Source organism: Podarcis pityusensis (assembly GCF_964106645.2).
Source record: "Podarcis pityusensis genome assembly, chromosome: 10".
NCBI lineage: Eukaryota > Metazoa > Chordata > Lepidosauria > Squamata > Lacertidae > Podarcis > Podarcis pityusensis.
In genome coordinates, this window is record NC_138035.1 from 53,836,922 (window position 1) to 53,980,349 (window position 143,428).

Genomic DNA, 143,428 nt, shown 5'->3' on the forward strand with positions numbered 1-143,428 from the left:
CCACCATGCAGCAAGCGCCACCATGCAGCAATGCACATTCCCAGGGCCAGCAGAGAAAGAGGGGGGTAGATTTACCTCCTATGTTGTAGGAAGCATTTTTATTATTTTTATTACAGTGGTACCTCGGGTTAAATACGCTTCAGGTTACAGACTCCGCTAACCCAGAAATATTACCTCAGGTAAGAACTTTGCTTCAGGATGAGAACAGAAATCGGGCTCCTGCGGCACGGCGGCAGCAGGAGGCCCCATTAGCTAAAGTGGTGCTTCAGGTTAAGAACAGTTTCAGGTTAAGAACGGACCTCCGGAACGAATTAAGTACTTAACCTGAGGTACCACTGTATTTAATTTATTTACTTCACAAGATTTATACACCGCTTGATTGTAATAAAACCCCAAAGTGGTTTGCAAAAAGAATAAAACAACAAAATTATCAGCAAAAAAAGCAATTAAAATGACTATTTAAAACAGTGGGTTTTTTCAAAGGTAAAAGCCAGATTTAAATACATGTCAGCATTCACACAACTGCATATTCCTGCATTGCAGGAGGTTGGACTTGATCCTCAGGACCCCTTGCAACTTGACAATTCTATGATTCCACATGTCTGGAAATGCTGACTTAAAAAATAGCCCTCTCTTTCTGGCCCACAAGGCAACCCCTCTCCTCCCTGCTAAGCCCCACCCCTCACCAGCAGTGCCAGATTTACTATAAGCTAAACAAGCTATAGCTTAGGGTCCCACTCTCTTGGGGGGCCCAAATTTTTTTTGAAACAACTGGATGTACATTTCCAAAATATAAGATAAAGAACCAATTCAGAGCTGACTGTTCTGGCTAGAGCACAGTGTTGCATCCATTGCCCTTTTCGCTGGCATCAGAATCATGGCTTCACTTGTGCCTCTACCGCCGTTTGCGCCAGCCTCTGAATCATGGGACTCCTACCTCGCTCGGTTCGACTGCTACCTCCAAGCCAACGAGCTGACAGAAGTATCAAAGGAGCGGAAGCGGGGCCTATTCCTCAGCCTCTGTGGGCCTGAGGTGTTTGAGATGGCCTGAGCATTGGTTGTGCCTGAAGCAGTCCAGGCAACACCGTGGGGCACGATCCAAGAGAAGCTCCGCAACCACTACGCACCAAAGCCGTCCAAGATTGCTGCCTGCCATGCGTTTTACCACCGGAACCAGGCAGAGGGGGAGTCAATCAACAACTACACCACCGCCCTGTGACAGGCTGCAATGCACTGCGAGTTCCGAGACTTAGACGATGCCCTGATGGATCAAATCGTCTGCGGGGTCCGGGACATCCATCTGCAACGGCATCTCCTCGCCAAGCCAGACCTCACGCTGCAGAAAGCCATTGAGGAGGCTGTGGCCTCGGAAGCTGCCGCCCAGGAGATCCGCAAGGCCAGCAGCCCGCGTCTTGCTAGGGAGCCCGTTCCAGTGCATCACGAAGAGGCCAGCAGTGATGAGGCATCCTCCAGTGAAGAAGATGATGTGCACCAGACAAAGCGGGAGCGCAGGAAGTTCCAACAGAAGTCCAAGGGCCAACTGGAATGCGCCGGCTGTGGAGGCAACCATTCCTGTGCCAAGTGTTGATTCAGAGACGCCATCTGTCGGACGTGTTCCAGAAGGGGCCACATCGCTAAGGTCTGCCGATCGGCTCCGTCTGACACCCCCCCCTTCACCGACTCGCAAGTCCAAGTCTTCACTCCAATCTGCCAAGGAAAGCTGTTTCGCTCTCACCAACTGCCGCTACGCATCTGGAACCACGATTGGCCAAACCGACTCGCGTACGCGACGCAAGCTGAACGTCACGGTGCTCATTGAAGGAGCTCCATGTGACATGGAGATCGACACCGGGTCTGCCCTGTCCGTCGTGTCTTGGAGCACCATCAAAAGACTGGTACCCAGAGTGTCCAAAAGGCAACTCGACTCTCACCGCGTACACCTAAGAGACTACCAGGGAAACGACATTCCCGTGGTAGGCGTTGGCCGGTTCCAGATCACCTTCAAGGATTTTTCAGGCCTGCTCCGACTGGTGGTGGTCAAAGGTCAGCGGCCAAGCCTTCTAGGGCTAGACTGGTTTGATGCCCTCGGCCTGGAAGTCACCGGCATCAACTGCATCTCTAACGCAGAGACTGAGAGTCTGGTCAAAGACTTTGCCGAGGTTTTTGACGGCACTTTGGGGCAATATACAGGTACGCCCATCTCCTTTAGCCTTGATCCACAAGTCGCCCCCATCAAGCTAAAGCCACGCCGGGTTCCCTTTGCTCTCAAGGCTAAGGTGGACGAACAACTGGACAAGCTGATCGCCCAAGGAGTTTTGGAGCCAGTTGACCACGCCAAGTGGGAAACCCCCATCGTCACGCCTGTCAAGCCAGACGGGTCGCTGAGAATCTGCGCTGACTACAAGTGCACAATCAACAAGGCACTTCAGCAGCACGCTTATACGGTTCCTGTTGTCCAACACCTGCTGCATTCCCTGGGTGAGGGTAAGATCTTCGCTAAGCTGGACCTTGCCAAGCCTATCAACAACTGCCCGTCGATGATGCCACTGCTGAAGCCCAGACGATCGTCACCCACCGAGGGGCATTCCGTTGCCGCCGGGTGCACTTTGGGGTGAGTGTGGCTCCTGGCATCTTCCAAAGCCTTATGGAGCGTCTCCTGCAAGGGCTTCCGGGCGTGGTACCATATTTTGATGACGTCTTGGTGTCCGCAGACTCACACCAGCAGCTGTTCGAGCGCCTCCGTGCCGTGCTGACCAGGTTCCAAGAGGCCGGGCTCAAGGTAAAGAGGGAGAAGTGCCAGATCGCTGTTCCACAGGTGTTCCACAGGGCTATCTTATCGACGCCTCCGGCCTTCACCCGACCACATCCAAGATCCGCGCTATCGAGCAGGCCCCCATCCCAAAGAACAAGACAGAGTTGCAGGCGTTCCTGGGGCTGCTGAACTTTTATAACATGTTCCTGCCCCACAAAGCCACGGTGGCTGGGCCTCTTCACCGACTCCTCAGCACAAAGACGCTCTCCTTTCATCGGACAGTGTGCTGGTACAGTACAGTGAAGCCAGGCCGCTGGTCCTTGCCTGCGACGCCTCACCTTTTGGCATCGGCGCTGTCCTTAGTCACCGTTTTCCAGACGGAAGAGAAGCACCGCTCGCCTACTTTTCCAGGACGCTATCTCAGACTGAACGCAATTACAGCCAGCTTGACAAGGAGGCACTGGCACTTGTGGCTGGAGTGAAGAGGTTCCATGAATATCTCTATGGCAGGACTTTTGACCTCATCACTGACCACAAGCCGCTCCTGGGCCTCCTCGCCGGTGATCGTCCAACTCCACCGGTCCTCTTGCCGCGCATGCTGCGATGGACTGTTTTCCTGGCTGCCTACCACTACCAGCTCGTCCATCGCCCGGGGAAATCAATGGGCCGTGCCGAAGCCCTCAGCCGTTGCCCTCTTCCAGCATTTGTGGAAGACCCGGCTCCAGCTTCATCGCTCCTCCTGATTGAGGATCTTCCGGCAGCGCCTGTATCGGCTGCCACTGTGGCCTCCGCATCTGCCCAGGATCGCACCATCAGCCGTGTGCTCAACTGGGTGTGGAGGGGGTGGCCACAAGGGCCTTTTGCATCGGATTTCCAACCGTTCACAACCAGACAACATGAACTCTCGGCTCATCGCGGCTGTCTGCTGTGGGGAGAGCGCGTTGTGATTCCCCAAAGACTCCGTCAACGCGTCCTGGAGGCTCTGCACGTTGGCCACCCGGGAATCGTCAAAATGAAGGCGTTGGCTTGGTGTTACATCTGGTGGCCTAACATGGACGATGCCATCACTGCCTAGGTGTCCACCTGTCAAGCATGCCAAGAATCAAGGCCTGCACCACCGGCAGCTAAGGGACACACCTGGGAGATGCCAAAGACACCCTGGTCAAGGGTGCACATCGATCTGGCCGGCCCCTTTCATGGCCGGACCTTTATGGTAGTGGTGGACGCCTATTCCAAATGGCTGGAGGTGGCCCTGATGCCCTCCACCACTACCAAGGCCGTCATCCGGGTGCTGCGAGGCCTGTTTGCGACGCATGGGTGTCCTGATGTCCTTGTCTCCGACAACGGACCGCAGTTCACGTCAGGCACTTTTGAGACTGGGTATCCGCCATGCCCTAACGGCACCATTTCATCCATCCAGCAATGGGCAAGCGGAGAGAATGCTGCGCTCGGCAAAAGAGGCACTGGTGCACCTGGACCGGCGAGACTGGCACGAGGGGGTCACCAAATACTTGTTCGTGCAACACATCACCCCTCATGCGGCCACAGGGCGGAGTCCTGCTGAACTGCTTATGGGCCGCCGCCTCAGGTCACCGCTCGACCGGCTGCACCTGGACTTTGCCGTGGCCGAACCCCCAGGCTGTGCCAATGCGCCATGGTCATTTGTTCCAGGAAACCAGGTCTTTGCCCAGAACTATGTGCGGGACATTCCTTGGGTGCCAGCCACAGTAGTGGGAGTCACTGGACCTTGCTTGTACCAAGTGGCACTCGAAGACGGACGCTTGCGGTGCCGGCACATAGACCAGCTTAGGCACAGGGTTAGGGACTTGGACACTACCGTGGTGCCCCCAACTGCACTCGTGGCTCCGGAAGAGACACTTACAGATGGCAAGGCTCCACCTATACCTCCCTCGCAAACTGCCAGCGTGGAGCCGAACCAAGCCACTTCAGAGGGTCTGCCAGACTTACCACAGGCTCAGACCACTCCACTTGCGGAGGCTCCACCCACAGCAGCGGATCCAGGGGATTTGGTTTCAACACCACCTAGGGTCGCACCACAGCCTCAGCAAGAATTGTGTGGCCCCCCGGACTTGGCTACCAGTCCCCGGCGGTCTGGCAGAGTTTCCAAGCGCCCAACTTATTTAAAGGACTATGTTGTTGGACATGTATCACTGTTGGTCTAAGTATGTGAAATGTAACCGATATGCTTTTGTGCCTAATTGAACCATTACGTGTAGTGCTGTATATAAGGAAACCATTACGATTGTAACTAACGCCTTATCTCGGTGGGGAGGGGTGTTATGTTCTGAAGTTCTCACCCTGGGCTAGCAGGGGGGTACTGTAGATAGTTATGCAAATGAAGGTTCGAAAAGTGACGTTCAGTGATTGGATAGTTTTGTATGCAAATGAAGGATCGAAAAGTGATGTTCAGTGATTGGATAGTTTTAGAAAATGGCAAGAGTTGCATTGTTCTGGAGCTCTATATAAGCAGGCTGACTGAGCTCCTCAGCCTAGTTATGTTCTGACATCTGAATAAAGAAGAGCTGTTTGAAGAATCGCTGTGTCGTCTGCTATGTTTGTCCACAACTTAACAAAACAAATAACATAAAACCTACATCATTTTAAGTTAGAGCTTAATAATTATGGGGTCACAAAGAGTCGGACATGACTAAACGACTAAACAACAACAAAATTAATATACTTCTTAATTGTATTTCAGTTCAACAATTACTTTGATAAAATACATATTTTGTTATGTGCAAATGGCTTTAGATACCTATTAGGTCCATAAATTACCATATAGCATATATTCAACACAAAAAACAGCGACAATTTGTTGTTTTCAAAGGGCAGCTGGACATATCAAGGGCCCCATTACCGTCAGTAGCTTAGGGCCCCATCAAACCTAAATCTGGCCCTGCTCACCAGCCTTGCTTCACACCTTCCTTGAGTGTTTCTGCCTGGCTAGAATGTGTCCTTGACCTCTGATAATGCTGGCCTGGATGGAAGATAAAGGAGGATGTGTAAATGTGAAGAAATGAGCCACCTGTTAAAGTAGCATTTGTTGCTCTTCCCACTTTTGCCTCTGGTCCTGCCTACCAATGGCTCCTGGATGGTTGATGAGAAGTGAATGTCACCCTTTCCTGAAAAGGGTTCCCCACTCCTGCTATGGAGGCCTGAAAGCCGGCAGAGAGAGCAAACTGAGAGACCCTCCTTGCGTGTGGAGAATCCATGATTCTGAGGACATCATCTTAGCTTCTTTGTTTGTTGGTTTGTGACAACTCCCTTTCATTTTTTTAATATATTTTTTTACTACTATTACTTCTACGCATAGAAGCTTGGAACATTTTTTTCTATGTTATAGATGTCCCATGGCAGCATACTGTACATAGTTCTCTGTCCCTCCAATTCACAACCACCCTGTGAAGGAGGCGAGGCAGAGAGAGAGAGAGAGAGATGGGCAAAATTCACTCCATGACCTTCGTGGCTGAGTTAGGATCTGAACCTGGGTCTCCCTAGTCAAGAGTCTGAAACTCTAACCACTATACCACACTGAATCTGCCCACCACCTTATTCTGCCCTGGCGTTTCATTTCATTTCCTATAATTTTTTAATTAATTAAGAAAAATTCAGCAATTGAAAACAATGTATAAAAGAGGAACTGCTTGAAATTATATAATACGGAAATAATAAATATAGTAAAAAAAAAATGCAGAAAAGATCAAAGGGTACCGGCAAAAGCACCTTAAAGGTAAAGGGACCCCTGACCATTAGGTCCAGTCGTGGCCGACTCTGGGGTTGCGGCGCTCATCTCACTTTACTGGCTGAGGGAGCTGGCATACAGCTTCCGGGTCATGTGGCCAGCATGACTAAGCTGCTTCTGGTGAACCAGAGCAGCACACAGAAACACCGTTTACCTTCCCGCTGGAGCAGTACCTACCGTATTTTTCGCCCTATAGGACGCACTGGCCCATAGGACGCACCTGGTTTTTTTGGGGGGGGGAATGAATAAAAAAAAGTTATTCCCCCCCCCCAGCCGCGGGAAGACCCCAGCCCCCAGAACAGGCTGCTATCCACAAGCCTTGCGAGCCCGCAGGAACTCCCCCCGGGCTTGCGGATAGCTTCAGCGAAAGCCTGCATTCGCCCCATAGGATGCACACACATTTTCCCTTCATTTTTGGAGGGGAAAATGTGCGTCCTATAGGGCGAAAAATACGGTATTTATCTACTTGCACTTTGACATGCTTTTGAACTGCTAGGTTGGCAGGAGCAGGGAGTGAGCAACGGGAGCTCACCCCGTTGCAGGGATTCGAACCGCCAACTTTCTGATCAGCAAGTCCTAGGCTCTGTGGTTTAACCCACAGAGCCACCCACGTCCCTATAAAAGCACCTTACACAGTTCTTAAAAAGGGAAGAGTAAAGCATTGGACATTGGACATACAGTTCGGTGTACATAAGAAGGAGAAGGAGGAGTCGTGGGGCTATAGTGTTGTCAGATTTATTATATTGAATCAACCATAGTCTTTTGAATGCTGGATGTGGATTTAAGTTATGTGAATGCCCTGACATTTTTTAGGAACCTTAGGTCAGTGGTGGTTGTGGTTGATTTAGGAAACTAAATAATGCTATTGCCAGAAGGAATCCCACAGCTGCAGCACCATCCCTGAAAAACCTGTGGTTTGGAAATATGGCGTCACATCCAAACACACATTCACTACAGATTGTAGCTCTGATCCAACTCTGGTTGCCCACAACTAGAGTCTCCACCCCGCCCTGTGGGGTTGTGCATCCCATCCGCATCAAAAGACAAGTCCTGCCAGTTCAATGGGACTTGCAGTGTGAACAATCGTCAATATATGCATTAATTGCAGAAGATTGTTCCACCCATGCGTGATTGAGGCATCTGGGTGGGAAGGCCATACATGCTAACAATTTACTGAGCATCAGAAATAACTCATGTCATCACCTGCTCTCACAGGAAAGCAAGATGTAATTGGAAAGCATGCTGCCATTAGAAGTTAATTTCCCTGTAAAGATGAGCCCAATCTCTTCCTCCCCCACTTCTTTTTAGTAAAATAGGATCACAGCTGGAGAGTGCCGCAGAAGCCTCTGAAACCCCCATCAGGTTGCTGATACACATGAGACTGAACTAAATTCTCTGCAGGCTGCAATGGAAGCCTAGGGAGCGAGACAATATTTATCTGTTTCTAAGAAATGAATTGGGATGTCTGATCAAATGCAAAAACGATGGTGGGGTGGGTATAATTTGAAAAGGGTGTGGACACCTTGGCTTTGAACGTATTTCACGTGGGTCTCATGTTAATGCCAAAGGAACTTACGGCTTGGCACTGGGCACTGATGTGCAAAACTATAAGCACTTCTAGGTGCACCTGCTCAAGGTCATGGGCCTCTGGCCTCATTCACACAACACACTCAGCCAATCCCAGTGCAGCGTGGCAACAAAAAGGACTGGTGTTGCTCTAGGGCAAATGTGTGTCATTGCCAACTGGCCACCACTGCCACTTGGTAAGGCAGGGTCTCAGAACAGGCATCAGCACCAGTGGACCCCATTGGAGAACTAGGGTGCCAGCATTGCTATGGCTAGTAAAGGTAAAGGTAAAGGGACCCCTGACCATTAGGTCCAGTCGTGACCGACTCGGGGGTTGCGGCGGTCATCTCGCTTTATTGGCTGAGGGAGCCGGCATACAGCTTCCGGGTCATGTGGCCAGCATGACTAAGCCGCTTCTGGCGAACCAGAGCAGCGCACGGAAACGCCGTTTACCTTCCCATCGGAGCAGTACCTATTTATCTACTTGCACTTTGACGTGCTTTCGAACTGCTAGGTTGGCAGGAGCAGGGACCGAGCAACGGGAGCTCACCCCGTCGCGGGGATTCGAACCACCGACCTTCTGATTGGCAAGTCCTAGGCTCTGTGGTTTAACCCACAGTGCCACCCGTGTCCCCGCTATGGCTAGTGGCTGATGCAAATAAAGATTTTATCTATCTAGGGTGCCAGCAATTGTCCAAGGGTGCCTGGTATTGACCCCAGGCCTGTGATTGGCGTCAAATCTTGAGAGGCAAATATTGGAGTCAACATGTATATCTGCTAAGAACTTAGGTGACTGATCAGAATGCCTCTTATGTTGGAATCAATCCTAGTTCAGTCTCGCATGTCCAAGCATCGGTGGATACTAAGTATTAAGTATTTAAGTAGTTAAGTAGTTAAGTATTCAAAGTTTCACGTCATCTTCTGTGACACTGTGCATCACAGTGGACAACTCCCCGCTACACACACCTTTTGCCATTCCAAGAAAAATATCACACACAGTCTATTCCCACTGGCTCAACATATGCCTACTAGGCAGGCAAAACCAAAGGGGTTTGGCAGAGGCAATCAAGAATAAAATATAAGAACGTTTCATAATAATTAGATAGCTTTAGAAAAACAATCTATTGTAAGTTACCCACAGAGACAAATCAGTTGACTTGTGTGTGCTTTGATCATCAGGGGTGAAAATGCAGTGTGATTACTCCTTGAATTATAGCCAGGGAAATTGCTCAGCTCCTTATCATTGCCAGCATTTTAATACATAGCAGTTGGTTGCATTATTAGCTAAGAGAAATAGATAGATGTCGCTCTGCTGATTTGAGTGGAGCGTTTCTGATGACAGTACATTGCTCTTACACCCAGTAGTGGTTTCTTCAGTGGTTTATCACCACCAGATAGTGGCTTAGTGGAACGGAAAGAAGGTTTGTGCATTTTACAACCCACTGCTTCCAGGAGGAGATTTAGGTGTGCAGCAAAAATAGTTTCCAACTGTACAGCACTGCCATGCTATACTTTTGCACCTGTATTACCTTGTGCCTGTGAATGCACCATTGGTTTGCCACAAAGCAGATGACATGTGGCAAAGGGGTAGCCATTCGTTCATTTAATAGTTTTATATCCCATGCTTCTTCCAGTCTGGAGAAATCGGCGACATAAAACAACATATAACAAGCCACGCAATAAGAATTTTATTTTAAAAAATACAAAATCAAGTGAAATGAACAGTGGCAATAAATATAGAAGGCTCAACCTCAAAAATTATTATTTCATTTTGGGGCATTCCTAAAGCTATATTAGAAGGGCTTTTTTTTTTCCCAGCCAGAACTCAGTTCTGGCACCTCTCAGGTGAGTGCCATTGCCATTATAAGAGAACAAAGGAGGTGTTCATGGTGATTTCCGACACCTCTTTTTCTAGAAAAATAGCACTGTATATTAGTCTGTTGCAGCAAAAAGAACGTCATCATGATGGAACTTTAAAGACTAACTATAGCATCACGTTTCTAGCACTAAAACCTATGCCATAGTAAGTTTCACTCTTTCATATTTTTTACAGGCCAGTAGGAACTTCAGCTCAGTCCAGGCCAGCTGGTAGCTTAGCAGATCTGCTTTCACTAAGGAGTGATGCTCGAGAACCGCAACATTTTCCACTGCCCAGGCTGCTTCCTTGCTGGACATGAGATCATGTGGTTGCATGCCATTCTTATGTGCACCTCACTTCTCTCAGTGGGGATAACTTTATTACCCCCTTGTTTCCATTGTAGATCTTCACTCACCCCTTCTTCCTTGGGGGGACGGACGCCATTTTCTCATTCGCCTCAGGTGCCAACATGTCTTGGGCCGGCCCTGAGCAGTACTCACAATATTGCATTAGTACAAAGGTTCATGGGACGTGGGTGGCGCTGTGGGTTAAACCACAGAGCCTAGGCCTTGCCGAAGAGGTTCGAATCCCCGCGATGAGGTGAGCTCCCGTTGCTCGGTCCCTGCTCCTGCCAACCTAGCAGTTCGAAAGCATGTCAAAGTGCAAGTAGATCAATAGGTACCACGCCGACGGGAAGGTAAACAGCGTTTCCGTTTGCTGCTCTGGTTCACCAGAAGTGGCTTAGTCATGCTGGCCGCATGACCTGGAAGCTGTCCGCCAGCTCCTTCGGCCAATAAAGCGAGATGAGCGCCGCAACCCCAGAGTCGGTCACAACTGGACCACCTTTACCTTTACAAAGGTTCATGGGCCCAGTTGCATCCACTTTTTGCCCTACCATGCAAAGATGGGACCGTGTACTGTAGACCCTTTGAGGGAAATCCAGGGGCACACAGGAAAGATAAACCCACAGCGCCATGGTCCCCTCACCATCACCAGTTTCTGATGAGAAGAAAGCCAGTTTCTGTTAGCTGTTCCTCCATCTGCTGCCTGGAGAAAGTCCACCATCCCTTCTGCCTATTGTTCACTCAGTCAGTCCATTTGTATGCTGCCTTTCTCTCCCAGCAAAAACTCAAGCAGCTACCAGGTGCCAAAGAGCTTATTGAAATCAAAAGCTTTTGCCCCTTGTCATCTGACATTTTTCTAGCAGCGGACACCCTCAAACTATTTTCTGCCTCTCATTCTATGTGACAAGCATGGAAATAACATTTCCCTTCCTCCTCTTTTTTTTTTTTTTAAGTTAACAGTAGAAAATGGTTCATGCAGTGTTCAAGAGAAGCAGAGAGCAGCGTAGTACTGCACCCTGTTGGCCTGTTACATTATAGACTACACATGTAATACCTCACACAGCTTCCTTGCTTCCTTCGCTCTGAGAAAACATACCAAATTAGGGGGAGGAAAAAAGGCTTTACCTTGAAAAACGATTGCACTTCCTCAGTGCTGAAATGGAAGGATATAGCAATCAAATATTAATTGCCTAATGTGCAGATTAAAAACAACACAACATGTCGTGACTGGAGAACGTTTATGCATCGAATAAAAATTTGAAATGCCTGCTTGAGAAGCGCTAGGAGTAGTGCATATGAAAAAATGGAACAAGACCCCTTCTTAATAAATGGAACAGCCAAGGTGCTGAAATCTTCCTGGATGTGACTTTGCCAAGATCGGAATGTTGGTGCTGATTTATCAGCTGATAAGACATTATTGAAAAGTTCATCGGAAATGGGGAAATTAATGCCTGACACATCACCGGGAACAAGGAAAGTTGCACCGAGAGAAGGCTGGGTGAAAGCTGTTGGCAACCAACAATGTGGGAATCAGGAAATGAACAAGAGAATGGGAATAAGAGATTCCTCACTACTAACCAATTTTTTTTCCCTTTTCTTTTTTGAAATCATTTTTATTTGATTTTACAATACAAAATTATAAAATATTCAAATACATATCCATATACAGAGATTCCTCTGAATTTCAGAACTCCCCCCCCCCCCCCCGGAGTCCCATTTTAAACATTTAAAACTGCGTCTTCTTCCAAACTCGATTATGTGGTCTCTTAAATAACTTATAAATTTCCCCCATTCTTTTGTAATGTTTTTGTTCTCTTGGTTCCTGAGTTATCCAGTCAGCTTTGCAATTTTGGCGTAGTTCATCAGCTTGGTTTGCCATTCTTCTCTGGTAGGGACTTTGTCTTCTTTCCGTCTCTGGGCTAGTAGCATCCGGGCGGCTGCTGTTCCATACATAAAAAGTCTTTTCTGGTCTTTTGGGATGTCGGTACCAGTAATTCCTAATAAAAATGCTTCTGGGGGGTGGTTTTAACAAAAGTTATTTTAAACTTTTTTTTTTCATTTCATTGTATATCATCTCCCAGTAAGCTTTTACTACTAACCAATTCTTAAGGGCATAGGCACTGACTTTAACAAAATATTGGCAGTGTCCCCCCCACACTCCCCCCCTTCTGTGGAACGCACCTTCCCCTGCCGCACATGCAGGCCTCCCCTTCCTGCTCTCTTCTCACCCCCCGTAAACATGCAATAAGTTTCTACACACTCGTCCGTCGCCCGTTCCCAACCCCACCACTGCCTGCTTGCCTCTCCTACCAACCTGTCTCTCCTTCCTGCCTGCCTGTCCACTTCCCTTCAGCAGGTGCCCTGCCTCAGACATGCTCAGAAATGGCACCGAAAGTAGGAAGGCAAGCCAGGAAAAGAGGGCAGTGCCCAGCTGGGGAGGAGGTGGTTGCCAAAGGGGGGGGAGGAGACGCCAAATTGCAGAAAATATTGGGAGGGCACGACCCCCCTAAATATTTTAAGGGGGGGAGAAGGAACCAGGGCCCCATAGAATTGGCGCCTATGCTTAAGGGTTCAGGGCCTTGCAGAGAAGCGATACCTCAGCGCAGTAATCTCCCTTCGTTACAGTGGGCTAACTGCCCATAACGGTGGCTGCTTTTGCTTCAGGTCTCTCAAAAAAAATGCATAGGGATATCCTCCTTCTAGAATACAGTGGTACCTTGGGTTAAGAACTTAATTCGTTCCGGATGTCCATTCTTAACCTGAAACTGTTCTTAACCTGAGGTACCACTTTCGCTAATGAGGCCTCCCGCTGCCGTCGTGCCGCTGGAGCACAATTTCTGTTCTCATCCTGAAGAAAAGTTCTTAACCCGAGGTACAACTTCTTTGTTAGCGGAGTCTGTAACCTGAAGCGTCTGTAATCCGAGGTACCTCCAAGGTACCACTGTACTTTAAAAGGAGAGCGCGTCAGTGCAAGGAATAATGCATCTAGATGAAAGCATCCCGACGGCAGCCACCATTATAACAAGTTGGTGCTCCTGAAGTTATTCAATTATTCATGGCGATCCACTGGACCTGAAACGTCCTATATGCATTTAAGGCCTCTGCCTGCCATTTCCTCCTGATAAACATCGACCCTCCCCAGGGCTTTTTCATCACGCCTTGGCCTCTAAAACAATTATAATAATGGGAATCAAGGAGACAGATTACGGCTTAGCTGTGTGTTAAGGAACCATTTGTGGAGTTTGCTTCTCTATCTCCCCCACCTCAGCTCACCCCCTGGCCTTTCCCCATAATCTTCCCAGGACTCCTGCATCAGGATTGTGGGTGTGTTTTTATCACTGTTATTCAGAAGGCTGCCCTCTTTTTCTGCCGAGATGGGTTTTTTCCATTTACATAATGAACATACTCCATTGGCTTGTTATCGCCTGATTGCCGTTCACAAGAATCTGGCCCCGAAAGGTCTCTTTTTCTCCACCTGTGCTCTGTCTGTCTCCTTTCCGTCTGCCTTGAGCGGGTGTGTCTATCCACCACTGAGCTTGTTGCCACTAACGCTCTCACTCTGTTGTTGCCATCTTTCAACACATTCCGTTTGGCCTGAGCAGAACTTGCGTTGCTCGACCGCTTGCCTCTTTATAAGCGACAACTCCGTGCTGCGCAGCCTGGAGAAGGACAGAGCAGGAAAGCACACTGTCCTTGCACCTTTTCACACAAACTCAGGGGCAAAACTAGGCTTTCTTTCACCTAGGTCAAAGACTCAGTTTGGCACACACACACCGTGTTCGTTTGCATACAAATGCGTGGGCGCACGTGCCGCTCAACACATTTGTTTTTAAAGGGCATAAAAAGTAGGCAATATATTATTTGAAAACAATATTTTATTTTTTATTGTAATATTTATATTCATTCCTTGCATTTTCTTTCAGTCCCCTTTCTCTTATGTTAGGAAGGCAGGCATGGTAATATACACCAAGTCAACCATCCACCCCCAAAGATAAGCAGTAAACAGCGCAGTGTCTTGACAAGTTCCTCTGAAGCGACTTTTATTTCAGAGTACATTTTCTGGAGCGCTATTAGGCTGGATAGACCAAGTGGTTGTTTCATGTGTGGGTGCATATTGTTAAGGAAAGGCAGTTCCCACTTCTCCCCATAACTACAAGCTCAGCACATCAAGCATTTACCACAGGAAAGGCTCTCCTCAGTGCCAAGGTGGTGGTGGTGGTTGTAACTGTGGGAATTGTTATCTACTAAGCTTGGATCCTAGAACAATAGGCAAGTAGGATCCTAAAATGCAACAACTGATTGGCTTGCAGGAGAAGACCAATCAGGCTCCAGGAAGAAGTCAATCAGCCTATTAGGCTGGTAGGATCCTAGAATGCAACAACTGATTGGCCTGCAGGAAAAGACCAATCAGGCTCCAGGAGGGAAGCAGAATCAGCCAATCAGACGGGACTCATTGTGTAAATAATGTTTATAAAAGCCTGAGGTTTGGGGGGCAATTCAACCACTGTTTTACAATGAGCATTCATCCTCACTTCCTTACAGGGTGTTTACACGTCTGCCTGTCAATCATTTGTTCACCCCATGCTTATCAATGCACCTCCCCATCACTTTCCAAACACAAAAAGTCAATTTTAAAAACGCCTTTGTTGCTCTAGGGAAACAGAATGCTTTAATCCAATTTAACTGTGCAAGCCTTAACTTCTGGTTGTGCACTTGAATGTTTCCTGCAGAATACTGACAGTCTGGAGTCATTTATTTCAATTGAAGAGACATAAAATGTAGCTACATTAAGACATTAAAAATAATAATTCAAGCTTTGTATATTACCCTCCCCTTTCAATCACTCTCTAATGGTTCTTTCTACCCAGAGGCTATGATTACTGCTTAATGAACATAGCTTAACTTGTTTTGCTTTAATATTTTGTAAGAATTTAAATGATCCCAGTGCAGGTGGGCAGCAAGAGATTTGCCGTGGTTAGCTTGGAAATGTACACAGAGTTCTATTACGACAGTGGTGGCTTTTTAGGAACTCAGATCTTATTGTCTAGCAAATCACTTTGTATATCTTTTAAGTTCCTGCAGAGTTCCCTAAACGGCAGGATTTGTCATGCATGGTGCCACTGCACAAAAACGAAATTATCTGCTTCATTCTGGTGCTGCTCCTCTTGCATGCAAGACAGCATCTTTCATTCTCTCTTGTATTCAGCCATTAAATCCAAATGCCCCTCAAATTTGGCTGTCTGCTGGCCTGCTCTTACTAGAAACCAACACTCCCTGTTATACAACCCCTGAGCCAAGGAGATAAGCGCATGCCAGAGGGGTGCATGCTCTAGTTATCTCCCACTTGGACTACTGCAATGCACTCTACATGGGGCTACCTTTGAAGGTGACCCGGAAACTACAACTAATCCAGAATGCGACAGCTAGACTGGTGACTGGGAGCGGCTGCTGAGGCCATATAACACCAGTCCTGAAAGACCCGCACTGGCTCCCAGTACATTTCCAAGCACAATTCAATGTGTTGGTGCTGACCTTTAAAGCCCTAAATGGCCTTGGCCCTGTATACCTGAAGGAGTGTCTCCACCATTGTTCAGCCTGGACACTGAGGTCCAGCTCCAAGGGCCTTCTGGCAGTTCCCTCACTGCAAGAAGTGAAGCTACAGCGAACCAGACAGAGGGCCTTCTTGGTAGTGGCACCTGCCCTGTGGAATGCCCTCCCATCAGATGTTAAGGAAATAAACAACTTTCTGACTTTTAGAAGACATCTGAAGGCAACCCCATATTGGGAAATTTTTAATGTCTAATGTTTTACAATTTTTTATGTGCTGTAAGTTTGCCAGAGTGGCTGGGGAGTGTTATTGTTGTTAATATTATTATTAACTATACAACAGAAGACATCTGAAGTCAGTCCTATATAGGGAAGTTTTTTAAATGTTTAATGTTTTATTATGTTCTTATATATGTTGGAAGCCTCCCAGAGTGTCTGCAGCAACCTAGTCAGATGGATGGGGAATCATCAACATCATCACCATCATTATAATCATCAGAGAAATGTTAGAGGGTATGGTTTAGGGAGTGCAGCAGGCAGCAGTTGGGTGCTGGAGGAGAGGAGTTGGTGGGTGATGAAGAGGGAAGGGAAGGGAAAGGATGTGCATGGCTGGTGGTCTTTTGAGAAAAAAGTTGTGCATAGATGTATGAGTTATGCTGAACTGCTGAACTCCTTCAGCTCTTTAGAATTTCAGAACTTCAAAGACTTCAGGAGCATCTTCCTTCTAAGAAATCAAGGCAAGCAATGTGGCACAGATACAGAGAGGGAGGACCCCTGGGAAAACATGCACTTGAAGAGTCTCTCTTTCCCTTCAAAAAATGGGTCACCGATTCCCTTGATGTATGTTGACATGATGCAAAATAAATGCAGCTAACCATAATAAAAACGCCGTATCAGCAAGTCTGCCTGATTTTCAGGAAGTGGAAACAAAAGACTAACTTTTACATTCATAATTTAATGCAGCATCTTCATATTCCACCACTAAAAGCATGCACCACCCCAGACACAAACCCCCTGCACCTGTAAATCGATATGAATGGCCGTTTTCAGAATTCCAACCCCCCAAAGCCCTTTCTCAGTTGCTATTAAAATGCAGCACTGCATACATTTACAGCGCAGTCCTATGTATGTCTAGTCAGAAGACAATCAGTCCCCTTGAGTTCAATGAGATTTACTTCTGGTAAATATGCTTAGGATTGTGCTGCTAAATTCCCTAAGTTGTCGCAAATACTTTGTTAAGAGCAATGAAAAGGATGAATAGCATTCCTGGCATAAATGTTGTTGTTGTTGTTTAGTCGTTTAGTCGTGTCCGACTCTTCGCGACCCCATGGACCAGAGCACGCCAGGCACTCCTGTCTTCCACTGCCTCCCGCAGTTTGGTCAAACTCATGCTGGTAGCTTCGAGAACACTATCCAACCATCTCGTCCTCTGTCGTCCCCTTCTCCTTGTGCCCTCAATCTTTCCCAACATCAGGGTCTTTTCCAGGGAGTCTTCTCTTCCCATGAGGTGGCCAAAGTATTGGAGTCTCAGCTTCACGATCTGTCCTTCCAGTGAGCACTCAGGGCTGATTTCCTTAAGAATGGATAGGTTTGATCTTCTTGCAGTCCATGGGACTCCTCCAGCACCATAATTCAAAACCTGGCATAAATAGCTTGGCATAAATAGAAGCCTAGATAGCTTGGGTATCTGACAAAATTTCTTTCCAGGCGCCCAAGTCATAGAGCCATAGAACTGTAGAGTTGGAAGGGACCCTGAGGATTTTCTAGTCTAGTCCAGGCCCCTGCAATGCAGGAATATGAAGCTGTCCCGTGCAGGGATCGAACCTGCAACCTTGGTGTTATCAGCACCACGCTCTAGCCAACTGAGCTATCCATTGTTCATCGGTGTGGTGTAGTGATTAGAGTCTTGAACTAGTAGCTGGAAGCCAATGTTAAAATCCTCACTCAAGTCAGGAAGCTCACTGGGTGATGTTGGGCCAGTCACAACTTCACAACCAAACATACCTTACAGGATTGTGAGGACAACATGGGGAACAGGAAAACCATCTATGCCATCTCTCCTTGGAGGAAAGCTAAGATACACATGTGTTGCTGTTGCTGGTGATGAAGATAATGCTGGGATATAAATCTGTTGGGTGATTATGCTTTCTATAGTTAGCTGAGAGTGGCTTCTTGGTGGTGCTTGATTATTGCAGCAACTCAAATAGAATTGAGTTCAATGGGACTTACTGCCAGGTAAGTGGGTATAGGATCGCAGCCACTAACCTGGAGGAAAGTGCCATTGGACTCAGCAGGTCTTACTTCTGAGTAGGCAATACTGTATAGAAAGACACAGTGAATGCGGCAATTCTGAGCAGTGCAGGCATGCAAAAAGGTACTTGTTCCATCAGTCTAGCAAACTCCATTTGGCAAAAGGGGGAGTCTGAACGAAAAATCTCCCTTGACTAGTCTTTGGCAACAGGGAAGGAATAGCGAGGGACATGTATATAGCAAAATTGTCTTTGTCAAAAGCATTAACTACCATAAAGCTTTCAGAACTGAGTGTTATGGGTCCTACCAGTAGGTGGGGTGAGGTGCCCTTCTCAGCCAGCAGGTTTTGGGGGGCAGCAACAAGACGATGGAGGACTGAGCTGTGTTGACCATTCTGCCTACACTAGAGATGTGAAGGCCCTAGGGAAAATCAGAAAAAAATGTGGGGGGTGCCTTTCCGCATTTTCCTATGTTTCTTTTCCCCAGGTTGTTGGTTTTTTTGGAAACGAATAATAAAAAATGAGAAAAACTCCCCCCAATTTTTCTGGGGGGGTTTTTGGGGGTGGAGCTTCACATCTCTAGCCTCCACAGGATCCTGTAAGACCGGCAGCCTTCAGGCTTGTTGAATCTACTTTGAGCTCTGGGTAGGGACTATGCTCTTGCAGTTTACAGAGGAGTGGGGTATATGTTATCAGATGTGCGTCTGATTTCCAAATGAGCACAGAAACAAAAACTACAGGAACCCCATCATCTCTGCTTTTATGAGCTGTAATGGCTTTTAAGTTGCTGACTAAGCATAATATTTGATGGTTTTAATGCTTTACAGTGAATTTGGAGAATCAACTGGGGAGACCACTGGCCCAGCTTCTTTCTAATATAAATTAGCTCCAGTAAATAGCTGCAGTTACATTTGATTTAGCCCTTATCAGAGCAAGGGAAGAGGGTGCATGCATTTAAAAGGTAATGGAAAGCTCAACTCTAGACATCAGCCCAGTGAAATCTAGACCCAACAGTGCAGAAATTCAGCATCTTATTTTGTTGCATTGCTTCTTAAAATATAAATTGGTTTGGTTGCTTTGCTTTGACTCTAACATCTTTAGAAATGTTTCCATGCCACAGAAAAAAATATTGCAGCACATATTTTAAGGGCCTGAAGAAGTGCATTTCTGCCAGTAGATGGCAAGAAATCTACACATCACATATAGCAGCATTTCAGATTCTCAACTGAAACATATCAGGACATCGTCACATGGCAGATAAAATCCATATTTCAATCCATCTAATAAATCAGAAGATCCACACTCATTCCTTGCAGTGAGACATTAATTCTTGAAATCATGTTCTTTCTCTCCTTTTCGATCCCCACTTTCACGTCAGCAGTGGTGATCTAGAGGGCCAATTCATGGTTGCATAGGCTGGGAAGGAGTTTGCTGTCACTGGAAAAGGCAAACATTGACAGAAGCAGACACTGAGGGAGGACAGGAACGAACACAAGTGCTAGGACAACTTTATGGAATCCGATAAATATATTTCATTTTGAGTTCTAGGAAAATATTTTGGATGCAACCATGGTTCGATAGTTCAAAATTTGTTTCAGATAAACAAATTAGAACTTGGAGTAAACATACGTAACAGAATCCAGTTACAGATACAGATTAAATAATTTATAGCACAAAGTCAGACAATCACAGCAAATGATTAAATGATCTTAGAAGAGTCATTACCAGTTTTGGACGGCCCAGCATAGCCTCTCCAAAGTGAGATGTGGCTATTGGGAGGGTCTTAGAATTTTGAGTCCTTATTAATATAGAGGGGAAAGTAAAAAACAAAAACAAAACCCCAGTTTCTCAAACTGATCTTTCTTCATTTCACCTCTCGCTGCTCTTCCGTGTTGTGTAAGACATTCAGACAGAGCTGTATCCTGGACATTCTTGAACCATGTGATTTCCATTGTTGAGCAATGTCCATCTGAGCAGCCGCTACCAGTAAAAGCAAGGTAAGATCTTTATGCTTAACTGTTGGATTAAGGTCGCGTTCCAGTCAGAACAGTGCATGTGGCTTTTAGTCCTTCGCGTTTTGTTCAAGCAATAGATCACCTGACAACAGCATGTTCCCGTGTAGCCATAGCTAGGTGATCTTGTGCCCCTGGCAGAACTGTCCAGATTGCACCCCCTAGCCAAATTAGCTCTTCTTTCCGCCTCTCCTCCACCCCACCCCAATATCATATAAAGACCCTCAATTAAAAAACTTTTCTTGTGAGACAATAATCAATATTTTTATTTATAGACATATTTTTAGCCAATTTTGTGCTCCTCCCCCTCACCTGCACCCCTGGTGAGGGCCTTTCTCACACACCCCAGCTACAGCCGATTCATATCAAATCAAATCCCTTTATTGGCATCACAGTATAAAACATTTCAAGTCAATGGGATAATTAAAAGGACAAGGGTGAAGCTGTCGAAGGTCATAAGGTCACACTGTGATCGTGGGCACTTATTCTGCTTTGCCCTGTTTCCTTCCCAAAGGGATGGTGAAATATGGTTGAGAGTGGATTTCATGCTCTTTATTCAGCTCATAGTGGTGAGGAGGAATGGAAGTTCCCCCAGAATATCTGCTTTATATACATTATTTACACAATGGGCCCCACGTGATTGGCTAATTCTGGGATTCACCTGTAGGCCAATCAGGTTGCAGATTCACTTCCACCTGGAACTGGATTGGGTGTCTCCTGTGGACCAATCAGTCTGCTGCATTCTGGACCCTATTGTTCAAGAACAATCATACTGCTGCATTCTGAATCCTATTGTTCAAGAACAATCAGACTGCTGCCTTTTGGATCCTATTCAACTCAGTACATAACAGATGGTTTGTTTGGAAACCTTCTGGGTAAAAAGGAAGCTACTAAAGCAGTGATATCTCTGTCCTGTCGTGATTCATCTCCATCCCTCAGAGTGGAGGTCTGTTTTTCTCTTTTCACTTTCTCCAGATTAGCAAGGCTTCTGCTCAAATCCTCTATACTGCAATCCAACATTTCAGCGCCATTGCCTTTCCCTACCTCAGCCTCTCCACCTACAGCAGCAAATTCCATCAGCTTGTTCAGGAGATACCCAAAGGAGCCATGTTAGGTTGTCCTCCCTCCGCTCCCAGGGTCCTCAGGATGCTGAGACCAAACAAATGAGCGAGTCTGATATGGGGATGTTCTGCCTGAGGGTGATCTTGAATTTGGGATGGCATGGGGCAGAGGGTGGCGCAAGGTCAGCGTGAACAAGAGTGAAATCAACAGGGACAGGATTGGGCCAAAAAGGAAGCCGAAAAGAGAGGGAAAGGGGGCACCCAAGACATCTGAGGAATAACCCTCAAGGATAGGCCTAAAAAAAGCACTCTGAAGTAAAACCTCTAGCCCCAGCCCAACAGGGGATGAAATACATATAGAACCTCCAGATAAAATGAAAACTTTGAGTTGGGGAGAAGCTCCTGAATTTTATTTCTGAAGGCTTGTAGGAATCGTGGTACTCTTGGCCACTTTCCCAGTTTGCCATCAGCAAAGGATGTGTGGGGCCCCATCCCCTTGATGTTGTAGAGGTGTCAGTCGTACCACCAGACTCCTTATACACATATTCACATTTCTGGTTCTTGGGCTCCTGCTGTTTGTCCTTGGTTGAGAAAGGCATGTTGTTATGGTAAGAAAGCGAACTGCCTGTGAGGAAGAGAACAAACTCCAGTCAAAGTCAGACCAAGTTTGCACATATGTGCCAATCCCTCTGTTCCCAATTTGTAAGGCAACAGAGGGGAAAAGCCAGAGATTCTGGCTACACACCATCAAGACAAAGGAAACTGATGACCTAATTTTTCCTCTGCTATTAGTGTCACCTATATAATGGCCAGAGAGGCTACTTTAGTCACTGCTAACTGTAAGGGAAGGAGGGTGAAACTGGACCATGTTACACTCCCAATGACATTGCCAGGGGTGGCAAGAGAGTCACCCAAGGTCTATTATCCTTTGCAGTAAAAAAAAAAAAAAGGACAAGATGAAATTATACAATTGAATATAAATATAGACGGGAAATGGCTATGTATTGTGAGTACTTATCTACTTTTAAAAATTTTCACCTATGATCTTTTTCTTTTACTTCTTTATTTTTTCTTTGTTCTTTTTTTCTTTTTTCTGATATCTTTCATTTCACTCCTTTATTGTGAATAGCATTTTATAGAGGTATAAATAACTGTAAATATGAAGAGACAAAATATTCTCTAATGTTTTTCCCTTGGTTATATGCATTTTCTTTTTCTTTTGTATTTTCTTTTGTTGTAAATATGTATGTTTTCTAATTTGTACTTAATAAAAATAAAAATTTATTTTAAAAAAAGGTTTGTAGCAACACCTTGGGGTGCAGATCCCAAAGCGACAGCTCACATGCACGCACGCACGCACGCACGCACACAAACACACAAAAGTGTGACAAATAAGGTTAGAATGGTCTTTAAAAGGGTGTCACACATAAAACCATCCTCTCCACCGCCACCCCCGAAGTGCCTCACCCTTCTTGCCTACTTCAGCTGGCCCAAACATTTTCACAAGTCTGGGAGGAGTTGTACCGCCTGCTGCTTCTCCCCAGCACTATGATTCCACACCACAGTCACCCTTCCTCTTTAGAAGTGGGCAGAGGATGGCTATGGAAGGAGACCTAGACACAGTCACTGTCCAGCAGGAACCTTCTCACGTGTGCATCAGGTGACTCTTGCACCACTCTCTCGGCATGGGATTTGGACCCAGACCTCTCTGGGTCTAGTCCAACACTCAACCATCACACACCACACTGGGTCTCCCACCTTCTCAAGGAGAGGGCCCAGGAGATGGTGGTGAAATAGAAAATTGTGGTCAGAGCAGGAAGACCTGAGTGAAGAAGGTGTGCTATTTACCCAAGGAGGTCAGCAGATGAAAATAGTCATTTCCCAGCCAGAATTCCATCAGTTGGCTTCCAAAACCTCTCTTGCAAGAGTCCCAGTCTCGGTAAAAATCCACAGAGCCATCACTCCACCTTGGAAACACCTGCAAGGACATGATGACAAGGTATCTTTTCGGCCTTCTCCTCAAACTGGGGCATAAAACTCAAACGTCTGCTCATAATATATTCCTAAGTATGTTAGATGCAGCCCACCAGGATGGTCTTCCACAAAAGCCCTGCGGAAAGGAATGGAAGCAACAATTGTCTTTCACAACGAAAAACCCTGAATGCCTATTCTCAAAGGGAAGGTTCTTCAGTTCCTGGTTCAATTTTCACCAAAATGGCATCAATCGCTTCAGGATATATATTTGGGGGTGGGGGGAGTAAATGCCTTTCAATTCCCCCCTTTTCATAACTGTATTTATCATTTTTCATTAGAGCGTTTTACATTTCATTGAATATAACCGTACATTCAATCCTTGACTTCCCTTCCCCCTTCTATGGTTCTATTTCTTTATCCATTAAGACTGCGTATTCTAATTTCCCCACATATTCATATTTCTCTCCTCCTGCTACATCTATAATACTTTACACTGCTGCATTTACAATAACCCTGCTAACATTTTGACCTGATTACCAAACAATGATGGTAATCTGTGGGGCCTGCCTGCCTCAGCAATGCCTACACAAGGGAACCTCCAGTGCATGGAAAAAGTTTGGCTAGCAAGGTCGTTTTGCCCAAACCGGGCCCACTAGTCCCACACCTGACAGCTGCTGTGCCCTGTGGAGAGCAGGACTCAGCTGATGGGTGAAGAGTTCAATCCTTTCTGCTTAGCATCCATGAGAGAGTTCCCTGCAAACCCTGCAGAAAGCAGGACTGAACACACCAAGTCTTGTCATTCATCAGCTGATGTGCAGGGAGGTCTGGCTTGTTTGGTTCTTCTCTTCTCAAGTCCCTGCGGGCCAACTTTGACAGATAGGCAGGACGTGTCAAAGTTTGCGCACAAGGCAGGGAGAGATAAAGTTCTTCCAAAACCAGGACACCAATGTGTCTCCACTACCACTGTCTCCAGGGTTTCACAACTGGCAATGCATCTCTCAAGCTCTGCTAGGAGATTGACCCTGGAACCCTTCTGGATGCAAAAGGTATGTTTTACCCACCAAACCACAGTTCGTCCCCAACAATAAACCACAGCTCAAGCCCTACACGTCACTAGAGATAAGCTTTTCAGGCCCCAAACTGGTCTGGCTACCATCCCTTTTAAGATGTCAGCACCTGGAAATATGGATTTGTGCAACTCACTAATCAAACTGCAGTCCTCAAAAGATGTGTGCTGTGTTGGGATGGAGAAAAGGGAGGCATCTCTGGCTAAGTTTCTTGACTGTTCCTTCCCAGATGATGGAGGCACTGAACATGGGTTCAGGGTAGGCATATCCGTTTGGCAATCTTTTAGAATGCAGTAAAAATCAGGAGAACTGTAAAAATGAAACAAAACACCTTCTCACACACCCCCCCCCCCAAATCAGGCAGCGCTGGGCCTGCAGGGCACTTGAGGCATCACATCCCCTGAGTGCCCACCAGCTGGGGGGCGCCTGGGACAGATGCGGCAGCCCTGTGTCTAGTCAGCAATTGTACTAGTATCAATCCATGTGTATTTTGCCCATGAGGTTAGTGGCAGAGAGAGTTAAGACAGGACACAGGAGTTCTGAGTGGATGGGATTCCTATTTAGTTGTCAGTATTCTCCTATTTCGCTGCCAGAAGGTTTTGGAGGCAGGAGAAAGGCGGCAAAGGGACCCACTTCCTTCTTGGTTGGTAAGAATTATTAGTCTGTCGTTGAGGTGCCTCGCCCCTCAGAGGATGCTCTTGCGGGCGTCTGGGAATAAAATTTTGCCACCTCTTTGAATTCTTTGGGTTAGCATTGTTGGCTTGTGGGCAAAATCTCCTATAACGTCCAACTTTGCTGCACTGGTAACACTCATTAGTTGAGCAAGACCCTTCCCTTTGTGTCAAAGCTGAGAGGTTGACTGAGCGGGCACAAACTCACCTTGGTCAATGGAGGGAATCCCCTGACTTGATGCTTCAGATTTCCGGAGGCTTCGTATGTATTTAATCCCCTGATTGCCTGGGGTTGGATGGGGTGGGGCTGGAGGTGTTACTTCAGAGGGCTGGGTGTCTGGCAATATGGAGGGTTGGGGGTGGGCAAGGGTGGCGGGTCAGGTAGGGTGGGACCCCCGCCAGCAATGCTGGGCAGGGGTCTCCAGTGGGTAGGGAGGGAAAGGTGGGAAATGGTTGCCCACCTATGTGGATGCGAGCCAGATGGTCCTGCTAACGGCTCGGGGTAATCCACATGGGGGGGCAGGGAGAGGGGTGCCAGCCTCCACCGAAATTGGGCTGATGGCTTTGGCAGGGAGGGGGGCTAGGGAGGGGGCACTGGCCAAAAGAAGCTTTCGGAATGTTTTTTAGGCCTTTCCTCAAGGGTTATTTTGTTCCCTCGGGTGCCTTGGGTGCCCCCTTTCTCCACCTTTTCAGCTTCATTTTTGGCCTTGTATAATTTTCTCTTTGGGGGGGGTTCTTTTTTGGGGGGTTAGGTATGCCTATCCCTTTTATGGCCAGGTCTCCCCTATCTTCCTTCCCACAGGCAGGCAGGCTTCTTCTGAAACCCTCAGGGATAGGTTCCGGGGTCCTCCTCCATCTCACGCATTCACCCAAGTCTGGAAGAAAAGAAATGAAGGTACAATCGTTATTTTAAATGCAACTGGTTTGTCCATAATGAAGAGTGTTAATTTATTCCAATGTATTATATCTCTATTTAGAGCTTTCCAAACCACACTATATTTAAACTCATACAACTTGTTTAAATTTTGGGTAATTTGCATCCCCAGATATCGAAAACTTTTCCTGGCTATTGGAATCTTCAACATTGCTATAAAAGTCTGTTGGATAGGTTGGTATATGAAAAACATTACCTCTGCTTTCTTAAAAGTAACTTGCAATCCTGAGACCCTGGAGAACTGTTCCAATTCTGTACGTAGTATTTTGCCTGCTGTGATACAGTCAGAGGTGCATAAAAGTATATTCTCTGCAAAGAGGCCTGGCTCTTGTTCATTTCTGTTTGCAACCACTCCTGTATGAGAGAGGACATTGATTAGTTTGCTTTTTAATGGTTCTAGAATTAATACAACTACGAGGGCTGACAGAGAGCGTACTTCCTTTGAAATGAAAAGGCCCCAACCTTTCCACATAAGGGAATTACTCCAACCCCTTGATAATTCTGGTTTTACTTTTTTCCATCTTTTCCAGGTTTCAAAGACCTGTTTTGAGGTAGAGAGGCCAGGACTGGATGGGTCCAAGCCCAGGAGGCTGCACCTGGACTAGCTGGAGGTGAGGTGGTCTATATAATTGATTCATAGGTGTGGCCATTGCAAAGTCCCTGTGCAGTGGCAAGGAAAGATGTCTTTTCCCCAGCTCCTGTTGCTGGAGGTTCTAAACAACTGGATCTTTGAAAAGGGTTGTGGAAGATCCTAATGGTTGGACTTCTTTTGCTGCCTTAACGTCTTCCTGATATCCAGTTGCTTATGATCCCATTGAGAAAGAATCTTTCTCCCATCTTCCCCCTCTCTCTTCCGTGGATGAATCACCCTGCCCTGCTGCTGTTGCCATAAAAGATTCTGTCTTTCAAGATGCTCTGCTATTCCCCTTCTTTTCAGGGAAAACATGAGGGTGATACCCCCTAGGGGCCCTCAAATGCACCCCGCTCAGTGTTAATTCAAGTCAGCATCCATAATGGGAGCCCCTGGAACTGGGGTTATGTGAACCTGTTTCCAGCTGTCACCACAGTGACCTCCAAGCTTCTAACTGGCCAGAGAATGTTATGATGCAGTGATGGGCAGTTGGCCTTAACTGAAGGTGCAAGGATAGAAAAGACATCCATTAGGAGAAGAGTAACTGAAGTTATGACAAGTTTGAGTCACAACAAGCCCCACGATACGCTCCTCCCCTGGTTGGTACCCCCCAATTTTGACTGGGTTAATCTGGATACCTAGTGAAGTCACAGGCACCCGCTAAATCTTACACCTGATATGCTTACCTGTTTCTATAATTCAGTGAGATAGGGGTTACAACAGAAACAAAGACCATCATTCATCTAAAGAACAATTCCTATTTTAGGCTCTCACATGAGAACAGAATCTAACTCAGGCTTCCTCAACCTCGGCCCTCCAGATGTTTTGAGGCTACAATTCCCATAATCCCTGACCGCTGGTCCTGCTTGCTAGGGATCATGGGAGTTGTAAGCCAAAAACATCTGGAGGGCCGAGGTTGAGGAAGCCTGATCTAACCAAAGTGCTTTTGGTTCTGGATCAATGTGGATCATTCATGGATATTTATCTACTGCTTTTCCTCCCAAACTGATGTTTTGTGTTGTTGCTGCCTGGAAACTCTTGGTTTGTAAGCTGCTTTGGACAAGTGCAATGTAGATTGACAGTAGTACCAAAAATAAATGTGATTTTGAAGGAGCCTCAGACTTTATTGGCATATCTAGTGAAAGATATATTCAAGACTAAGTCCCATGGAAGGCCATTGAATGGGCCTTAGTCATGTCTTATCTAAGCCCCATGCAGGGTACTGGGACCTTGACTAACTGGGGTAGCTTTTTAAGGGCATCTCCCTTTCTCCCTTTTCTTTTGCTGTCTATCATAGCATCCACTTGTATGTATGTTACCGTCTCTAAGTTGTCCAATGATTTAATCCATTGCCCAGCTATAAATCCTTAACTTCTCAGCTGGCTTCTCTGTCTGCTTCATGGGACAATGAAGCGGAACATATGAACATCACGATGGCACAATTTCCTACCTGCCATGTTGATAGGAATGCTGAAGTAACACAAATAGAGAGTGCTGAGAGAACTCCTCGCACTGCTTACTGATTGAGCGTCCGGTAAGAAGTGGGCAACGGAATAGCGATGATGCAAAGTTGTTTCTTGCTGTTTCTACGGTAACCCTGCAGAATGTGAGGAAGGGGCTAGGAGAATATTAGAATCAGAATCAGATGATGTCAACACGAAAGGTGTAAGAACAGTCCAGGAGTGAGAAAAGGGTGATCAGTTCACCCTTCCTGGTTGAGCACTGATCTTCACAGGCTCCCTACACATTTTTCAACATAGTCATCTGATTTTTCCTTTGGGCTTTGTTTGAATGTAAGACCAATGTATTATTATTTTTTCATTATTAAGTGACCTAACCCCTTCAGATCCAAGGTTCTCGATTGTGGATGAGTATGCAGATAACTCACTTGCTACCTTCCATAGAGACAATGTTGGAGAAAGAGAATTGCACTCTGGAGATGGTCAGCTGAGAGGAAGTTGTAGGAAGTAGTCAAACTATACGGTTCCTGCCTTTGTAATCTATCCCAACAAAAAGATAGATAAAGAGGGCATCCAAACAGCGCCATAGCTGGGTGATCTTGCACCCCTGGCAGAACCGTCCAGATTGCGCCCCCTAGCCACAGACAAATTAGCTCTTCTTTCTGCCTCTCTTCCAACCCCCCCCCCATTCAATTCTTATGAGGCAATAATCAATATTTTTATTTGTAGACATATTTATGGACAATTTTAAAGCTGATTTTGCGGGGGGGGGGCCGCCTGTGCCCCCAGCGGGGGCCTTCCTGGCCACCCCCTAGCTACGGCCCTGTGTTCCTGTAAAACCTAAAGTACTCTACTTGCTGAGGGTACACACCATCAGCTACATTTCAATATGAACTTAGCGAGGGGTCTAGTGACAATCACCCGGCTGTGAGGCCCTTTCCACCTGGCCTAGGGGGTGAGGCCCACACTCACCAGCCCTACTGAAGAGGCTCCTCATGAAGCCAGAGGAACATCGCCCGGCTGTGGGGCGTGAAGGCCGCTCCCTACAAGGCCCTTTCCACCTGGCCTAGGGGGCGAGGCCCACACTCACCAGCCCTACTATGATAAATAAGTATTCTGTAGTTGACCTCCTTTGTAATGTTTTATTTTGAAATCTTTAAGATAATATTTTAGTTTTCTGTTATGTTGCTTTGACTGTATGCTCTATATTTAACTTTCTTCAGATTGTTTTATTTGTGTTTTATTGGTTTCATATGCTGTAAACCGCTTTGAAATATTTCTTAAAAATATAATGCAGTATAGAGATTACTTAATTAATAAATAATATCTGGTTTCTGGATATTGTTTAAAGGATGGCACAGGTTGCCACTACCTTGCCAAAACTAAACAGGTCTGGGTCTGGTTAGAGCACTGATGGGTGCAGGAACCACAAGTATGTCATCTTGGCTTCCATGAGGGGGGAAATTGGGATAGAAATGTAAAAAATGAATAAATAATAATAATAAAATGTGTTTGTTTTCTATTTCCATGCAACAAATGGCACCACACTCAGTAGCGGATTCTCAATTTAACTGCATTTTGAAGTTACACTTAAGAAGTTGGCTTGGCTGTTCCTCAGTTTTACCTGAACTTATTTACTAACAGAGAAGTGGTAGCATGACCCAAAGTCGTTATCGCTGGTAAGAGTGGAAATTGCCCTGCACATTAATGTTGAAGGGAATAGTGCTTCATACAGCAGTTGAACTCATTATCAAATGCTTAAAGATTATCCAGAACTAACTCATGAACTGAAAAACCTCCTAACCAGGGGATGAGAACCCAGGAAGCTCTAGAGGGTTTAGGCAGAATCAGAGGCGCTGCCTTGGGCCGAAGATTTGTGGGGCTCAGTGGTACAGCATGCGTGTGACATCATGCACGTGATGCGCACTGCGCATCTGTGATGTCACACACTCGTCGTCAAGAGGAGGCCTTGCCCAGTGCCGTGCAGCTTCAATGGCCACGGCTGCTCCTCTCTTGCGCTCAGGAGGAGCCTGCCTTTGATGCTACACCGAGCTCAGATTGGTGATTCGGCCTCCCCTCTCCCCTCAATATGAGGGGAGGAGGGCTGAGCCCCTGCTAAGGAATATTGAGGGGGCTGATGCCACCTCTGTCCCCTAGGGTTGGCATGCCTAGCCAGGGTGGAGCCCAAAGCTGCTGAAGGGTTAAGGATGCAGACCATGCTTCTCCTCATCTTGCAAAAAGGCTAAAAACCATAAGAATCATTTCCTGTACCCATAATGTGATACTGGGTTCAGTGGCCTGGTTTTACATATCACTATAAACAATAGTTACACTTAACTATTTAAAGGTGAACTCACAGTGTGCTTTTGCAGACATCCAACAACATCTGGAAGGCCACAGTTTCTCCTTCCCTGATCTACACTGATTGCCAGTGAAGTGTGGGTTGGGTCCTTCAAAAAGGCCACCACAACCTGCTCTCTGCGTACAGGTTCAAGCTGATTGATGCTATTTTAGAATCACCATCTCATTAGCTCTACTAAAAGATCAGCTGCCTTTGGCTTTTACTAGGCTACCAGACGACATCAGAGGGAACAATAATAGGAAGCAGATCCCACTCCCAACAGTTTTTGTTTGTTTGGTTAGTCGGCTCGGTTTGTAAACTTCTCCAGAAGACTTTTTTGGCTGAGGAACAGGATTAAAATGCTTTAAATAAATATCTGCCTCACTGTTTTGGAATGCTGATTGCAGAGCTAACAGCTCCCAGAATGCAATGCTGCTCAGTGTGCGAGCCTCTATTAGAGTTCGGCAGAAATTGCTAATTGCCCGCTGTAACTCAGGGTGATTCACTGTGCTCATGCTGCTCAGTCAATTGTACCTTCACCTGCGTACAAAAGCTATTAGAAATATATGTGTATGCAGCAATCTAAATGACTTAGACTAAGGAAGTGCCCTCTGTCTGTAAAAGGAAGGTATCTATTCCCACATACTGAATATCCTTAATGATGTACTATGATCAAGTCTCCAATTTATAAGGAAAAATCTAGTGTTCAAAAGCCTACTTCTCTGAAAATTTACATTGAATCTCCTGAGTTCAATGGGGCTTCATATTTTTATTTTTATGCAATTTATGTACTGCTTCATTGTTCAAAAAAAAAATCAAAGTTATTTTTAAAAATAGAGCAATTAAATCAGTCAAACAGTTAAGTAATGACAGTAGCAAGTAATGATACATAAGAATGCAAATCCTTAGGTTCTGTTCAGAAGTTATGTTTCTTTATGTAGCTGTCTGTACACATATATGAACACTAGACCATGCCAAGGCACAAATAACATTATCATTGTGAAACTGGCTATATGTACTGTAGGGCATTACTAAAGTTAAAAATGTACGGATTTTACAGATTTATTAATTCATCATTTATTCCACAGTGCTTCCAATTGCACTTCATGATTTGTGACCTTAGTGCTTGAACAATAATCTCCTCCCTCAATTACCTACCCAGACGTTGAGATCTTCTTATGAGATTCTTCTTTGAGTTCCCCTGCGGTGGTGAAAGGACCATTTTTCAGTGGTGGTACTCAGTGTTAGAAACTGAAATATGAAAGCTAGGAGCTAAATAGCACCATAAACCTAGGTTATGGGCACCGCAATGGAGTGCCTAGGCACACCTTTTTATAACAAGAATACAAAGCTGAAAATGAATGGCCTGCAGCTAAAATATTTTGTTCATTTTTCACATGGTCTAGTCCTCATCTGAGGACTGCAAAAAAACCTCAAATCCATACTTCCCCTGCCTGCCACTCTAATATTCTTATGATGGTGCCTTCTCTAGTCTTCAGAGAGTGGCTGGAAGTGGGGTGGCAGAAAAGGGTCCTCCTTTCCTTCTACTGTGCAGTTTTAATCTGAAATCTTAGGCTCAGTACTGCGCCCAGAGCTCAGAAACTGCTCGCATGAATGAAATTCCTTGTCACAAAATGCACCTAAAACAATGGGAGTTTCGAACACTGGTGGTACCCCAAAAGAGGCCCGCTTTACACATATATTAAAGGCTTTTTGGCACCTGGTAAATACTTTTTCATTTCCCCAAGCCTTTTAATTCATGTTGTACCTTTTAACTGTAGCTCTACTGATATATTTTTAAAAAATCATATTTGGTGTTTTAATGCTGTGTTGCATATTGCATTTTTAAAACTTTGTTTTTATTTTGCAAGTTGCCTAGGTAACTTTTTGTCATATGGTATCCTATAAATAGCATGCATGTATATAACAGTTTACAATCCTTGTCTCTTAATATGCACACAGCCAAACATCAAAAAGCCAGTTTTGCAGGTGACCAACGAAAAGAGCTTTGGAATTTGATCTTTACCATAGCTCTGGAGTAGAATGCTGCTGCCAGAAAGTATATTACATAGATTAGTAGAACTACAGCTTGCCTAGAAAACCCCTTTCCTGTCCGACTTCCTGCCACTGCTATAATTAAAGCTCTGAGTCAGTCCCTACTAGTCACTACAATGGTATTCTAATGTCACACCCAAAAAAACCTAGAGCAAGAGAAAGCTCTGGTGCTGTGTAATAATACACCACACAAACACACACCCATGGAATTTCTGTGCTGTGCAGTTTTCTGTCTCATCCCATGCCAATATAGCTCATTGTCTTCACTCATCCCGGCCATTGTCCCAGCTTTGACTGAACAAATTCCATTCTTCTAGTTATTATAACTTTAAAAAGGTAGAAGGAGCAGATGTTCTTCCACACAATTGGGTTTTTTTTACTTCTTTTTTTTAATACCTTCACATTTTGTGCAGCTGTGAAAATCTGAACTGAAAGGGCAATGTGAAGCAGAAACCACAGCAAGGCATCTTCTGAGACACCCCAGTTGTTGCTTCAGAGAAAGCTAGTCGGTTTTGGTCACTGTATGCGATCCAAATTGAGGAGCAGAAGGCAGATACTTGTGGCCTTGGCACTGAACCAAACAGAAGCAAATTCAATTGCAATTCAGACTAGCCCTGAATCTGTATGTTTTCTAAAAGGTTAGCTCCAATACCATAGGCCTGAGAAGACATATATATTAAGCTGACGCCTAAAGTAAATAATGTAAGGACAATGTCCTGGTTCCCAGCTGCCATAGAACAGAGACGATGTGAAATTCCTTCCAAAGGTTTAAATATTTAGTATACTGCCATACATACACAGATTAAGGTAATGCTGTTCAGCAAGGGGGTGAACTGTACCTTGGTTATAGACAGGACACCCATCTATGCTGAAATATTAACATCAAACAAGAAAACTGTTCTGTCTCCATCTGAAAGCCAAGCTCCCGTTTAAAATTTGGATAGACAATTTCCCCGGGAAACATGGATTTCGACAGGATGTTGGTTTTTGGAACTGAATATCAGTAGTATCCAAATTTCATAGATGGTTGTCATAGGTTGGGTCAAGCTCAGATCAATAATTATATAGGAGAAAACCTAATGTAAGGAACGTTCATAGTTGACTTCGAAGGGAGTGACACACAGAGAGAGTTTGTACATGTAATTGTTTCTAAGCTCTTGTCATCATGTTGTGAAATGTATGACCTAAGTAATTATACACAATAGATTAGTCACAATGATCTCAGCATCTTACCACATGTATCTATTAATCAACCTAAACCTATGTAACCAGAAAGATTGTTTATGACATAGAAATAAGAAATATATTCTATTTTTAGCAGCTTCCACGGATACAACTGCTACAAATGGAAAGTGAGGTCATGTGGCAAACCTGCTCTCTGCTGACCATCAGCTGAAGCCTTCAGTGCTATATAGTGTCTGGGCAAATGTGATGTAATCTTATTTTATTTAGTACTTGACAATGCATTCCATGCATTTTTACTCAGAACTAAGCCCCACTCTGTTCTATGGGATTTACTCCTATCCTATGTAATTGTGCATCGGATTGCACAATTTAAATTGCTTTAAAAGTTGTTAAAAACAAATGAATATATGCTGGCATACGCTTTTGTAAGCTACAGTCTACAAGAGCTACAAGGGACAGAAATAATAGACTTGGTTGGTTTGTTTTTGTTTAATATCAACCAGCCACAATGAAGGCAACCAGGCAGGGGGCAGGATTTGGTAGAGATAATAGTATTGTATGTGGTTTGGATAAACTGGACAGAAAATTCTCTCCCAGTCTCACAACACTAGAATTTGAGGTTCTTCAAAGGAATTGACTGAGTATTCAGAGGCAGGTTACCCTTAATACTAGTTGTCTGAGGGACAAGGAGGGAGGCTGTTCAGATTCCCAGATCTATGTAAAGGTAAAGGTAAAGGGACCCCTGACTGTTAGGTCCAGTTGCGAACGACTCTGGGGTTGCGGCGCTCATCTCACTTTACTGGCTGAGAGAGCCGACGTACAGCTTCCGGGTCATGTGGCCAGCATGACTAAGCCGCTTCTGGCGAACCAGAGCAGCACACGGAAACGCCGTTTACCTTCCTGCCGCAGCAATACCTATTTATCTACTTGCACTTTGACATGCTTTCAAACTGCTAGGTTGGTAGGAGCAGGGACCGAGCAACGGGAGCTCACCCCGTCACGGGGATTCGAACCGCTGACCTTCTGATCGGCAAGCCCCAGGCTCTGTGGTTTAGACCACAGCGCCACCCGCGTCCCCCAGATCTATGTAGGCTGGACTAAATAGACCCTTGCTCTGATTCAGCAGGACTCTTATGTACTTTGGTAGACAGGTGCCTACGAAAAGCTGTGCCAGAATAAAACAATCTATACTAAAAATGTCCCCTACTCTACTCTTCTTGTTGTAGGCATTTTCATTTAAATTTGCACTCCAATCTGGTAAACAGAAAAGAAAGTAAACTCTATTAAACTCAGTGGGATGTACTGCGCAATCCTAATGTCCACTCATAAGTAATTCAGTGAGGTTTACTCCCAGGTAAGTGGGGATAGGATTACAGTTATTTGTGAATAAACATGTGTAAGGGTATCAATGTCCAAATCCTAATGATCAGAAAAATCAAATATATGTTTAAAGTATGTGTCTTCTGCAGACCCTCCAAGTGTCCCTCTTTTCCAGGGACAGCCCTGGATTTACAGAAGCTGTCCCAGTTTCTGATTTGATCCTGAAATGTCCCGCTATTCCTTAGGACATCCCTATTTTCATAAGTAACTGTACAACCTTTAGAAATCATCTGAAGCATGCAGTGTATAAGAAAGGTGGGTTTTTTAAAAAAAAAGAAGTTTATTGCTTCATTATATTTTTATGTATGTTGGAAGCTGCCCAGAGTGACTGTATTAGTATTATTATTATTATTGAAGAGGATATCCTTATTTTCAATGGAGAAATGTTGGAGAGTATGTATGCTGGTAACTATGTACTTATACCAGTCTACTTAGGGTGTGATTTCTTCAAGTCTTATTTTTTTATTACAAGTATTGTGTACATGTGTTTTAAATTCTGTTTTCCCTCTCTGATTATTTGCGGGGAGTTATTGGGTTGTTCTTGTTTTTATTTTGATTATGTATTTTGTGGTTTTATATTGTGATTTTATCCTGTGATCTGCGTGCATGGGGCAGTATATAAACTTAATAATAAAAGAATAAAAATCATAAATCACTGTCCCTATGTTAAAATATATTTAAAGTGCTATTTGGGCTTTCAAAGTTTCCAGGGCTAAGGAGGAGCTGATATCATTTCATGCATCCCGACCCTCCGCTCGAGGGCTGTGCAAGCGAATAACCTTCGCCTCAGTTTCTGTCTGGAACAGTGAACTACCAGGAGGTTATCTGAGGACAACGACGGAGGCAAGGCGGCCGACGTGAGACCGCCGTGTACCGCAATGGCCCCGGAAAGGGTACAGACTACAGTTCCCAGCATGCCACGGGGGCCTGGAACGATCCCTTATGTCTGGAAGGGGAAGAAATGAAGCGCCAGATGCGAGAGGCACCGCCCTTGTAAACGACCGCGGAACTTCGAGAGAAAGGGATGCTGGGGGGGGGGAACCACACGCCCCAGAGGTCAATGCGCGGCTCCCCTCTTGTACGTCACGGAAACCTGCGGCTGCCATTGGTCGTTTCCAAGCCACGCCCCTGTAACGTCACTACACCGCCTCCGCCTCCGCTGGGTTCCCTATAAAAGCCACGTCAGCGTCAGTCCCCCGCCTTTAGTTCCTTGGCGTCTGAGAGGAGAAACATGTATCGATTCCGTTCACGGGCATCCACGGGGATTTCTGCCGCTGCTACAGCTTTGCCTATCGCCTGCTTTCCTCAATCGCATCCGCTGCCTCGGTCCGGGAAGCCGGCCTCACAGAGACGTTTCTATAATAAAAAGCGCTCCTGCTCTTCCATCGGCTGATTGTCAGCGCTGCCCGGGCGAGGGGGAGAAACAAAAGCCAGGCCGACGAGAACCCCAGAGAGGGAGCACCGGGAAGGAGCCGCGCGCGAAGCCGTCGCCGCTACAAGGCCGCTGCCATGCCCAAGTCCAAGCGGCGGGGAGGGGGTAACCCGCGCGGAACGTCAGGTGAGGGAGCCGGCGCGCATGCGCCCCCGCCGCGGGGCTTAATGGGGGCTGTAGTTCTCTGCTTGGCTTCCCCCCACGGGTGGCGGGAAGCGAGCTGCTTGTTCTCTGTTAAGGTTGCCACCTGGTCTGTATTTCAGGTCCTCTCTCTCTGCCAGGTTAGGGATCCCCTCCAAATAGATGTGTTTGAAAGGTCATGTGTTTATGGTCTCGGTAGCCAAGCACAGACAGATTTACTACTATTTCTACTACTACTACTAATAAATTAATTTATTTTTTATACCCTGCCCGTTTCCCCAGACTCTCTGGGCGGTTTCCAGCACTTTATAATAAAATATCAAACACTAAGAACTTCCTGATACAGGGCTACCTTCAGATGCCATCTAAAAGTCAGATAGATGCTTATTTCCTTGACATCTGTTGGGAGGGTGATCCACAGGGAGGGTGCCACTATCGAGAAGAACTTCTGCCTGGTTCCCTGTAACCTCACTTCTCGCAGTGAGGGAGCCACCAGAAGACTCAGAAGGCTGAATGATGGGGTTGGAGATGCTCCTTCAGGTATATCGGGCCAAGATGAAATCGAGACAGAGAACAACTTATGTAAATGTATTTGTGGACACTGAAAGGCTTTAAATGGGAGGACAAGTCTCCAATCATTTTGGTATTTGCTATGGACAGCTTTAGATTTTGTGGTGAAGCAATAAATAAAACTATGTGGTTATGTTCCTTCAGGCCTCTATCCTAAACAAATGCTCACAAAGATTGAGCAATCGGACCCATATCGTGTGCTTGATGGGAAAAGATTCAAAATGCAATATAAATTGTAAAGGCACAGATTAATAATACAACTTGCTGCTCAAATCTAATCTGTTTAGCTTTGTTTCATATGCAGTGATATATTTCAGTCTTAGGTACCATTTAAATTATACACAGAAATAAACTCTTCGGTTCTCCTGGTAATCTGAAAATACCTGCAAGGCTGTGACAGGTATCATCTAATAGGTCTAAAAGCAGCAAGGTGTTGCTCATTGCTCAAAATAAAAAGATGAGAACTAGGCATCTTGGAAGACGATTAGTCACTAGACATTTATGCAACCTCAGTGATGTAATTATGTGTTGTTGCTGTTGATAAAATTAACATGTGAGGCCAGTGTGGTAAGTATACAGCAATTCTAACCCAGTGAAATTGGCTAGATATTGCTTGACCCCCGCCCCAAGAGTTGAGAATTCTGATGCTTTCTGTTTATTCTACCTGAGTTTGATACTGTGACTTAAAAACTTTATAAAAATATCTATATTTAGTGGTTTTTTAGTGGTGGCCCATAGTAATAGTTGTGATTGGGCCTGCAAATGAAGTTGGATGAAGAGAGAAATGCAACATGCATAATAGGGTAGTCTTTTAAACTGCTCCTGCCACATTTGTATACTTGCTGGGTGTTGGACTGCATGCCTCCCATTTTGTTTTAGTAAAAGCTTACTTCTATGCCAACAAGGCTGTTCTTTGGCCAGAGAAATTCTGCCGGGTAGCATGTTGCAAATGGTTGACAGCAGAGGAATGTTACACTTTGTTTAATGTGCAGATACTGGGAGGTTAAAAGAACTTAGGCAGTTAAGAATAGATGATAGCAGAATAGTTTGAAAACAGGCTGCCACGCATATACGGTAAGACAGAACTATGGCTTGTTGAAATAATTTGTCTTTGAGATATAGCTGTCAGTTGGTCTTCCTTCCCAACACATAATTCTGTCTGCAGTGGACCCCTACTTCTAGGGTTTAGAAATAGAAAATTGGCAGTATATTGGTCTTGATGGCGTAGACATTCCAGAGTATTACCCTGTGTTAATGTTGACTGCTCCAAATGCTTTTCCTAGGTGCCCAGCACAGAAATATGCAGTCTTTTAGTGATGAAGATGCATCAATTGAAACTATGAGTCACTGCAGTGGCTTCAGTGATCCTTCCAGCATCACTGAGGATGGTATGTTAACCTTTGTGTCTTATTAGGAAACTATTGCAGACATGAAATGCTTATTACATTTGGAAAGAGTTTGGTTTGGATTGAATGTGGTATATTTTATTTCGAAATGCTACTTTATTTAAAAGCACCTAACCCTCAAGATAACTTGGGGGGGGGGGGTCTAATTTGTAGCTCCTTTATGAAACTAAGGCCAGTCAAAGAATTTATGTTTCATGTATTTGTGTTACACGTTCACATTATTATCTGGAGTAGACTAGTCATTGAGTGAAGCAAGTTTTGCTTACTACAAGGTAATAGTTGTGTTGGGTACTCACAAAGCCCCCTTTCTGAAAGAGTATACAGTGGACCCTCTAGTTACGTACCGCTCTGGATACATAACTTTTGGGTTTTGCCGCATGCGCAGAAGCGCTCAGTTGCGGCGTGTGCAGAAGCAGCGTTTCTGCCTACGGACTTTTCGGGTTGCAGACGGACTCCCGGAATGAATTTGATTCGTATCCGGAGGGTCCACTGTACAAGTAGAAAACTCTAGGAGGGTTATTTGTCCAGATTATTCTCCCCCTCCACAAATGAATAAATGTTTTTACATGGCATCAAAACACCTTTAGTAATGGTGCCAGTTCCTAAACCTGGCTGCCATAGTGGAGGTCCAGCCCCATCTATCTGCCAACTCCACTATTGCCCAGCAGTGGAACACAGAGCAGATCAAGTATGAATGAATTGATTTATTATGGGGTCAGACCAGAAATACACAGAGCAGATCCTCCACTGAAGGCTTGGTGGCCAGGCAGAAGTGGAGGAGACCTTACATGGATTAAATCAGATATGTATAATTTCCACAAGACTCTGAAGACTCATTCTGTGAGGCTAGTTTTATTAATTGTAATCGTACTGTCTTGTCACATATGTGTAGGGCCTGAAGTTGATGAGGAAGCAACGCAAGAAGATTTGGAGTACAAGCTGAAGGGATTAATTGACCTCACGTTGGACAAGAGGTATGGGAGGTCTGAGAAGTAAAAGCTTAAATTGGCCATCTGGATGTTTGTTCTCCGGATGTTTAGGGCTCCTGTCCCATCATCCTTGAGCACTGTCTGGGATTGGTGGGCAAATTAAGAGTCTAGCACCATCTGGAAGATACCTGGTTTAGGAGGCTGGCTTAAAAGATTTTGCAAATTGTGGGCTAGAGCTTTCCCATGAGGTCATAGGAGCTTTATAATATTGTAACCCAGCCCTGTGATCCTCAGATGAAGGGTAGTATAGAAGTTTAATAAGTAATAATTATTGTACCCAAGGGCATATTTGTTTAGGAAGTTGTATCTTAGCTTGGCAGCAAATCCTATGAATTAGGATACATTTAGGATAGCTACTGTATAAGTCAGCCTTCATCATGTCTTAATTTGGGAATAGATAATAATAGGGAAAGTGACTTTTTTCAGCTTGTTCCACCCACATCATTTTTCAGTGTTCTTGCCTGCCATGATTTCTCAGCTCACCACTACTTCAAGAAAGCACTCTGTCATTTTCTAAAGGCACTGGGAATTTATTCAATTTAAACCTGAGTCTTATTCCCTGCCATCTCTACCTTCCTCCAGTTACCATTCCCTCAAATGCTCTTTTCCTAAAGATGTTGGATTAAGAGTCTTTCCCTATGCCTAGAAAAGGAAAAGAGCTGTCAAGAGAAAACATTTTATGAGCAGTGTTTCCTTGGCATTGAGACATTAAGGATTGCAGAATGAGAAATTGGGCAAATGTGGTGTCTGCCACAGCAGAGGTTGAGTGCTAGTATGGGAAGCTCTGATAAGTAGTTTTTCAAATCTTGGCTTTGCAAATCTTAGCCTTAAATGTTGTTCTGCCTTTTGGGAAGGAGGTAGAGGTGGAATCTAAAGCATGCATAACACAACCAGATTGAAATTTGCAGCACAGAGCTTTCAACTGACCTTTTACCATGAACTCTTCAATAGTGCGAAGACAAGGCAGTCAGCTCTTGAAGGTCTTAAAAATGCCCTGTCTTCAAAAATACTGTACGAGTTCATCCTGGAAAGGAGAATGACGCTAACAGATAGCATCGAACGCTGTATAAAGAAAGGTAATGTGCATCTCTTTTCCTATAAAATAGCATTATTCTGTTGTCAGGTTTAATTGCTGTCGCATTTAGTTCTACCAAGTCATGACTGGCTTTCTGTGTTTAGGCAAGAGCGATGAGCAGCGTGCAGCAGCAGGATTGGCTTGTCTGCTTTGTGTGCAGCTGGGGTCAGGAATTGAAAGTGAGGAAATATATAAGACCCTTGCGCCGATTCTGAAGAAGATTCTCTGTGACGCGTCAGCAAGTGTACAAGCAAGGCAGGCTGTAAGTAAAAAGTTGGTACTTGGGATGAAGAAGTGCAAGTGGATGCCTTGTATCCCATATTGCAGTGACGTGTGTGTGTGTTGGAACCTGAGGGCCTTAAAATGTTTCCCTGGTCAATTGGTGTCTTATTCTTTGGCAGACTTGGCATCAAGGCTTATAACTTAGTCTTGAACCATCAGGCAATGCCTGTGTGTCACGCTTACTCTCCGTGGTAGGGTTGCTGGCGACAGTGCATGGCAACCGTTTTGGGTCCATGGAAACTTCCACAGGATGGAGAGGCAGTTGTGGACACCACACACACACACACACACACACACACACACACACACCTACACCTACCTCTGCAACCAAGCGTACACTACAACCTCTTCTAAAACGTTTATTTCAAGCTTGATATCGCCAGGGAGAAGGAGGCCTCTGTGGGTGTAGATTTGCTTGCAAGCACCACATTGGTGACCCCTGGTGCACAGTGATAAAAACAGCAATTGTAACTCAGAATGTTTCTTGCAGGTTTGGTGGGTAATGTCCCTTGGAAGTATTAGAGCTAGCCAGGAAGGAAGGAGAGACCACAAGGGAGCTGGGAGTGGTGTTTTCCTGTAACATGCTTCCTTAAACATTGAGATCTGGCCAAGACAGTGACAAAACCGTAAACATTCCTTGTTTTTGTATGAAACCACTTGCAAAGTGTGTGGCTGACTGATCTGTTAAAGGATGCTTTGTTGTCTTGTCTGAAGACAAGGACACAAGCATGTTATATGATTTAAACCACAGCCTCACTCATTTTTTGTCTGTTCTGTGAGCACAAAATGTAGCAGTAAAGTTAAAAGCATTAACTTCTGTTTCTTTTTTTCTAGTGTGCCACCTGCTTAGGAGTCTGTTGCTTTATTGCCACTGATGATATCACAGTAAGCAAACGTTTTTATGAACGGTATTATTTAGCAATGAATTAACCAGTCCAGATCAAATAGTGAATTAAACGGTCTCGGTCTGTTTCTTAAACCAGGAATTGTATACAACCATGGAATGCCTGGAAAATATCTTCACGAAATCCTATCAGAACGAGAGGAATTCAAATAGCATTTCCAGTACACAGAATACAGTTCTGCACATCAGCGCTCTCTTGGCATGGACGCTTCTGTTAACCATCTGCCCAATGAATGAAGTGAAGAAGAAACTTGAAATGTGCGTATTCTGTTCCCTTGGAAACAATACCCAGAAGTGCGGCTTAAATCAAATATGGCTTTGTGTGCAGTAACGCAGATCAATAACATGCTCCCAAATTTCCTAGGCATTTGCATAAATTTCCCATCCTGTTATCCTGTGACGATGTCAACATGAGGATTGCTGCTGGGGAAACCTTGGCTCTTCTGTTTGAACTAGCAAGAGAAACAGATGGGGTAAGTTCAGAGAATGATTCTGCAGGGAAAGAGATGGGGAGAGCATATTTTTGTAAATAGCTTCTATGCTATATCTTAGGCGTTTCGTGTATCTGATGGAGAAATAATGGCTTTCTGCATATTAATAACATTTGATCATACATAGGTCTTATTAGAATCTGGCTCAAATGTAATATTTCAGTAGCAACTAATCAAACACCTGCAAAAATCAGGATCATATTTCTGAGGAGTTGAAGTCATTCTATGTGTTATGTCTTACCATGTCCCTTGAGTGAGATAGATCGTGTGACCCTGCAGTGTTTTAATTCAGTGTGTGAGAGAGGGAAGGAGGGGGGGAGAGAGAGAGAGAGAACACATCACTCCCATAATCATAAACTTACATGAGATGCCAGTTATATGGGAAATTATTTATTTCTCCAAATTTGTAGACTTTTCCCCATAACATGATTATCATTCTAGCGTGGTTTCCACCAATACATAAAAATACAATGAGAATTTTTTTTTTACTCCAGTTGATAAAAACAGAGCAACAGCATGAGGCAGGACAACCTGCAATGACTGCAAGTTTCTTTAAATACCAAAATCTTGAATTGAACCTAGTAGCATATAGGCAGCGGATACAATAAGATCATCTTAGTTCATTATTGTTTCAGACTTCTATAATTTGCTTTATCATATTTTAAAGTGGTTTTATTAATATCTTTACTGTTTTCTTTAACAGTACTGAAGAAAAAAGTCTCAAGTTAACTATGTACCTGTCTTGGTAAGGTACCTATAAAAACCTCTAGGTGACCCAGGATGGTAGAAAAAAGACTAACTAGATTCGTCAAGACAGCCAGTCCATTGCACGATATCTAAATAAACGTTCAAAACTTTAAGCTCTGATTACAGCATTTGACTTTGGTTAATGGCATCTGTTTGACCTCATTAACATTGGCTCCTACACACTGCCAAAAAAACAAATAATCCTTCAGCCTACTCAATGTTTCAGTGATTGAGCTGTCACTATTAAATTTTTCCACTCATAGGAACAGCCAATAAAGACATTACATAGGATCATGTGATGAACAACTTGGGCAGACAGGTGTAGTCAGATGAGAAGGAAACATAAGATATTCAGTGTTGCTACTGAAACACACATATATACAATGTGGGAGGTAAAAGGTGGAATCAATAGCTGACTCAGTTTTAGTTGTCATGAATGGAGAGAGGAGACCTGTTAAACCAGAGTTATGAAATGCAGAACCATTTCAGCATCTACTCACTTGAAGCTACTCACATCAGAGCAGTGAAATGATGGCTACATTACCAAACAAACCCCTACTAAAAGACATTTTATAACCTTAATAATAATAATATATTGATTTCTCACACTTCACCAAAAGGTCCCAAGCTAGGTCGCAGCAACAAAACAATTTAAAACAACGAAACCCAGCATGCACAATAATCATCAGGTTAATTTACAGTTTCCAGTTAGGACAAAGAATAATCTCCCCTTTCTAAATTTCAGGGTGATGGCTAGAAGAAGCAAATGTAGACTTCAGAAGACGTTTTGCCCTTAAAGGGAGGGCTATTTTATCCTACAACCTCTCAGAACACCTAGCTTTTAGTATTGTTATAACCTCTCCATTTAATGAAGATTTGTTTGACAGTTGAGCCATTCTCAGTGAAATGTGAAATACAGTTTGCAAAATATTCAACAAGTTCAACTCCCACAAATAACATGTTATTCCCCCCTCCCCATCTGACTAGGATTTCTTTTATGAAGATATGGAGCTTCTAACACAGAAACTGAAGGCTCTAGCTACAGATGGGAACAAGCACCGTGCCAAAGTGGACAAAAGGAAACAGCGGTCTGTCTTCAGAGATGTCTTGCGGGCTGTAGAGGTAAAGAGGAATGAGCAAATGTAAAAAAGTGTATAAAACGTTACTGGTTAAGACTTCATCTTTGAAAAGCAAGTGCTTTGAAAAGTGTGTTCTTTTTAGTATATGGGACGTTGTTCAGTTCTAAGATACGCCTATTGAATATATTGTACCTGATCTCATTTGTTTTATTTTTAGTACTAATGACGGCATCCATGGAGGCCACTTTTGCTTAGTGAATATCATTTTGGGGAGGGGTGCTTTTAAACTTCAGGTTTTTCACTAGAGATACTGGCTTTGTCTAAAGAGCAAACTGCTGTCAGAGGACTAACCTGTAGTCAAAGGTGAATCTTGAGTCATGAATAATTCCTGAATTGCTTTCATTAAAGGGGGATGGGGACCCAGTACATTGAGATAGCAACTAGGTCCAAAAATTGTGTTTCACAGGATTTGTTTTTAATTCTTATATTTTAATCTGATGTTTATAATGAGAGCAAATTATCGAGAATCCAAGGCCTGCAACAGTATTTGGGAGGCATACATTGGAGTCTGGCTCAGCTACCTCCACTTGAGAATAAGTCATGAAATTAGCATGATTTTTACAAATAGAGTCAAGCAATGTACTGTCTTAGTTTGCAGCGGCAGCTAGGGTGCATTCAGCTGTAAGTTGCATTTCTAAAACCACACTTTCCTGAGATTGACTGCTTGTTTATTTTGACAGGAGCATGACTTCCCTACAGAGACAGTCAAATTTGGACCTGAACGCATGTACATTGACTGCTGGGTTAAAAAACAAACATACGATACTTTCAAGGAAATCTTAGGATCGGGGATGCAATACCATTTGCAGGTAAACTTAAAAACTTTCAGTAGAATGGCAGTGGTACTTAGTGCTTTTTAAACTACTTTAAAAACACAAACTGGGGTAAGAGAACAGGAAATTGCTTTATGGTGCTACCTCATCTATACTTGAGTAGGACCCTCCTAGATTTTTAGCCATGGAAAGAAAACAAAAATGATACTACAATCACATTTAGCAGCTCTTGATAGCCGATATGTCACAAGCAATGGTTGAACACTTGAAGGTGCAACATTTGCTCAATTCTAATGACTTAATGTTCTATCCAGTCCAATGAGCTTCTCCGGAATGTCTTTGAACTCGGGCCGCCACTGATGCTTGATGAGGCAACACTTAAATCCATGAAGATTCCCCGTTTTGAAAGGGTATGTTACTCACATTCTGTTAAGCTGATTTACTTGGTTTGGTTTGGTTTTTAAATTTGGTGCAGTTTCTGCCTTATGATTTTGCCACTTGCCCTGGGGCGCACAGGAATTAGTTTCCTGACAAAAGCATCTAACTCAGGGTTTCCCAGACGAATCTCCAGCTGTTTTTGGACTACAACTCCCATCATCCCTAGCTAGCCAGGACCCCAGTGGTCAGGGATGGTGGAAACTGTAGTCCAACTGGAGACCCAAGTTTGGGAAACCCTGATCTAACTGAAACTGAGTCTTGCTTGGTCTTTTTCTACCTTCAGAGAGCTTTCAGTAGCACAACCTGAGCATGTGGCTCAGCACTGCCTCATCCTGGGCTTGGGGTTTCTCCGTCATGGCAGACATTGTAATTTGGTGAAAAGAAGAGGGGAAAGCAGTACAGATAGAGTTGGAGTAGGTATCCCACACCCCCAAATAAATTCCCCAAATATGCAGAGCCGTACTACTAAAAAGCCTTTGCTTTTTGACTTTGTTGATAGAAATAACTTTAAAGAACTTGATCTGTTCCATCTTGACTGTTTGGGCCAACAGCCTGCTCTTTCAGAAGGTGATACAGCCCTCTAGTCTGTTAGAGAAGCTGGTGGTTTCACAGCTGTAGATAGCAACTGTGAATGGCTTTCTGTATTTGGATGTACAGGTGGCATAACAGAGAACCGGGGTGATGGCAGAGATAAATTCAACAGGCCGGAGAAGAGATGATCCTAAGTATACATAGACCATATTACTGAGGGCTCTCTGCTCGTGCACTTCAGCCACCCACGCACCTGAAACATACACCTTCCGATTGTGTATTAAAGCGTTCATTTCTAGTTAACCTTATGGCTAAGGAAAGCACTATATTGCAACTTACCAAATTTATAAAGTTCATAGGTTTAAATAGTTCTTTTTAAAAAGTGGTCAGTGTAAAAATAAACAGCAGTCTGTCCCCAGAATCATAAAATAGCACATGGCGGAGGGACCCGCAAAAATAAATGCTGCCTTGCGTTGTGGGACCTCTGCTCCACAGGGCTTCCTCCCAGTTTGTCCCTACCCTGATGTAGCATTTAGGCTTTTTAAAAGCCTTAGCGCCAATGGAAGCTTTTAAAAAGCCTAAATGCCATGTGGGGCCTTGAAGCTGGAATGAGAAGGGTTAACCCTCCCTCGAGAAGGGTCTCACCAGGAGGGGGGGAAATTGCTTCAGTTGTTGTGATATAATTTATAGACATTCACATGGGGACTTCATTTATGTGGTCAGCTTTGACTCCACATAAGTGTCCCTTTGCAAGCAGAGCATCTCTGAACTGCCATCTTTTGGCAACTCCATTTCTCTGCAGGGGTGTCCTTTAGGAACATTTTGCAGAGACTTTTACTGAGTATGTAAACCTTCCCTTAGAATTCCATTTATCTCGATACACAGCTTGTGTGCACAGCCTTCATAATGTGCTGTTGGGGAGTGGTGGCAGCTGCTGGCAACAGTTACTATGCATATCTGCTTTCACGGTGACCGGGATATTAGTGTTACGATTAGCTCTCTTACCAGGTTCTGTATGGTAGAAAATCAGAACGGAAACAGATAATAAATCTGAGAAGCCCAACTGTGTTGGCATGGTTGCTTAGCAATCATAAGGATTGCAGAATTTTCTTCCAGCCGTGCGATATCTTGGGCAGCAATTGCATCAACAAAGTATTGTGGTTGTAATTTTAATTTTTAATGCTAAGACTACCACTTGAAATATTTAGAACTCAGTGATGCAGAACTATGTAAAGGTCAGCTGGCAGTGTACAAGATTTAACAAATCTTTCTCATTTTTGCACATTGACTGTTGTCAAATACACGGGTGTGTCTGTGCAAAATGAATGCATAACCCCAAAACGTTGTCAGAAGGAATGTTAACACCGATTGCATTTCTCTGCTGTTTTTATAGCATTTGTACAACTCTGCAGCATTCAAAGCCCGGACGAAGGCTCGAAACAAGTGCCGTGATAAAAGGGCCGATGTGGGCGAAGTGTTCTAGAGCAAGCTCTTCTGAAGACCTTCGACTTCGTTCGGTTAAATTGAATTTCTGCTTAGTGTGATTAATTGTGGTGTTCAAAGTGAAATGAGACTTTTAAAAACTCCATGTATCTCTTAGATATCTTCTTGCCCATCTGTAGAACAATGTTGTATATTAGCTCCCTAGATGGATCTGTATTGTAGATTAGAATGTAATCTGATGAGGGAGAGAGAGGCAGCTTTTGTAGCACTTTATTGGTGAGTAAGATAGCTCGTGAATCTGGCATAATTCTTAACACTTGGTTAATTGGTGCTGAGGGTTGCTTTGTTTCAAGGTTCATTGTTTTTAGCAATCTAATAAGATGGGGGAAATTCTAATAAGAATATCTGTAGGGTTAAGCATGCCTCTGAAGAAGCTATTTTATAGACCCGTGTTTTAAAATGAAACATCCCAGTTGTGGCAGTGACCTTGGTGTACTCGCCATGGACTCCTCTAGCTTGGCTTACAGCCTTTACACTGAAGTAGCACATGAAATCTTTCAAGAAATGTTACGCATCATATGCTGAAACTTGGATAATAAAAGCTATTTATATCTGAAAGCTGCTTTTCCTCAAAGCGTCTGTCTGAAATGAAATTGTGTGAAAGAGAGTTGCATGGAAATTATATACCGGCAATAAAAGGGTTACAACTGTTTAAACCGAAGTAGCACTTTTGACACTAATTGTAAAATTGAGTTGAGCTATCAGTAGGACTGCTCTGTAAATATTAACGGTGCTGGCACTGCTGTCTTCGGTGATCCACAGCTTCTTATATGTAGATGATATCTAGACTTTTTATTAACTCATAAATCCCCAAACCAGGTAAATGTCAGGAGTAAAACAGCAGACAAAATGAAAACTACATGTTCTTAATCTTTCGCCTCTAGAAGTTCAGCCAAAAATAATTACTGCTTGTTGCCGGAAAGGAAAAATGGAAAAAAACCAAACTGCTCTGGGTAGAGATACATGTTCAATTGCCACCCAGAAAAGGCCCTCTTCTTGGTTGCCACCTACCTTATAAGTTAATGAGGTAGTTCTGGCAATGTGTATTGCAGTAATTCCCTTAGCTAATGCTGGAAGAACTGTCCTTACCCAGGAGAGAATTCAATGTGATACACCCAAAGTTCATGAAATGCCACATGGTCCTCTAGAATAGTGGTTGCCAATATATTGCTCTCAATATTTTTTGAACTCTCATCACCCTAGCTCTACCTAAGCCAAAGCTTAGCAAAAGGTTCTCTTGGCTGATGAATCAGTTATAGTCAGAAGGTCTAAGTTAAATGAAAGTGAGAACAGATGAGTGTGACTTCAGGGCATGATGATTTCCACCACCCTGGCTTGTGCCTTCCGTAGGTCAGTTTCATCTGTGTTCCTTCTTCCTGGATGAGGTGCGACTTGGTCAAATGGACTACTTGAATGCACAGGAATCAGAAGCTGTGACAATCCCTATCCAATCATATTTCAAGTCAATCTCAGCAAGTGCGGACAAATGCACTAATAATGTAATATATTGCTTAGTATGTACCAAGATGGTCACTGGATGAAATGGACAAGCCGGTATTGCTTTATTCCCAAGGATCAAAAACTGCAGAGTAAAGGAGATCACCTTGAATGCCTTCGGGCATAACCAGTGAAATGGACTAGAAGGCAATTGTATCTTTGGTTCTACTGGCTAAATCGGATTATCAGGCTGCCATACCATCTTAATAAAACAATGAACGGGGGGTGGGGGGTGATACAATGACTACTGCAATCGGCACAAGATGACATCTCCAAGGCAACTGTCTGTAAACAAACAATGTTGTAGTCGTGTCCGACTCTTCGTCATTCCATGGACCAGAGCACGCCAGGCACTCGTGTCTTCCACTGCCTCCTGCAGTTTGGTCAAACTCATGCTGGTAGCTTCGAGAACACTGTCCAACCATCTCGTCCTCTGCCATCCTCTTCTCCTTGTGCCCTCAATCTTTCCCAGCATCAGGGTCTTTTCCAGGGAGTCTTCTCTTTTCATGAGGTGGCCAAAGTATTGGAGCCTCAGCTTCACGGTCTGTCCTTCCAGTGAGCACTCAGGGCTGATTTCCTTAAGAATGGATAGGTTTGATCTTCTTGCAGTTCATGGGACTCTCAAGAGTCTCCTCCAGCACCATAATTCAAAAGCATCAAGCTATGAGCTATGCCGTGCAGGGCCACCCAAGATGGACAGGTAATAGTGGAGAGTTTTGACCAAACGTGATCCACCTGGAGCAGGAACCGGCAAGCTACTCCAGTATCCCTGCCAAGAAAACTCCATGGACAAAGACAACAGGCATATAAGCAAACAATAAACGTCCATAAAAATGGCAAATGTACCGTATTTTTTGCTCTATAAGACTCACTTTTTCCCTCCTAAAAAGCAAGGGGAAATGTGTGTGCGTCTTATGGAGCGAATGCAGGCTGCTCAGCTATCCCAGAAGCCAGAACAGCAAGAAGGATTGCTGCTTTCACTGCCTAGCGATCCCTCTTGCTGTTCTGGCTTCTGAGATTCAGAATTTTTTTTTTCTTGTTTTCCTCCTCCAAAAACTAGGTGCGTCTTGTGGTCTGGTGCGTCTTATAGAGCGAAAAATACGGTAATTTCTTTCCCAATAATTTGCCTTGGTGATACCATCTTATCTGGCAAGTAGTGATAGCACCCCAAATCTTCCATTCCAGATTCTTTCCACAGTAACCTGAGTTCAACTTCAGTGCTAGACAATTGTCCAGCTGGGCTAAGAATTTTGATGTTTCTATACCAGTACCTAATGATAGGAGAGATCCATTCCAAGTCTGCCTTCCTCTCAGCTTTAAACGCTACAACTTCCAGCTGGCTACTAATATTGTAACGATACAATGGTTGGGTGAATTGTTTCCATGGAAGCCAAGAGATGGTTGGGAAATAGAAGGAAAGAGCCGTACGTCTTTGGCAAAGGTGACACATCCACCAAGTTCCCAGAATAATGGATGGGTGCAGAAACACTGGTGAGAGGGAAAATAGGACCTGTTTAAAATAGATACAGAAGCCAAGAGGGAGGGAGAGATGAAGGTTGAAAGCATCTTGGTGAGATAGAGGCATCCAGGGCAGTTGGCATGGCACAAGTGCACCACTGCTTATCTCTACATCTCTTCTATATTTGTTAAATACGAAAGTGTCTTGTTCTTTCTCCTCCAAAGGATGACACACCCAGGTAGCACTGCTTCCAGAATTTCTCACTACTTGGGGTTATGCAACAACAGGTGGCTTGAGTGCCCCATTTTCAGTCACCGGCTAAACACTTCTGCACATCTTCCATTCTGTACCATGGGGGACCTACCTAGTTTTGCTTCTAGATGTAGATATTACCTAGTGCTTATTCTTCTCATTTTAAAAATGAGACTTGAGACTTTGGAATCTAATAGGACCTGGTAGCTGATGAGTTATTTTTCTTATATGGAAAGCAACTGCATCATTATGTTCTAATATGCAATATGGTGCAATGTGACCTAGATACCCTTGAACCAGAAAACACACATATCTTCACACTACCATCCAGCAGCAGAAGCAAGATGTAATCTGTAAAAGCTTTTGCTGTATCAAAATTAGGTTTAAATATGCTATCATTTAATTTAAAAAAAGTGTTGCAAGGGTTGGAACCTTGTACAGGAAGCTGCCTTAGAAGCATTGAATTGTAGAGTTGGAAGGGAACCTGAGGGTCATGTAGTCCAACCCCCTGAAATGCAGGGAGTCAGACCATTGGTCCAACTACTCTACACCAGGGGTGGGCCTCTAGGTGTTGTTGGATTCCCAACAGCACCAGCCAGGATGGCAAATGGTCAGGGACAAGTGACCTGTTGATGCCCACAACCCCTCTGACAGTCTTAGGACATTGGTACACATGCTGCGTACAATCTTACTAGGGTTTAGCAGTTCCTAAGGATTGCTTTTAGAATAGATCACAGCAGTTTCACCTTTCTTTTTTTTAAAGATTTGTTTATTTGGTTTTCAGATCAAAGTTTTACAATAACATATCCAATACATAAAAACAAGATTCCAAAGAATCTCCTGGACTTCCCTCTTCCCCTTTGTGAGTCCTGTTGTTATTAATCATTTCCTCCTGCATCTTTTATGATAATCCAAATCAGGGATAGGCAAACTCGGCCCTCCAGATGTTTTGGGACTACAACTCCCATCATCCCTGACCATTGGTCCTGTTAGCTAGGGATGATGGGAGTTGTAGTCCCAAAACATCTGGAGGGCCGAGTTTGCCTATGCCTGATCCAAATCTTTTACATCTCCATTATGTCCAAAAGTCACCATTAAACTACAAGTGTTTTTAAGATAAATTATGAATGTTCCCCCATTATTAAAATTCTGCTCTTGCTGACTTCTGACTCTTCCGGTCATTTTAGCCATTGTGGCATAATCCATCAACTTGATCTGCCATTCTTCTCTGGTGGGGACTCTATCTTCTTTCCATCTCTGGGCCAATAACATCTGTGGTCGCATACAAAAATAGCCTTTTCTGCTCCCTTGGGATTTCAGCACCTAGAATTCCTAAAAGAAAAGCTTCGGGGTTTTTAGAAAAAGTTATTTTAAACATTTTTTCCCAACTCATTATAAATCATTTCCCAGCAGCTTCACCTTTCAGACTCTATCTCCCTATTTGGTAAGTTTTCCTCCCTTTATCTCAAAAACTGCCCTAATGTCAGCCGTATTTTCTGTGGCAATAGCAAGCCCTCAAAATGTGTGAAACTTCAGGTATCTTGCTCCTGAGTCTCCTTGCTGGAAGTAAAACAAACCAATACGATTTTATTTACGTGGCAATATTAATTATTTCTATGTAAATATGAAAATGAAAGGACAACAAACAAATTTGCATATGCACTGAGAAAATTGACTACTGGCAACTGGCCAGTACTCCATTTATTTTAAATAGTTGAGTCACTTTCCTATTAAAAGTGCCCAACGTGTCAATTAAACAACCAGAACTTTGTAATGCTAAATCTATTTTTTAAATAGTAAAAAAAAAAGAAAGAGCAAACTAGTAGACTGAGTAATTTTTGTCCTGCTAACTGGATGAAAGCGGGAATAGCATTATTACTCAAGTTCTGTGTCTGTTTTGGTGAGTTTGTTTTATGTTTTAACAATACTGATTTTTTTTATTTTTAAAAATACTTAATATTTTTAATTGTTGTAAGCCAGGGGGCATCTGCACAGTCCCCTCCCTCCACTGAAATTAGACTTAAAGGAAGCATTCTATTGTAGTCAACAGTATAGGTTGTGACATGCACTTGTAGTTGTGTGTGTTTGGCACCAGGCACAGTTTCTGCAGTCTGCAAATTTGCCCACTGGCCCAAAAAGGTTAGCAACCCCTCTATGTAAGCTGGGGTTTTTTGTTCAGAAAAGCATCCTATAAATATTTCAGAATACTAAATAAATAAAGAAGACTTAAGATCAATGCGACAGCAGACAAGGAAACCAGTGGAGAGGTGCAGGACCATAATTCAGTTAAAAGCCTAGGCTAAGTTGAATGGGTTTTGTCTACCATAACAACGAGGCTCCTCCCTCAATCTACCCAGGAGGGTATGGTGCCACTAGATGAGAAAACCAGCTGTATCAGCTTCAACTCTTGAGGCATTCAGTTCTCTCCAATGGATAGTGAATACATACATGTTTGCAACTTTTATATACCGGAGAACAACATTGCACATCATCAGCATATTTTATTGACGCGGTGGGTTCATATCTATTCACGAATGTTATAAACTTTACCCTGTCTATATATTTTTCTCTCTATAAGTGTGTTTAAAAATTATACTGTCTTCTAATGAAGTATTTGAAACCTGACAACTTGGCTCAAATGAATACTAAATATAGATGGAAAGCACACTGTGTTTCAGAGCTAAGCTTGTGGGTTTAGTTGAGACACTCCAATGGCGTTCCAAAGGACAAGAGGAATAGCATACAGTATGTTTTCTACTTGAACAAAATACCAGAATTCTTCTGAAATGATTTAGAATTAGACTCTGGAGAATTATTCTGAATTCCAGACATGGTTAAAGATGTAAGTAACCTTCAGTTTTTATGGTTTTGAATTTGCTAATTTTTATTCTTTGGTTAGCTGGATTTATTTTCAGATCTTTGGTTAACTGCAGTTACCTTTTCTGCTAACTTCTCTCTTCATCCTGAATAAATTAAATGGGGGGAAAAACAAGTGATGAGTCAAAGACCAAATCAATACTGACACCAACTCACTCAAATGCACGAAAGGTTATAGTTACCATGTTAAGAGCGGCTGAGTTTTGAGTGCTCATGCTGTTAGCTTCTGCTTCCAGCCACACTCAAGGGAAAGAAAACACAAATCACATGCAACTTCTTGGTTTTAATTTTTCATTAGACTTAAGTGCATAGCAGGACATCTGGCTTTTTCAAACTATACTTAAAACCAGTCAGTCAAAGCAAATTACATTGACTAGAGCAGAGTTAATTAGAAGACTCTTCCATAGTTCTTGCTTGTTGATTCCCTTAACAGGAAATGTTGAGAAAACATCTCCCTCAGAGATTTCAAAAAACGCTATGAATACTGGAGGTGAACCTTTAGAATTCTGTGCAACTTGGGTTAAAGCACTGTGTCTGGTCCTTTGTTGAGGGAAACCAAAAATAGAAATAACGAATCATTATATGGCTGTGTTTGATATGGCTCCCTTCCCTGTGTCACAGTTTCCCATGGGAGCAATAATCCCTCCGTCCTGAACACAGTGTTGCATATATAAAATATTTTCGATCAGAATGGGCATGTTCGTTGCAACCAGAGCTTTCCTTGCAATCCTCACTAGTTCAGAAAGAAAGGTTCTGCAAATCTTTTTTTTTTTTTAATCACTTATCAGTATTTTTTCCTCCATTTCTTTTCTTCTAATGGGAACCTTTTGCTTAGCTTCCTTGTATTTGAATATATAGTACCCTGACGCTCGGTTCTGAGAGAGATTGACAGCAAATAAGCATGCAGAATGGTGCAGGTACATGTGATGAAAGCTGATGCAGCCGTCAGGGATTTCATTTTTCATATTTGTGCCTCAGGATTGGCTGTTAGTACACAGCCAACCAGCTCATTTCAACACTGCAGTGCTGTGCATAAGAGATGAAGTATGAGTAAGAGATAACATAAGATGAGCCTGCTAAATGAGGCCAATGGCTCAGCATCTATCCCAGCATCCTGTTCTCACAGTGGCCAACCGGATACCTGGACATGAGTGCAACAGTATTCTGCTCACCTGCCTAGTTTCCCAGAAACTGATACTCAGATGCATGAGGTCTCTGACAGGGGAGGTCATGGCGAGTAGCCCTTGATAGCTTTGTCTGACACAAATATGCCTAATCCTCTATTTAAAGCCATCTACGTTTGAGGTCATCACTGCTTCCTGTGGGAAGCGCCAACATGCTGCATGAAAAAATTATGTCATCCTACAGACTACCCACCATAGAGCTTATGTATGGCAGTTCAAATGTACACCAGTGGTACAGTGGAACTTTCTGATGTGCAAACTTTCTTCATGACAGCCCCTACGGCCACATCTCCATAGCCACGTCCATTCTAAAACTATTATACAAGGGGGGAAGGGGGAATTAACCAACCTATTATGGCTGTAATACCAAGCCGGCTTTCCCCCACTTTGCTTGAAATTCATAAGACAAACCTGCAGGAGCAGTCCAATGGCCCATCTAGTCCAGTATTTTCTTCTGACAGTGGTCAACTAGATGCCTATAGGAAGGCAGCAAGCTGGAGTTGAATTCAAAAGCATTTCCCCCAGTTGTAATTCACAGCCAGGGCTGGCCCACCCATGAGACAAGGCCTTGGGCGGCAGAATCCACAGGGGCAGCAGATCCCAATGTGGATCTTTATCCCATCCCCCTTGTTCTCAATGTAGAGAAAAAGAAGAAGAGTTTGGATTTGATATCCCGCTTTATCACTACCTGAAGGAGTCTCAAAGTGGCTAACATTCTCCTTTCCCTTCCTCCCCCACAACAAACACTCTGTGAGGTGAGTGAGGCTGAGAGACTTCAGAGAAGTGTGACTGGCCCAAGGTCACCCAGCAGCTGCATGTGGAGGAGCGGAGACGCGAACCCGGTTCCCCAGATTACGAGTCTACCGCTCTTAACCACTACACCACACTGTAGAGGTTCACGCTCCTCTTCTTCCCTAGCAAGGAGGAGGCTGCCATTTTGTGGTTTGCCTCAAAGGTCCATATGTCTTGGGCAGGCCTTTTTCACAGCAACTGGCATTCAGAGGCTTGCTGCCTCCAACAGTGTAAGTATGACATCTCGCCTGATGAAGAGTTCTGGTGGACTCAGTAGCTTGGTGTATGACATTTTGGTTGGTCTTAATTAATGGATTTTGGAATTTTTGAAATTTAATTTAATTTAAGCCTTAGCCCTGCCAATGGAACCTATTTCTTCCTCCGTTTCCACTGAGAAAGGCTTCTTTATTTGGCATACGGAAGACGGGCAAATAGAGACCCAGGAAATGCCGTTGCCAATCCTGCAGGAAAATAAGTCATGGGGCTGCTCACTCCTTCTCCAACACCTCACTTAGGTAGACTGAGGTACAGTGATATACAGTGAATACAGTGGTACCTTGGGTTAAGAACTTAATTCGTTCTGGAGGTCTGTTCTTAACCTGAAAGTGTTCTTAACCTGAGGTACCACTTTAGCTAATGAGGCCTCCCGCTGCTGCCGTGCCGCTGCTGCGTGATTTCTGTTCTCATCCTGAAGCAAAGTTCTTAACCTGAGGTACTACTTCCGGGTTAGTGAAGTCTTTAACCTGAAGCGTCTGTAACCTGAAGTGTCTGTAACCCGAGGTACCACTGTAATACTTCCGCGTTGCTAAGAATCAGTCTAATTTTTCAGTTTGAGATAAAAGCATAAGGGCCCCTTACAGTCAATACTGAAGAAAAGATGACTCAGGAGACTTGTGGCACAGAAACCAAGGCACAGGGAAGAAAGTTGGCTAGATATTTTTAATGTCATTCAGCTTGTCCTTGGTGAACTGCCAAAAGGGTAAAAGGTGAAGCAGAGCAGACATTTGTGCACTGCATCAGAACAAGTTGGAAACAAGAAACTTCTCACAATGTTTGAGAACTTCCTTTGCAGCAGCCCTGTAGCCAGATTTCCTTATTGGGTAGGATGACCACATTTCTGAGTGCAGCATTTTTTGTGGGGTGGGGAAGCACATGGCCCCAGCCAACTTCCCGCTCTACTCACTTGTGGGAGAGGATGTGGGAAGGCCAGGGGGAGGGAAAGGTAGTGATCTTTCCCCTTACTCCTTCTCTTCCATGCAGAGTAAAATTCATATTTACATAGCCCATTATGTAGGTTAACAGAAAATTTAGTTTGAGCACCAGGCATTAAATGACTGGCATATTTTTTTGCTTTATAAGAAAAAAGGATGTTAATGATACAGTGAACAAGGTGATACTGAAAGGTATAAAACAAACAAAATAGTTATGCTCTTTGCAAAGTTAAAGACTTGTGTGGAGTTTGTTTTTTCAAAAATTCAGTCTAATCTTGTTCCTGACCTTCAGATTTTCCTTCTTGTTAACTGGATGTTATACAAAGTACTAACTAAAACAACTGGAAACTAATTGTGGAATGCAAATGGAATTTTTAAAAACTGGTTGCTGCATTCATTTTTCTGCCCAGAAACCCTGAAAAAGCCTCATACTGAGCTTCACACATTGGGGAAAATCAGAAATTAGGCTTGAACAACCAGTCAGTTAACTGTAGAGTGTACACAGCCATGTTTTTATTCCTCTAGGGCTGTTTCATTCTTTGCCATCAGGTACACAAGAAAAAGAAGAAAAAATAGCCACTCTGATTGTGAGTACAGTGGTACCTCGGGTTAAGTACTTAATTCGTTCCGGAGGTCCGTACTTAACCTGAAACTGTTCTTAACCTGAAGCACCACTTTAGCTAATGGGGCCTCCTGCTGCCGCCGCACCGCCAGAGCACGATTTCTGTTCTCATCCTGAAGCAAAGTTCTTAACCTGAAGCACTATTTCTGGGTTAGCGGAGTCTGTAACCTGAAGCATATGTAACCTGAGGTACCACTGTATAGAGAGTGCTTTAAACGAGTAAAGGGTAAGTTAGGGTAGATATTTTTATCAGATTGCTTTCAGTTATCTCTTTATCTCACACTTTAGCAATAAGCACCCAGTTCTGCGCTACTCATCTTAATAACTGCAGAATAAACAAACTCTTACTACTCCTGCAGGCATACATACATGCCTCTTCATTACCGGCTGCGTTAAGAATGAAACTGAATCTGGAAAGCAGAACAAATTCAAGGGGTGGAGTCTTAATGCTAGCCCATAATACAAAGTTCTAATATTTAACTTGTCAAAGGTTATGGTACTATATAGGCTGGGGTTGTTGTTTTTTGGTCAGGATCAATTAAGTAATTATAGGGTGGTTGTGATAATGAAAAATCCATTCTTAGGGAAAGTCTTGCTTGAGCAGACTTGGGGTTGTCTCTTCCAGATGATGCTTATTTTGTGCACTTTCTCTGCCTTATTCACCGAATTTTTCAGAGTATCCTATTCTTAAATTGCTCCTGTAACAAATTAAAAAGATAATTTTACTACAACAAATCTGGGGATGGGGGGGCTGTGGCAAAACACAACTCTAGGGGGATGGTGTACCCTGGCTACAGAACTACTCTGCACCCTTCAGTGTTTTCCTCCATTTCTGCTGCTAGTTTACATGTCTTCTCCTTAATTCCACGTTCTTCAAATGAGGCCCTGCGGCAAACAGGATCAAGACTTCTCATGTCCCCCCATTAGCTGCCCCATGAATGGGGGGAAAGGCACCTGTGTCAGCCACCATCACCATGATCGCTCACAGAGAGAAGTTCTTGGCACCTCTCCTTTGTTCAGAGGTCCTAGCAAAAGTGTAAGCATGTGTGTTCCAAGTAGGAGAAGCTGAGTCACTGCAAACAGGAGCTGAGCAGGAAAAGCAAACAGTGCCTTGTGCATTCTGGATTTTTGAGGGCATATTTACTGAGCAGGTGACATAGGAGGTACTGAACTCCATACCAGCAGCCATCAAGGTCATACGGAAAACCTCGGTGATAAAATCAATGCCCCTAAGTTAGATTTAAACATCATCAGCATCAGCATCAACAACAGCTTCCTTTTTGGAGGTTGCCATCATAGGTGTTTGTTGCCTAGAAGAGCAAATATTAGAGACATGTTGCCAAGTTTCATTTAAAAAAGTGTAGCGGTTAAGAGCAGTGGACTTGTAATCTGGTGAACCGGGTTCGCTTCCCCGCTCCTCCACATGCAGCTGCTGGGTGACCTTGGGCCAGTCACACTTCTCTGAAGTCTCTCAGCCTCACTCACCTCACAGAGTGTTTGTTGTGGGGGAGGAAGGGAAAATTGATTGTTAGCCGCTTTGAGACTCCTTAAGGGGAGTGAAAGGCAGGATATCAAGTCCAAACTCTCCTCCTCCTCCTCCTCCTCCTCCTCCTCCTCCTCTTCTTCTTTTTCTTCTTCTTCTTCTTCTTCTTCATAGGTGTGATGGAGAGTTCTTCCGTAGAAAGTGACTTGCAAAACTTTCATAAAGAAAAGAAGCTTTATGCAGTTGATTCTTTGAACAACTTAAATGAACAAAATCTTTGTGCAGATCGATATCGGCACGCCGGTATGTATGCTGCAGACCATTTGTCAACCACCTTCCGGGATATCAGATTAACGCTACTCATTTTGTGACTTATTTGTTTAGATAAATGTGTTCTCAGGGTGGTTTAGTAAAAAGGACCAGGTGTTAACTGTGCATCTAAACCATGGGTAGTCAGTGTAGACTTCAACTTGAGTCAGCACCTTGCAAGGTTAAATTAACAAGTTGGCATTCACAATAGGTGGACAGCGTGGTTTGTGTGAGAGACATAGCTTAAATCTATCTGTCTTCTGTGTACATTTTAAAGATAATAGTTCAAAATATATGACTATAGGTTCATTTACACAACTGTGCAAAACTATGATTTTATTTGAAGATGGGGCTTAGTGGTGATATATATTTTCTTCCAAAGAGTGAATTTTGGCAGCTGCCATTTGTCGTGCCAAAGTGCTCCAGGGGTAATAAAAACTGCAGCGGCCAAAAAAATCCGTTCTGCACAACAGTTAAAGAACGGTACAGAGACTCTGTCTTCTGTTTCCTTTGATTTTTCTGTTATATGATAATATCACTGATTTATGAATAAACACTGAACTGGTAGTGATTGCATTCTACTAAGCTGCTTTGAGTTACTCTGAAAATAAAACAGGGTTTTGTTTTGTTTTATAAATAGAACAATATGCTGAGGCTGTTAAAAAATTGTTAATTGTCTGCTTGTTCACTGCTTTTCAGGCTATGAACAATGTGCTTCGTCCATTAGCTGCTTTCAATGTGTACCTCTTTCTTTCTCTAGAACTTTTTAGCTGCCGTATATTTCCCAGCTGAATTAATTAGCTGCATGCGCAGCACAATCCCACGCATGTTCCCAGAGAAGTCAGTCCCACTGTGCTTGCTCCCAAATCAATACATTTAGGACTGCCTTAAAACACCATATTTATTTATTTGATAGATCTTATATTTCACGATTCTTCCATCATGGCGTTCCCAGATTGTCCTCCATCCAGGCACTGACCAGACCTAGATCTGCTTAGCTTCATCGAGTTGGCTATGTCCTTTGTCTTCAGAATGTGCCCTTAACCAGCTTGTCAGAAGGATATGAGATTTTCATTTTGTCTGGTGCTTCTATTTCGATCTGAATCATTGGACTCTAAACTTCACTGTTTCGGGGATGGGGAGCCTGTGGCCCTCCAGAATGAATGAATGAACGAATCTTTATTTGCATCAGCCATCGGCCATAGCAATAAAACAACAATACAATATACAAAGAATAGAAATAAAAAGTTAATTATATAAAATACATTTTAGGGTTTTGTGTGGCCCTCCAGATATTGTTAGACTCCAGCTCCCATCATCTCTTACCATTGGCCTCGCTGGCTGGAACTGATGAGAGTTGAAGTCTAACCGCATCTGAAGGGCCACTGCTTCCCTCTCCTTGGTTTGAAGAGGAGGAGATGCAACCGTTTCTGGGATCATCGTTTCTTCAGCAGGGGCTCAGTTGACCATGATATTCTCTTGACAAGACAGATAAGTTTCCCCACTCCATATAGCCACATCTGATCGTTTTTCAGTTGCTCCACCCTAATTTTATTCTCATGTGTATTTGTCTCTACTGTACACATGGCAACAAATATTATTTTTAGCTCTCTGCGCTCAACTCCCTTGCAGTGTTCTGAAAGTTCTTTGGAAGTTATTGTCTCTTGGCAGCATTCCACATTTTGATGCTGGAACAGATACAGAATCCTGTGGCTTGTCTTTAACTTAGAAAGCGTGCCTATATACAATTTGTCTGAAAGTTCTCAGTAAAATGTGTGCTGTAGAATGGTTTGTTTCTTATCAAATGGACAGGTGTGTCAGGACTATGTCTAAGTGTCTTGGGTCCTTCAGCATGGTGCTTTTTGCCAGGCTGCAGCTTTTTCCTCTAGGTCACATCACAACCAACTCTGCCCTCCAAACACAGGCTTTGTCCTTCTAACTCTCTAAGAGCTGGAGGAGGGGTCCCAGCCATTTTTCATCTGGCATGGAGCCCCCTTTCCTTTGTTATCTTAATGGCCCATTGCCTTTCTTTTGTTCCCGGCTGTTATCTCACCAGGAAGCTAGCCTGGCTGGATTAGCTTTTAACACTTGCTAGGATTATACAGGTATCACACCCAGAAACTCATAACAATATTATAAAACATGAGAGAGGGTGTGTGTCCGTCCTGATAACCCGTATTATGTGGTGCCGCTCAGCGCTGCTAAGGCTTCCAGTATGGTGAATTCATCTTAGCACTAGAGTTTGCAAATCAATGCAGGCTTTGAGTTTTTAAAGGACTGCTTCTCAGAGCCATTTGTTTTCGCTTTGTTTGACTTCAGTGGGCTGCTCTCCAGCATGCGGTTTGGGAATGCAGCCTTGGAGATGTGTGCTCTTGCCCTCTAACATTCAGACAGATGCCCTCTTTATGGCTGTCAGCTGTTTTTATGCAGGAATCTGTGATCGGCTTTCTAAATTTCAAACATCCTTAGGAATTTTTTAATTATGTTTTCAAGTAATGGTTTTATGAGATTTTTTAAATGCCCCAATTAATGCAATGCCTTTGTGTATGGTAAGGTAAATATGAAAACTGAAATTTCTACATTATTTGTTTTGTTTATTACATTTATATCCCACTTTTCCTCCGAGGAGTCCAAGGTGGCATACACTGCTTTCTTCCTCTTCATTTTTATCCTCACAGCAACCCTATGAGGCTAAAGGACGGTGACTGGCCCCAGGTCACCCAGTGAGCTTCATGGCTGAGCAGGGATTTGAACCCTGATCTCCCAGGTCTTAGTCCAGCATGCTAACCACTATACCACATTGGCTCCCTGCCATATTTATGTGCTGAAATGCATTATCAAGTGCTCATTTATTTATATTGGGGCTCAACATGGGTGATATATAACGCAGCAAGCCTGGAACCATTTTAAATGAGCTTCTGAAATAGGTGCCTTCAGTTTAGCCTGGGTAGAGAAGCAAGGCTGTATTTCTATTTTCGCCAAGAACACAGCAGCGCCACACTGTTAGCAGCTTGGCAGGGTTTCTTGCTCACGGATGGTTTTCAATACTTTAATCTAAATTCTCTTGGCCAGCTCACTTTCTAAGGACTGCCCATTAAGCAGAGCGGACAAGAGACATTTGTTAAAGATAGCTTACTGTGTTTGAAAGCCCACCCTAAGGGTATTCCACAGTTCATTCCTGTGACTGGGAAGCTGCCTCTTTCGTGATGGAACTCAATAAACTTAACACATAATAGGTTTGTTATGAAATGGAGGAAATGGGGGAAAGAGGGGGACAACTATTAAAAGTCTGCAAACTTTGGTTTCTCCTCAGGCAGGAAGATTTGTGTTAGAAAAATTAGGCTTGCTCTCAAAATTTGTCCAGTACAGCCAACTCGTCAAGTAGGGATTTTTGCTAGTCCACTCTGTTGATTCTCTGAGGGCTTTCTGTGACAGATACTTTAAAAATGGTTCTGTTCATGCCTGGCAGAGAAAAACCAGGGCAGTTGTGGGGAAACTTTGACTCACCAGATTTCCTTCCATGCCTAGCCATGTTTGCTGGGGCTGATGGGAATTGTAGTTCAATAACAACTGGAAGGTCAAAGGTTCCCCACACCTGTCCTAGGAGGTTGTTAAAAGTCAGCTACTTATTATGTCGTCACAATTTTCTCTGTGCCTCACGTCCAGTCAAGAGTGAGCCAAGAAGTCAGAGTCAAAGGAAGGCAGAAGAAAGCACAGCAAAGTCAGAAATATGTTATCGTTCAGCCAAGGACCCCAAACAAGCAGCCTCTTATAGCCTTTCCTGTCCAGTGACCAACCTGGAATCAATCCAGGACCAGAATTGCTCTTCACATGGGCAACCGCAGGTGGAAGACATCTTGCACTTTTTACTATATGGCCCACTATACACTGGACCCAGGAGGTGATTTCTCACCTGACCGTACAGGAAAGATGTCTCTCCCCAGCAGAGAAGGTCCTATGGCTTCTCAGCAATGTAAACGCTTCAGCGACTCATAAATTCACCCTTTTTGGTGGCCAAAAAGATCAGAAAGACAACTCTGGACCAGGCTTCCTCAAACTCGGCCCTCCAGATGTTTTGAGACTACAATTCCTATCACCCCTAACCACTGGTCCTGCTAGCTAGGGATCATGGGAGTTGTAGGCCTAAAACAACTGGAGGGCCAAGTTTGAGGAAGCATGCTCTGGACAATTTAGCAGTGAACTGTAAGGGAGACACAGAGACCTAAATAGAGACTATTATTTGTGGCACGGCACCCCTTTTGCTTGTATTTATTTTTGATTCAGATTTTTCATGGCCAATGGCTAGTACAATAAAGTTATTTGGATTGGTTGGCTCCCCACATGGGCCAATCATACACAAGGACACATCTGAAGTAACAGTCTATTGAGTAAGCATGTGATGCATTTTAAGTCACTTTTTAAGTGAATAATTGCTTATGACGCTGCAATTAAGAGTTTCTTGAATGACATGATGGTGGTGCATTACTTAGCAGGGGGAATACATGGCTCCAGTTCAGAAATTATTAGCATTTCTCAGTATTGTATTCTTAAAACCAGAACCAACTTGCTATGTTTATTCTCAAAGGCCATTGCATGTTTTCCTCTTAGAGTTTTGTCTTTGTTTTACAGCAGTCTGGGAAGAGAACTTACACAGTCGGAGGTGTTTGACAATTCAAAACAGCATGAGATGCCAAAGCTGGTTCTTTGTCACATTGATCATTACTTTAATTGTCAGCTTGGCACTAGTTTCTTTTGTAATAATCTTAATAGGTAAGTAAGTTTGCCTTAGTTCTTACGATATCGATTGCAAGGGGAGGATAGGATGGAATTTAATGGCCTAGATTCTATGTGTTTTGTAGCATGCTCTCATCTTTGATATGCAGCACAATGGATAAATGAATAGATGAATGAATGAACGAACAATGCTCACAGTGGCAATAAAAAAGTATTTTAGTATAAAGCTGTGTGAATAGCTAAGAAGCTGATCTTATGTGAATGGAAATCTAAAACCCACCATCCAGTCAACATTGCCTTGTTTTGCAACTGGCAGGGAGGGAACAGGTGGTTTATATTAAAAGAGACTTGGGTAATGCAATTTGATCTCCCTTCATATGGTGTTTTAGAAATGCTATGTGATTCTCCTGTTCCTCTCCAACCCCCTTCTCTCTCTCCTTTGTACTTTCCTAGGATAGGCATGGGAAAGAATGAGAATGGGAGTATGTGGGCGTGTAAATTGTACAGTTGGTGTGATTTTGGCTGGAAGTTTGTTTGAGGTGGGCTAAATTCTGTACATGAAAAGGGAGGAACTCAGAGGAATTTGGGAATTATGATTGTCACAAATGGTAATACAAAGGCAATGTTTTGAAATTATAAATCACATGATATAATAAAATGTATAATATTGTAGGGGGGGGCGTTAAAGTCATTTAAAATGGAGAACTGCTGCTGAAATGTTACTCCAGGAAGGCAGAGATGAACACCAAATAAATGCAGAGGAACACAGTCTTTGGCTCAGTGGATCAGGGTTCGTGTGGATGCCAAAAAACTATTAGTCATGATTTTCTGATAAAAATGTATATTTGCTGCTGTGCCCCACTCTTTAGCACAGTTAACTTTGCTTGGGACATTGCAAAGTAATAAATGCAGCAGTCTTGTAAACATAAATGTTCTTAAAACCTTGCTTCACCATTCATACATTAATTTCAGCCTTCACCTATGCCTCGACTCATTGTGCCTGGAAGCATGTTGCTTCAGCCTGCTGAGGAGAAGGGTGCAATTTCCTGATTATGCAATTTCCTGTATTATGAACCATATTCAATCTGACAATCTGAGTGCTGGTTTAAACATTGCCTTTTCTTCCATAGTTCACACTGGAGACAAGATGGATGAAGTGTCAAGAAAAATAGTGCTAGAAAAGAAGAGCATTGAAGACCTTAAGGAATTAAACGACATGATTTTGCAATACCTTAATCAGACAGAATGGATGGGGAGTGTAGGAAACTTCAGCACAAAGCAAGCAAGGGAACCAGGTCCAGGCTATTGACTAAGGGAATACTGAGCAGCTGGAAGGATCAGGAGAGTGTGCCATTTTTGCAATAAAATCCACTCTCAGTATACTTACCTAATTCCTGACATCTGTGCAACAAAGCTTTTTATCAATCATTCTGCAGGCTCCATAACTCTTAATAGTGAACTTTAAAAAGCCTGCTAAGCATTTGTTTCTACAACTGTGGTGCATAGGTTCTTGCTCATTCCTTTGGTTAATTATATGGATGAACTTAGTTAAAATACGTCTGATTTTGAGGTGATGCATCTAGATCCCACACCTACAGACACTTGCAGATGGCGCAACATCCTGTATTGTGGTTCCCGTTTCTTGTTCAGTATAAACATAAAAATTAGCATCTGCTTTCTCTAAAGTTGCATATGTTTATAGTGGCACATCATAAAGTGTCTGCTTTGTCTTGTGTTATAAAATTTGCAAGTGAAGGTAGATGGGATTTACTCCTTTGCAAAGCACACTTTTAGGTTTTTTTATTATTATACAATTAAGGCAAGCCTTGATTTGCATCAGTGCAAATGTTTGGCTGGTTTCACACATGTGTATACATCACATACTTTCTCAACACTTTAAGACTCTCAGCCAAATGTGTGAATTGTCTCTGTTGAAAAGCATTGTTTGAGATGACATCTGGTGATATGAAAGTTCTGTCTACAGTGATTAATCTGTTCAATGGAGGCTGCTTGATCCCAGACATAGCACCGGGTAGATCCTTTTGAAAGTCCCTCCCAGCTGTTATTGCCCGCTAAATGTTCTACTTGCAGTAAACAGCATTTGGGAGTAAAAAAAATTGGCATTAACCAATTGCATATCCCAACGAAGTGTAGGTGAGTTCCCACGAGGCAAGACCCAGTGATAACAGCAAGAACCTTTATTGAACCACATAACCAGGAAACAGAGGCAAAGCAACTGCTTATATACATTTCTGAAAACCTGGGCCACTCCCACTCCCACCTTGATTGGGTGTCTAAACTCCCAAGCTGCAAATCCTGACTCAGAGTTCAAGGGCCAATGGCAGAGGCCCAAATCCTGAAATGTTCTGTGATTGGACATCATGTATCAAATCAGAACACAGGAGCTGAGAATCCTTAGTCCAGACTCAAGCTCAGGCAAACACAGACCACAGAATACGTAACAGTCCCCATTCTGGGTTCAGAACACGTTCCAGATTGAAGTCCTGTGCCTGCTTTTTCTTCAAAATGAAAGTGGACGCTTTAAGCACTCTTTTATTTTATAAAAAACATGTTTATTATAGCATGTAGCTTGGCTCTCATTGACACTATTAACTCTTTTTGTGCATAGTTCTTGCTGTGGTAATTTTCCAGAAATGCGGAAGTGTTCTTCTTGTGTGTGTTTGCTTTTTATGTTTGCATGCCAGCAATCAGGGACTTCCCCTGGCTGCACCACGGGTATACTAACACTACACAAAATGAGTGACAACCAGGCATGTATATGGGGAATATCTCCATGGAGTAGAGGTTTACCTGCCATGCTCACATCTTGTATAACTAGGATTTAACTAAAGCACCAGGAAAATGCAATCCCAAAGAAAGCAAAAGTCATTGTCAGAAGGTACAGAATCAAATACTGTATTTCTGAAATCGTGACAACTCAACGTTGTAAAAATCAGGTGCTTAGCTAAGAGTCCAGCTCTGGCATCATTACAGTTAGTGCTTCCTGCCAAAAGGGGAGGAAAAACATCCAAGCAGTTTACAGTCTGCAGCCAGTTTGAGCTTTATAACAAAGGATTCACATACAGAGATGAATCGTAAACAAGTACATTTGCTTATCAGAACCAGCTCCAGCATTTTTAGTTCAGGAGTGGATTTATATAACTGCATTTCCTGACTATTTGCTGTCTTCTAGACTGGTTTGCCACTGTTCGCAATGCACTTCACGATGCACTGATTTAAAGTCCTGAATAGCAATGAGCTTGTTCCAAAGGAATGAGACTCACATCTATGCAGCCCATTTATAATTCCGAAGAACGTATAATCTTGCAGATGAGTGGAAAGGCACATTCAACATTTATCAATAATTATGGTTTCTTTTGTTTCCCAGTTGTATCCTCTCCTTAGCAACCCTTCACTCCACTTTTATCCAGGCTGAGAAATACAGTATAGCTTACCTGCAAAGTGACAAGGCACCATTAATAAGCTTAAAGCACAAAACACTGAATCAGCTGAAGTTTGGGATTATGCCGAAAAGAGAGCAAATTACATCACATAACCACTGCACTGAAGGACCAAAATGAATCCGAAAGTCATCTTGTCCAATTTCCTACAGTAAGAATTTTCATATTGTTACAAGCTCTCTATCCTTGTCCAAGTGGGGATAAATGGTTTCTGGGGCAGAACTACAGGAGTTAATTTTCTTGGGATGAAAGAATACTCTGGAGATTTATGGTATCTTTTCAACATTTGCTTCATGTGAACGGAGCATACTGGCAGCAAATAAGTGCTCTTTCAGCAAGTAGCAGCGCCACTGATGTGGCATCAGATTGTCCCCAGGAAGCAAAACATGTTGTGCAACTTGCCTGTAGGCTGTATCCCCAGATCTGGCTAATATGAGCTAGAAACTCTCATCCCCTTTCCTTGTGCTTCTTTATGACAATTGAAACTGCAAACTTCTCCCTCTCACCCAGCCTCTTTGCTCCCTTTCCTCATTTCCGATGGGTATGTCTTTTCAAAAGCTAGAGAGCAATACCCAGCTATCAGGAGATTTTCTTTGCTCTTTAGTGCCCACTGTTGAAAAACAATCAACTCTACAAAGAGCAGCCGACTATCAGCTGTAAAAAATAGCCATCTAGAGAACAGCACATACAATCTGCAGTATAGTGTGCCATAAAAGAAAGAACAGGACCCCAGCCTAAAAATATTTATGTGCATTGATGGGTGTGGGCAAGAATATCTGCTGCTGAACAGATTGTCAATGCTTCCAGGGCTGTCAGTTCAGATAGTAATAGAAGAAGAAGAAGAAGAAGAAGAAGAAGAAGAAGAAGAAGAAGAATTTATTATTTATACCCCACCCACATCTGGCTGAGCTTCCCCAGCCACTCCGGGCGGCTTCCAACAAAAGATTAAAATACAATAGTCTGTTAAACATTAAAAGCTTCCCTAAACAGGGCTGCCTTCAGATGTCTTTTAAAAGTCTGGTAGTTGTTCCTCTCTTTGACATCTGGTGGGAGCGTGTTCCACAGGGCGGGTGCCACCACCGAGAAGGCCCTCTGCCTGGTTCCCTTTAACTTGGCTTCTCGCAGCAAGGGAACCGCCAGAAGGCCCTCGGCACTGGACCTCAGTGTCCAGGCAGAACAATGGGGGTGGAAACGCTCCTTCAGGTATATTCAGGTACTGTATAACTGTTGTAAAGAACACCAAACTCATTCACCAGAGAGCTGGAAGTTTCTCTTTTCTCCCTACAGCATGCTTTTACATGAGCAGAATCCGATCCAGAAAAGCAACTTGTAAAAGTTAATGAATACCTTGCCAAGTTGAGGTGCAGGACTGAGGAAATACAGGGCCACTGATAGGTTATGTAAAAAGCAATCTTAATAGTTCAAGCAAAGAAGTTATGCCACAAAAGTTAATCCTGCCGCTGAAACAAAGACAGGATTACTTATTGGCAGTTTAAGTGTGTGGCATAATTATGCCCGTAAATGCCTAAATAATGCTGATTTTGCATCATGGGGTGCTGTTGGGAATTATGCTGTACTTCATTTGCTTTCCCTCGCCCCAGGAAACTCTGAGCACTGAAGTTTTGATTTGGGCCTTTGTTCCAAGTATACTCAGAAAAATATGCTGAATATACCGTCCCACCAATCAGGCAGATTGAGGCAGCCGCCTCAGGTGGCAAAATTCCAAGGGGTGGCGCCACAAGAGCGCTCAGCCCACCTCTGCCACCGCCAGAAGTAAGGAAAAGCTGTTGTGGCTTCTGGCAAGACCTTGTAGACCTTTTGCGGGAACCTGGAAGCCACACACCTGTGACCCCCGTAAGCAAGACTTCAGTGAGGGGGTGGCAAGAGATGGTGGCGGGGAAGGGAAAGCTTCTGGTTTTGTCTCAAGTGACAAAACGGGACAGGCCATCCATTTTAAAATGCCTAACATCGTACAGTAAGCGTTTTGCTGTCAACTTGGTGTTTGAAGGTTGTGAATGTCCTGTATCTAGTTTCTGTTAAAAGCAAAACAAAAGCAAAACCCCTATGCAAAGTTGTTGTTTTTTTCTGGTGGCAAACTGTCCTGTAATGTGTGGCAATATTGCTGAATATATTGTATTGTGCACTGTTAAGGGAAGAAGGACCCCTGGTGGTCATGAGTTATTTAAAAGCAAGGACACAAACATTTAGGACGTTTTCACATGTGATTTTTTTTACTTATTTATTAAATTGAGATGCATGGTTTATAAATGTTAACATTGGGTGGAATCCAAGGAGCTACTTCAGGCATATAAAGAAGCTTGGCAATGCCCAATGGAACTGTATTTTTTTCCTCTTTTGCTTGTGTAAAAAAAAAAATTGAACAGCAGGCTGCTTTGCCATATAAGCGGCAGCTTTGGACTACTGTATTTTTCGTCCCATAGGACGCACTGGCCCATAGGACGCACCTAGTTTTTTGGGGGTGAAATAAAGGGGGGGAAATTTCCTTTATTTCCCCCCCCCAAAAAACCAGGTTGGGGAATCCAAACCAGGTCGGGGAACAGCGGGATGGCGGCACTCCGCCTCCCCGCTGTCCCCCGAGCTTGTGGGGCTGGCACTGGGGAGAAGCAGTGTCTGCCCGAAGCGTGGGGCGCTCTGCTTCAGCGTGCCCCGCGCTCCGTGCAGCAGGCTGCTATCCGCAGCCTAGGGAGCCCTGCGGGAACTCCCGCGGGCTCCCCAGGCTTGCTGATAGCTTCCTGAAGCCTGGAGAGCGAGAGGGGTCGGTGTGCACCGACCCCTCTCGCTCTCCAAGCTTCAGCGAAAGCCTGCATTCGCCCCATAGGACGCACACAGATTTCCCCTTCATTTTTGGAGGGGAAAAAGTGTGTCCTATTGGGTGAAAAATACGGTATACCCTGTTTCAAAACCAAATTGTTATGTTGTGTTTGTTGCTAGTTGCTTTTCAAGAAGACGACCAGGTGCCCCTTAAGTGTCTGAAACTAATTGCACAGTTGGGTTGTTTTTATCCAGCTGTAGTAAATAGGATACAAAATATAGCCATATTCAAGCCTTCAATTGTATGCACTTTTGCTAGGGAGTAAATTCTATTGGATTCAGACTTATTTCTGGGTGAACATGCATGGGATTGCATTGTACAAAATGAAGAGCATGCATGCTGCTTTTCTTACTAAAACGCATGTAAGCAAGTAATATGAGCAGCAATTTCAAAATCTACTGCTTATTTTACTTTTGTTTTGTCTCATGTGTTGTTTTATGTTTTAACATTTTAAGTAGTTAGCCACCATGGGAATACTTTGTATCGAAGTATATCAATCTATGAAAAAATTAACAGAAAATAAATGCCTCCCAGTGCCATATATTTTGAAGGGTGAAAGTAGCAATTTATGCATATGTATGCCCAGTATACATTATGTTTGCATTCTGCACTTGAGTACCAAAGTAGCATGAAAAGGTGCCCTTCATGCTCTGATATTAACCTGAGCTCAACACAAATACTTCTAGTTTTACTGTTGTCTTTACAAGCCATTCAAGTTAATGGCTTTCATTGCAGTCACCCACTGTATGGAACTGACTCTTCCTATTCTCATACTGGAGAATTTGCATGAAGACAGTTGTTGAGCAGAGTCACATGAGGACATTTACCAGCTGGTCTCCAGAAAACTGAATGGGTGCCTGAACTGTCAAGGTTTGGGGGGAGGGACCTATGTGCAACAAATTAAAAACAAAAACAAAGAAACACAAACAGGACTCTTTGCAGTTTGGAAAGTGATGGGAAAATCCATTGAAACATGGGATGAACAGATGAGAACTGAGAAGATGTGTAAACTCCTTGTAAGTAAATCAGGATGAATGCTCATTGTCATACCACCTGGTAAACCAGGCATAGGCAAACTCTGGTCCTCCAGATGTTTAGGACTACAATTCCCATCATCCCTGACCACTGGTCCTGTTAGCTAGGGGTAATGAGAATTGTAGTCCCAAACATCTGGAGGGTCGGAGTTTGCCTATGCCTGTGGTAAACAAATGAGAACTAAAGTTCAGACCACTGCTATGTACACATTAGCACCTTAAAATGCAGATCTCATCCTTTTGATGTGTTTCAAGTCACACCTGCATGTTTTGTACACATCAGAGAAGGGGTGGGATTTGGTTTTCTTAACCGTGCAACCCCCTCCCACCGAGCCTCCTATTCCTGAAGCTGTCTTCTGCATATAATGCACAACACCTGTTTCAAATGTATGCACCTCAACTTGACTATGAAGTGAATGTGACTTAAGTTATTTATTTAGAGGCTGATTATTGGGGAAACTTACCTAGCAGCAGTATTTCTCCAGAAATCACTAGCTAGCTGTGGCTTGTGGCTAATATTGTGCATGCACAGCTTCAAAACCCAGTGGCGAAAGCGCAATGGCTGCAGTGATATGTAAACAGTCAACCGCTGCATAAATCAGAATGAATGCTGAACAAACAGGTCTGCAGAAAACAAAGTGTTTGAACGGAATTCCAGTGGAGAGCATACAGTTCATCCACTAGGTGGCGGAAATCTGCCATCAGCAGAGAAATGGGGCGGGGGGGGGGGAAATCACTTTTATTACGAAGGGCTGTCTGAATAAAGATAGTTGGAATAACAACTTAGTATGTATCAATTAAAATCAGTTACCTTATTGCAAGAGAGAATGTCAGAGTGAATTATTCCTAAGCCTGCCTTGCGACACAAAGGCAAAAACGTCCCTTAAAAGGTTTCTCATTGTTTCAGAAAAGGATAATTTGAATTAAATGAATTCCCCCGGCCTCTTCATTGGTAACTCTGCATTCGCGGTCCTCGAGAGACAACTTAAGCCATACATGGAATGGTCATCCACGGAGGAGCAGCGTGGCCTTGGGTACATTTACTCAGAAATAAGGCACGCAAAAGTTGGAAGATACACAGTCAGACAGGCTGCAGAAATTAAAAGAATATTAATGCGTTACATCTGTGTGCTTCCCCCTCCCATAGAGGCGTAGCTATGCCCAAGTCGCCTGCCCTGACGGCGGCAACAGGGACGTCGGAAGCAGGCTGAAACATACTCGGAGTCGAGTGGATTTCATGCTCTTTATTCAGCTCATAGTAGTGAGGAATGGAAGTTCCCCCAGAATGTCTGCTTTATATACATTATTTACACAATGGGCCCCACATGATTGGCTAATTCCGGAATTCTCCTGTTGGCCAATCAGGTTGCGGATTCACTTCCACCTGGAGCTGGATTGGGTGGCTCCTGTGGACCAATCAGACTGCTGCATTTTGGGTCCTATTGTTCTAGGACCAATCAGACTGCTGCATTCTGAATCCTATTGTTCAAGAACAATCAGACTGCTGCATTCTGAATCCTATTGTTCTAGGATCAATCAGACTGCTGCATTCTGAATCCTATTGTTCTAGGACCAATCAGACTGCTGCCTTTTGGATCCTATTCAACTGGGTACACAACACAGGCAGAGTTGCAAGACATTCCCCCATGTGCAAAACACGTCCATCTGCGTTGCACAAAGGCAAAAGTATTCCCATTGTTTTAATTAAAAAAAAAAATTGCATTGCCTGCTAAGCGGCCCAAACTCTCCCTACTTAATACAGACGTCTGGTGGAGACGCCATGAGGATTTTTATAGGGTTCTTTCAATTCCTGACGGTGCAAAATGAAGACCACCCCCCCATGAAACAGGAACCCCAGAAAGTGGGCTGCGGTGCCGTGCGTTACTCCGGCCCCTTTCCCGCCCGTTTCCATGGCTGCGGCTCCGAAGCGCGTGGGGGGGGGCTGCCATGGCGACCGCGCCGCGCCGGGCTCGCCAGTTTCGCGCGCCTCGCCCACCGCAATGGAGCAAGGGCGCCTCTCTCGGCAAAGCCGGCGGCAAAGCGGGAGCCCGGCGCCTCCCTCGGCCGGCACGAAGCCCGCCGCCTTCGCCAAGAGCGCCGGGGCGGAGGACCCGGCCGAGGCCGACCTCGAAGCCGCCGTCTCCAAGCTGGTCTGCAGAGTGGGGCGCGTCCAGACGGAGGCGCGCACGTATCTGCACTCGGCCATAGGCTGCGAGCGGGCCAAGCGCTGGCGGGAGGTAACGGGCGCCTCTGCCTCCTCCCGGCTCGCTGGGGCGGCTGCCCGGGGGGCGCGAGAGCGCGCGTAATGGCGCGCCTCTCAAAGCTGCGCGCGGTGAATCCTTCGGGCTCCACCGGTCGAATCTGGCTGTGGAAACCTTCGGGGGATTTATGTTCCGGATATAATCATCTGGCTTGATCCGCGCCAAAAAGTTTCACCCCAGTTTCCATGTTGGATGGGCTGCACGTTCGTTTGTGTGTGACGTAGGGTTCCATACGTCATTTCTCCATTTTAAAGAGGGACGTCATAATCTTTATCATTTATTTATTATTCTTATTTATTGAATTTATAGACTGCCCTATACCCGGAGGTCTCAGGGCGGTTCGCAGAATAAAATCAAAATATAAAACCACAAAATACATAACCAAAATAAAAACAACCACCCAATGACCCCCCCCACCCCACATTTTAAAAGGGCATAAGTAAGAATACATCTTTCCACACTGGTTAACTGATGCCTGTTTTTAACTTTTTAGTACGTTTTTACTGCATGTTTTTATCTATTTCTGTTGTGAATAGTTTTTGATTTATTATTATTATTATTATTATTATTATTATTATTACCTCACCCATATGGGTTGCCCGGCCACTCTGGGCAGCTTCCAACATATATAAAAAACATAATAAAATGTTTAACATTTTTAAAAAAATCCCTATGGAGGCCAATCTTCAGATGGCTCAGGGGTCGCATAACTCCTAAATCTGATGAAAACGGACGTCCTAAGGAAAAGCAGGATCATTCCGGGAGGTGAAGCTTCCCACTGCTTTCTCATAGCAGGGAAGATGTCCTCACTCAGGAGGTCAGGTGGTTTGGCATCTCGCTACCAAAGGCACACACACCACAAGCCTTTAGACTAAAGTTTAGAGGGAGAGATGGCAGTTGTTGCCACAGTGATCCATGCGACGCTCATCTCCAGGCTTGACTACTGTAATTCGCTCTACGCGGGGCTGCCCTTGAAGCTGTCCCAGAAACTCCAGCGGGTGCAGAATGCTGCAGCGAGGCTCCTCACGGGGTCTCTGCCATGGGAGCATATTCACCCAGTGCTTTTCAAGCTGCACTGGCTCCCAGTGGAGTACAGGGTCAGATTTAAGGTGCTGCTTTTGACCTTTAACACGGCCTCGGACCCTTGTACCTACAGGACCGCCTCTCCTGGTATGCCCCATGGAGAGCCTCAAGGTCCATAAATAACAACACCCTAGTGGTCCCGGGCCCTAAGGAAGTTAGATTAGCTTCAACCAGAGCCAGGGCCTTTTCAACTCTGGCTCCGGCCTGGTGGAACGCTCTGTCTCATGAGACCAGGGCCCTGCAGGATCTGATTTCTTTCCGCAGGGCCTGTAAGACAGAGTTGTTCCGCCTGGCCTTTGGCTTGGAGCCAATTTGATTCCCTCCCTCCCTCTTTCTTTTTTCTTTTCCTTCTCCTCCTGCGATGAGGCTACATTTTAATATTTTAATGTTCCATTATTTTAATGTTGTATTTTATTTTTGTTTTTAAGTTGTAATCATTCATCTTGTTTTTATTATTGCTTGTAAGCCGCTCTGAGCCCGGCCTTGGCTGGGGAGGGCGGGGTATAAATAAAAAATTATTATTATTATTATTATCTGGTGTGAAAATTGGCAGGCTGCTGTTAACCAGGGAAGGGCAAATGGTTTCTTTTTCTCTGCCTTAGGACGGGGGTATTTCCCGCCCCCTGCTTGGGTTTTGCCACAGTTGTGCCACACTTTTTTCTCCAAACGAGCTCAAAGCTGCGTACATGCTTGTTCCCCATCGCATTTAACCCCTACAACAACCCTATGAGGTTGATTAGGCTGAGAGATTGTGACTGGCCCAAGGTCACTACCAGTGAGCTTCATGGCTGAGCAGGGATTTGAACCCTAGTCTCCCAGGTCCTAGTTCAACACTAACCACCACACCATTCTGAGACACTAAACTTTTGCATTCCTTTTAGAATTACAGTCATTTGTTTTCTTCCTTTGACACAATGGTGTGGCCAGTGGTGAAGCTGCATGCTCCGCTACCGGGGGGGCCATGCCGCCCATGGGGGCGTGGCGCACCACCCACAGGCATGGTGTGAGTTTTGGGGGGCGTGACGCCCAGCGCCCGGGGGGGGAGTGCATGGTGCGTGTCTGGGGGGCCCGCTGTGATGGCTCCCTCCGCACCCCTGTTCCTCCACCAGTGGGTGTGGCAGAGCTTGAGAGAAATGGGATGCCTATTGTGATTTTCCTTCCCTTTTCTAATAGTACTCTTTTTAAACGAGTGCTTTATACATGAGTCATATTGGATACAAATACACACTGTTGTGTGTATATATATGCATACATATACACAAATATACACACAATCATGTTTCATTCGAATGAATCTTGCAACAACAAAAAGGAGTGACTGCTCTGACCTGCTTTTTGTTTTTGAAACAGAAATTTTGTTACTTGGACATTTTCACCCCAGCTTGAGGTCGTTATGCTATTTTTATTTTGTTTTCAGGCAATTGAATACTATAGAAAGCTGCTATCTTCCTTGAACAAAATGAAGTTTCCTGCAGAATATGTTCCTGGTCATAGCTGTATACGGCTGGTAATTTCAGTTTAGCATTTAAAAGAAAAATAGGACCAACACACACACTATTAAGCACACACTTGTGGGTTTGGCTGTAAAGCATGGGTTGGTTTTTGATTGACTGATATTTTTATAATTAGTATGGTACCAAAGCTTCCTATAGCTGTTCTGGCGGTTGTTTTGTTTTTACGGTATCCAGGCAGCCCCCAGCTTACACGTGTTCAATATGTGAGCGACCATGTATACGTGCATTGCGATGAACCTGGAAGTGACCCAGAAAAGTCATAAGGATGTCACTGAAACATCACTAAAAGTATGGAACGGGGTGAAGCAGAATGGTGTTTGCAGACTTTTTCAATGGGTTTCAATTATACGTGATTTCACCAACATGAAACGTTCACCACCTTGAAATGTAACCCCCGTGTAAATGGGTGTGTGTGCCTGTAATCTATTTATATTGTCTTTTAAACACTGGGGGAATAGTCATTCTTGATTATTAGTCCCAATAGTCCTGGTTGCATTCTTATTTCATAGCACAAAATCTTCTAGTGGGTATTACTCGTTATTTTGAACTTCTGGGGCTGTTCTAATCATACCAGTACTAAAATATTATAAATAATGTGCTATCCTGGTTCTTTTATTTTAGGTGTTTGAAACCTATTATCATCTAGGTGTTGCTCTCCAAAAATTAGATTTGCACCGCGATGCTGTGGAAGCGTTTACTAATGCAATAGAAGCTGCAAATGTCCCCAAGGTATGGAACTTCCGTAACATTTGTATTATGTGTACAATTTGTACGGCGGTTCTGTATTGTAGGGAGAGAAACATATTGTTTTCATTTAATTGTTACCTTTTGAGAAGTTTAATGAATCAAAGGAATGCATTTTTAGATGCATTGTTCATGTACATAATTTTTAAATAGCATACTATTCACCCCATGATTAGGAGGAATTAGGTTAACAAGCTACTGTTGTGGTAACATTTAACAATTACTGTACATCACATGAGAACTAACACCTAAATGAGTATTTTGGCATTTTAGCAAGAACTAATTTCTCAAAATGTTAGGATATTTTATGCTGTAGTTATTCCCAAACTTTCCCCCCCACTGACAAATCGAAAATTGCTCAGAGTCTTGGCAAATTGCTTAATTTTATCTGCTTGTTGTACCAATTGTAATGTGCTATGCTAGAAACTATATGAATTGTAATTGTATCTTTATTGCTTCTTTTATTTATTATATATTTTATCATATTTCAATTTGAATTCCATAGAATACAAATTGTAGTGCAACAAAACACAATATAACACCATTGTGTGAGCAAATTTTTATTTTGAAAGCATGGTGCAGAGAAAAAAAGTTTGAGAACCACTGCTGTAGAGTCACTTAAGTAGTATTGATAATGTTATTTAGTATGTTGATTAGACGTTATGTAGGCATTGGGGCTCATAGTTGTTGTTTTTTTAAGTAAGTAACTGTCTAGCTGTCCTAGAAAGAAAGTTGTGCAGCAAAATGTGCAGATACCCTTCTAAGCAATTTCTTTGAAATGAGTCATCCTGGCTCCTCCCACCTGTCAGTGTTTCTAGCCAATGAGTGATGTGAGAGCTGTGATTGATAAGTGAGCACCAGGCAATAGAAATCCTTGTTGTTTTCTTCTCCCCTTTAGTGCCCTTTTCCTACTTCTGTCTTATTTTCCAGGCCATGATAGTTTGCCTTCCCTGTCCCTAGCAATCAAAATGCATCTTAATCTGAGATCAGGTAGTCCCTAGAAGTTATCTTCTGCAGATATTAGACAGAAAGTGTGGGTGGATGTTTAGAAATTCTCTTCCCTCAAAAAGGCAAATGTGTAAACTTTGCAAAGAGCTTAGGCATGTTTCCTGCTGTGCCAAACACCAGGCTTTCATTAAGAATTCATTTCATAATTAACTCACAGTACAATGGTATACATGCCCACTTAGAAGTAAGTCTCTTTGTGTTTAATGGGGTTTCGCTCCCAAATAATCGGATGCATGATGGCAGCCTAGGCTTGGTTTAGAGATGGCATTGTGGGAATTTTTGTGTGTGTGTGCCTTTAACAGCTGTATGGTGGAAACTCAACAAGTTAATCCTTTTCTAGAGATGCAGTGATAGGGGAAGCTTCACCACAAATGGCAGCTGTTCCCCCACAGGATCCTTTTTTAAAAAAATGGTGCTACATTGGCCACTCTCCAGTTCTCAGGTACAAAGGGAAGTAATCAGAATGAATTACAGATTTTGTTACAAGATCAGCAGTTTCACATGTGAGTTCTTTAAGAACTCTTGGATGGATAACAGCTGAACGTGATCATTTGTTTATATTGAATTTGTCAGTGATACCTAAAACTTCATTTTTTCACCACTATTTGCTTCAGTTCTTCAGACTTGCTCAGGGATCTTCCGTACGTCTTCTTTAGTCAAGACAAATGCAAATAATTAATTCAGCTTCACTACTGAATCTCATTTTCCTCCTTTAGCACCCCTTTAACTCTCTTGTTGTCCAAAGGCTGTACAAACTTAATTCGTCCAAAGGCTGTACAAACTTAATTCGTTCCGGAGATCCGTTCTTAACCTGAAACCGTTCTTAACCTGAGGTACCACTTTAGCTAATGGGGCCTCCCACTGCCGTGCGATTTCTGTTCTCATCCTGAGATAAAGTTCTTAACCCGAGGTACTACTTCCGAGTTAGCGGAGTTTGTAAACCAAAGTGTTTGTAACTTGAGGTGTTTGTAACCCAAGGTACCACTGTATTCCTGTTCATACTTATCTGGAGATAAGTCCCATTGCATTAAGCAGAACACCCAGGTAACTACTGTTGAACTTAATATACTCTCAGACATGCTTCTGCGTCTAGCATTGCACTTTTAGTTATGGAAAAATGAGAGTGTGTATTGTTTTGCCTTCAAATTTTATTTCTGTGATCTATTTATACTTCAGATTAAACATAAGTTATTATAAGTGTTGTTGGTGCCTTTGTAGTTCGCATACAATCTCATTAAATTCTGTCTCCGTTCCTTTTTCTCTGCAAGGGAATAAATTGATTTATATGAGCATGCTGCTAATGTTATAGTTCCTTGTCTAGCCCCTTGGGTTCTAATGTTTTTTAAACTCAGTACAATTATGGGAAACACTGCACTGGAATGATGACATAAATCATCCCCATAGGAGTCTGAACAGTCTGGGGAGTAATCTCATAGAACCCTGCTGAGGTAAATAAGACCAGTAATTTGAAATAAATAAAAGAGCAATGGAGCTAATGTGAATGGCTCAAGAATTCCATTAGATTCACAATGGCAGTGTTTATGTGGCATAGCTGTGTAGATCACATTGCAGGGCTGTATTAAATATAATAATATTGCAGCTCACAAGAGTATCCTCTTTTCTCCAGAGTGTCTGTCATGTTGGCTGTGTTTCTGGATCTTACTACCAGACACCTGCGTTTGCGAGGAGAGCTTATGCATATGTAAAATGCGGTAAGACATATTGCTTCTGTAGCCAAGCTCAATAAGCATGCTTGTGTAGGAAAAGTAATAAGTCAAATTGAAATATATTCTACCCACCTTGGCATCACTATGGAACAGCATGATAAGATTGTATTTTGATACTCTGCTGGAAGCTGCCCAGAGTGGCTGGGGAAACCCAGCCAGATGGGTGGGGTATAAATAATAAATTATTATTATTATTATTATTATTATTATTATTATTATTATTAGCATAGCCGGGGGGGGGGGGCAGATCAAGTAAAACAATAGAAATACTTAACTAAGTGACCAATCACGTTGGTTCTGCCCCTCCTAACAAAAGTCCTGCCCCCCACTCCCATAACAAAAATCCTGGCTACGCCCATGGCATGCATCCTACTCGTGTCCAGTTTCTACACATTTAGGCATTGTGCACTTTCAGATGAATATGTTTGCATAGGACCAGTAGGCATAATCTCAATTTTCCATCCATGTATTGATTCTCACGCAGTTGGAATGTCTGCATCGGGGGTTGGCAAATTTTTTCAGTAGGGGGCCGGTCCACTGTCCCTCAGACCTTGTGGGGGGGCTGGAGTATATTTTGGAGGGGAAAAAATGAACGAGGGATGATGAGTGGCATGCAAAAGGGCTCCAGAGAGGGACTGGCACCAACAAAGCCCAGCCCCCTCCCTCCTTTAGGCAGGGCAGGGAGAAGCCAGGAGGAGGGAGGGAGGTGCCACCGCAGTGTGTTTGAGGGAGGGGGGAGAATGGCGCAGCCTGAATGATCAGAATCAGATCCATTCTGATCCACACAGCGATTCCTGGACTGTCTGCAGGCCGGATCCAGAAGACAATTGGGCCAGATCTGGCCCCTGAGCCTTAGTTTGCCGACCCATGGTCTGCATGGAGCTATAAGAGAGCTCCAACAATTCAGTAGCAGAGCACATTGTCTGTCTGCAAGAGATCCCAGTCACCCCCATTTCCCAGGGTTTTGTTTTGTATTGTTTTGTTAAAGAAAGATAAGTAGCAGGTGCTGTGAAAGATCTCCGCTTGAAGCATGCTGCCTATATGAGCAGCCAGTGCTGAGCTAGATGGATAAATAGCATAAAGCAACTTCTTATGTTCCTATATGAATAGAATCATAATATGAGTTTGATTTGTATTCTTAGCTGCTTTTAGAGTGGACCTTCTGGTTTGCAGCTATTTTTCTTATTATTATTTTAATTACCAGAGCGGTTTTTGGTAGTGTTACTGTAGATTGACAATGATCATATGGAAAGTTGACCCTAATATCCAAATAAGAGAAGAGATTGTTTTTCTTTAGATTTAAAATATACTTTCATCAGTCTTTAAAATGTAGACTTTAGAGCTAACCTTTATCTTGTGAAACCTAATCTTACAAACCAAAACACAACCAGTACTTCTTGATGTGTAGAGCCAAGTAATGGGGAAATGGCTGTCTTTGTTATATGCCAAGCTTAAGTTAAACTGTGCCCAGTTCAACCTAGTCATAGAGAAAAACATTCTTGCCTGTTTAAGTAAAAACAAATGCCTGCAGGCCAGTGTGGTGTAGCGGTTAAGAGCAGAGGACTCGTAATCTGGTGAACCGGGTTCGCTTCCCCTCTCCTCCACTTGCAGCTGCTGGGTGACCTTGGGCTAGTCACACTTCTCTGAAGTCTCTCAGCCTCACTCACCTCACAGAGTGTTTGTTGTGGGGGAGGAAGGGAAAAGGAGATTGTTAGCCGCTTTGAGACTCCTTAGGGTAGTGATAAAGCGGGATATCAAATCCAAAACTAAGACATGTTTGTATTTATTTAGGAAAATAAGTCGAAAATCTTTCCTTCAGCACCACCTGTTGAATAGATTACTGTGCACGGAAATCCAATTATGTGCCCATTTAGGCATGTAATTGATAGTTTACCTGAGCAGCAACAAAGCAAGATGGCAGGTTTCCTGCATTTTTTGCTTGCTTCAAACAACACAATGAGCTGAAAGAACCAAAACATCTAGCAGCGTTGATAGAATTTGCATTGGAATGGTTTACATGGAGACAGACAACAGAGGCAGATTTACACATGTGCATTCTTAAATGGATCAAGTAACTGCATTATCAGCATTTTGATAGATTTATGCAGGTACATTTACAAGTAAGTGGGAAGCCTTTTTTGTGCTTTGCCAAAGATGCTGAATTATGGCGCAGAAAAGTGGTATACAAATTTAATAGTAGTAGTAGTAGTAGTAGTAGTAGTAGTAATAATAATAATAATAATAATAAAGTCATTCTCTGTGCAGGAGGACGATAGCGGAAGGGGAGTAGGTGAGACAAAGGTTTTGCTTGGGCTTGTTCCAGCTTGTTTAAATGTTTAGCACTAAACCATTGATTTTAGCATTACAGTAGACCCTCCAGATATGAACATAATTTGTTCCGGGGGTCCTTACATACCCCGGAAAGTCCACAACATGAGGCACCGCTTCTGCATGTGGCGCGATAGAGCGCTTCTGCACATGCGCGCACGGCGAAACCCAGAAGTATACACTTCCATGTTTGCCGTGTTCACAACCCGAGAGTTACGTTACCCGAAGGTAACGTAACCTGAGGGTCCACTGTACGTGTCAACCAGTTGAATGGCAACTCAACATTTTCTGGCCCTACAGGTAGCCTTGTCTTTGGGTTTAGTAACAAAATGTAGTTTGCGGTGATAGAGATTGGTTGCTTTCTAAAGTTATCATGCTGAGTTATATTAGTAACCCGTTTCACACGCCACGTTAAACAGTAGTTAAAAACAAACCATAATTTAATGCAAATGTACAGGATTCTTGTGCATGCTGCCGAGAAGTTCTCACTCTGCTCCTCCCCGTGGGTTCATGGTTTGTTTCTTTCCAAACAAACTACTAGTGGTAACTCAGGTTGGTTCTTGGCTTATTGCTTATGGTTTGTTTGGAGAGAAACAAACCTTGAACCAGGTTCAGATGTGGCAGCTTAGCAGGAGCAGAGGAAGAGGGAAGCAGGAACTTTTCACCAGCATGCCCAAGTACATAGTGCATTCATACTAAACTATAGCTTGTTTTTAATTATAATTAAATGTGATGTGCAAACCAGGCCTGTATGTGCACTAATGAAAAGCAGCAAGTTGATATAATATAGGCTTCCTCAACCTCGGCCCTCCATATGTTTTGAGACTACAATTCCCATCATCCTTGACCACTGGTCCTGCTAGCTAGGGATCATAGGAGTTGTAGGCCAAAAACATCTGGAGGGCCGAGGTTGAGGAAGCCTGATATAATATTTTGTGGTGGTTGCTAGTCATAGAAGAAACTCTCTCTGCTCTGTTCCTAGGCAAAATCAAAAAAGCAATATGTGATGCTACAAGAGCTGTGGATTTAGACCCCATGAATCCTGTGAGTAGTAATGCTGTGGTTCGTGTAACTATAGGATTCGCTGTATGTACACTTTATACTCTTGTAGAATTTTAAGATATTTGGTCGGGGAAATTGTGCCATATTTTCTAAGAGGTAAGCCCAAATAAATAAAATAAATACACAAATTTCTTTGCAGACTCATGAAGAGTTGAAGCAAGCATCCATGTCCAAGACCTCAGTTGCACAAAGCCATTTCACGATTTGATAAAAATTAGACTGCTGCACCATAAAACTGAGTATATAAACACAAGCTGATGCAGTAAACATTTGCTATACTATGTCTATGAATCTAGTAGAACTTGCTGTTACTCGAGCACAACCCTATAGTTGCACTCTCCCTGTTTCTCTTGAGTGATGAAAAATTCCAGGGCTCAGCACGTAGCTGAATTTGGTTCCCTTTGGAAGAAGGACACTGGATGCTTACAGTGTTTTGTAATGTTTTAGTTTATTTACAGATATACAGGTTGGGTATAGGAGGAGGTACATCTTTAACATTCATATCAGCCAACCAAATCTACCACCCTTCATCTGATCTCCAGAGAGAAGCAGCTTTGAATCTCCTTCTGCTGTTAGCTTATAAAAACTCCTCTTTCTCTGTGTATGTTTCTCTGTCTGTCTTAGTCAAATCTGAAGCTTCATTTGTTTCTTTTCATACAGAGGCCTACAGTACATCATTCTTGACTGTTAACACTCCTTTATTAGGACAGTTAACACTTCAGGATTCTGGCGGGGAGTTGCCTTAATCCACATGGATTGCCCTGTTCTCAGAAATCTAACAGCAAGATGTATAACAATGTAAAACCATATGCAGTGCTTACACTGGATTAATAATACTTCCTAATTCTGTGGTTCCCAAACTCCTCGCCCGCCTGCAGACCACTTGGAAATTCCTGAGGCTCTTGGTGAACCTCTTAATATTTTTTTTGGTGCTCTACTTATCAAAGCACATACATAATTCATATTTTAATAACCGTAGTCTTGCCTTTTTAGTGCAGTGGATGAATAATCTCCCCATGCTGGCATCACCATAGACCTGAGGCCAAGCTGCTGAGAAGCGCCCTTTCAACTGGTGATTTTTTAAAGGAAAAAGTAGCAGTCTGTACCAGCACCATATTACAGAAATCAATAAAGACTGGGTCCTCTTTGCCCTATGTGATGATTTGCCCCTTGTCAAAGCACTCTCTACCGCTATCATTGCAATTGGTCCTTGCCAGGATGAAGTCTTGATATTCTTGGTAGTTCTGCAGCCTTAACGTGGATCATCTGGAGCTCACAGACCACAGTTTGAGAAAGGTTTAAAATGCAATGGTGTGGCTTCAGTCATAATCTCACCACAGTTTGCATCCACACTGGCTCTTAGTTAGTTTCTGGGTACATTCCAAAGTGCTAGTTTTAACCTCTAAAGCTCTTCAGTTGGCTGGGTCTTAGCTATCAGAAATATTGGACCTGCTCATCACCTTAAATCAGTGGCAGAGGCTCTTCTCTGTTTCCTCCTCTATTTGGAGGTGAGGAATGTAGAGAAGCATAGAGGACCATTTCTGTGGTCGTGGGATGCCTGAAGAACATCTTCTCTAGGTATGTCTTCCTACTATGGCGGGTGCTGGTAGAAGGAAGGCTGCTGTTCTCTTGTGCCTTTCATTGAAGTGTTCCTTAGCTTAATCATCGTGCGATTTGTGTTTGTAGATATATATATATATATATATATATATATATATATATATATATAGTTTTATTGTATGCTGTTTTGAACTGGACAGTTTGGAGTAATGCTACCCTTGTAGCCTGTCTGTGATCTACACAGTTCTCTCACCCATTTCATCTTTGTGGGAGGCCTGTGAAGTAAGTTAGGAGCTGAAAAGTAGTGACTTCTGGCAAGGGGCAGTAGTAATATGCTGAAGATCCCAGGTTGAATCCCAGGTAGAGCTGGGCATTCCCCCTGAAAACCTAGAGAGCTGCTGCCACTCAATACTGAGCTAGACAGCTAGACAGACCAATGATCTGACTGATTATAAGACAGCTTCCTGTGTTGACTTTCCTAAGGTGAGCTCCATCCCTGAGTGGGGATTTGAACCTGGTAGTTTAAGTTACCTGTGGATTTAAGCTGTGATTTAGACAAAACACCTTTTTTTCAGTTTTTGCTGACTGCTTACCTTTTTATTTCCTAGGATGTGTACTGTATCAGAGCTCTTGCATGGAGCTCAGCAAAAGAAAAAATGAGAGCCCTTACTGATTTGAACTTTAGTTTCAAGCTGAATTCATCTCATATTTGCACTATGATCTTAAGGGGAGCTATTTTAAACTCCCTTGGGAAACTGCCTCCTCCGAAGAAAAATAAAGATCACGAAAAGGTAAATGGCATTGTCCAGAAACTTATGGTTTTCATTGGTTTGCCTCATAATTGCCTCCGAAGGGGCTACCAGATGTTATCCAATTCTGAAAAAAGGTCTAGCACAAAAAAACAAACCACTGGACCTATTAGTATGTAATTTGACAGACTTTAGCTACTTGCTAGGGGCTATTCAGCTATAGATCTCACTCATTACTGTCAATAAGCTGGGGAAGTTATAGTCATATAAAAATAATAATTATAATATTTATAATAGTGAATTGGAGGGCCACAAAGCTTTGTTTTTCTGAATTGGGATTTGTTTTGTGACAAATTGGAGACTCAGAAATTGGTTTCTACTGTCTCAGGCTGTTTTTTTCAGAATGTTGAGTGGGAGTCGGAACCAAATCTTGTGCTCGGTTCACACCTCTTGTTTCCACCCCTATGAATTTCATGTTCTTCACCACACAGCTCCTCATTGGGGGTGAAGAAACAAGCACTGTTTGTGATTATGTATGATTACCGTGACATGGCAGACTATAGTAAGGCTATAGCCAGCAGTAGCAATTTAATACATTCAGGTTATCATGTGATAACTGTATTTGCTGTGGATAGAATGTTATGTAGCCTGGTTCTGTTTCCTTGTCAGATATTGAAAATCTTTTCTCTCTGTGTGTAATATTAATAAGACAGTGGCTGTGAAATCTATGCATTATTACTGGAACCCACTCACGTTTCTTTTCAGGATTTCAGTGGTTCACACAATCATTAAAGAAGCCATCTCTTGACTTCTATGATATGATTACATTTCTAGTGTTTCTGTTCTGATTAACTCTGAAATTCTTAAGGAAGTGTGACATCACCCACCCACTTGCATGCTTTTTAATTAAGTCCAGTGTTATTCTCTGACATAGGAAAGTCAAATGCAGACTTTTCCCCACGATGACATGATTTGAACAGCATTTTTATATTCTTTACAAAAGCATTATCCTCTATATCTGGCGCTACAATAGATACATCCCCACTTTTAAATGACTCTATACGTCTATATGTTACATCCTTGAAGGAAAGCCTCCATTGTGTTTGCCCAACTGCCCATTTGTAGAACGGCTAGTAGCGCTGGCATTGCAATACTAAGAAAGGACCAAATCATCTGCTATAGGCACAGCCTAAAATAGTACAGTATTTCCACTTATTTTCATCCGTGACAATGAAAACAAAAACCAAGAACCTCTACTCCAGTATCAAATTCTGAGTTATCCAGATTCCAAATAAATAAGTCAATTTACAGCATTGCACCTTTTAGAAATCCTACACGTGCTCTTAATCAACCCTTATATTCCAGTGTCTAGTAGTACTGATTTTTCTGAACACACCGGTACCTGTCTCTGAAGATTATTTAATTGTTTTTGTTTCCCAATAGGCATCTGATATTTCCTGGGAAAGCAGGAATTTCTTTGATGTGGAAGATTTTTATAGTCCGAAAATTCCTTCATTCTATGATAAGTGAGTAGGAATGCAAGCAGCTGCTGCTGCATGCAGTATAAAATTGCATGATAGCAAATGCAAACTATTGGAGGAGACGCTGTGCTTTTGAAAAGGGCTTGAAGTAGCGAAGTAATCTCTTTGCACTTATTCAATTTCAGTTTGTATCTTCCACTGTAGTTGCAGCAGTACTGTACTTCGCAGAGAAACTGGATTTCTCCTTCAGGGCATTTAAAAACAACAACAACAACCAGGAAAAGCCATTTGGGGAATGACCGCTCCCCGCTTAAAACGGGGGGCGCCCTTTGCGTGGACGCGCGCAGCCCCTAGATCTGGAGCGGCTCCAACAGCATAGGCTTGGTTTGCCTTCCCTCAGGTGGGATACCTGGAGGTCTCCGCCTACCTCAGTCAGTTGTCCAATCCCACCTGGGGGAAGCATTGCCAAGGAGACCAGACCAGGTAGGGGAGGGATTACCTGCCCACACAATAGAGGGAGGATCTTACCTGGGAATCCTCACTTGGCTCCAGAGCTTCTCCCACCCTACCCACCCTCAGTTAATGTCTTATTTGCAGGTTAACTTTTCTTCACAGGTTTTGCAGGTTAACTTTTCTTCACAGGTATGCGGGTGCTGCTACGTTAAGGTCGCTGTTAAAGGGCCAGAAAGGAATTTCCCTGCATTGGCAGGTTTCGCCTTTCCCGTAGCAAAACGTCACAACTTTGGCGGTATCAGGCCTTGGGCGGAATCCTTTAGTCCATCTTCCTCTTTGCGGCGGCGATACCAGGGTTCCCCATTAAAGGGGTTTCTGAAGTGAGGCTTTGACCGTACGCCGAAAGGTCGTCATTGCTCTCCCCTGCGGCGGCGGCGTAACGGGGGCGGCTATCTCTGCTTGAACATATGTTCTCCAGAGCCGGCCCATCCCCCACACACACACTGGATAACCCTGATGCTCCCTAGGTCCCTGGCTGGGGACTGGGGAGGGAGAACGCCCAATGCCTGAGCCAAGGTCTACCCACATTTGAAATTTAATAAAGTTGTGGCCAATTTAATCCCATAGCATGTTGTCATGAGTTGTTATTCCACATGACGGGGGGACCGCGCGGGATCTGGGGACTCTGCCTGTCCACGCAATGGGTGACTTGAAGTGTTGCTGGGATATATTTAACCATTCTCCATTCCAAATCCCTTTCCGGGCAGCTTTCATCTCCACTGACATGGGATTTTCAAATAACTTGGGAGATGATTTGGAGTGAGGAAATAACAATGGGCTCCCAATTGCCCTTTCCTGAAGTGGCTCTTCTTGCTATACACAAAGGATGATTGGTGTGTGTTTGTGTATTAAGAACAGTTCCAGGATTTCACAACATACTCATGTGAAGTGCATTAATTGTGTGCAACCACAGTGACATGGGGTCAGAATGAATCAACTGCAGAATCATTCCTTCACTACCAGAAATGCACAGAATGAATGTAAATAACATATACAATTGATTAAAGGTATAGGGACCCCTGACAGTTAAGTCCAGTCGCGAATGATTCTGGGGTTGCAGCGCTCTTCTCGCTTTACTGGCCGACAGAGCCGACATTTGTCCGCAGACAGTTTTTCTGGGTCATGTGGCCAGCATGAATAAGCCGCTTCGGGTGAAACCAGAGCAGCACACGGAAACGCCGTTTACCTTCCCGCCAGAGCGGTACCTATTTATCTACTTGCACTTTGACGTGCTTTCGAACTGCTAGGTGGGCATGAGCTAGGACCAAACAACCGGAGCTCACCCCATCGCGGGGATTCGAACCGCCGACCTTCTGATTGGCAAGTGGTTTAGACCACAGGGCCACCTGTGTCCTTAGGGAATAAATAATACACAGACACATCATCATCATCATCATCATCATTTATTAACATGTAATTTGGATTTTTAAAATTCCTGCTATTATATTCTTTTTTCTTTTTTAAAAAAAGCATGTTTGAAAATTAAATCTGACCTTTTATATATATCCTTCATAAAAATGAATGAATAGCCGTCTTTTGAAATGCTGTTTTCAAGAAAGAATTGTGGGGCACATCACCACAGCTGTTATCCTCCAATCTATCTTATTGACCTTTTAATCCTATTTGATGCCCGGAAATTAACTGATCGCTGCAATTTGCTCAGTTAGTACTCCAGTTATCAAACAATGTGGTTACCTTAAGCAATTAGTGTGCGCTTCATTTTAGGAAATATTTAAATAAGTAACTAGATCTTTAAATAATTTGATAAATGATTTCAGATTCCTTTCTTGATGATTTAAATCAATCCGCCCTAGACATACCTTGACTTTTTTTTAAAAAATCTACATCTGGGCAGAAAGGCTTTTAAAATTATATATTAGCAGAGCGATCTTAGACATGTCTATTCAGAAGTAAGTCCGAAGCTCAATGGGACTTTACTCCCAGGTAAATCAGGCACAGGATTGCAGCCTGAAGGAAGTATACTCATGCTTGAAACCCCAGAGAGCTTCATTCAGCCATTGTAGACTGTATTAATCCCGGCCAGCCAATGGCCTGTCTCAGTATAAAGCAGTTTCCTTTGTTCTTACGTTTTGTGATGTTGAGTAAACCATGAAATGAAGGTAATAGTGCATAAATATATTACAATGCATAAATGTTAATAAAACCAAGTTCCTTATCTTCTGATGATTTTTTTCTTTTTATAGATACCTCTGGTCTCTAAATGTTTTTCACACCGTAACTGAAATAGACCTGTTTGATGGAGCTAGATTCCTCTCCAACTGTAAGAGCCAGTAAATGTACTTGAAATGATTATGCTACAAATGCCTGCTTTGCCTTGCCTTTCGGTTAGTTGGACTCCTCGAAAATGTCCTTTGGTTATAGAAACCTACAGGAGCACCTCCCTCAGTGGGGTGAGCCTCAGCTATGTCCTCCTGGCAGCAGTGTCACTGCTACTTTGCTAAGAGGGAGAGGACAAGGCCGTGGCTGCGTGGCTGCTCTGGTTTTTCTACCAGAGTAGCTCCATTGGTGCGTCAAGAATCCCCAACCTCACCTGCCACCTTTCCCCTCCCCTTCCATGTACATAGCAGTGATGCTTCTGCCGGGAGGCTATTGCTGCCTGTAGGCTTAGGTATATTAGGAAACTCATTTAACAAACCACAGACGCAGATCCAGTGACGTTAATGGACACAGCTCATTTAGGTTCATTAATTTCCATGGACTTAGTTGCATATGAGCTCAATTCACTATATCAGGCATAGGCAAACTCTGGCCCTCCAGATGTTTGGGACTACAACTCCCACCATCCCTAGCTAACAGGACCAGTGGTCAGGGATGCTGGGAATTGTAGCCCCAAACATCTGGAGGGCCGGAGTTTGCCTATGCCTGCACTATATTGTCTAGCACAAAACACAGCCTCTTGTTCAGCTGCCACCATTTTTCCTGCATGATGGAATGCTGTCTGAAGTGCTGGTGAAAGGTGCCTGAAGCAGAGCCCCAATGTCACTCTGCTAGGGCACAATAGGTTAAAAGCCTGGCAGCACCATTCAGGCTCCCAGATCCTGCCTTCATCATTTCTGGTGCTGCCTGAAAGCTGCTCTGTCCTGCTGCGTGGCAGGAATCTGGTTGTCTGGAATCTATGCAAGTAGATTGTTCAGGATACTTTTTTTTTGTTTGTTTACCCCATACATCAGAACTCTAGATTAGAGTAACTTAAACTTTTTAAAGTTTTGGTTCTCCCCTCCCCCCCCCCAAAGGCAGATGGTGACAGGCTGCTAATTTGTAAAGTGTCTTCACCCTTAGATCAGTCAGTAGAGGATGAGACTCTTAATCTCCAGGTTGTGGGTTTGAGCTCTACGTTGGGTGAAAGATTTCTGCATTGCAGGGAATTGGACTAGGACGGTGATCATTGTCGCCCCTTACACTCTACAATTCTATGATTCTATGTGACCATAAACCCAGCAGCAGCAGCAGCAGCAGCAGCAGCAACAACAACAACTGGAGACTAAGATACATTAACTAAACAGTACTTTCATAGTTTACTTATTCCTTGAGCAAAGACGAGTGGAGAATCCACACGGTGCTTATTAGCTTGGCTGGAGAGCCTGTGCAAGCCACACAGCCGGCTTTGCATTGTTCTGAGGAATGCTTCTTTCCTCTCCAGTTGTCATTCTGCAGAAAATTCCAAGTAAAAAGGCACTTTTCCCCATGCTCCCCCTCCCCAGAACACTTCCTGCCCTTGGGCTATAAACCTACAGAATCTGCTCACACAGCTGGCTTTCACCTGCAAAGAGTTGTGGGTCTATTTTTGTATTTCTCTGTGTGGTATTTAAGAGGCCTGTCAAATACCTGTCTCCTTTGCCTACCAAGCTTTCAGAAAATCTTGCACAAAGGTCCCGTTCAAGAAAATGCATTCAAGGGCCAAGCTACTCAGTTAAGAGTCTTGCGTAGTGTGTCTGTTATTCAACACAGTGTTTTATGGCACTGATTCTCAAACAGTGGAGGTGGGCCTCAGTGCCACAACCTGCCCTGTCTCTCATCATTTGCCTGCCCTGTTATCTGGCCATGCTGTAGCCTTTCGTTTGTGCTGTCAGCAGAAGGTCCTTGCATTCTGAGCAGAAGTGGCTGGGAGACAGATGTTTGGTGGGTGGAGGGAGGGAAGGAAGGAAGGAAGGAAGGTCTCCCTTCTCTGAGGGGAAAGGGCCAAAAGAGATGTTGAAGGGAATTGGAAAGCGAGATGAAGGGTTACAATTTTATTATTAATAATAAATAAACTGGAAATACTACTACTACTACTAATAATTTATTATTTGTACCCCGCCCATCTGGCTGGGCGGCTTCCAACAAAGACAAAAAATACACTAAAACATCACGCATTCAAAACTTCACTGAACAGGGCTGCCTTCAGAACGATGGGGGTGGAGACGCTCTTTCAGGTATACTGGGCCGAGGCTGTTTAGGACTTTAAAGGTCAACACTAACACTTTGAACTGTGCTTGGAAACGTACTGGGGGCCAATGTAGGTCTTTCAAGAAAAAGAAGGGGGTGAGAGGGAAAAGAGGTTACAGGAAAAGTGAACGTAGAATGACCAGGAAACAGGGATGAAAGAAACTGGGAGTTTGGAGGAGAGAAAAAGGTACAAGCCAGTGTGGCATAATGGTTAGAGTGTTGGACTAGGACTTGGGAGAGCAGGGTTTGAATCTCCACGCAGCTGTGAAGCTCACTGGGTGACCTTGGGCCAGTCAACATTTCTTCACCTCACAGGGATGTTGTGAGGATGAAATGGGGAGGAGGAGAACCATGTACACCACCTTGAGCTCCTTGGAAGATAAAGTTGGCATATAAATAAAAAAAATCCTTCCAGTAGCACCTTTAAGACCAACTAAGTTAGTTCTTGGTATGAGCTTTCGTGTGCAAGCACACTTCTTCAGATACACTGAAACAGAAGTTGAAACTTCTGTTTCAGTGTATCTGAAGAAGTGTGCTTGCACACGAAAGCTCATACCAAGAACTAACTTAGTTGGTCTTAAAGGTGCTACTGGAAGGATTTTTTTTATTTTGACTATGGCAGACCAACACGGCTACCTATCTGTAATTGGCATATAAATGTGATAGATAGATAGATAGATAGATAGATAGATAGATAGATAGATGATAGATAAAAATGTGATAAATATAAATAAATAAATAAATAAATAAATAAATAAATAAATAGTGAAAATACGATTGGAGAAGAAATTGCAGGAGATGAGTAAAAATACATTGAGAGTCATGCTTGGGTTGGAAGGAAAATATACGTTTTTTTAAAGCATATCTAGAGCCTCTAGATCAGTAAATTCTCCTTAAAATTGGGAGGCTGAAACGTAGTCTTTTAGAACAAACAACTGTTTTCAGCTTCCGGAAAGCTGAGCAATGCGAGTCCCTGCCACAAGGAAAACACTGTGGCAAAGAATGCAGTGATAGCAACAGAACATGATGTCTGCTTCCTTTATCTGCCACTATTTTGTGGCAGGCTCTGCCACTGCACCACCATTTTGTCACCAGTGAGCCTCAGTAATTTTCAACCCATCTCAAGCCAATCCTAGGGGAAGACAATTTTAAAGCACGTTTTATGGGAAAGATGAACCCTAATGCCAGTTTTTCATTTTGTTGTTCCTGAGTGCTCCCCATGTTTTACTGGAAAGACTAAAGGTTGTCTTCGGTGCTGTGCAAGCAGTATTCCACTTGAGCAACAGGACTTCTTCTTCTTCTCTTCTCCCTTCATGCCCCTGAAATTGCTCTCGAGGGTCCTCTAGCCTTCATCAGCAGATTTGGAGGGTGTGGGACTGCAGGCGGAAGGAGGGAGAAGTTCCACTGCATAAGAAGAAATCTGTTGGACAAGTGGAACAGCAGTGTTGGATACGACACACGACTGGGCTACGTGTGCCTTAAATTGGGTTTTATTACGTAGAAAAATATGCCTCCTCAAGTCAACAGAATTCTTAAAGCGACTGCTATTCTAGCAGTGAAAGCTGTACATCTGATACTTGTTTACTTACATTCTGATTTCTGTTCTGCCTTAGCTAAATATTTCATGGCTTTTTTTTTGTTTTACAGTTTGTTTTAATCCTTTAATTCAGAAAAAAAACTTTTTCTTATGAAAATATATATATTGCATAACATAATTTCTCATGTTCTTGAATTAGCCATTAGCAAAAACAAAGAACAAAACTTGGGGAGACCATTTAAATGTGGCTCTCTGACAACGTATTCCGACAACATTTCCTTATTAAGGCGAAAGATGTACTCACGGCAAAGCATGGCATCAGTCACAGGAATTAATGGTAATAATTAAATAGATACTTAAAAGATACTTAAACATAAAAAATAATAGGACGCTTTCTTGCTTCAAGCTTGGAAATGTAGTTATGATTGTTAAGGTGCTTGCATTTGCACAGATTGAATCTTGCACACACAAACATATGCATGTACCTAGGGATGTCTGAGTATTTTGACGAAAACAGGAGTAGAAATTGCTGGTGTTTGCTTATCAATCCAGTGAATACAATTGCTATTCACTGTTGTTGCTTTGAGTCCACGATTGATATGTAATTGATTAGGTTTCTCCCCCCCCACACATTTGCATCAAAATGAATGGGGTGGAATAAGGCAATGGCCACATAATTCACATTATTGATTTTGTAAACCGTGTAAATTATATAATTTTATCACAGCAGGCAGCAAGACAGTGTTTTGGGTGGAGGATAAACTGGGGCAGAACAGAATAGTTCAGTTGGTTTAGAGCAGGCTTCCTCAACCTCAGCCCTCCAGATGTGTTTGGCCTACAACTCTCATGATCCCTAGCTAGCAGGACCAGTGGTCAGGGATGATGGGAATTGTAGTCTCAAAACATCTGGAGGGCCGAGGTTGAGGAAGCCTGGTTTAGAGCGTGGCGCTCATAACGCCAAGGCTGCAGGTTCGATCCCCGTAAGGGCAGCTGCATACTCCCTTCCAACTCATATGATTCTATGCTCAAGAAACAGTGTTGCATATTCCCCCTTCCACCTTTATAAACAGCCCTTCAGCTATGTGAGGGTGATTCAGGGAAGTTGAAGAATAGGAATAAAGTCCTAAAAACAATATAGGTAAAGGTAAAGGTATCCCCTGACCATAAGGTCCAGTCACAGATGACTCTGGGGTTGCGGTGCTCATCTCGCTTTACAGGCCAAGGGAGCCGGCATACAGCTTCCGTGTCATGTGGCCAGCATGACTAAGCCGGTTCTGGCAAACCAGAGCAGCGCATGGAAACGCCGTTTACCTTCCCACCAGAGTGGTACTTATTTATCTACTTGCACTTTTGACGTGCTTTCGAACTGCTAGGTTGGCAGGAGCAGGGACCGAGCAACGGGAACTCACCCCGTTACAGGGATTCGAACCGCCGATCTTCTGATTGGCAAGCCCTAGGCTCTGCATATTAAAACCTGTGAAAAGAGAAGTCCTCAGTAATTTCCTTAAATAGTCACAAAATCAACCAAATACTACACTGCAGATTTATAAAACACATTGATAATATATATTTGCTGTTAGGTGTGCAGTTGCTTTTTAAATATATCCTAACATTTGCTTTTCTTTATTATTATTATGCCTGAATACTGGATTGGTGCTCTCAGGGAAGAATCGCTCCAGTTTATCATCAGCATCTGGTAATCATTTATTTTATTTTTTCATATTGTTAGAATTTCTACCAGAATTGTTTTTATATAAACACTTTCAAAATATTATAGTGCTCATCAAGCCCTGGAAGCTTTAACAGAAGCTTCAGAAAGAAAACTTGAAAACATGATCTACTTTGTATATTATAATACAGGCAATGTAATCCATCTTATCCCCTGGCAGGAATCTATGTTCCAAGCAGCTGGAGCCACATATATTTAAAGCCATATTGGCTTGTGAGTTGCGTGGTTACCCCTGCTGCCATACTCTACCTTTCTCTTAGATCAGTCTGTAGTAATATAATCATCCTGCCACAAAATAAATCAACCGGCTTCTCCAGACTGGTGGTATAAAATATTACAGGATTTCAGGCAGGAAGCTGATTAGAAATGAAGCTGTGTAAAAGCCCACAGCCTTTGCAGGTGCAAACAGTATTTAAAGCAGAATCACATGTGACTTCCCCGATAGCAGCACAAGCACAAATCATCAGGAATGCACAATAAAAATGATGTCTGCAGAGTCCCGAAGACTACACTGGATTTATACAATGCCTTTTCAGGGGGAAAATACTTCTTGTTATATTTAGTATTGCTCTCCTAATAAATCTTATCATCCCCCCCCCCCTTTTTTTAACTGTGCCTGACTACTGAATTGGTGTTCTCAGTGAAGAAAGACTCACATTTGCCAGCTACACAGGAATCTGGCAGTTAGTTTTTCTTAACCGTGATTATTGTTTTCCATCTCAAAAAGGTTGCATTTGAAGGCCTTAAAATGTTCAACAGAAGCTGCAGAAAGGAAACCTGAGAATATGATGCACTTTGTACATTGCGGGGAACGCAGTGCCATCTCAGCACATGGCAGGAATCCTTTTGCCAAGCAAATGAACCATCTCTTCCCACCCCCCAATGCGGCCTGCCTGCCATTAGCCAGAGTACTACCTGTGAGATGCAGTGCCATATGGCTAGCAATTCTTGGAAACTTCAACCCCCCTGCTGTCTTCTGAGCTTCTCTAGGCCCTGGCCATTTCAATGAATAAGGCAGCTTAGTTTTCTATGGTTTACTGGGCCTGGATTATTTCTCGGAAGGAATACCTAGAGACAGGTAACTCTCAAGTCAACCACCGTACAGAGGCTGCAGTCGCACCCTGCATTGGTTGCGCAGAAAAATAAATCCTACAGAACTAGATAAACTCCACCTTCACCTAGCGATAAGGAATGACACAAGGCTGATGTTTGCTGAGCACTCTTGGGTCAAGATTAGATTTGGCCCCAGAATCCTAATCTGCCCGGGAGTATTTCTCATAGTGCACAAGTATGGCTTCCTAGAGCACGATCAGTAGAGGGGCTACGGAGTGTCTTGCCTAGATTATCATGCCCAGGCTCACTGCCTCCCCAGCAATGGTATAGGAGTCCTTTCTCTGCATGGAGCAGCTTCCTTGGGCCTGTAACCTTCACCAATAACCTTCCAAAGGATAGTCAGGAGGTCCACCCTCCACCTTCATGTGACATTCAAAGATCATTAAGTTTGCTTCTTAAGAACCCTGCAATGGATCATGCAATGAGTACTACAAAGCTTTTTCCTCCCACCATGTTCTAGAGATACTGCTCCTTTCAATGTCTTTGCTCTCTATTCTGCAACCCTATTGACGGACAACTTAAAGTTGGACTTACCGTGATTTAGGTATGGGGGAGAAATTCAATTTAGTTTGCATTTAAAGGTGAACCTACATAGTTCGCACTTTCCCAAGCAATATGCAAACTGAAACATTTCCTAAAAAAATTGCACCTTTCTCAATTTTTCAGGGCCAAAGAATGTGTATCCCCCTACCTGTTTTAAGTCTTATGTGTTCAGTTTTTCCGTATGTTTTATCTTATGCTGGTTTCTGACAGAAATAAAATTTGATACTGTTTATGAAAATGCATATACTAGGGTCAAGTTTGCATTGAAACCCACCTATAGGTGCAAATAACCTATAAAAACGCATTATAGTAAGGAAATGTGTTTTAGAAAAATCATGTGTATTAGGCAATATTGCATACAAAAGTTTGTATAAAGAGAAATTCACACTAAAGCGCTGATGAATTTTCATGAGGATTTGTAAAAACAACAACAACCCTTGAGATTGAAAAATGAGAAACAGATAAACTTGACAGATTCACCATGGCTACTGTAAAGTACTCTTCTAGTAAGCAAGGAGTGAATCAGACTAGCTCACACACACAATAGGAGAACAACCAGATCATTGAGAGTGGTTTGCATGTTTCCGCTGCACAATTTACCATGGTAGTTTCTTAGTTAAGGATGCTGCTGTAGTCTAACTTTCCCTAAACAATAGTTTTTTGTTTATAAGAGATATTATATGAATTAAGCTAGAGTCCGTTTGAAAATTGGTGATGGTTAAACTAATGTAAAAATACAGAAGAGTGAATGCTGACTACAGTAACCCCTCCCCTCCCTGTTCCTTAGGCAGTGAAAAATTAAAGAAAACTGTGGCAAAAAGATCAAGTTCATTTACAGGCTGGAATGCATGAAGAAGAAATCAGCTTTCAACAGGATCATGGTGGCCTGGTACATGGCAAGGTATCAAGTGATGTTTTTGACACTGGAGCTTAAAATATGCTATATTTTAAAACTGGCAATCTTTAAAATGTATTCCGTTCCTTAGTAAAGGGCTTTATTAAAATATGCATATATTGAGTGTGTTTGTATTGTACCTCCTTGGTGACGCTCTCAGGATCCTCAGTTGTTTGTGGGTGGCATGCCAAAACCTACACCGGCCCCAAATCTATTTGCATTGTGCATTTACACTGTTATGGGGGAGGAGGCATGATTCATCTTCAAGTCACAAAGATAAAACACAGCTTGATATTATAACTGGAGAGGGCCCATAAGACTTTTCAAAATAAACGTGAGTGACTTGAACTTGCCCATTGACCACATTATGCAGTGCTATAACATTACTCATTTGTATCAATTCAGAGCACTGTGCATAAAGTTGTTTCTGAACAGGAAGGGAAATACCTGTACTCTTAGTGTTACCACGCACACCTCGCTTTTTGTGCCCAAAAGGCATCTAACAAAAGTTTCAAAACAATATTCTGTCTAAATAGCATAACATGAAAGCAAGTAGAGCAAAGTTTTCTCAGGCTTGGAAACTTTCTGGGCTGGGTTATTATGCCTATGAGCATAATAACTGTTTCTCGGTCTTTCTGTTTATTACCAAGAACAGTAGTGCAGTTCTAGTCTTGAATACACCTCTGGGATTTTGCTAATGTGAATATGCCTTGCCCTGCTTTAGCCAAGGTGATTGAATCATGCCATAAATCTAGGTTTTTTTCTACATTCCTTGGTATTCCTAGTTAAAGTACAAACATGTACATAAAATTTAAAAGAGCAAATCCAATAAAACTTTTTGATGCTGCTCTGGAGTATACCAATATTGTTTTACCTGTCTTTATTACTGAAAGGATTTATTTGTTTATTTATTTGCCAGCTGGTGTGTAGCACGCTTAGGATTTTGTGCAGTGCTCTTTCACAGTGCAATGACAACTTCATATTGAAGTCAGAAATTCATAGAGGCATAAACACAGCTGCTGATACCCATAAAACAACTTGTTTACAGGGGGAGGCATAATCAGTACTATCAAGTGTTTTGTCAATTACATTAAAAACAGAAACAGAAAACAATATGTATTTGACAGGAGACCATTTGAAGACATATTTGCATAATGCACATCTTTTTACGTTGTGCGAAGCAACGAGACACAGAAAGAATGGTATCCATTATTCATGAACTGAAATAAAGCATCGCATGGAAACGCAGGGCTGAGACTCTTCTGATATTTGCAGGCTTGTTTCTTTCTTGCTTGGGAAATTAGGGGCAATTATTGTTGTTTTGCTGTTTAACTACATCTTGTTCCTTGAATGGATGACATCCCTTTCATACAGTCTCCTAGTTAGCGCAGATCAGCACCAATGCTTTTGACATCTCGCGATGACATCTCAGGGAAGACATGCTCCTGGCAGATCCGCTCAGCCAACAAGCTAGTTTAAGCAATAGCCATTTGGATTGCCGACAGTCCGTGAGGCTTCCAAAGCAATAACAGGCCTGCTCAGTAGAAGAGCTTCTGATTTGCCTGCAGAAGGTCCCGGGTTCACTCCTTGGCAGGTAGGACCGGGAGAGAGCCCTGCCTGTCCATGTGGACAGTACAAAACTGTTCATGAACCAGTGGTCTGACTCAGTCTAAGGCAGCTCACCATGTTCATGTTTTTTCTCCAACTATTGTGCCCCACTGTGACCTGTTCAGACAGAAACAAGGCTGCAGTCATACAGACACTTGCTTTGGGAGTAAGCCTCAACAATAGGACTTACTTATATGTGAACGTACATAAGATTGGGCTGTAAAAGGTAATTTGAATATGAATGGGGATAATGTAGTAGTTAATGCCCATGTAAACTACTCAGGTAGCCCAATGCAGCAGTGCTTTTTCAGGCATTGGGCATGCCTGTGGGCTTACAAAGATTCACTGACTGTGAAAGGGATTACGTAAATCCGTCCACTAGTGTCCTCTTTGCGAAGTTCTCCTAAAACATGCCCCTGTATCTAGAGAGACCTGTGCTGTGCAGTTCGCATGACACTTAATGATTTCTGAGCTGTCACTCAGAAAATATAGGGTTCATTCCTGAATATTGGGACACACACCAATATTTATATACACTTGCACAGGAACAAATATGAGACCAAGCTTAGGATCCTCCTAGTAAAAGGAAAATATACCAGTAATGCAGAACAAAGAATATAGGACTTTGTCAGCGCTACACATTTAGCACACTTATTGTGCAAGCCAGAAGGACTAGGAATGAAAAGTTAACTACTCTGAGTTTGTGAGCTCACTCTAAAAATAGAGATATGGTCAGGAGTGCCAACTTGGCCCTGCGACTGTGGGTGGCTGGGGCCATGGGTGCCACACAGCGTGCATGGCCCTGGCACCAAAATTTGTGGGTGCTCGGGCACCTAGGGCCCCAGGGAGTTAGCACCTATGGGTGTGGTTTGATTATCATATGCTTCAGATTCATAAGACTCTGCACATTAATTAATGAATGTTTTTACCCTTCTCAGATCCTAATTGTTAGTTAAACTAATTGTTGCCCATCTTTAGCCCAAATACTGCTGTCTGGCTCATAATTTATGTGGGTCTGTGTGCAACTTCCATTTGTACCTGCTCATTTTGAGCTAGAACATTAATAAACAATAGCTTCAAGTTTAATTTGTAATTGATCCCTTGATCTGCCTCTTCCTTCTGCAGTTGCTTTTGAGTATCAGCTCAGAGTTTACTGAAAACATTTTTGAAACATTTTATCAAAGAAAAAGTAGAAAGTGATGTGCAAGATAAGTAGCTTTCAGCTTTACTGCTAATATATGCCAGTGTGTGTCTTCGTGATTCAGTTTGTTTCCTGGTGCTGAACCCTTATGTAGTCATGCTCCAATCTTAATATAGCAAGTTCATCTTGATCAGTGATCTGAAGGACTCATAAGCAAAAGGCAAAGTTAATAAGAATGACCGAGATTTCATTATTTTCTTTTCCCTACCACACTCAGGAAACTAAATTATCTTTTAGGAGGCAGAACAGATGTATCATAATGTGAATTTTAGAAAACATTTTGGAAGATTAATTCACCAAAATGGGGAAAAACATGTTTCAAGAAGTCAGGTGTGAAGCAAAGCAGAAGTATGAATACTTGGCTTTATTAAAAGGATTGAAATGTGAATTTTATCTGCCCTTATACGTTTCAGCTGAGAATCTGAAATGCTACTATATGGTGTGTACTGTATGTTCCTTGCCATCTGCTGGCAGAAATGTACTGCTTCATGTCCTTAAAATACAGTGTGCCTTTGTCTTTTTGTGTGGCACTGGCAAATACTACTTTCATAAAGAGGTTAGAGTCAAAGCCAAGCCACCAATGTGTATTTTATGAATATTAATACATTGTAAAACGTTTTGTTTTGTAGCTGTAAGTGAGCTGATGTGTAAAGGTAGTATTTCCAGTGCTGCTTAAATACATGAATCGCCTTTCCATGCACTGATAAGGGCTAATTCAGGTGTACCTGAAGCTATTTACTGGGGCTAATTTATATAATAGAAAGTTTGGGCTAGTGGTCTTACAATCTCAGGCTCCATCTGAACTATACTTTCAAAGCAGTGGCATGGCACCTTAAACAGTGTGGCTTTCCCTAAGGAATCTTGGGAGAACGGCTACTTCTTGATGTGGTCTCCGCTGTTAATCATAAGCTCCTCTCCTCATGTTACAGGTTCAAGGCAAGGCATATAACATGCACAAGTCCATGCAAACAGCCCATCTAAACAGATAGGCATTTCAATGCAGGCAAAATGCAGCAGTTCATGACATTAGGCCTTCACAGTTGGTCTTAGCAAAATACTTGCAACAACTTAAGGAATGTCATTGATTGATTGAATTTACATCCTGCATAGCCCGTGTGTGTGTGCAAACATAGGCACATTAAAAAGTTACAGTTAAAAACATTCTAAAAGCAATTACTATGGAACCCATGTATTTCAGCCTGTGACGTCAGGGTTGCCAGGAAATTTATTCTTCATCCACCAAATGCCTGGGCAAACAGGTGCATTCTTGAATTCCTTCTGAAAGTTTAGAAGGATGGAGACACATGCACCTCATTAGGGAAGGCATTCCACAGATGGGGGACAACCACTGAAAAGGCCCTGTCACAGGATAGCACCAACAAGGCAGTCCCACCAGCAGCACAATCCTATATGTACCTATTTACCAGAAGCAAGCCTTGTGGAATTCAAGGAGACTGCTGACTAGACGTATGTAGGACTGCCCTGTAAATGTATGTTGCGGTGCATTTCAATAGCAGCGGGGAAAGGGGGGCTTTGGGGTTGGCATTCTGAAAAAGACCAGTCTTACCAATTTAGAGGTGCCATGGAGCCATGCGTGCTTCTAGTAGCAGAATAGGAAGAAGCTACATTAAATTATGGATGCAGAAGCTGGGACGCTTCCATTCCCTTAAAATTAAGCAGCCTTGCTGATGCAACATTTTATTACGGTTAGCTGCATTTGCTTTGCATCATGTCAAGGGAATCTGTGACCCATTTTTAAGATTGTTGGCACGAATATTTCGGGGGGGGGGGGCTTCCATCACTGTATCTGTGCCACGTCCCTTGCCTTGATTTCTTCGAAGGCAGATGTTCCTGAAATTGTTGAAGTCCTGAAATTCTAAAGAGCGGAAGTAATTCAGCAGTGAGTCACCAGCTACACACCTATGCATGCCTTTTCTCTCAAAAGACCACCACGCATACATCCCCTTTCACTTCCCTGCCTTCCTCCTGCCCTTATACCACCCACTCCCCCCCCAGCACCCCACTACTCCCTGCTGTCCTCCATCACCCCTCTAATTTACCAGGTGATGCTCCAGCCAACCACTGTGCTCATTTCATAAAAATGCCTCTCTGCTTCACACGGGACCCAGAGGCATTCTGGGGGGAATAATGATGGCACACTGCTGGAGGCTGGTGCTGTGAAGTTAATTTAAATCTTTTGGGCACTGAGAGAAGTGCTGGTGACGCCAGGCTCCAGTAATAATATAATAATAATTTATTATTTATACCCCGCCCATCTGGCTGGGCTGCCCCAGCCACCCTGGGCGGCTTCCAACAAAATATTAAAAATACAGTAATACATCAAACATTAAAAGCATCCCTAAACAGGGCTGCCTTCAGATGTCTTCTAAAATTCTGGTAATTTTTTCTCTTTGACATCTGGTAGGAGGGTGTTCCACAGGGAGGGCGCCACTACTGAGAAGGCCCTCTGCCTGGTTCCCTGTAACTTGGCTTCTCGCAGCGAGGGAACCACCAGAAGGCCCTTGGCACTGAACCTCAGTGTCTGGGCAGAATGATGGGGGTAGAGACGCTCCTTCAGATAATCCAAGTTCCAGGTAATCAAAATGTAGTTAAATAACCCCCTATGCACTGGTTCAATCCCGCATTACAGATTCATCTGGTGCATATGTACTTACCAGACTTTCTAATCGAAACCTCTGCGTTTTGAAAATACTTGTATTGTAACTACAGGAAAGCCACTTATGAAGCAGCATCTGCAGGGTCTATTACTTCATGCAACGGCTGTGGAGTGGAGGCAGCAATGCTGGGTGTGGGGCTTCAGGCACAAAGAAAAGTCAGATGGTGTCTGGATCACCAGTCGTCTCCTGGGAAGCTGCAGCCAACACTCAGGTAGGTCTTGGCCTATTCATGGGTTTTCCTTCCTGATGCCTGCATTTTCTTCCTGCTGGATGGCTTGACAGCCCCAGATCACTCTAGGTCAGCCAAACCAACCTGTAGCTTATCCATCCATTTATTGCCTGTTTAGCCCCATGACGATATTTTAAAGTACAGTTATTGGGCATGATGTAGCCAAAACTAAAGTTGGAAGTTCCATTGATTGCAGCAAAAGAGTTAAGCACCCCAATAAAACTATGGGGCTTCACTCAGCCATATTATATTTATATATTATATTATATTTTGAGTATCAAATGACAAGCCACATGGCTGCCCCAGAATCCTTTATCTACAAGACGTTTCCTCTCATTTCAGTGCACAGCCAAGATGCTCTATGAGTTGTCAGACACAAAACAGTAATGTGTGCAGTTTAAATGCATAGGCGGTAGATGGTGCAAGGGGTGAGAGCCAGTCACTTGAAATTACCAGCATCAAATTTAAGGGGTGCAGAAAACAGAAGCCTCTGCAGAAGCTATTCTGCTCAAAAGAGCTGCCATTTATTATCCACATAGCAGTTCCAGCATAAGGATATTCTTCTAAAAGAAAAGATGCTTCATGACACTACACAACTTTATTTTTTTAAAACTGTATAACCATGGTAGGCACAATCAAGGAATGATCTATTTTGTGTCTGATAAATGATCATCTAGTGACAGTATTTGGGGACACTGATCAGGGTAAGGATCATCACTGAAAGGGAGTTAAGTTTGCTGAATAAAAAACACACACTAAGGGGAGATTTGAATGAGTCAACACTAGTGACTTAGTAGAATTTTAACAATGGCCTTTTACTCATCATCCCAGCCATTTCATCATATTCATTTTTAGCCAATCTGCAAGTGAATTCAGGGAAACATTTTCTCTATCTTTGTCTTAAAAACCTGGGAAATGCATGTTTTTGTGCATCACAGTGGGTTTTTTGGTCCCCTCCTCCACAGCTGCCACACACTGCAGTACCTAAATTCCTGTTCTTGTATACTCAAAACAAAATTCAGTGTTTTTTCTTCTTTTACTACCAATATTCCCTGTTCAGACCTAAGAAGATTTGGCAGTCAACCCCGCCTAAATCTCTTTAGAATTTTTAAATAAAGGAGTGGCCCACAATAGGTCCTAAGAGTGCAAACCGTAGTAGCCACAAGTTTCACTTGTCTGAATATTTGCATTGGAAATTCAGAAACTCTCCACATTACAAATAATTTATTGCATTTTCAGTTGGCGCTCTCTTGAGCCTTCACACTGTTGTTTTTTTGTTGTTACTGTTCAACACACTTCATTCTAGTGTTTTATTTTCAGTTTTGGGGAGGGGGGTTGTCAAAGATGATTGGATGTATTGAACAAAGATGTGTTCATTGAAATTATTTAACTTCCCAAGTTGTTTATGTTGGACTATTCATGGGAACATAATATGCCAAATATGCAGGTTTAATTCTGTTCATTGTGCACTTAGTGAATATGATCATGGCTGAATAAAGTTTGTGTTGCAAAATCCCACTAATGTTGCCAAGAGAATTTGGTTCCTAATCAACAGCTGGCTTATTGCTTCTAGTAGAAACATTTTTCCAATTAAATTCTTTCAGAAGACATTTCTTGGCACATTAGCATGCTGTTTATGCTGTGGTACTTTTCACAAGGCATTATGCAAAGGATGTGCATATGAAACGCTGAGAGATGACAGGCTGCTTTAGGACTATGCCACAAGAAATGGCTTACATTAACTATTTCCTACCATAAACCCATTCTTCTTCACCTCAAATGTTTAAACAGAAATGTGCTAACCGCATATATGTATTAACACAGAGCAATATTTATGTCTACATAATATCCAAATGGAAGGAGGCACCTGCAACAGCACAGACCTGCTTTTTCCTGTTTAGATCAGAGTCTCCCAACACCTTAAATATGAATGAGGCATTAAGAAAAGTGGCTAACAATGCAATCTGATGAAAGCCTGCTAAGAGGAGCTCCATAAAATGCACAGTGTTGAGTACTAGAACAAGTTAATCACATGCCGCAAGCAGGCTTCCCTTCACTAAGGCTGGGGAGGGCAACATGTAGCCCAGGCATAGGCAAACTCGGCCCTCCAGATGTTTTGGTACTACAACTCCCATCATCCCTAGCTAACAGGACCAGTGGTCAGGGATGATGGGAGTTGTAGTCCCAAAGCATCTGGAGGGCCGAGTTTGCCTATGCCTGATGTAGCCCTTGGCCTAATATAATGTGGGAGGGCAAGGGGTGGCTGAAAGAAAATGATGCATTGTCCACTTTCTGCTCTGGCCTGCCCATTCCTGGCATGCAGCCCCAAGGGGGAAAGAGTCTTAGCAAAGGAAAAAAGAAAAGGTCCCCCCACCCTTGCCTTAGGGGCATTACTGGGCCCTCAGCCCAGTATACCTGAAGGAGCGTCTCCACCCCCATCGTTCAGCCCAGACACTGTGGTCCAGCTCCGCGGGCCTTCTGGCGGTTCCCTCCCTGCGAGAAGTGAGGTTACAGGGAACCAGGCAGAGGGCCTTCTTGTGGAATGCCCTCCCATCAGATGTCAAGGAAAAACAACAATCTGATTTTTAGAAGACACCTGAAAGCAGCCCTGTTTAGGGAAGTTTTTAATGTTTGATCTTTTATTGTGTTTTTAATATTTTATTGGGAGCCGCCCAGAGTGGCTGGGGAAACCCAGCCAGATGGACAGGGTATGTATGTATGTATGTATGTATGTATAAATACATACATACATACATACTAAAGTCAATAGTGTGGGTATGGGGCAATTTTTATCAGGACTGCCAAGTAGAGAAAAATGTTAAATACCCTCGCAAACATAGTGCTGACAAGTCCCTGCCCCTTAAAATATGTAAATATACCTTTAACGTAACATGTGCTTTGGTCCCCTAATAAATGAATACTGAAGGTGCAGAGGTTTTAGATGTCTTGGAAAACTAATATATTAACTATCAAATGATTGTTACAGACTTCTAAGCAAAGATCCCTTTACCCTGTGCAGTCAATATAGCTTGCCCGGAATACTGTACAGAAGCTTTCAAGCAGCTTTTGCATCTTTTGGCTGTAATGCAAGCAGGTTACTATTCCCACAAAGAACAAAAAAACTTGAGTAGTCCAAGTAGTGCAGCATTTCTTAAATGCTGCTCTGTCTTAATATCCACTTAAGACAAATCGTACAGGATCCATATTTATTATTAGGCTATCAAACAGTTGCAGAGGAAAGACAATGGTACTGGAAGCAAATGCATCTTATTTCACTAAACTTGAGTAAACTAAGCTGATGGATCTTAAGCAGGGGTCAGCAAACTTTTTCAGCAGGGGGCCGGTCCACTGTCCCTCAGACCTTGTGGGGGGCCAGGCTATATTTTGGAAAAGAAAATGAACAAATTCCTATGGCCCACAAATAACCCAGAGATGGATTTTAAATAAAAGGACACATTCTACTCATGTAAAAACACTGATCTCCGGACCATTCGCAGGCTGGATTTAGAAGGTGATTGGGCCGGATTTGGCCCCCGGGCCTTAGTTTGCCTACCCATGATCTTAAGCAGAGTATTATTTTCACAGACTATGGTCAATTGCCCCCAGCTTACAAAATGTCCTTGCTGCAAGGTGCAGCTAGTATAACACCGTGTTGCGGAACCATACAGAATGACGGCTACTCCTTTAAGGTTTGGAGCAAGAGTGTTGCATGCATGGCTGCCACAGCATTGCAGGGTGTGATGCAGAGGTGTATTATGGACTGCATGCATAGCTTTATCTGCTGAAAGATGTTGCTTGAAATAAAAGGAAGCAATCTTTTAAGAACTACTTCTAACTGGTCAAGTGGGTTTCCTTTCTATGAAAACATGCCAATAATATGAAAGAAGCTGAGAGTCTAATGCACTAAAGATCAGGTATGAGAGGCAGCAATCTGTTTTGGCATCTGTTAAATACTTAATGATTTAAGTATGCTTCTGCTGATCTTAATACCTTGGTTTTAGTGATACATTGATTTGCTACTTTTTCTATTGTGGATTTCCACATTTATGATTTGAATATAGTATTTTGACATTTTTGTAAGCTGCCGTGGAATTTAATCATGAAGGGTGGTATATCAACATTTTCACCTGCACCCACTGAAATGAGATTCACATGAGGTCCCCCTCCTGTGTACTAGGATTTAGTTTCACTTTCAAAGGATCCTGGTTTGTCATATATAAACCAGGGATTGTGTGATTTAAAACTTAACTCTGGTCAGTTTCTAAGCAAACCAACTTCAAACAAAGCTAGCTTGTTTAATTAGCTGGTGCTTATTTTAAACCAGTCTACAAGCAAGGATTCATTGAAAGTGAAACTAAATGCTAGCAAAGTCCATGAGCTAGGCAGGGTTTCCTAAACTTGGGTCTCCAGCTGTTTTTGGACTACAAATCCCACCATCCCTAGCTAGCAGGATCAGTCAAGCACATAATGCAAAACCATGGTTTTAGCAGTAAGTGCAAAGCAGCCTTTTGTCTAGCTGTCTCATTCTCAGGTAGAAAATAAAGGTCAGGTCATTCATGAATGTTACTTTCAGTCAATCTTATTGTGGTTTTTATTTTGAATATAACAAATAAAACAAACAAAAAGACCATGAAACTGAATACCTGAAAAGGTAACTGAATGTAGAACTTGAGAAATCAAAATTTAAAAAGAATCATACAAAAAAGCCACATATATTTAAATGATCCCTTTATAGAACAAATTCAATAAAAAACAAACTGAGTGGTAACAATGGGGAAAAAAATAAGAGCAATGTTATCCATTTGCTGCCAATAAACTCCTTTAACACTCTGGTTTAGCTCAATGTTAGTGAGATTAGCATTTTTTAATCCAAAGGAAGCACAATGTATCCAAGAGAAATGTTTCATTTTCAATGTTGAGAAAGTTTCAAAGCACTGCTAAATAAATTAGAACAGATGAAAGTGCAATTGTATGAGAAAGGAAATGGCTTCCTCCTTTTGCTGAGATCATTTATCTGCTTTTCAATTAGATGAAAACTATTTGGAGAACATTTGCACATTCTAGGAAATGTGAAGTATAAAAAGGAAGCAAAATGAAATGTAAAGAGCCAAGCTAATCTCTGCACAGAACCATGTCATTCTCAAACAATATCAAAAGAATCACACAAAATGTTGGGTATCAGTAAATCATGTACATTCTAGTTTATTCACTCCATTCAGCATAATGTGATGTAGGTTGTTGGAAACTATTAATCTGGAATCAAATATGACATTTCGGCTGAACCTGCACTTGAAAATAGAAACCCAGTAACACTTTGTCAGGGTAGGAATATTCTCCTTGAATTCATCTGGGCCTGCTTACATGTCTAATAAACGTCATATATTAGTGGCAAGTCATTCAACTTGTTCAATGTCTTCCTTTGCCTCAGATTCTGACATCCCTCAGTTAACTGCACACGTTTCATTTCATTTTGGAATAAACAGCACTCCCTGACTTTTGATCATACTTCCATCCCAGTATAATAGTTGTGGGAGAAGGGGGCCCTGATATTTGTTACTATTTGTGCCGGACAAACCTACAGTTGCTCTCACCAGCACCTCTTCATTATCTCTCTGTGCAAACATCTAGTTTAGCAACATAGGTATCTGCAGGTTATTACTGCCATTGGGGTTGGCTATGCAAGAGAAGAAATTGCTACCAATAAATTCCGGAATCTGTAATACCATGATCTATGTGAGAGAAAGGTTTGTTTAGTGCAGAAATAATATTAAATGGCTGTTTTCAGCAAATGTTCTATGGCAAATTGCCTGGATATGTGAATTGCTCTTAATGCATTAAATAGTGAATACTTGTTTTGCAGTGCTTGACAGGTAGCTAAAAATAATATAACTTTCCCTTAAAAAAGTTAATGTAAGAATTTGGATGTGTAGTCACATTTATACATGTAGTCATGGTTATACATACCTACTACCATCCTTGCCTTGGGCTGCATATACGCTATACCTTTAAAGCACATTTGAAGCACATTTCCCCCCTCAAAGATTCTAGGCACTGTCGTTTGTTAATGGTTGCTTGAATTTGTAACTGTGAGGACTAAACTATGGTGGCCTATAATTCTTTGAAGTGGAACATGTGTTTCAAATGTGCTTTCAACGCACCGTGTGTCTCAGTATGTGTTCTTTCACGAAGCGGAGTTTTGATATAATTTGATAGATGACAGAGAAACTTGACACTTGAACTTCCACATGGAAAGTAAACGTGTGGGGGTGTGATTCTAGTTTACAGGGATTTTAGTTTTAAGATCTGGCAGTTCTAGCAAAGTGATAAAAGTATTTGTGGATGGTAGCTTTTATTTAAATGAATAGAATGAGCCAAAATCCAACAGCTGGAAATATTTAAAAGGCAGTTACAGTACTCATATCATCTCTCTCATATGGGCACTTTTTTCAACCCCTTCCAGTTTTGCAATTTAAAATGATTAAGGCCAGATTTTGAAGCCTCAAAGAGGCAAGAACATATATTCTTTTCCACAAACAGCCTTTTGTGTTCCCTTACATAAAGAAAGATAATGTGCTTCAGTCTGAGGAGAGAAATGTATTTCAGGAGATCGTTACCACCTGATTAATATAAGTGAAGACAACAAAGCTGGTCTGATACCAAGCCAACTTTGTTGAATTCAACAATAGTGAATTCAAGGCCCTGCCTATCTTTGTATCATTTTTAAGTGAGGCCATTACAAACTCTGATGAAGATATTAGCTATGATATCCAAGATGAAACATGATGGCTTGGATCCAGATTTTGTTACTGCTTATCGCAGCAGAAGTGGAGTTCCACAGGGGGTGTTCCACTGGTAGAAAGGGGGGAATATTTTTGCTGAGCTTCCTTTTCCTATAGCCCTTTGCATCCTCCAAATACCTGTGCCAGAGCATTAGAAGGAATTCTAAATCTGTAATACCATGATCTAATAGAGAGAACAGCTTCTGAACTGGATCAAAAGCTTTCCACTGATGGAAGGAGTCTTTCTGCTCATGGATGGCTAAGATTTGGGTCCAACCTCATGCCTTGCCATCCGAAGAATACTGCTGACATCAATGACAGTTGTTTCCATATATGCATCTTGTAAGGTTGCTGTTCTAAGTACATGGAATTCCAATAAAAAAAGCTATCAAACTTACATTCATTTAAGCATTCCTGGACTGCTACTAGCTTCCTGACCTGGTTCTTTGCTTTGTTTTAATTTCAGTTCATTGTTATTTCTGGAAGCCTGAAATTTATCAAAGCAACGTATGATCATAATTACTTCCTTTTATATATGAGTGCCAAGTGGTGTGCTGAGAATACATTAGGAATTTAACAGTAAAAAGCATGGAAACTGTGCCAATTTAAATAAATTTGTGCAAGTGCGCAGACAAACCAGTCTCTCAAGGACATGGTCATGTTTCATAACTTTCATGGAATTCAGATTCAGCTCAGTAACAATTAACACTTTTGCTGCTTTTTGTTTTCTAATGAGGTTTCTAAACCCTTTGCAAATACTTTAGTTGCTCGGGACAATGAGCAAAGGGAATACAGCTACAAAAGTAGCAAAGTTTCTTCAAACAGTAAACTGTTAAAAATAAAAATCAGTCATATTTTCTACGAGTTCCCAGTTCTTATCATCTTTGGTTCTTAAATTAAGATCTGACGAGTTTGAAGCCTTGTCCTGTGTCCAAAACTGTGGGAAGAAACCAATTCATCTTAAATCTTTTCAAACACCTAAAGCAAGCTTTGCAAACCCAAAAGATATTAAGACCACAGAACCAGTTTGCCAGATGAATCAGTGGGTAAGTGATGCGTGGGAAATATATCATCCAGTGTTTGGCAACATCACTTTCACTTGGCAAGTGCAATGTGTAGTCACTCCACCGCTTTGACACGCCATACATGGCTTTCACAGTACGCCCTTTTTCAAACCAGCTGATGTCGTTGTCAGGATTACAGTTGTATTCAACCCATTCTCTAGTAAAATCACCAAGGTGCGGGAGGTCTGACTCTTCTGTGTCTACGACTTTGGCCAGTTCTGCTCCTTGAACTGCAACATACTGGTCGCTGACTTTTCTTACTTCTTTAACCCACGGCTGAGAGTTCTCACAGTCCAACAGTATAATAAGCCGTGAACAAAAAGAGCCATTCTTTTCTCTCCACCATTCTATAAGTGTGTCGAGTCGTAATGCATCACCACCTGTGGGGAAACCAGAAATATAATTGTTGCTGAAAATGAAACATTCACATGGGAGCTTAGCTTCTAACACAGCAGGTTAGGATGTAAAATACTTGCGGAACACATTTAATTTCCACAATGTTCTCATATTCAGATCAATTTCTAGACTGGTTGCATATGAAAAGGGTGCCATGCACGCTGGATTGAAGCTGTGAATGCTGGTGAATAGAGGACCCAAGCTATCAACTGTGACAAAAATAATAATTAAAAGAATAATTACCTCTTTGGGACCAGAAACTGAAAATATCCCTCCAATCCTTGCACCTATGGTTAATTCTGATCATAGCTGAGAAATTCATGCTTTTGGCACTAACTTAGTAAAGGCATTCAGGAACCACTTAAAAACTCACTTCTGCTTAGCTTTTTAATCCCTTGCAAATGTCTAAAAACTGTGACCCTTCACTAAAAGTCCATGCATCTAAAATGAGCAAGATGCCTTCGGCATGACCAGGTTTCCATGCTCTTGCTAGGAATTTCCATTTTGATCCTAAAAGAAGCAGCATGATATATAACCAGAAGTAACTGGAGCAGCCACCCTAACTCTTAAGTAGCAGAAGTGCCACTCGTGGGAGCAGCTGACTTTTAATTAGGAGAGATGTTGCCCTAGGGCTTTCATCAGTTCTTTTAGGAGCTGGGATAAAAGAAGAAAAACAAAACAAAGCTCTGAACTCCTCAGTTGCGCTAGTCTAGAAAAATGGTCAGCTTCCAGTGGAATTTTCTTATTTAATTAATTCACAAAGTGCTACTACCTTGTTTAAGAAACAATCCATGTACTTTTGTAAACCAAGAAAATATTTAATAAAAATTATTTTAAAAAATAAATAAATAAAGATTCCAGTAATTCATTTGTAATGAACAAGATAAATGGCAAATCTCCCTTTGTTTGTGCATTTCGGGAACTGAGTGAATGCTATCAAGTAATATTGCTAAAATATTGATGTTCTGGGGTCTCTCCAATAATAGTTTCAAAATCCTGAAAGAACACTGCTGATTATATTCAGAAGTGTTTCTGGGCCTAAGTAAGGAAACACTACTTGAAAAGCACACACGTCCCGCCCCCCCCCCCCCAAATCATGTGCTGTGATCAGAATCTTTAAATAAAACAAACTGTCCACATACTTCTCTTAACACAATATAGCTACTTCCTGCTTTCTCTATTTGCTCCAAACAAGTGCTGTAATTCTAAGCAGAATACATTATTATACATGCACATTTGAAGAGGTGGCAGTTAAGCAGGCAGTTCCAGTAATGGACAAAGCTTTACTGCCCAAACCTTGATGCTGCGTTCAGTCAGTGAACTCAACTTTCCAAGCTGTTTTGCTGCTCATGGTTTATTTATGACTACTTAGCAGTTTATTTTACACACCACTGTTAAACTACCAAGCCTCCAACAATGAAATAACATCATTAGACAAGTCCAATACAGTAAACCTTCCTTAAAGATGTCATTAGAGTCCTAAGTCTATGCTGCTCTGCTACACAGAGTTATTCCTCAGAGGATCCTGTTCATATTTGAATATTAACTTGATGTTTAGATTTTCATTCTCACCAATTCTTTTTAATCTTCTCCAGAGGTAGGAGACTCAATACACTGTCTTGAATCCAAAGAACTGGGCATGAGCTGAAATTCTCTTACCTCCCCTCTCCTGCAGGATACATACCGTTAACGACGGCATGTTCTACCTAGCACAGGACATCAAGGACTGATAAAAGTGGCACACTTACAATATCAGCCACTCTTCAGTTCTGAATTCTGGTTGTATTCAAAAAGCAGGGATAGACTGTATGCTATGGTTTTCACTGTGAGAGCTAAGTAAACTGATCAAAATCAATCTGTCACTGGTGCCCCTTTCCTTCTTCTGACTATGCCATATTTTCTTTAATGCAAATTCTGTGAAGTGCCTAAATACAAGCTTCGCATATGACTGTCAAGGAACTTCTTCCTGTTCCTCCGTTATCACTTTCTCTTGACATTTTGATTATAACTGCTCTGAACTTTGTGTTAAGCCTCTTCAGATAACAGCAGCAGCATGGAGTGCTTTTAGTCAGCTACAACTAACTGAAATTGAGGCAATAATCTTGCACTCCTTTGCAATTTCCAGTTTTGACTATTGTATAACAGACACTAGCTTAGATTCTTCAGTTATACTACTGCAGGCCCATTTCCATTAATGCATCTGCAAAGGTGGAATAGTATAAAATTGGGAAAAACCCAGAAATAATACAACATGAAAGAAGAGCAAATAACATCTCACTCCAAGCTGTTTGTGCTGGTTTTGTAGTCTGGAAACTCTTCTAAGAAACTAATAAGGGCAAAATTCAAAATATTGTGGTGTTTTGAATGAATATGCACCTTCCATGGCAACTTTTCAAAAGGTGTAATAATTAGTTAAGATTCCATATGAAAATTTCTAACACTTTATAAATCAAATGCACAAATGAGATTTTAAAACCCTTTTCTACTCCCTCTACCTTTGATCTACTCATAGTATTTATGATTCAAATGGATTATAAATTTCATAAATATCAAGTATCTAATCTTAAGACTTAAATATTCTTAAAGACAAAGAAATCAGAATTATGAAAAGCTTCAAACGTAGAATACCTGCAAGTGCCCATTCTCCAGTGCTGTGAGAATGGCCACTGTAATATAACACATAGGTATCATGTCTGGGTCCATCAGGGGTCCGAAGTTCAAGAAAAGATTTTAACTTAGAATGAAGGGTGTCAAAAGAAAGTCCACTTGTTGAATAATCACAGCCGTAAGTCTCTATCATATGATACGCAAAGAACCTTTGGATGGCATTAAGCATGCCAGTGGATCTCAAATTTAGCTCTTGTACATGCTCAGGTGGAAGCAGTGTTGCTTGGCCATCAGGACTAGAAGAAGCAGAGGGGAGAGAAGAAGAAAAAAGGAGAAATTAGCTTTGGTCATTAATGGAGGTAGTCCTTATGTTGCAATAATGGAAGTTACTCCTGTGTTACGTTGTTCACTACCCACAGCTGAGCTTTGAACCACTTCACCACTGTGCGGACTTACTTAGTTTAATTTAGAATGTTCAGTTACAAGTGTCTTAAAACAGGTCTCTAAATCACTGAGAAGATCTGTACTACTTAAACAGTTCTCATTTAGGTGGTAAATAATCCTCTATGAAGGTAAAGGTAAAGGGCTAGAGTCGGACACAACTGGCCCGTACGGGCAGGGGTACCTTTACCTTTTTTAAAGGGGCCGCTGACCATTAGGTCCAGTCGTGACCGACTCTCGGGTTGAGGCGCTCATCTCGCTTTATTGGCCGAGGGAGCCGGCGTACAGCTTCCGGGTCATGTGGCCAGCATGACTAAGCCACTTCTGGCGAACCAGAGCAGCGCACGGAAACGCCGTTTACCTTCCCACTGGAGTGGTACCTATTTATCTACTTCATGCTTTCAAACTGCTAGGGTGGCAGGAGCAGGGACTGAGCAACAGGAGCTCACCCCGTCGCGGGGATTCGAACCGCTGACCTTCTGATCAGCAAGTCCTAGGCTCTGTGGTTTAACCCACAGTGCCACCTGCGTCCCTTTAATCCTCTATTACCTACCAATTTAATTAGCTGTCTGGTACATGCTTAACTAACTTAACTGGTCTTATAAACAGAGTTCGGGAGGTGATCACCCACCCTGTGCTCCACAACCATGATGAGCTTTACCCATCCTCTTCTTCTCCATGTTCACTCCAACAGCAACCCCGATTCCACAAAGATGAGGTTGCACAGCACAGCGCACACAGATGGATGCAGCTTTATCCTTCTGTCTCCCTTACAAATGCAGAACTGAAGTCCCTCAGCAGGGTCTCCAGGACACAGCAAGGCCTGGTCATTTGCCCAGGGGCGTTACACCAATTAGTCTTCTCCCTGCCCTACAAAAAACCCTCTCTCTTTGTTCTCATAATGTTTAGTGTACTTTCTTATGGGGCTATCTGTTTAGCCCATTTTAGTGTTGGCTAAGTTTTAAAATCTTCCTGGATGTTTTTAACTGTGTATTGACAAAATATACTTTTTTCTGACTGATGGTCGAATAAAAATGATGATGATGGTGTACTTTCTTATTAACAAATGTTAAGGAGGAAAGGCAGACAAATCATTACATCCACACACATAGTTGTTTGGCTCGTAACTATACTCACAGGATACTCCTGCCAGCAAGCATGGGGAACCCTATGCTTTCCCTATGCCCTCTGGAAATCTGCTCCTATGCACTCTGAAAATTTGCTCCAGAGGGTTGGGTGAACTTCCAGAACATGATGGGGGTACTTGCAAAAAACTCCTTCTGCCAGTGGACCCTCCAGTGGATTTAAATCCCTTCTTTTCACAGAGGGCACCTGAGGAGCTAAGTCAATATATTTAACTTTTCAGAGTACCATTAGGACAAAAGACGGGGAGGGGGAGGGGGGTTTGAAGTTAATCCAAATCTAAGTCAACAAATTAGTATTTAGTACAGTGGTACCTCTGGTTACGTACTTAATTCGTTCCAGAGGTCCGTTCTTAACCTGAAACTGTTCTTAACCTGAAGCACCACTTTAGCTAATGGGGCCTGCCGCTGCCGCTGTGCCACCGTCGTGCGATTTCTGTTCTCATCCTGAAGCAAAGTTCTTAACCAGAGGTACTATTTCTGGGTTGGCGGAGTCTGTAACCTGAAGCATATGTAACCTGAAGTGTATGTAACCCGAGGTACCACTGTATTTAGTTGGTGAGGGAGAGACTGAAGTTGGTCTAATAACTTCACCTAATAAGACGTCTGCATTAACTGTTGACTTGTAAGGCATAATACCTGCAGAAATTGGTAGGAATCACAACTGCATAGCCAACACATGTTCCTCCCAAACAGTTGCCCAGTTCATGAAATAGTCCATGAGCCATGGATTCTAGTGGCAAGACAATCAGAAACACACTCATGAAGATTCCATTGAATTTCTAAAATAAAAACAAATGCAATCATTAGCTATATTATAGCAATTAGCACATATAAATGAAAAATCTGTAATTCACAATTTTTCCTCAGCAACCCTACTGTAAATAGTTCAGTATATAAACTGTAGTGCTAACAAGATTACTGTGTGGAAGTATATAATGGATTGCATGAGGCAACATGAAAACAACCTTGAAAATAGCAAAATATATTGATTTATTGTTGCTTATTAGAAAACTTACATGCTACCTTTCCAGTTCCAAAATGAAATATTCATGGTAGCAAAAATGGTAGCATTGCAAACTTATTGTGGGATAGTTAAGAATGACCATATTTAGCTTCCCCCACCAAGGCTGCAATTAATGTCTATATGGAAAAATGAAGGGCTCTTGTGTATGCACTCTAAAATAAAACTAGCTTCCAAACTATCATACAAATTGTCATTTACTTTATGTTGAGCATAAAGTAACATCATCTGGTGTCTTCATTCCATTGCTGTAAACTGGCCACATTTTGCAGTTCATCTAAGCCACGGTGGAACAAAATAATGATGATGATGATAATAATAGTAATTGTATTATTTATATGCCACCCATCTGATTGGGTTGCTTATTTGGTATGTTCAGGGACTCTACTACACATCAGATGCAGGAACTTGCTACATGCCATGAATTTTGATACAAAATCCCCCCATTCTAAGAGTAACAGAAGAGGATGTAAAACCATTATAACATACCTGCCAACATACAGTACCCAAAACTGCTGTTGAAAGAAGGCTAAAAAATACAAGTTGCTCTGAAATTAAACAAAAATGACGCATTCCTTTTGATGCCATAACTCTGTCAAGGCTGTTGTTCTCTGTCCTGTGTGTATAATATATTTTGTGGCAGTCATTTAATTTTGTATGAAATCCCCAGAGAGTTATAAGAAAAATGATGTGGCAGACCATCCAGAAAATTCCAAAAATGGAAAAGCCAGGTATCACAAAATACCAGACATCCAAATCGCCTAGTTTCAGGGCTGAAAGAATGAAATAAATAAGTTCGATAAGGCCAACAAAAATGACTGAAAATCTCCGGCATACTCTACCACGATACAAATAGGGTTTCCAACGTTCTGTAACTGAAAGTCCACTGAAGTAAATGTCAAGAAGAGGATCCGTTATTAGACAGCTGAAAAAGCATCCCAAGGCGAATGGGTTCGTTGGTATGAGTAGGGATGGAAAAAATAGCCAAGAGGAAAGGACTCCAAAGATTACCAAATTTGGAATTGCCAGGAAAGACTTCATCCGTAAGTCAATAATCAGCATTGTCAAAGCCACCACCAACAAGATAATACTCATGGATTTTTTGACCAGCATGGTTGTGCTGGCAATTGCAAATCCAACCAGCTCAAGAAATTCAACTGTTGTCAGCAAAGTTGGTCGATGATGAATACAGCCACATATCCTCTGCACGAAAGCAAACAATATTCTTATGATTATGGAAGACAGCAGCAAATATTTGGTTGCTGCTTCTTTCACATCATTTTTAAAAGAATCATTATCAAGAAAACAGAGAAGGCCAAGTAAAAATCCAAACCAAAGATTAGAGAGACTTAAACTTGCTGCTTCCATTGAAAAATAGTAATAAAGTATACTGGCAATTCCAAGAACAAAAAGTCCCAGGATAAAAATTACAAGTATTAATGCATCTGCTGTCTGCTCCCACCTGACATAAAGGCCCATACATATTGCAACCAATAAATTAATTCTGGCTAAATAGCCCAGATACCGGACAGATGAGTGCATGTTCACTTCTCGGTTTGCCTCATCTAGTCTTGTCATTGCTGCATAGAGACAGTGGCTAACACAGTAACGCAATGATCTACACATGTAAGCTGACTCGTAGTGATTGCATTCAGTTCACAGGAAATAACTGTTTGAATTTCCTAAAATAAACGTGAAGCAAAAGCAGCCTCCTGTAGCGTTGCTTCATCAATAACTGCCAGGGATTACTGACGTACTGAAAGAAAAAGAAAAACCACATTAACTTCAAGTTACACATTTTAAACAAGTTTACAGATAAAGTAAATAGGCATGCTTATATAGTTATTATCAGTATTCAAATACTTAATATTCTAATTTTGGTATGATACATTAACAGTAATGCAGATCATATGTAAATCTTGTTTAAAAATATGTGCTCACAAGTGGCACCTACTTTAGATTCTGAATCTACAAAAATCCATGTTTTAAACATTACAGGAATAAAAAGTTGAACAGCCAAGTTGGTCTGAATGACCCAACGTGTCTTTTTCCAGAAACTGAAGCCTCTTTCAGTCTGATGGACTTTTAATGTTTTACACCTAATTTTAATGTTGAGTGCAACACACGCACACACACATATACACCCTTCCTGCTATTAGGTTTATGTGTTTGTCTTATTTATCAGATTTCACCATAAGATCCTAGGGCAAGTTACAACAATATACAATATACATTTGTTATAAAAACAAACAAAACCATTACAATAAAAATAAGTAAAAATAAGTAAAACCATTCCAAATTGAACACAACCAAAGACGTGGTCCCACCATACAATATATCTTAACTTCAAAGAGGTGCATCCCCAGCATGCAGTGAAAGCACTACCATGAGGATGCTAGACTCACCTTTGTGGTGAGATTTATATTGATTTCCCCTCCTTTTGTTTGCCTTTGTATTTTTAAATGTGTGGATCACTCAGAGCTCAACTGGGCGGCAGATTATATATTTTTAAGGTAAATAATGTAAATCTGCGTAACCCCTCCTTTACTGTTAAAAGTGCACACCTTGGCAGGCATAGGCAAACTTCGGTCCTCCAGATGTTATAGCCTACAACTCCCACCACCCCTAGCTAACAGGACCAGTGGTCAGGGATGATGGGAACTGAAGTCCAAAACATCTGGAGGGTCGAAGTTTGCCTACGCCTGCCTTGGAGTTTTGATACCATGCCAAACACGCTCCCCCCCCCCCCCCCAATTCCTCTTTCTTCGTTGAACACCGAACCTGAGAAAGAATTCCGAAGACTTCGACAGCTCCATTTTTGGAAATTTTCTAGAGGGAGCTTCGCTATTGTTGCTTCTTGAGTTCTAAAAGACCTGGAGAAGAGCCCCTGTTTCAAACCTGAAAAGAAGAGGGGGAAACTTCCTTCCTGAGTAAATTTTTTTCAAAAAGTGACGTCGCGCCAGGTGCGCTGGGATGCAGGGCAACCTGGGCGCGCCTACGCGACGTCTGATTGGCTCCCTCCCCATTCACTCAACTTTCTTTCCATTCCCTCTCTACAGGCCTCTTTCCAAAAGTCTGAGCTAGTTCAGGAACCGCTTGTGGGGCGGGGGGCGGACCTTGGGGGAGAAACCCATCGCAAGGCCCGGACTGGAAAGATAGAGAAGAGGAGCGCCTTCCTTTCAGCAAACGGACAGGAGGGAGAGAACCGTCCCCCCACCTGCCCAACCGCCACTTGTAGCCGAGGCTGGGCAAAGGCGCCGCTCACTTCTGAGGGGAGCCCCCCCCCCCCACCAAAGTGTGAGGGATGGGAGGCCGAAACCTCTTGTCTTTGCCCAAGGCACCCTACTCCGCCTCGCCTCCACGAGCCCCATTTACAGCCGGGTGCCCCCCACCCCTCCCCGGCTGTCCCTTCACAGCTGAACTCACCAGCCGCCGCCGCTCACTCCGAAAAGTTCTCCTCCCGCCGCCATTTTGACGCTTCCTCCCCTGCCTGCCGCGGGTACGGGGAGCGCGAGGGCTCAAAAAGGCGACGCGTCCGGAGGGCGTTCGGGCGGGAAAGGCTGCTGACAGACAAGGAATCCCGGACGCCAGAGCAGCTTCTGAGCTGAGCGGCGTCGCTTTCCCACCCGCGGACAACGGAGTCGCCTCTGTGGGACCCTTTTCCAGACGTCGCTTACAAGCCCTGGAGAAGATTGCACGGGGGGAGACACGCCCTGGCTGTGTTTGCTTTTTTTACAGGCGTCTCCCGCTGCAAAGGGAGGCGTCGTTGTCCTGGGCTGGCAGCGGGCGGAGTGGCTCCCCCAGCACGGTCCCCAACCTGATCAAAACAGGGGCTTTCGGTAAGACGTCGTTGGCCTCTGGGCATGGGCAGAGTGCCTTCCAACTTGCTGAGGTGCTGCAAAGCTCTGAAGGTTGCCGTCAAAGGAAGAGAAGGGCTCCTGAAGGCAGGTACACCCCAGTTCATCTAGAGAAGGGTTTCCCAAAATGGGATCTCCAGCTGATTTCGCACTACAGTTCCCATCATCCATGACCACTGGTCCTGCTGGATAGGGATGGTCCGGAAGCAGCTGGAGACCCGAGTCTGGGAAACCCTGATCTAGAGGCTATATAGGTGGCAGTCTGGCCCAAGATATTTTGAAGCCAAGGGTGGATATTGCTTGACTGTAACTTAACTGAGCACCAAGAGCCTTGGGCCACTTGGTCTGCACACCCTGGTGGACAAGAGGCCACCTCTCACACAATCCAAACGAAATAATCTGTGGCATGTTCTAGCCAACCAAAACGGTAGCATCACATGTTCGCACATTCTATCTTAACAGCTCTTCCTTGAGAACAAGTTTGCTGCTGTCATAACAATGGCCAATTCTGGGCACAGGCAGTATAAATGCTTAAGAACTCAACTAATTTTAGAAAAGATGGTTTATTTACATTGGGTGCGAACAGTATTTATAGGGGAGATATCTGAAGAACACCTCTGTTTAATTCTATACCTTTGCAAAGTGGTAGCGGCCTTAATTTGGTGCATCAAAGACCAAAGCGCTTTAGTAAAATTGGTGCTGGAAGTCGCTTTGTTGTTTGATATCTGTTATTGCTATTTAAGTTGCACAAGTTACAGGCTAGTAATTGCAACCTTTAAAAAGGGGAAACGATTAAGATTGTGAAAGTGACAAGTTAAAACAATTCTCAAAATATTTCGTTCTAAACAATTCATTGTAAATAGGAACGCAAACTCAGTGGTAAGCGTCAGTGATGAATTCATATGTTCTACTACTTTTTTTTTGAAATAAATAAGTGCACAAAGAGTGCTAAATATTTTTATCTGCTATATATGAACCAAAATATATTAGAAGTGGATAAGCCTTCATCTCTGAGTGTATAATGATTGATATGGGTAATATACATGTTATTTTAATTATATACTAAAAATTATAAAGTTTCCTACAGTTGATGTTTAAATATTATTTAAATCAGGTATATTAAAAATAAATAAATTGGTGGGACCAGAGCAAGGCACTATTAGATTGATGAAGTAGGCCCTTTTTCCCAGTTCTGAATACCTCTAAAACATTTCTGAAGATTATGTGTAAAATCTGGTATAAATATACAGATTATTATGGTTTGTGATAAAATGCTGCACTCACACTGTATACTTAGCAACAAGTTGATCACTGCAGTAGTGTCCTCATACATAGCCAAGAGCAAACTGGGCAATATAGCACACACCAAGCAATACTTAAAAGCTGTTTGCGTACCTTCTTTTAGTGTGCTCACAAAAAAACTTAAATGAAATGAAAACACAAATGCAATTTTTTTGTGCTACACATTCTTCCTTGCGTTGACCTGGATTCCTTTATTATTGTTAACCCTAAAACTCCCCAGATTTACACAGCTTTCTCTGTATTTCTAGTGAGATTCCAGTAACAAGTCCATTTAAAATAAAATGTGCCTGCAAATATTACTTGGGGGTGGTTAATTGCTCCAAAAGATTTGTTCACATTAGGGCAATTGGGAAAATAATAAAGTGATTCCTCTACTGAAGGATCCACAACACTTTCACCAAGCCATCAGATATTACTGGCCAACTTCTACCATTAAAAGTTTTAAACCATTTCACTTACATACATCATGACTTGAATTTCAGGATCTGAATGAATGATAAAACATTAACATGCACTATATAACAGAAATGCACCTATGCTTAGGAAGTCCTAGGGACCTTCTGCTAATATTAAACTGCACAACTTGCACATTTGAGAAGTATATATTTGGAATGAGAGAAAAGGTAGCACCAGCAAGGCAGCTTTACCTACTCCCAACACACACAAAAACACCCTAGGAAGCTTTTAAATAAATGAAAAGGAACATTTAGCATTAGATGTAGGAAATCTTTACCTGCCTATGCAGCAACTATTCTTGGTTCAATGGATAATCAAACTAACTAGGGCGTGATGCTTCTGAGTGCCAACTGCCACTCTACAAGATAGCAGTTATGACAAGCAGTATGACAGGCAATCACCCTGTTGTCACAGATGCAGCCCACCCATAACCTACTTTTGCCTGTGGAATTGAGTGAGTGAGTGAGTGGCCGGCCTGAGGCTGTGCCACAAAGCCTTCAGAGGGATCACACTGTCCTTTTCAGAAGGTAAGAAGAAACCTTACAATTAATCAGGTTTTCTTTTAAACATAAATTCCCTATGGTTACTTGCAGTCAAATCTGAACATTTATAGGTTTTTTTTTAATGTTACATGCAAGAGGTACAAAAAAAAAAAAAAAACGTTTACAAAGCAACACCACACTGTATGAAAGTTGTGTACAAAAACTACCTAACAGTATGCAAAAAGCAAGTTGAGATGTCAGTTTTGTGAAACATTAGTGTGACATTTTGGTGGGAGTGTAAAACTTGTACACATTTTTAAACACACAGAAATCCCTTTCAAGCTGTGTAGTGGCACTCCTGAAATGGCAGCTGACTGCTTAACACGAGGCCAACATTTATTGAAACTGCCATTTTATTTATTTTTAAATATATTTTATTGATTTTTCATTTTATGAAACTACAGAAACTATTGGGTCTTTTGTCTGTTGGTTTATATATTTCAACTTGAACCCACATTCAGACATGTGAATACAAATGCCTTTAATCTGATATGGAAGCTAGATATAGGAGTCCAAAAATTCTGGTGCAGTTCAAAAAATGTTGGTGCAGTTAATAAAACAGATTTTGTTTAAAAGGAAACAGTTCCAACCCAGGATTAGATTTGTGAAAACAAGTTATACTTCATTTTTCTATCTGCCACCAAAGAAACCAATTTCTTAGCTTGTGAACTTCAGAATTTTTAAAAAAGATTTATTATGCAGATTAGTCATCTGGCCCTCCAAAACACTAGAGTGCCTTTATTTGTTTTCATTCATAGCTGCAGGAAAAACTTACAAATTACATTAATAAAAATATGTAGGATTATAATGAGGCTCAATTCAATACTTTGCTGATTTCATGCATCAGAGACTTCTGGAAGGGACTATTATGCAGCTTTGTACTGAACTACTTCAATGCAAAATATTTGTAACACAAAATACTATGAAAAACTGTAGTGTGGGCAATGATGTTAGTGTAATTAAAAAATGGCAAGGATATTGTACCTTGGAAGTTAACAAAAATAATAATAATCCCATATTTTAAATCTACCATTATATATGTGTGTGTTACATATCATTCCAACAGCATCAGGGACAAGAGAATCTAATCTCTTGCTGAAATGTTCTAATTGCAGTATTAAAGACAAGTAAAACCAATCTGCAGATATTTTCATTTTACCCTATCAAGATTGACTCAACCCAAACTTTGTTCTAGGTCCATTTTTTGTTCAAGTCAAACACTAACAGTGCATACTATAAACGTTCTGCGCAAACCTCTAAGAAATGCTAGCATGAACCTCAAAAATCATATCTTAAGATTTAAAAATATCACACCAAGAAACATTAGCATATTTGCAAAATCACAGTTCACAGCACTGGAGGGCGGAGGGGAAATTGTACCTTTCCAGAGTATTTTACCGATACAAATATTAAAGTAAACCCGGTTTATGCTATGGACATGAGCCATTCTGCATAAAACATGCACTTCAACTTTTCAATACAAGAATAAATTTTAAAATTCGTAAGTAGAAAAAAGTGATGGCTCCCAAAAACCTTTCGAATTTCCTTTTTGTAAATGCTTTCATGTGCAGAGCAGATGTCAGTATAGCAAAATTAGTTTTACAGTAAAGGGAGTTTGAACTTCATAGCATATTTTAATTGTTACATTAACTTAGAAGCAATATAGGATCTTCTAGCTCATAAAAAGGAATAGAGCTGGTCTGGCTTTCCCCAGAGTCAGAGTCATAAGGAGCATCTGGAAGCTCCATGAAGCTGTATGCCAGTTGTTCATCTTCTGCATCTGATCGGATGTAGCAGGAGTTATTAGAAAATTCCTCTTCTTCTATACTATTGAAATCCTGGGGGATGTACAACATCCCTGGGTAGTTCCTACTCACCAAGTCACTTGTTGTTTTAAGTGAGATCTTCCTAAATGCCATCAGGTGCATATGAGAAAATTTTGAGTACTTGAAACGTTTAAAGCCCAAGGATTCTATAGCAATTTTCCAGCTTTTCATCATCATAGCGTGGCGATTCTGATGGGAAGAGTCAGGAGTGATAATAAGCAGCAATCCGTTCAATACAAGAAGTTCGTGGGCCTTTTTGCAACATATCCACCGTTGATAAGGTGAAGGGAAGTAAGATAGGAGGAGGGAGAAGACCACAATGTGGAACAATTCTCCAGGCAGCGAATCAATAGGATTTTTTAGCTGTTTCAAAAAAGCATCTATGGCATCTTGTGCAAGCTGAAGAGGTTGCTGAATCTGAAGGTTCAAGAAGTCGCATTTATAGACGCTCTGCGAAAAGAAACACAGATGCAGCAATATACTTGGATGGTGCAAGCCAGGTACATTAAAACTACGCATTTGAAGCATTGCTACACCATGAACAGATAAATCTTTTGAGCTTCAGTATTTTAATCTAAACATTTGCACAGCATTTTCCATCAAGAAAAAGAATTGCAAAACATTTTCCAAAACAAAAACAGAATGTAAGAAACTGAAATAGATATAATAAACAATTCCGTAGCAGCCAAACATCACAAAGCCCACTGAGTTGGACGGCATATATATATATCTATAAGAACAATCCCGCAGATCACAGCAGTTAGCCACCTCCACCATCATCTTGGGTGAATAAAAAGGTATTGTAGCTGGTGATGAAGTTTCAAAGGTGTAACTGTCTGCCCTACTAGAGAAAGATAGTTTTATCATTACAAGAAGGCTCTATCTCACATACCCCACAGTTAAGCAACACTCACCAGAGGGGAGACACAACAAGCAGAACTTCCTCCACTGATATCAAGGCAGAGGTAGGTTGGTATCAACAGAAGTGTTCTCTCAAATACCTAGCTACCAAGTTGTTCATGGCTTTCTATGTTAACAAGAGCACCTTAAATTGGGCCCAGTAACATATAGGCAGCCACCGCCCATCCTCCAAGACAGAAGTCTCATGAGACCACATGCCAAAAGTGATAGCACTCTAGCAATAGTATTCTGCTCTAATCACAATTTCTGTATTGTGCAAGGGCAACCCCCTGTATAGGGCATTACAGAAGTCAATTAACTGATAAATTAAACAGGCATATGTGTAAAGCATTTAAAAAAAAATATAAGCAAACAGCATAGTTTGTTCTTAGATAATGTACTTGTTCCATAGAGGGTATCATTTTATAAGAGACATTCCCTTCTATGGAAGAGAGAAAGTGGAAATGATATAAGACGGTGCTTGCCATCTGCTGTTTTTCTAGGCACTTGCACCAATACTAAATATTACTAATTATTTTTAACAAGAAATCTGTTGGATGATCGGAGGCGCCCCCCCCCCCAAATTAAGTAGTCTAACCACTGCAGTCCTGATTCTGAAGCACAAAGGAATTGAATTATACTTTTGATGTAACACTGAACTATGGAATTTAAGGGAATATTGCAAAATTCATAGTGATTATTCAATGCATGAATAAATACACATAAAAATAAAGAACACCCTGGCAGCTGTCTTTCATACAAAACATTGGTTTTAAAACAATTCAGGAAGTAAAATATGTTTTGACATTTCCCCCACTGATTTTTACCTGAATTTTACAGCATGTAATCAAGGGGTTCAGCAGTGCTCAACTTTGGATAGATCATGTTCTTAGTGAAAAATCCAACGACCAAACTGCTACCTTTAATGGATTGCACTGTTCCATTAAAAGTTTTACTTTTTATGACACATTGATTTGTGGATAGAATGCTTAAACAAACCCAAACATATATGACTGTATCTGACGAAAGTCACGATTAGAGCCACTGAAATCAATGGACTTTAGTCAATGGGTCTGCTTTGAGTGTGGCTTAGCTGGATACAAGCCAAGTGCATGCTGCTAGTATCCAACTGAATAATTTTTTGCATGTTAAGGATTTAATAATCTTCCCTTGATTATCTGTACTGACAAATGTTTCATACCTCAACAGCTGGGACAATGTCAATGCCAACCGTCAAAAATTCTTCAAACTTCAAAAATGGATTAAAACAGCTGCCAACATCAAGTAATCTGATCTTTCCTGAAGGATGTAGCAATCTAAATAGAAGGGGATTCAAATTGTGAAATAACCTTTAAAGAAATAAAATCTGAATCTTTTAGAAATTGCATTGCAATCTTTTAGAACAGGAAACATACAGCTGCAGTTATATAACTGGCGAATGGTGACATGTCCTGGTCATACTTGGTTGGAAATAAGCCAAGGCATTTCCCAAGAAACCTTGTCTGTCTCCATAAGCCCACAACTCCCCACATATGCAATTCCTAACCCTCTTCCTAGTCCCCTCCAAACTGTACTTCAATGTACTTCAGCTACTGAGAGAGGAAAGGAGGTCCTTGTTCTGAACCCATTTCTGAAGGGTTTTTTTCTTTTGGAGGGAGGGAAGGAGACTTCATATGGGTCCAAAAAGCAACATAATAATAAATTTATTTAGTGAAAGATAAATAGGTCCTGTTGTCTCTTGGGGAAATAGAGGTTTCCTGCTTCTGCTGAACTTTGCTTATAACACACAATAAGTTTAGTAATTGCACATCTCTTACAGTTTTTTTGGTAAAGAAATTAAGTTTCTATTGTTTAGACAATACACTTCAGGGTTCCTCTGGTGTTCTTCGGCAATACAGTTCTTGTTTGGCATGATTAGGCCAAATGTAAGCTTCTGTTAAGTCCCACTGATCTTAACAGAAACATTAGATCACATACATAACCCCCTTCAGTAAAATAAATAGGACTCTAAAATGCCTACTTAGTCTAGCATGCTAAATTCACAAAACACACACAAATGAACTTCCACCACCACCACATCTGCCCTCTGATAACACTTACTCATCCATTATAGAACTGTGATTTGAATTTTCAGAAGAATCCTCTATTTTGGAAGCTGGGTGAATACTCATGGTTTGAATACTTTGAGTAGCAAGAACTGCTCTTTTCTCATCTTTTTCCAGTGCTTTTCGTTTTCCACCATTTTGAAAATATTCCCGTGACACACTTGGGGAGAAAAAAAAGAGGGGGAAAGGCAATTCAAAATAGTTTTCACTATCATTTTCTAAAGGCACTTTCTTATCTATATATTTCAAAGAACAGAATATAATTATTCCTTATCTAGGTAGAATGATTTGAAGTGACTGTACACATAAAATTAAACAAATGGGTTTGTACCAAATGTTAATTAAAGTAATGTGATATAGTATCCCAAACTATCTGTTCAAGACCATGCAGTTTATTCAGGATCACAAGCAATTAAAGTTTCTTTCCTTCTTTCTTCTTCTGAATCTTTTGTCTTATTAGAAGTGTTTTCCACACCAAGCTGGTGTTTATATATCTACAGGGCTTCCCTTCAGCTGTATCCCACACCCCATTTCAACCAGAACAAGCAACTAAAACTGTTAATCTGAAAACTAAGTGCTTTCATTTGACTACATGGGTAGAGTCCAAGGAACTGCCATTTCTACACTACAGGTGGGTCTTCACATTCCAGTAATACTGGGTAAATCTATTCTAGAAACTGGAACGAACAACTAAAATCCCTTTTAATCTCCACCTGTCTAGTGATGCAGTCTTAATATATCAATTTAGTACTAGGCATGTGGTTTGAAAACAAAGCTTGGCAGCAGAAAACATCATGAAACATTGGGTTTGGGAAAGAAGGTCTCCATTTGTATACATTTGATAGAAAGACGTTTTCCATTCATTATTTGTTAAATACAAAGACTGCTACAAATATAAAGAAAACAAAAACAGAACCCTGAAAGCAATTATATACAGAAACATATATTCTGTGGAAATGTATTTTTGCAATCTGTTCTCCTGTAGAAATCCTGCAAGCTTATGACCAAAAACAACTTTCTCAATAGTTTGCATTAGACCACTTACCTGCAACACCATTCAATGCGGCCCTCTCCTTCACAGGTTTTAGTCCAATGGTTATCTGCCAGATTTTTCATTGCCTCAGCGTATTCACAGAGTGTTTCTTCATCTTCACAATGTTCACGCCAGATTTTATCAAAGTCTCCCACTAAAAACACACAAAAAAAGAGACCGGTGAGAATAATGGACGAGTGTTCATCAAACCCAGAGTCCGGCTTATTGTGGAAACATTGCAATGAGGGGAAGAGAGAAACCTAATTGTGCAAACTTAATAAACAGAAATAGCAGAAACCAACTAGCAACTTCGTTTTCTGTTTGGGTATAAAAATACAGTTTGCCTCTTCAGTCATATAGAAAAAAAAGGTATGAAATATTTCCCTCAAACCCATTTGAGGATTGCATCAAGTTTGTTGAATTGGAAAGGAAACAGCCCTATGGAGCAAAAGAGATATTCTATTGCCCCATCTCCCAACTACCCACAGAAAGGATTACTCATTATTCAGAACAGAAAATTGGATTACAATTACCACGCCAATGCAAAAGATATTTTCAAAAGTAGCTCAAGAGCCTTGCCTACAATGTTTTTGAAGCTGTTTTGTTGAAAATATATACCTGGCATATTTAGTTTGACTTCGTTAAGGAAGTTACTCATATGACTAGATTACAACACTTCAGGTTTTCTCCCTTGTTTACTCTGCACAGTAACCTATCCTTTGCTATCCTACTTCCCTTTCAAGCTCATATTGGAGAAGCCACACAAACATTGATTGTGCTGCAGCGAAGAGATCTAGGGAGAAAAGTCATTCCTCCTTTCCCTCCCCTCTCTTCCAGGTCCCATGAAGGGCCTTCACTACCCTAATGGAAATTTTTGCTTGTTTTTCTGGCTCAGCAGACAAACTACAATATCAGATTACTAATAAGACAAACTGTTTACCATCCAAGATTGAATTTACTCTAACCACCATTTCCTGAACCTTCTAAACTATGCTGATATAACCGACACTGGAAAGCTGTATAATCTCTTCTAAATAACTGACTGATGTTCTCTGTTCAGTTCACAACTAGTAACCAATTCAGTGTTGCACCAAATGGAAAGCTACCACTCTGTAGTATATTGGCAGGGAAAGCCTATTTTTATGTTACAAAGAGACATTAGATTCTAGGAGACTTTCAGCTTGTATTAAAGTCACCATTTTAAATATATTCCCAACTCTCAGCTATTACCCAATGTTTTTTTGCTTGTACTCCCTTAACCTGTTCATCACAGTAGGTACAGCATCATTTTGTTCACCCTTCAGGGACACCAGGGTAGGTTACTTGAAAAGTTGACCCAGACAATGCCAAAATACAGTGGTACCTCAGGTTACATACGCTTCAGGTTAGAGACTCCGCTAACCCAGAAATAGTACCTCGGGTTAAGAACTTTGCTTCAGGATGAGAATAGAAATCGTGCTCTGGCAGCACGGCGGCAGCGGGAGGCCCCATTAGTGAAAGTGGTGCTTCAGGTTAATAACAGTTTCAGGTTAAGAACAGACCTCCAGAACGAACTAATTTCTTAACCCAAGGTATCACTGTACTCAAGTAAAATGTTATTCTCTGTAAGCCAAGTGGTCAAAAGGTAATTAGACTGAATGCTCAAAAAGCTACTATCGGGTGGTTGTTGTTGTTAGAACTTGGAATGAAAGGCATTGACATGCTTGATTCTTGCACTTCCTTGTACACACCCAAAAAGCTCATTTGTAGATAACTGAAAATTAGCAGCATGCCATAAATCAAAATAAAATGGGTGCTAATAGATTTTACCCTCTCGCTCACTATGCTCTTTCAAAAGCAAAATTTGAATTCCAAAATATTTTATGAAACACTTAAGAAAAGACTAGGAAGCAACATTGCATACAACTTCCTAATAATTATTTTAAACAGCTGTTATTCACCACTTGGATGCTTCAAATTATACCTTCCTTCATGTAAACAACCTGGGATTGGCATGCAGCTGCAATCTCATTATGGTATTACTGTGAACCGGGGTGGGTTGGCTATTGGTTTGTTTTTGTTCTTGTTTTTATTATGTATTTTGTGTGTTTTTATCTCGTATTTTTATGTTGTGGATCACCCTGAGATCTATGGATGAAGGGGTGTTAAATAGTAAATAGTAAATAATAGAAATAAATAATACACATGTATCTAGTTATACACAAATGCCTCAGTAGCTGTAACCAACTGCAAGGCCACACCATCACCTCTGTGATGTAAGATTAAATCTCTCATAATCTGTGCAGCGATTCATGCTTTATATCTGTGCCCCCACCTTAATATAGTTAATAAATCATGTACTGTACACATACTGGGTATCAGGATGACATAATGGTTAAAGGAGAGCTGAGCCGACAGGTAGCTTAGATTGCTTTGAATTATAAAGTTATTCATATTTTCATAAGTATAATGAATATGTCAGGAAAAAGCTTCAACATAATGAAAGGATGCAAAGGGTCAAAGACTTCTCTGCATGCAGACACCCTTGAGTGTTGGGGTATTCTGTGGAGAGGAATCTGATACTGTGTGAATAAGTGAAAGATTGTCCAATCAAGTCCTGTCCCCCACCACCACAGGAAAGCCTCATAGCAAGCCTAGGGACCAGGTTAGGCTCAGATCTGATGTCCCAAACATGTGCTCAATGGGTATCAGGCAAATACATTAGTTAGCTTGGAACCATATTCATGTATTTTTGTTTATTGGAATATGTATAGATTGCATTTCATAAAAATACAGCAAGGTGTTCTCTACCAATATACAGATGTATATTACTTGAATCACATTTGTATATTGGTAGAGAACAGTGGCACAGTTCAAAAGCAGTGACTGGACATTCATACTCCTTTCCCTCCACCCACCTGCATACAGTACATTCATTTTTCCCCCTTACAATATAAATAACTTAAGGAACCATACGTCATTGAATTGTCACATCTAAAGATACATAAAAGATTCCAACTAGAAAGCTTTGCATCTCACATTCCAATTAAACTGTGCACCTTATTACATATTTAACCTCCAAAACAAATATTTCAGTTCAACTAATTTTGACTACTAGATAAACTGTTCAACTATTTTTACTTCAATATTTGGTTGAATATGTTTTAGGTGTGGGTCACATATTAACAGTCCATAACAACCTTACTACACAGCTGAAGCACATCCAATTCAATGTAGATGTGAACTGATAAAATAAGACAAAACTATGGAGAAAGACTTGTGCAGAACTCAGCTTTGTTAAGTGTTGAACTTGTAACTTGCATTTTAAGTAAGTTGTCAACCTAAAAGGTCCATAAAGCCAATCATTAGGAGTGACCACAAAGGGCAACCACCCCCTCGTCTAGTAATCACATCTCCCCTTACAAGTTAATACTGAGATCCTAGTTCCCTAAATTCTGATGCAGAAATATTGGGAGGAGCCCTTCACCTCTCAACGTTTGGAGAAAGGACAAAGCTGTGAGAATATTTATAAGTTCCAATGGCTAAACTAAGATACAAAGATCCTTCTCACCCCCTAAGTCCTCATAACAGAGCACTTGGGGAGGAATAGTGCTGGCATGGCAAGTGAAACTAGTTGGTGACGAAATCATGCTAAAATGTGCATACCTCAGCACAACTATATTGGCTCTCATTCGTGCCTGTGTTTGAAAACTATATCTTATCCACAAATCAGGGCTACAAGCACTGCACATTTCAAGAAAAGAAAGTCTTCTACAAGAATCAAAGTTTGTTCATTCAAGATTCAACAGTGGTAATGCTTTTATGAGGGTGGGGGGAACTTTCCAACAGTATGCCTGGAAAATACCACAACATGTAACACTGCCACAACACTAATGTAATTGCGATAATTCCAGAAAGTATGCCACATATACTAAGGATTAGGGTTCAAAGTTGGATCACCAACATTTCCTTTCACTACCGTCTTTCAAAGTGACAGAAGGAGCACATCCATTAAAATGGCTTCTTCACAGTACATTCTTTGGAAAACCTACATCAGCTTATTAACTTCAAGACACAGCTGACACAATGGAAAATTGAAACTTAAGCCTCTGTGAAAACTATATACTCATCCCATTTAACAAATGGGAGACAACTGATGGGTTTTATGTGTATATAAAGTGCCTGTTTTCTTCTGATGCGTGCATTTTTACTCCAAGGAGGTAACAGTAAATGTACTTTGTCTATTGCTTTTTTGCACCTATTACGCAAACAAGTAAATTAAAGGCAGATCTGTAGTTTTACTCCTTAAATCTTTCCATTACAAGAAGGTCCTACCTTCAGCAACTATGGGCTGAAAATTTCCATTTTTTGGTTCTGCCTCAGGCTAGCAGAGTCGAGCCCGGTCAGCATATGCAACCATGGAATCTCTTAGATATAGGTTCTCCCACCAGTTTTCTATGATGAAGCATATGGGAGACCATTAGCAACTGCTGATCCTGGAGCTCCAAATTAGAGTGGATATACTTAAGAGATATACTAGCAGCGATGGACTGATTTCAAGTACTTGCTTTCTTTGATCTTCTGCAAGAAAACCCTGAAATACCACAAGATTGCATTTATTTCATTCAAAATAGGTGAAATGGTTTAACTGGAAATGCTACCGTACACCCACTTTGCTCCTTGTGTGCCAAGATTTCAGCTAGAAGAGGTCATAGACAATCTAGAAGCAAGGATGACAGGAACATGCCACAACATATGTAGAAACTACCATATCAGGAATGGCATTTCCTTCATCCACTGCAGTTATTAAGGTAATCAAGCCAAGTCCACAGGATAATCTTGCAACCTCTGGGAGGAAGTAATTGCCATCAAGGAAATGGCTCATACCTTATTTAAATAGCTGATGATAACATATAAGTAAAATTATTGTTGTGTAGCATCAATATACATGGTACCATCGTGTTATACATGGCAAATGAGATAGGCCCCTGCCTAAATTTTTAGATGGGCAGTAGGAAGATACAACCCAGAGGGGCAAGGGTCACAGTGCATGGTTCCAAGAAAGTGCAGTTACACATACATTTGCTTCCTTCACTTGTAAATGAGGACACACAAAAAGCTTAATTACCAGAGTATCTGCATCACAGAAAATGGTTATGAACATTTTAGTCAAACTAGCTACTCAGTATGAAATTTACATTTCCACCTCTTTGACATGCAAAGAGGACTTGGGATATCTGTACCACATTCAAACAAGACTTTTATTTAAGGGTCAGCAGTAAAATTCCAGGACTGGATCTACCAAAGAGGCAATGAAATGCACCAGGATGCCATTTCTTTATTATTTTAGATCCCACACACTATGGGATCTTGTCAACCCTTCCGAAATCTTTTGATGAAGGGTGGTATATAAATCTAAACAAACAAATAAACAAAAATTGATACTAGTGGAGTGGTTAAGGCCATCTCAAGACCAAGGCTGCCTTATAATCCTTTTTCTATCAGCAGGGTTTCTCATAGTACAAATACAACATGTCTTTTCTACAGATGTGGTACAGATACATCTTACTAAAATGTGTCTTACTAGGATAAGAAAACCTATGCTATAAATATAGCTATAGTACAAAGCATATAACAGATGCATGAATTTTGGCTGACAAGTTAGGTTGCACTTGTGCTTGTTGTTTAGTCGTTCAGTCGTGTCTGACTCTTCGTGACCCCATGGACCAGAGCACGCCAGGCACTTCTGTCTTCCACTGCACTTGTGCTTAAGACATATTAATCACACTAAATATATTAAGGGCTCCTGTTTGCTTACAGCAGGGGGCCGGTCCACTGTCCCTCAGACCTTGTGGGGGGGCAGACTATATATTTTTTTGGGGGGTGAACAAATTCCTATGCCCCACAAAAAACCCAGAGACGCATTTTAAATAAAAGGACACATTCTACTCATGTAAAAACATGATGATTCCCAGACTGTCTGCGGGCCAGATTTAAAAGGCGATTGGGCGGGATCTGGCCCCCGGGTCTTAGTTTGCCTACCCATGGTTTACAGAGTATGTTACAGATTCCACCAAAATGCAAACAAACAAACAAACAAACAAAAACAACCCCCCCCCACACACATATTATCCCTGGTCACCCAAAACATGCCAGACAAATTAGAATACAAGACAATGAAAGCAGATAACTCAAGGTATGCTAGAAACAACACAAAGTTTTGAGTTGCAAAGACTTTCAAAGGGCAGCTGAATAAATCTCATCAAGAGGATGAGCTAAAACAATCTTGCATGTTATCCAATACCCTTATCAGATAGCTTGTTTTGCAAGTTTGTTAAACCTATTCGATAACATGAAAGATTGTTTTAGCTGACCCCTTGATGAGATTTATTCAGTTGCCCTTGGATAAGAGCCCAAGACCAGGGGTCGGCAACGTGTGGCCCATGGGCTAGATGCGGCCCATGGGCCAGATGCGGCCCATGAAGACCATTTTACTGGCCCCTGAGCCGCCCGTGAACCAAGCTGCCCACTCAGTGAGCCCCCCCCCGCGCTGTGCTAAACCAGCGCATCAACTCGCCGAGCGGCGCCAGAAATTGTGTCTGTGCACATACAGATACCGTAAATTGTATCTGCGCATGTCCAGACGCCAAAAATCGCTTCTGCGCAGTGGACATGTGCAGATGCGATTTTCGGCATCGTGCTGCGCCAGTCCGGCCCACGGACGATCTCAGTGGAAGTGATCTGGCCCATGGCCAGTAAACCTTGGCGACCCCAGCCCAAGACCTTAAGTATCTAGGGCCTGAGTATATCACTTCTATTGCACTCTGTGCACTTCAGCAAACAGCTTACACTAGGCCTCAATTCTCTCTCAGTAAACTCATATATTAGATATTGGATATGTGACATGCAAAGCGATGACAAGAGCTGGAAGGAGAGATCTGAATTTGTTCCTTGCCTGGAATTTTCATATTGCCAAGAAGAGGGGTGGGGGACTGGTTACTAGGATTAATTACTCCATTGACATGATTTTCATGCAAGTCCATGAAAAGTTAAACTAGCTGTTGCCATATTTGCCAATCTCAACATACATTCCATAATGAATGTCTTTCTAAAGGATGCAATGTATCAACAGGATGAAGGCTGGAGAAAGAGAAGCCTTGCAAGGTGAGATGCCTAAGAAATACAGACGTATGCAAGAGTCCATTTAACAAGCGGAATACCGAAATGGATAGCTTCAGAATTCCCAGTAGTCAACTCTCCAATTGCTTCCAAGTAACTTCATACCTCATAGGCCTTAAAATATGGGTGTGTACACCTGTTTTTAAGCAACAGAAATGTGGAAAACAGCCCTGAGAGCCCAGAAAAGGCCCTCATCCTTTTCACTGCCCACAAAGCCAGGAAAAGAATATGGTAGCATTTTCCCCATCTCCCTTCCGCAACTCTTTCACATCTTTAGCTTCCTGGACTTGCCAGGCGAAATCAGGAAAATAATCTGGAGCAGCAAGGCTGGAATACCCCCAAGTAAAAGCAACACCCATTATGCTGTACAGCTTCATAACATTCTGGAACAAAATGGCAGCATTCAAAACGGGCTGTGGAAACACTGCGAAGCCCTGGGACCATGATCACAGAAGAATACATTGCTTCGTGGCCTCCCAACCCATCTCTGCCACGGTGCTTCCCAGCAGGTAGCTGAAAAAAAGAGGCTTGAAACTCCGGATTCACGGCCAATAATACTCTGAATTACACAGATACTGTGCATGTTTTGGGGGTTTATGTCACGCCCTCTTAAAGCTTTGCGGGCAACCGCTTAACATCGTCCCTGTGGCCACTTTTCTGGCTCTTGATATTTTGGGGGGCGTGGGGGGGGGAAGAAAGAAAGAAAGAAAGAAGCCATCGGATCCCATTTTGGCACAACGATGAAGATGGAACAACAACCGTTTCTTGAATGAAAGGAGGCCCCAAGGCGGCCGCCCTCTCCCCTCACAGGCCCGGGACCCCAGTCCCCCACAGCCGCCCTCCTGCCTTGCTCCTCGCCCGGCGGGGCCAGAGGCCTACAGGGCAGGCGGGGAAAGGGGGTGGGGCCCGCTCAGCTTCCCCGCCAGGCCTCGGCCAAGGCCTCGCTTCCCCCGGGCGACAGAGGGACCCCCCGCTTCCTCCCCTTGCTCCGTGGGAAGAAGGGCAGAGGTGCGGCGGGGATTCTCCCGCCTTACCTTCGCGGTACTTCTTGCGCAGCCGCCGGTGGACGCTCTTCACCACCCCGGAGAGCTTCTCCTGCTGCAGTTTCCGCTCCTGCTCCCGGGGCGGCGGCGGCGGGGGGCACGGGAAGGAGGCGGCGGCGCCCGAGGGGGGCCCCAGCTCCGGCTCCATAGCTGTGGTAGCGGCAGCAGGGCGCCTGCGCTCCGCCTCGCTCCCTCCGCGGAAAGGGGGCGGCGGCCGTCGCCAGACTCTTCTGCGCCTCACGGCAAGCCAGGCAGGCAGAATTAAAAGTCCGGCGAAGGTCACGTGGCCCGGCTCGTCTCCCGTGGCTTGCTGGGAAGTGTAGTCTCGCGCCTTTCTTTCCTCTCAGGCGCAGCCGCCGGAAGCGCTGCCCGTTTCCGGATGCTTCGTTGTTGTTTTTCCCACCACCACCCCGCTCCCCGTGGCTTGATGGGAAATGTAGTCCTTAGGCCTTTGGAATGTTGCTAGCGCTTCTGCTGCCATGGGCAGCTCTAGGAAGCAAGCATATGCGCCAGCGGCGACGCCTAAGTGTAAAGGGGAGGCAGGTTCTCAGAACTGTGGATTATAAACCACCTAATGCGGTCCAAGCGACATGAAGATCCACCTCCTGCTCGTAACATGATGCAAGGAAGACAAATTATCCAGTTTTTACATCCCCCACTCATAGGAGCCAACTCCTAGGGGCCACCGGGGCTTTGCCTAACAGCAGCAATAATTTATTCTTTATACCCCGCCCACTCATAAAATATTTGAGGGGACCACACAAACCCCAAGTTGATGGGCATTGTCATTCAAATACTGTCTCTGCACTGCATTATGTGATCAATTATGCAAAGCGGGGCTTACTTGCCCTCCCACCCAATATTTTATTCACGTTGCGCCCCCTGCCCTCCCTTCTTTGTAATAAGAGATGCTTGTAGGGCTTGGTTTGATCAACACTAGTAATGTAATACATTTGTTTAAAAATACATTAAAAACAAACTTGTAAAAAAACCCTAACAAAACCACTCAATCCAGGGACAAGGGAGATTGGCAAGGTTTGGGATTATCCTGCTGTGTCCCCCAGTTCACCTCAAGGGCAAATCCATTGGCTTCATTTTTATCCTTTCTGCTTTCTCTCTTGCCAGTCATTCGTTTGCTCTTGATTTTGTACAGATTAGTCAATTTTTTTAGAAGAAGAAGAAGAAGAAGAGTTTGGATTTGATATCCCGCCTTTCACTCCCTTTAAGGAGTCTCAAAGCGGCTAACATTCTCCTTTCCCTTCCTCCCCCACAACAAACACTCTGTGAGGTGAGTGGGGCTGAGAGACTTCAAAGAAGTGTGACTGGCCCAAGGTCACCCAGCAGCTGCATGTGGAGGAGCGGAGACGCGAACTCGGTTCCCCAGATTACGAGACTACCGCTCTTAACCACTACACCACACTGGCTCTCTTTTAATCATTTGAAGGAGCCTGAACTTTTCCACACTCGTTTATAGTGTTATTCAACCTGTCCACATTTCCTAAATGCCAATTTCAACCCCTGCCAACCTCTGAATTTGGGCATTCATCTAGAGCATGGGCAGGCAAACTAAGGCCCAGGGGCCGGATCCGGCCCAATCGCCTTCTCAATCCGGCCCGAGGACGGTCCAGGAATCAGCGTGTTTTTACATGAGTAGAATGTGCCCTTTTATTTAAAATGCATCTCGGTTATTTGTTGGGCATAGGAATTTGTTCATTTTCCCCCTTCAAAATATAGTCCGGCTCCCCACAAGGTCTGAGGGACAGTGGACCGGCCCCCTGCTGAAAAAGTTTGCTGAGCCCTGCGTTACTAAGTGTTCAACTCCTATTCATATCTTGCAGTGCATGCATCAAATCAACCTCTCGTGCCAAATTCCTTCTACCTGTCTATCTTTAACCGGTACCATACTATTTCATATTTAACTTCAAGCATGTAGCTTTTTTTAATGAGAGAAACTACATAGATATATTTTTTGAAAAGTTGCAAAACAAAGGCCATGTTGTTCATAGGATGGGAAACCAATACTAAAATGTCATAAACAGAATTGTGATATAGGGTCACAGTGAAAAATTGAAACTACAGTTCAAATATAAAAGAAGTCTCATATTTTATTCTGAACTTGAAGAGTTGTTAGATAATCAGAAAGATAACCGGGCTGGCCTGCTCCTATGACTTTAAGAGCAGCTTGATGTACAGACATCAGCAGATGAAGCCAGGCCATTTTGATAAACATTATAGCCTGCTAATGTCTGCACATCAGGGTATTCTTAAAGGAACAGCTGCAGTGGTTATTTGAAAATTACTTAACCCTAGGTGCCAACCACCCCAACCTTCTACTTATTTAGGGTTATTATCCCTTTTCTGTCAAGAGAGCTGACAAAAGTTAAAAAGGTCATTATTTCTTGGTGGTAGTTTTGGTTAACATAAGCAATATACAGAAGCAGACACACACACACACACACACACACACACACGTACAGTATGTGTATATGTACATATATAAGGATCTGCATTCAGAGCCACTTTCAATTGCATATTTTGAAGTTATCAAAGGTAGCTTCTTGTTTTTATTCCTTATTCCAGGAGGGTTAGACTAGATGAGGTGCCTTCCAACTGCACAATTCTATGATTTCACCTATGTTCTTTTGGCATGTCTAACGCAACACGAGCATTATTAATTTTAAGCAAACAGGTGGGAGCCAGACTAAGTCTGCCATCCTAGGTATGCTTACGAGGAAGTAATTTTGATTAAACCCAACAAGTTACTCCTGAACAGACAAAGAATTGCACTGTAAGTTGCATTTAGTTCCCAGTGAAATAAATGAGACCCAAGTCATCACTAACTTTTTCAAGTTTTTAAAAAATGGGCCCTGTGTAACAGTGCAATCCTCTGCACATTTACTCGGAGACAAATCCCACTCAGTTAAATGGAGCTACTTACAGGTGAACATGCCTAGGATTGCAGCCTTTGTCTTGATTCAATCCAAAGGCTGGGTGCACCACAGAAATTATGTTTCAAACATCTGTTCTTAAAGCTGTAGGGAGCTGTAAGTACTTCTTAATATTCTCCATCATGCTAAAATGATATACTAAGCACAACAGGAACATGGGGACATGTTAAAATATAATATACAAGACGCTTGGATGATTTCTAGGAGACAAACTTCAGGTTACTCTTTCAAAACCAGGCCTATCTTGAGGGTATATTGTACTGGATAAGGAAAGACGCTAACAAAATCACATCTAGGCACTTGCACACCTAGATAGATGCCCGTTCAGGATTATCAACAACTCTGTGCTATCAAGAACAATAAGCGACCTTTCCACACAATGGTGCCAAAGCAGCTAACAACAAACAAGATAAAAGGCAAGAGAAACAGTCCTGTGAAACACAATGCCTAGAATAAGAAGGTAAGAATCCCCAGCCAGTTGAGTAGGACCCTGGTAGAGACACATGCCTGACTGGAATGTTCTCTCCCTCCTGGTCATTCCTTCAGGAGCTTCAAAAGCTTTCTTCAGCCTGAACATCACATTGACCGATGCCAACAGACACCGGCACACTTAGGGATCCACAGAGTCTTCGCAGCTTGCATAACAGACCTCAGCAACTCAGCATTTTGGCTAATCTACTTTATTTACATATAAACACACATGGAACACTGCAAGATGGCTCCCTCTCTCTCTAGCATCAGACAGCAAAGAGAAAGAACAAAGGACAATAGTCCCACTTCACGGAACACAGTAACACAAATATCCTGTCTCCATCACTTCCCACTCTGTGGAGTCAAAACATACACCATCATGTGATAAACAATCCCATGACTGCAATCACAGAGCAGGAATTCTAACAGAGAAGACACGCACAGTAAGTGAGCTTTTTCCTTACTGTGTTCAGCACTAAGGAACCGAATATAAGGCCTATGTGTTTTGGTTCTCATCCTTTCCTCTTATTTAAAGCACCCCTACCCATATAAACCTCCCTAAACAATGAGGTACATCCTCTTCAGAGGCCCTTTGTGACTCACCTACTAACAGGCAAGTGGACAAGGACTAGGGTCCCCCCCCCCCCCAGGCATCTGTCCACACACCCACAACCTGTTCTTCTGCTTTTTCAGCATGGGGCAAAACCCATTTTATGCACCCAGATTTTTAAGTACAATTTTCATTTGTGATTCAGGTTCCACATTTTAATCCTGATTTCTGTCAATTTGTGTGACTGATTACTGTAAGCCACACAGGAAAACTCAAAGCAGGCCCAAAAGTGAGTAAAAAGAAAATGCATTCATACTTACTCCTGCTGCTCTCGCCTGATGCATTGTTTCCCCTTATCATTATGTTAAACAAGGTAAGGCTAGAAGGGCCTGAAGTGTGCTTTCTTGATGTGTGTAGCACAGCCGCTGTACTCAAGCCCCTAGGTACCCTATACACTTACAGCAATCCTCTCAAACATGACACCTGTGCCAAATAATCCCTTTACCCAATTGGTGGGCTGGCCAGAAATCTGATAGCCAGATAATTAGATGGTGGGGTGGACCTGAAAATGATCTGCTAAGAATACTGCAGAATCTAAATGTGCACTTTTCTTTTTTTTACCTTAATCTTTGTTATATTCATTCATATATGACATAAGTTGGTAGAATAGGTGGCTCAAGGAAAGAATAACGCCATTACTATTAGATTATCCCCCATCCATCCCATGCTCTCTGCACCTTGTCTCTATTCTGTTCCTTCCACAGCATTCTGCTGTACAGAAATGTGGGGCCTTTTCTGGTATGCTGATCATTAAATAATGCTAAAAGCTTCCCATATTGCTAGATAGTTAAGTCACACCCTCTCTCCTCCGGAGAGGAAGTGAAGTTTCTTTCCTCTTCCTTCCTCTCTCTCTCTCTCTCTCTCTCTCTCTCTCTCTCTGTCTCTGCATCATGTAGCCAACAAAGACAGATTCAGACCTCAGAGCACATGTCTGAAGCTATCTTGCTGTATTTTCTACTGAAGAGCATTTTGATTGTTTTATCCTTGCTGTTGCATGGAACAATGCCTGACTGAGTCCTTGAATCTGTAAGTATAGCATTTTAAACTTACTTAACAGTGTGTGGTCTGCTCGTTGCAAGAGAGGGTAGAAAGAGGTTAGCTGCTGTGTGTAGCTGAAGCTGGATAAAAAGGTTTAACAGCCTATATTCCTGATGCTTCACTGTGCTGTTTATTTTGTGAATTTAATACCCTGCAGCTGGAGATCTCTGTGTGCTAGCCCCATGTTTTGAATTCAGGCACCCAGCCGTTTCTTTTTGTTGTTTACCCACACATGGATTCATATATTTAATTCCCCACACTTCATGCTCACAAATGGATCTGAAGGATTTTATATACAGTGTCCCTGCTCATATCATGTCTTCATTTATTTTAGCAAGCCTCCCTGTTGAAATCTTTTGCTGAGTCATTCACAGAAATAGCTAGATTCTCTGAGTGTATATGTTTACACCCCCTATTGCAGTCAGTATGAGTACACCAGTGTAGTAGGCTTCTGAATTGCCTCCATGGGATAATAATCTAAGCATTTGCTAAGTGTTTAGCAGGACTTATCCAGCCCTCAGCAATGACCCCTGTGTCCTGTTGACTATTTCCCCCCTTCCCTTTCTTCTTACAGTTCCTGTCTGCCATGAGCTATTACTGATTTTCAAGCTGCTTCTTTTGTGTCAACCTTTTTGTTGGCACACGAGTTTCTTTCTTTCTTTTCTTCTTTAGCAAATGTTGTCAAAACAGCCAGCCAGTCCAACAGGCTCTCCTGTCTTGATGTCACTCAGAATGGCCTGTGTCTTTTGCATGGATTCATGATTTTGTCAGCACTTGCTATGTATAATCTTGCTTACTAGTCAGTTCATGTGCAGTGTGCTGAGGACAGCACACTGATGTCAGGAAATGACAGAACAGAGGAGGAGATGTTAGTTGGGCTAATCTAAAGAGGCTGGCAATATCATAAATATTTAAAAACTGGAATATTTGTGTCTACTGAAGCCAGGGCAAGACCCAAGAAAACAGAGGCTACCGAAACAGCATCCAAAGAACTCGTGTAATACTAATTAGTACTAAATTAAGCTTGTATATATATTTTTCCCAACTGTGTACCTTTAAGACATTCTTTTCAGCACAACCCTAACCATATCTACTCAGAATTAAGTCCCATTATATTTTGTGGGGCTTACTCCCAGATAAGTATGATTAGGACTGCAGTCTTAGTATGAAGTAGCAGATGTTAAGAGAATACATAAAAAAATGTTAGGGTGGAGTAGGAGACAGACAGAGAGAGAAATTTAGTAACGTAACATAACACTTAGGTATTGTTCTGACCATTGGACTGTTTGTCTCTTTTGTTAAGCAGGTTGCTAGCCAATGGCCCAGAATAGCTAGTAGGTATTTTTTTAATGGGAGCTAATGGCAACCTAGCAGTTCGAAAGCACATCAAAGTGCAAGTAGATAAATAGGTACTGCTCCGGCGGGAAGGTAAACAGTGTTTCCGTGTGCTGCTCTGGTTCACCAGAAGCAGCTTAGTCATGCTGGCCACATGACCTGGAAGCTGTCTGCCAGCTCCCTCGGCCAATAAAGCAAGATGAGCGCCGCAACCCCAGAGTCGGTCACGACTGGACCTAATGGTCAGGGGTCCCTTTACCTTTACCTTTAATGGCTGGCAAATGTACAGAGTTCATATCTGGAATCCTTGGGATGTAAGCAGA

The 143,428-nt window shown here is 42.6% G+C and overlaps 5 protein-coding genes and 3 long non-coding RNA genes across 14 annotated transcripts; 5 read left to right on the forward strand and 3 right to left on the reverse strand.

Moving 5' to 3' along the window:
- Window positions 1-21,547: 21,547 nt before the first annotated feature.
- LOC308486912 lies at window positions 21,548-28,973 on the reverse strand. 4 transcript variants are annotated; one of them, XR_013991376.1, is made up of 6 exons: window positions 28,862-28,973; window positions 27,880-28,047; window positions 25,995-26,152; window positions 24,330-25,739; window positions 23,001-23,130; window positions 21,548-21,777 (listed from the first exon to the last, which is right to left on the reverse strand). It is a non-coding gene; the product is annotated as an uncharacterized lncRNA (long non-coding RNA). The 4 variants fall into 4 exon arrangements; XR_013991377.1 differs by lacking the exon at window positions 28,862-28,973 and having other exon boundaries at window positions 27,880-28,660; XR_013991378.1 differs by lacking the exons at window positions 21,548-21,777; window positions 28,862-28,973 and adding an exon at window positions 22,191-22,303 and having other exon boundaries at window positions 27,880-28,661.
- Window positions 28,974-36,041: 7,068 nt separating this feature from the next.
- IFRD1 (interferon related developmental regulator 1) lies at window positions 36,042-47,829 on the forward strand. The gene is made up of 12 exons (XM_081024129.1): window positions 36,042-36,408; window positions 38,277-38,381; window positions 39,292-39,373; window positions 40,340-40,464; window positions 40,568-40,725; window positions 41,580-41,630; window positions 41,729-41,907; window positions 42,014-42,122; window positions 43,875-44,009; window positions 44,707-44,835; window positions 45,114-45,209; window positions 47,162-47,829. The coding sequence occupies exons 1-12, from the start codon at window positions 36,360-36,362 to the stop codon at window positions 47,249-47,251; spliced, it is 1,308 nt and encodes a 435-aa protein (XP_080880255.1). The 5' UTR covers window positions 36,042-36,359; the 3' UTR covers window positions 47,252-47,829.
- Window positions 42,129-43,000, forward strand: LOC308486915. The gene is made up of 2 exons (XR_013991382.1): window positions 42,129-42,420; window positions 42,461-43,000. It is a non-coding gene; the product is annotated as an uncharacterized lncRNA (long non-coding RNA).
- Window positions 47,830-53,130: 5,301 nt separating the features above from the next.
- LSMEM1 (leucine rich single-pass membrane protein 1) lies at window positions 53,131-67,985 on the forward strand. Of its 2 annotated transcripts, none has more exons than XM_081024133.1 (4): window positions 53,131-53,321; window positions 58,823-58,951; window positions 63,590-63,727; window positions 64,822-67,985. In XM_081024133.1, the coding sequence occupies exons 2-4, from the start codon at window positions 58,828-58,830 to the stop codon at window positions 64,998-65,000; spliced, it is 441 nt and encodes a 146-aa protein (XP_080880259.1). In that variant the 5' UTR covers window positions 53,131-53,321; window positions 58,823-58,827; the 3' UTR covers window positions 65,001-67,985. The 2 variants fall into 2 exon arrangements, with proteins under 2 accessions (XP_080880259.1, XP_080880258.1); XM_081024132.1 differs by having other exon boundaries at window positions 53,138-53,321; window positions 63,587-63,727.
- A 5,029-nt stretch (window positions 67,986-73,014) lies between these two features.
- On the forward strand, window positions 73,015-97,435 carry LOC308486910 (uncharacterized protein). The gene is made up of 11 exons (XM_081024131.1): window positions 73,015-73,256; window positions 75,781-75,870; window positions 76,499-76,606; window positions 79,257-79,341; window positions 82,667-82,728; window positions 84,915-85,097; window positions 86,499-86,581; window positions 89,254-89,330; window positions 93,232-93,369; window positions 94,696-94,728; window positions 97,205-97,435. The coding sequence occupies exons 1-11, from the start codon at window positions 73,020-73,022 to the stop codon at window positions 97,267-97,269; spliced, it is 1,161 nt and encodes a 386-aa protein (XP_080880257.1). The 5' UTR covers window positions 73,015-73,019; the 3' UTR covers window positions 97,270-97,435.
- A 10,304-nt stretch (window positions 97,436-107,739) lies between these two features.
- Window positions 107,740-120,318, reverse strand: TMEM168 (transmembrane protein 168). Of its 2 annotated transcripts, XM_081024128.1 has the most exons (6): window positions 119,908-120,318; window positions 119,263-119,379; window positions 116,971-118,237; window positions 116,097-116,239; window positions 113,896-114,170; window positions 107,740-111,251 (listed from the first exon to the last, which is right to left on the reverse strand). In XM_081024128.1, the coding sequence occupies exons 3-6, from the start codon at window positions 118,105-118,107 to the stop codon at window positions 110,704-110,706; spliced, it is 2,103 nt and encodes a 700-aa protein (XP_080880254.1). In that variant the 5' UTR covers window positions 118,108-118,237; window positions 119,263-119,379; window positions 119,908-120,318; the 3' UTR covers window positions 107,740-110,703. The 2 variants fall into 2 exon arrangements, with proteins under 2 accessions (XP_080880254.1, XP_080880253.1); XM_081024127.1 differs by lacking the exon at window positions 119,263-119,379.
- Window positions 120,319-120,435: 117 nt separating this feature from the next.
- Window positions 120,436-126,746, forward strand: LOC308486913. Of its 2 annotated transcripts, XR_013991380.1 has the most exons (3): window positions 120,436-122,623; window positions 125,364-125,429; window positions 126,574-126,746. It is a non-coding gene; the product is annotated as an uncharacterized lncRNA (long non-coding RNA). The 2 variants fall into 2 exon arrangements; XR_013991381.1 differs by lacking the exon at window positions 125,364-125,429.
- SAMTOR (S-adenosylmethionine sensor upstream of mTORC1) lies at window positions 123,042-136,951 on the reverse strand. Its single transcript, XM_081024130.1, has 5 exons — window positions 136,695-136,951; window positions 128,515-128,656; window positions 127,465-127,629; window positions 126,566-126,680; window positions 123,042-124,914 (listed from the first exon to the last, which is right to left on the reverse strand). Exons 1-5 carry the CDS (start codon window positions 136,849-136,851, stop codon window positions 124,285-124,287), a joined length of 1,209 nt encoding a protein of 402 aa, XP_080880256.1. The 5' UTR covers window positions 136,852-136,951; the 3' UTR covers window positions 123,042-124,284.
- Window positions 136,952-143,428: the final 6,477 nt, after the last annotated feature.

Bases quoted from the DNA above. Each gene is read 5' to 3' on its own strand.
- TMEM168 (XM_081024127.1), bottom strand. From the start codon at position 118,107: ATGTGTAGATCATTGCGTTACTGTGTTAGCCACTGTCTCTATGCAGCA. The intron at 116,240-116,970 runs GTATGTTATAAT...TTTTTATTTTAG, and splicing joins TGGGTACTGTATGTTGGCAG to AAATTCAATGGAATCTTCAT. The intron at 114,171-116,096 runs GTATTATGCCTT...TGCTTCTTCTAG, and splicing joins ATTCCTACCAATTTCTGCAG to TCCTGATGGCCAAGCAACAC.
- LOC308486910 (XM_081024131.1), top strand. From the start codon at position 73,020: ATGGAGCAAGGGCGCCTCTCTCGGCAAAGCCGGCGGCAAAGCGGGAGC. The intron at 76,607-79,256 runs GTATGGAACTTC...TCTTTTCTCCAG, and splicing joins AAGCTGCAAATGTCCCCAAG to AGTGTCTGTCATGTTGGCTG. The intron at 93,370-94,695 runs GTAATAATTAAA...TGGTGCTCTCAG, and splicing joins ATCAGTCACAGGAATTAATG to GGAAGAATCGCTCCAGTTTA.
- IFRD1 (XM_081024129.1), top strand. From the start codon at position 36,360: ATGCCCAAGTCCAAGCGGCGGGGAGGGGGTAACCCGCGCGGAACGTCA. The intron at 36,409-38,276 runs GTGAGGGAGCCG...TGCTTTTCCTAG, and splicing joins TAACCCGCGCGGAACGTCAG to GTGCCCAGCACAGAAATATG. The intron at 42,123-43,874 runs GTAAGTTCAGAG...CCATCTGACTAG, and splicing joins TAGCAAGAGAAACAGATGGG to GATTTCTTTTATGAAGATAT.
- LSMEM1 (XM_081024132.1), top strand. From the start codon at position 58,828: ATGGAGAGTTCTTCCGTAGAAAGTGACTTGCAAAACTTTCATAAAGAA. The intron at 58,952-63,586 runs GTATGTATGCTG...TTTGTTTTACAG, and splicing joins AGATCGATATCGGCACGCCG to CAGTCTGGGAAGAGAACTTA. The intron at 63,728-64,821 runs GTAAGTAAGTTT...TTTCTTCCATAG, and splicing joins TTTTGTAATAATCTTAATAG to TTCACACTGGAGACAAGATG.
- SAMTOR (XM_081024130.1), bottom strand. From the start codon at position 136,851: ATGGAGCCGGAGCTGGGGCCCCCCTCGGGCGCCGCCGCCTCCTTCCCG. The intron at 127,630-128,514 runs GTAAGTGGTCTA...TTTCTCCCCAAG, and splicing joins CGCATTGAATGGTGTTGCAG to TGTGTCACGGGAATATTTTC. The intron at 126,681-127,464 runs GTAAGTGTTATC...CCTTCTATTTAG, and splicing joins CACAGTTCTATAATGGATGA to ATTGCTACATCCTTCAGGAA.